The 144,179-nt window shown below is 39.3% G+C and overlaps 2 protein-coding genes across 9 annotated transcripts; both read left to right on the top strand.

The window, feature by feature from the left end:
* The first annotated feature begins 44,394 nt into the window (after nt 1-44,394).
* LOC113068302 (connective tissue growth factor-like) lies at nt 44,395-49,297 on the top strand. The gene is made up of 5 exons (XM_026241000.1): nt 44,395-44,549; nt 45,435-45,651; nt 45,793-46,056; nt 46,465-46,676; nt 47,733-49,297. The coding sequence occupies exons 1-5, from the start codon at nt 44,493-44,495 to the stop codon at nt 48,036-48,038; spliced, it is 1,056 nt and encodes a 351-aa protein (XP_026096785.1). The 5' UTR covers nt 44,395-44,492; the 3' UTR covers nt 48,039-49,297.
* Nucleotides 49,298-67,212: 17,915 nt separating this feature from the next.
* Nucleotides 67,213-114,216, top strand: LOC113068300 (protein 4.1-like). Of its 8 annotated transcripts, XM_026240992.1 has the most exons (21): nt 67,215-67,364; nt 81,141-81,541; nt 83,382-83,852; nt 85,745-85,849; nt 86,275-86,317; nt 86,424-86,499; nt 89,499-89,717; nt 89,949-90,036; nt 91,354-91,506; nt 92,158-92,255; nt 92,340-92,515; nt 95,584-95,828; nt 96,119-96,193; nt 97,446-97,484; nt 99,786-99,848; nt 102,695-102,865; nt 107,696-107,824; nt 108,462-108,560; nt 108,863-108,943; nt 109,199-109,315; nt 111,746-114,216. In XM_026240992.1, the coding sequence occupies exons 2-20, from the start codon at nt 81,149-81,151 to the stop codon at nt 109,295-109,297; spliced, it is 2,823 nt and encodes a 940-aa protein (XP_026096777.1). In that variant the 5' UTR covers nt 67,215-67,364; nt 81,141-81,148; the 3' UTR covers nt 109,298-109,315; nt 111,746-114,216. The 8 variants fall into 8 exon arrangements, with proteins under 8 accessions (XP_026096783.1, XP_026096780.1, XP_026096777.1 ...); XM_026240995.1 differs by lacking the exon at nt 108,863-108,943 and having other exon boundaries at nt 67,214-67,364; XM_026240993.1 differs by lacking the exon at nt 97,446-97,484.
* The last annotated feature ends 29,963 nt before the right edge of the window (nt 114,217-144,179 follow it).

Genomic DNA, 144,179 nt, shown 5'->3' with positions numbered 1-144,179 from the left:
GAACACTATTAACAGCAATTATTATGATGCAATCAAACTTATAGCAACATTTTGTAGTAAAAAGAGACATAATTAGTGTAGCTGCTTTTCCAACCAAGTAAAATTAATTTGTTTAACCTAAGCTAAAGTCTGCTTCCTAGGACTAGATATTAAAATCCCTTGATAATCAGCAGGCACTGTTGTTGGAGATGTCCTCTTGGGTGTGGTTGAATTGGGGGGATAATCGCCTGGTGCCTCCACTACGACACATCATCAGTTGTGCACCCTGGCCTCACTGGGTGTTTCGGCCTTTTACCACAATACACCCTCACCCGAGGCTGGCCCACCACAGGCTGATCAGACCTGGGTGTGTGTCACACCGGAGGCTCTGTAAGGTCATTTGGCAGCCCTTACAGTCTCCTTTAGCTTCAGCCACAGCCAGTGACTACTTCTTTCGGCAGCTGTTGCAAGGTCTTTGATGGTCTTCCGCTGAGTCTGTCTTCTAATTCCAGTTTCCAGTTTTTGGTCAACCATTTCTCCCCTTCCCTGACGAAGGATGGTTGCTGAAAGGTTGTCTGGGCTTCCAGGGGCAAGGCATTGACAGTTATCCTCTTATTCTCCAGTGAATCTGCCAGGCACTTCAGCACTTGGTTGTGGCGCCATGTGTCTGCCTGTAAGGCTGGTTTTGCAGCCCACCAGGATTTGTTTCAGGGTTGCTGGGGCAGGACACTGGAGGAAGGTTGAATCCTCTCCAAACCAGAGGTTTAGGTTGGTTGGTGAGGGCAGGACATCATATGTGGCTCTGATGGTAAAACTCATAAACTCACAAAAAGCATATTGGACTCCATGTTCCACAGCTCGCTCCAAGTGATCTTACTCCTCTCCACACCTTCCCATCTCATCCAGCGGCCTTGCTTGGCTTGGGACACCGCTCTGACACACCTATCCGCTTCCTCTTGGTGACACACCTCCTCAACCACCAGGCACCGCCGTTCAGTTGGAATAGCCTTCTGCCATGTGGGTGTTGTTGCTCCCAACCCTCGGCCCCTTCTACCCTTGTTGGACTTGGCCCACTATGTCCCCGGTGACTCAGAGCAGATTTTGCCTGTGCCACTGCTATCTCTGGTCTCCACTTCCTCCCTGTGGCTAAGGCAGGAGCAGCCCATCTGACCAAGGGATCCTGGGATTCTTTGAGGGTCATTATGAGCCTTACTTTAGCGCATTTGTATTCCTCCACCAGGCTTGAGATTGGCAGAGAAAGGGCTCCTTTGCCATACAGGCCTATACTGCTGAGGCATCTGGGTAGTCCAAGCCATTTTCTCACCTGTACATTCAACAGTCACTCCAACCGATTGCCGTGGGATAGGGTTACCTCATAGATGGAAATTGGCCACATAAGGCGGGGGAGCAGACCGAACTGAAGGCACCAGAGCTTCAACTTCCCTGGGAGAGCAGTGCTGTTGAACTGCTTTAGGCCACTGATGGTATCCTGCCTCAGTTGTTCCATCTGTTCAGCATCTTTGAGGTCCTTGGTCTGTGTTGTACTGTGTTGTACCACTGTGTTGGCTCATCATTGATGTGGAACCTCTCATTTACAATCTGGCCCTTGACAATGGAGATACTGCGGGATTTGCTGGGTTTAATCTCCATTCGTGCCCATCTGATGTTTTCCTGGAGTTTGTATAGCAGGCGTTTGGTGCATACGTTAGTCGTTGTCATGGTCGTCATGTCCTCCATATACACCCTGATTGGAGGAATCCACAATTGTCTTCAGGCGTTCCCCTCCAACCCCCCATCGAGATGCCTGAATTATTAACTCCATTGCCATGATAAAGGCCAGTGGGGAGATTGTGCAGCCCGCTATTATGCCTATCTCCAAGTGCTGCCAGGAGGAGGTACTATTCTGAGTTGTAAAACAGAACTGGAGGTCCTGGAAATGAGCTTTGACCAGTTTTGTGATGGTCTCTGGGACTTGTAAGAAGTTGAAAGCTGTCCAGAACACCTCATGAGGCACTGACCCCACAATGCATTTGGCAAGGTCCAAGAAGACCACATGAAAGTTTTTCTTTTCCTTCTTGGCTGTGCCTGATACCAAATGACATTTGCGTGTTCCAAGCACCATGAGAAATCACTTATCCCTGACTTCTGCACTGTGGTGTAAACATAGTTGTCTTTTTTCAAGAATGCTGAGAGTCTTTGGGCCACAACACTGAATAATATTTTTCCTTCCACATTCAGTAAGCTTATTTGGCAGAATGGTGGATGGTTGAGGAGTTCCTCCTTAGGAATCAGGATCCCCCTGCCCTTCGCCATGCCTTAGGTATGATGCCTTTTCCCCATGTCACCTTCATTAGCTTCCAGAGTACCTTTAAGACACCTGGTTTGTTCTTATAGAGCCTGTATGGAACACCGTTGGGCCCAGAGGCTGATGTTGATCTTGCTCGCTTTACTGTGTTCTCAACTTCGCTCCATGTAGGGGGTCTTGTGTCCAACTGGTGCTCAGGTGGTTAGATTTGTGGCATGTTATTGTGGATGGTGGCTGGCACCTGGCACCTGCCTCTGATCATTGGAGTAAGTTCTCCTACAGGCACTTTGAGAGTCCCAGTTTTCACTTTGGCAAAGAGGTCTTTGGCGAACTTGTAGGGATCTCTATAGAAGACAGTTGTTGTTCACTCTTCTTACATTGTTTTCTCAAGCATTCTGCTCTTCGCAGTGTTGCCAGGCACTGCTTCCTGTCACCCTGTAACACTTCCTTCCCTTTCCGCATCTGGGTCCTTCTTCCACTGTCTTATCAGGCATCTTTTCTCTTTCACAAGTTGCTCAATCTCTTGCTGTCTCCTGGACTTAAGATGGACTGAAGGTTGCTTTTTGTGTTCATTTTGGTCCATATATATGTACAAAAGACAGTTTCTTTGTCATTATCTGACAAAGATTTCTGTGGAGACCAGAGGTTCAAAGGCCCCTCCCCCCTTAGGAATTTCAGTCTGGTTCTGCTAGGTGGGGGGAAGTCAATGGATCTTGTGTAGTACTCTCATGGGTTCACACGTGATGTCCGGCGTTGCTTATCAATTACGATCAACATATTTGACAAATCTCTTCTCCGAATTGAAATCGTCAATGATTGTTCTAGTGGTGTTAATGTTGAAAGTTGTTCTGTGAAAGCGTTGGTTGGTTGGTTATCTTGCTTGGGACTTGTGGCACAGAATGTTTTATGACTTCCTGTTGCCTTACTGAGGAATTTGAGGTGATGATGTTGAACATGGCTCTAAGATCAATTAAAACTAGCAATGAGATGCAGCCTTGGTCTGGCATAAGAAGCAAGTCACTTGTAATTTTGACAAGGGCAGTTTCTATGCTATGGTGGGGCCTGAAACCTAACTGAATTTATTTATACAGATCATATTTTTGCAGGAAGGAGCACAATTAAGCAGACACAACTTTTTCTAAATTTTTTGACATAAATGGAAGATTTGAAATGGGCCTATAATTTGCCACTTCACTGGGATCTTGTGGTTTCTCAATAAGAGGCTTATTAACTGCCAGCTTGAATGGTTTTGGGATGTGACCTAAAATAATGACAAGTTAATAATATTGATAATTAATAATATTTAATAATATTCCATCTACAGTGGAAATGTAGCTTGATTTTGTCCTCGCGGCTTGAGGCTATTGGCTCACCATAGCAAGTTGTTAGCCCTTGCTCACATTGGTCTGACAGTGGAAAAGCAGCTATTGAGACCAGTGTAGCAGTCATACTGAGACATTTCAAATGATACTAAATATGACTTGCATTTATGTAGAACATTATATTATGCTGTTGACCATTCTTAGTGAGCTGAGTGTAGGGAAGGATGGTTAAAGGGAAAGAAGTTATGGGAAAAGGAACAAATTTATTGGTGAAAATAATGTGAGATGTGGAAATCCATGTCTGACCTTGACCTTGTTTGTATTGTCTGTATCTTAGAAGATCAAAGTGCCTGAGTTTCTTCCAGCCTTACAACCAATTCATTCAATGGATCTCACAAATTGGACATTAAAGGTCCTGTTTTTCATCCTTTTTTGATGCTTTGATTGTGTTTACAGTGTGCAATATAACATGTGTTCATGTTTCGCGTGTAAAAAAACTGTATTTTTCACACAATTCACCTATCTGTATACCGCTGTTTTCACTGTCATAAAAACGGGCTGATGACTTCAATGTTCTATAAAGTCCCTCCTTCAGAAATACTTCACAAGTTCTGATTGTGCCAGCGGTTCCTGTGTTGTGATTCGACACCAGCTTAGCGCACGTGGCCCTCCTGGAAACGCGATTGGACTAGTTTTGATAAGCTGGAGATGTACTTATAATCACAGGAGCGTTTTTACTGACAAGATGCGCAGGAAAATTGCATTAGATTTTTTTGCACAGCCCTAACATATAGTTAACAAAGCTAAACAGCGTTGCCCTTTGTGTAATAAGTTACAGAAACTGTTAAACGCACCAACTTAAATAATAAAATACACTTACCGGTTGTGGTCCATAAACAACGCCTTCTCCTGACAAAGAGGGAACTGCTCCATCTTTCAAGAATAATCTTTGTGCAAATCTGGCATTAAACTGATTGAGATTGAGGAAGCTCGCTGTCCTCAGCAAAATGTGCTGTACATAGTTTTACATGTGGATTATAATTTTCGGGAACCGAGTTAAACATAAATTGTAACCATTGATCTCTAAGTACAGCATCCCTGGGAAGTCCAAACAAAGGTGATTGGACTCCGAGATGAAAATGACAGCGTTTCGACGACATGGCGACAAAAACAAGCTCTACCTCTTCTCTGTCGGAGCGCAACAAGGCCATGCCCCCTTTTTTGTGTATTCATGTGGGCGGAGGTTAGTCAAAAAACTGTTTTAGTGACGTCATTACTGCAGGAACTAGAGGCATGTAGTCCAAACGGGTCGTTTTTTGTAGGCGAATTCTGTTAAATCAAATATCTCGCTTGGCATTGAACTTTGAGCTTTAGAATTTTACAGATATTATTTATACTCTAACAACAACATTACAAACGAACTAAAGTTCAAAACATGGGATCATGAAGAATGGGACCTTTAAGACATCAAGAACTAGGACTTACTGATCCTGTAATACTGGAAGTGAGCTTGGATGATGGCATCTAAATGACTATGTTTGTCAGAAGATCTGGTGTGGAAATATGTCCTTTTCAGTTAGAGAGAGAGATGTGCACTTTAAGAACAAGGGATTGATGATTAAGGTGGGAATAAGGAGAGGTGGTAATGACAGAAGATCCTAATTCTGATGGGGTGTGTCTCCCTGACTCTGGGAAAATTGGTCCAACCATCTCGTCCACCTCCCCCACCCATTAATTCCTTCCAGACAGGCCCAATGTTGAAACTGGAAGGCCTTCAAGGGCCTCTCCTGTCTGGAATGTGTGAATGCACTTTAGGGGGAAAGAGTGAGAAGATTTATTGGTTGCTGGAGAGAGCTAGGGCAATGTGATATGTCACCCCAGCCACTGCTGAGCACCTATGAGATTTCCCCTGCTTTCATCCTTGAGGGCTGTCAGCTCTGTGAACACTCGCTGTCCGCCGCCTCTACTCTTTCTACCCCAGCCGATATACCCTGGCCTCCCTTCCACTTTCAGCCTCCAGCCCTGGTGCAACATTTCATCCGTTCAGCTCAATGGAGACCCACCCCAGAGTAGGCCCGGGCCGTGCCAGGGGTATTTCAGAGCAAGAATCTTTCCAAGTCAATCCTTTTGGGACGGAATAGTCTCTGCCAGCATGGAGCAGTCAAAACAGCCCTCTATTCTGACCAACTGCCTTGTGGGTCTGCAATACCAGTGCCGAATCCAACCATCAACTCTTGCAGTTTACCAATAGAGCAAAGGCTGGCTTGTTTCTTCTGGTTGTTTTATAACTTTCCTCATATAGGGTAACCAAATGGGGTGGTGAATATGTCAGTTGAGAATATATCTGTAATAAAGCATAGTGATTGATGTTAGCATTTATAAATGTTTTTATAAATGTTTTAAAAAAGCAGTTTCATATTAGAACACCAACGTTGGTTTACCGGATGTTTTAGCTAGGAGAAAAAAACATTTTAAACCCATGTGATGTGTTGTCGCTAATTTTAGCACATTTAGCACCCCCCTTTCCGCTATGTATAAAAAACCCACTGAACTGTTGAGCTTTCCATGCTTATTTTTGTCAGTTGCACAGGTACCTCTTCCAGCTCCTCATAGTGCACTATATCTCAATGCATTTTTCAGTTGTAGCACAGTGCTAATGTATGTATATAATGCACAGTTTTTGGTTATGAAACCTTCATTTTTAACTTGTTAATGCCTCAGAGTTGTTACGCATTTGAAGACCGATTTGTCCAGCACAACCTTTCCATCACATCTGGTGCTGTACATACAGTGTATTCACCACAACAGTCCGCCCCCCCCCCCCCCCCCACTCTCTCTCTTACACACACACAGACAGGCATGTGGAAAACCATGTCTGCTGCAGTGCTTTGCATTCTTGTGGTTTGACTGGCTTTTCCTGCCGTGGACGTGAAGTGCGGCTGCACTGAAGAACATTCCTCAGGTCTTGTTGCTTTTTTTCTCCTTGTAATTTTTTATTAGCGCAGTTTGTCTTCAAAACGCACAAAGTCCACGCAAATTCAGAGGCAGGGATTGTGTATCCATGCAGGATGTTTTAGCTTCGCTCTGGCCATGAGAACAGCTACCACATCTTCGAGCCACCATTCACAGCTGATGCCAGACTGATAAAGACGATAGCAAGAGCTGCGAGTTGACACAGACGTCCAAATGTTCTCATATCTGTCTCATATCCAGCAGTGAGAGGGAGGTCTTTTAAAACTGAACAAACAAAGAGAAGATCTTTTAAACAGCAGCCAGGGATACAAATTCGAGACCTCATGTCCCTTACGAAAAATAACCATGGTTTTATTATAGTAAAACTGTAGTAACCCATGTTTTTTTGGCGTGTTGACTACCATTTGTATAACCACAGATTTACTACAAATACCATGGTTAAACTATGGTTAATTTAGCAAAACCATGGTTAATTTGTGGTTACCATGGTTTAACTATAGTAACCATGGTTTTTTGGTTTTATTTGTAGTAAAACCATGGTTAATTTTCATAAGGGGTTTTTCTGGTTGCCACATGACTACAACTAACAGAACAGTTCATTATGTTACCTGGGAACTTCATGACATAATAATAAATTTGTATCAGATCTTCCCTAAGCATAGCATGCCCAGAAACCATACATTTATAGAAAAAGTAGCATGAGTTAAATACGATCTATAAAAGCACAATCCTGGGGATAACCGAATGTAACCCAAAGCTTTTTACTTTGTGAACAATCCGAATAGTTGTGGAGTGTTGACATTACAATTATGATCAACATGAAATTAAGTGGCCATATTTACTTTAAATATGTTTATCAGATCACATTATTCCAAAATTAATGATGTTAAGTAATGTTACTTTAAAATGTAAAACCTTGCTTTACCTTTGAAAAACTTTTGCTCCATTCTGGTATATGTAATGACCATCTAGACATTTTCTGAAGAATAAAAATATTGTCCCACCCTAGTTTTCTTTCTTAAAATATCCTGTTACTCAAAAATATGTTAGATTACAGAAACAAAAGAGGCTGAAAATGGTATGTTGAGCAAATTGTGACTCAGTATTTACAAGTTTCAAAGCAGACATTACTTGGATGTTACAGGTCGTTTTCATGACATTCTGTGTGACACTGAAGTAAATGTTAATGTTTTTGTTGTCAAGAATTGAACTTACATAATATTTATTTTCTTCCTTCGCATTTGCCTTACCATGATTTTCCCGATGCAACTGTTCTTGCTATGATCCATTCATGCAGCTCTGCACACACTTAAATTGGCCTTCCAGCTGTGCATTTTTCTGGATCCAATTTCCATTGAACTTTAGCCAGTCACAATGGCTAAATTTAGTACACTGTTCTATAGTGAATGAACAATGCAAATCCCAGCTGAAAAGTCAGAGCTGATTTTGTTGTTTTTCTTCGACACTGCTGCTGAGAAAATGACAAGATATTACATGAAATTACAAGAAAATTATAGACATTTACACAGTTACAATAATGATCAACATGAAATTAAGTGGCCATGTTTACTTTCATAATGCATGTTAATATCAGTCCACATTATTTAAAAAAAAAGAAAAAGCTTTTTTCCTTGTAATTTTACTTTAAAATGTAAAACATTGCTTTGCAACATCTTCTTTTTCTTTCAGAAATGTACAAATCTAGTTACTATAAACGTGATTAAGACAACCAGATTTTCTTTAATTTTCATTTTTTTTTTATAAACATCAGAGGCATGCCTTTATTAAACAACTGAACAATTTAAATAATAACATATTTCAGAAATAACCCAACAAAGGCAACACTCAGCAAAAGAAAGAGTCATTTCTAAGAATCAGAGCTTAAGTTCCTGTAAATGTTCTCCTGGCCTGTGTGTGTTATTCTAGCCTCATTATCAGGTCATTCCACATGGAGCACAGGGTCGGCTAACAGCAGCAGATGCTGTGGCTTACACTGATTGTTATATTGAATATGCACTCATAACTTGTCAAATTGGGTTTGATGGTTGACCGGGCACAGGGTAAATGAAGAGGAGGGTGACCGTGGACACATGAGGATGAAGGAGTCATGAGACAGTGACGTGGACGTGCATCATTCAATCACCACCTCTCATCCACAAGAGTGGAGAACGTGAAGATCTTCTATGAACACACACTGCAATGTTTCAGAAGTAGCAATGGCATTCAATGGCAGTTACTGCACCTTTCTTTTAAAATAATTTACATTGTCTTACTGTTGGTGATGTCGACGCATATACAGTCTAACCTGAGTGCATTTACCAGTCTGCCAATGAAAATGCTTTCCACAGCCAGATTTCGAGAAACTCCAACCTCCTGAGATCTCATAGCGGTGCTGTTATGTAATCAGTTGTTCAGGTGAAAAGTTTCCACAGCAGAACTCACATAACTGTTGTGCATTTGTCTCAGGATGGAATGAAAAGTCCTGTTCGACTCATTGCAGCTCCGCGTCAGCAAAGCTAAGACATATTAGTCTTCTACTGTATTTAATTCAAAGTCTCCAAAACCACCCTGAAAATGGGTATGTTACCCTTCCAGCACTAATAAAAATGGGTCTTCCTCAATCTCTTAGGCCAATACAGCCAAGGCAGAGCTCAGTAGCTCACAAACAGAGTCCAGTATGATAATGAAAACGAACAGTCAAACCATATTCAGACTGTAGGATATAGTTCCTTGTCTCTGAAAATATGCAAATTTGGGGATGAGACATCAGACCACCCCAGAGTTTTGGTGGAGTTCCATTCTGGGACAGAAGCACAAATCTTTAACTCAATATTTCATGGAGTATATAATTTTAGAACAGCATATGTCTCCCTTACGTCCCACGTGAAGCACAGAAGTGTGTGGGAGAGATGAACACATGCCGAATGAACAGTAAAAAAAAAAAGCTTGGTTTGACATGAATCACCTCCATGTTTGCAATTAACACATGGTAATGGTTTTCAGGATGCCTATAAAATAAATGTTTTTAATTATATTCTGAACATACTGATGAAATTTTGAGCGACTAATTTTAATTACAGTAAACGTTCACCCTCTTCTATAAACCACCCTTGAGTTATGTCCCAACTCTCCCTCTATACACTGCAATTTTAATATGCACAATGTAACAACTGTCTAGTGTATGAATTATATAAGGTTGTCATCTAGCATGTAAACAAATTATTATTAGTAGACTGTTACGTTAGGGTTAGGGTTAGGGTTAGTAGAATAAGTTACTTTCACTAAGTCAGCTGAATGTCTGTTGTAACATGGTGTCCCAGGAGAGCTGGTCTTTAGCAGGTCTAGTTATTCCACAGAATGGTTAAGCTTGTGTTCGGCTGGCTTGGCTGGTATCACAGCCTGATCGGCTACAAAGTACCCAGACTCTTCTAAAACTAATGACCATCCAAGTCCAGTTTAGGCCGTTTTAGGTTGGCTTTTATAGTTGCTAGAGGGAGTTTAACCCTCAGGTTCTCTGTAGTTACAGTCAACTTGAAATTAAATAAACAATTGTGGTGTTAATGTGCATTTTTTTGTGTGCATTCCTTTTAATGTTAATGTGATTAAGGTTACATCAGTAATAGCAAATGATGAATTTGAGCAAGTAGGGTTTGCATTAGGTTCTTTGGAGATGCTTGAATTGTACAATTCAGTGCAACCCTTTTTCTCATTAATTATCAGTGTTTCATGTTGATTTAATCTCAATCCAGAATGCATGTCAGGTGTTGCTCTTGCTGCTATTTATAGGAACAGGGGTCTTCTTTAGGGTTCAGGACCTCTACAGTCATTCAAGGGTTGAAAATGGTTCATTGACCTCAGCTCAGGGTCATCAGTTAGTAGATGTTTGGACCACCTGCTGGCTGGAATGGTTCACATGTGTCTGTACGTGCATCCTCTGTGGATTCACATGCATTCAGTGTGTGTGTCTGACGATAATTAGATTCATCAGTCATGTGACTGCATTAAAAGGTCAAATGGCTGTGTGAGATACATGCTTCAGAGAGGCACATCTGGGCTGCAGGCTGGAGATCTTTCACAGGTTATATTGACATTGGTGGAATCTGGAAGCACGGTGTAAGGGAAACAGGTCAATTTAGCTCAAAGGGAATCATTTAAGATTTTAAAGGGAATTTGAACAGAATCACTGTTTCACGGCTGTTCACGGAGACGCGCCTGCGGTTCAGTGAACGAGCCGTTTAACATCAAATCTGCGCTGGATACTAATATCCAAACTATAGTGAAAACACTATCAATTAGCACAGTAACAAGATCGGCAGTTTAAGACATTAACTTGTAAGCACAAAACACAAGATACTTCTCTTTTCAATATGAATAAGGCTTTATTAGATAAATCTAAGACATATAAACTAATCTAACACATAAACGCACGCACACACATTCACACAAGTTGCAGAAAGGTCGAAAGTTAGGGAAAGATGAGTTTAAGAGAATGGAAATATGGAATCCCCAAGTTTACAGCAATACGTTAAATTGCATAGACATGAACAACCATCAATCACGTAATTAGCGCTCGCATTGAGTTCCTCAATGGGGTTAAAATTATATTAGATACACCAGCACAACAAATATCTGGGAATACGTTGCCTTAGTTTGCTGTGAAAGGGACTCCAGTTGAAAGGGGTATCCCGGTGTCGCTGATTGGCTTGAAGTTCAGTCTCTGAAGTGACGTCTTGGGAAGCCCGTGGTTGTTGGGCGTTGGCTGAAAGTGCAGAGTCGTGTTCGCTGGTTGAAGTTGAATGGACGTTACAAAACTTAACTCAGAACACGAAACTCTCAAACGGAAAAGAAAAGAAATAAAGTTTGACGAGACTAGGTTGTGTTCCTTCTCATAGTAGCAGCAGGCAGGCACGCTGGAACCGCGCTCAAAGAACAATGATGACTACCGCATGGCTAGATGCTACAAGCTAAAGCTAGGTAGCAAAGCTACAAGCTAAAAGCTAAGAGCAGGCATGACTGATAGCACGAGCAATGCTAGAACTAAAAGCCGACATGGCTAATAGCAGCAGCTAGACTAGAACTAAAAGCCGACATGGCTAATAGCAGCAGGCAGACTAAAAGCAAGGCATGACTAAAAGCAAGATTTAATCGTGTCCAAAGTATTTAAACTTTCCTGTTGGCCACCCCTCAAATGTTGCCTTGACCAATCAGATAGGTTCTTGGGGTGGGTATCATAAATCATTTGTTTATCTTACCAAGCATGTGGTTCTTGCCTCACAGGGTCTAATTTTGGACATGATTCCTATAACAGGATTATGATATATTTTACAAATAAATGATTGTCAGGACAATATCAAGCAAGAAAATGCGATTATTTGAATACTAGACATGACTAGGTATCCTATAGTTATCAAAAGACATACACAATAAGTGATTATACATGATAGTCAAATGTGTGGGTTACACGTAAATGAATATGGAGTTAAGCAATGGAATGATTCATTCATAAGTCTTTTTTTGAGTTCATTCTGGTCCATATATAATGTATAAAAAGCAGTTTCTTTGCCATTCTCTGGCAAAGGACTTTTCTGTGAAGACAAAGGTTTAAAGCCCTTCCCCCTTAGGAATTTCAGTCTGGTTTCACTGGCTGGGGGGGGAAGTCAATGCAAGTATTTAACTTGATCTCCTGGGTTTACATGTGATGTCCAGCGTTGCATTCCAATCACGAACAATAAATTTGACAATCTCTTCTTCGAATTAAAATTGTCAATAATTGTTCTATTGGTGTTAATGTTGAAAGCTGTTGTGTGAACAAGTTGGTTGGTTGGTTATCTTGCTGGGTTCTTGTGGCACTAGAACTGATTTATGACTTCCTGAGGAATTCGGCTCTCGTTTCAATGCACACAGCTCTGATAGACTCTTTGATTTGTCTGATTCGACTCATTTCTGCTACATATATCCCCCTTTCGATCGGCGAGGTGTTTAGGTGAAGACATCGTCGATCGCTGGAGAAACAAAGGCAGAAGAAGCAGACAAACACAGCAAACAGCAAGACAACACCTCCATGACAGTTACTGTACTGGTGCAGGCATCAGGTTATTTAGGTACACGTGGTTAAGTTCAATTAGTCAATGTAGTTTAGCACATTGAGGATAGTTTAGATCGTCTTGGAAATTGTTTTTATTTTGATTCATCAATCAAATTTGTGGTTAACTTTGTTTGGTTCTTCTAGGTTGTCTTACTTTACATGTTTACCATTACCATTTCTAGTAATTTCATTTTCAATTCAATGAATTGACCTATCATGCATGGAGCTCTCTGGCTTCCATTCAGTTTAGAGTGGCTGGCGGATATTAGGTGTTGCGAGTCAATCCTAATATCAGACCTTCGACCCTCGCAGGGTGTCTAGGCGTTTCACCTACTCAGGAAAGAGGGGAAGGAGAAGGATAGGTAAAAGAAGAACAAAACAAAACAAGGCTGCTGTGGGTTTTCCTAGCATGTGTTACAACTACTATTGAGCTAGGATGTCAGGTGCAGCTAGTGTGTCATGAACCTTAACTTAGTGTCAGGTGTTCTACCTATTGTGAGGATGGCTGCACGTTTCTTCATGGTGGGTATGTGTAACTTTGTTACGCTAAAAGTTGGATATTCTACCTGTGGGAAGAATATGTTTGTTGACTGTTATCAGTAGATGTGTTTACCTCTGGGTGTAGGTAATGTTGTGTATTACTGGTGTAGTGCATGTGTGGTCAGATCTGTTCAAGTCTGTGTTGTCTCCCCCTTTTTCTAGCATGTCACTTAAGACTGGCTCACAGCATCCTTGGCTTGGATGAGGGCGTGTCCATGGTCTAATGAGGGGTCAGTCCAGCAAGGCAGGAAGTTCTTTAGCAGACAGTCGGAGGCAGTTTGGCATGGCTGTGTGAAGCTGAGTTGCAAAACTTGTCTCCTATGTTGCATTCTTCTTGTGATGCCTTCTGGCTGTAGCAGACTTTCTGACCTTCTGTGCTCTGGTGGTTGCTGTTGCACAGACAGGGAATTTGGAACTTGGAGTTGGAGTTCATTTGACAGTTTGTTAGTGACTGAGGTGATGTCCTTTAGTACCTCAGATTTTTCATCAACAGTTGGCCGTGAAAGACTTGTTCATTCTGGGTTGTTGTTGAACAGGTCCTTGTCATCTCTGATGTGGTGCACCAGGTGATCACCGGCCTTCCGTTCTGTCGCTGGTCACAGCGAGCATGACTCAACTTTGTGGTCATATGCATGTAAATTGTCTTGAAGGAACTCTCTTAGTTGTTCCATGACTTGTTCCGTGTCTTCTAATGGTAAGCGGTTATGTTCTTGTGCATACTCAGCACTGTGCATGTCTGAGTGGTGCTGAGGTGGGTTTTGTTGTCGCTTACCCACACGAGTTGCTCTTGGATGAGTCAGGTGATTACCTTTGGATATCTGGTTAGGTTTCCAGATGTTATCCTTTTGGTTTCTTGAGAAGCGTGGCTGGTCCCATGGATTTTTCCAGCAGTTGGGCTGAAAGCGGTCGTGGATATGGGCGTCACGTTCTCTGTGCTCTTGATGGAAGACTCTGGTGTTGTGATGCCACTGGGTGTCGTCCAGTGCAAGGCTTGAGTCTTTGTTGACAGAGTTCAAGAGTGTGGTTGTTTTGTTACCTTTCTTTGAGGCCAACTTCTGCTTGTTATAGGCCTTCTGTGTTAGGTCACGCAACTGTTGGATGGTCATGGAGTTCGGACAGGCCATGACACCTAGATGGTGACTGACTCCGGGGTGCAGATTCTTTAGGAAGAGGGTTTTGAAGTTCACATCCTCTTCAAGGTCAGGGCTGTTGTGTGCACCAAAGTAGGCTTGTCGGAGTCGGTTGTAATAAGCTTGTGGAGTCTCTTGACGACCTTGTTTGGTTTCCAAGGCAGTTAACAGTCCATGTTCAGACTCTGGGTCTGTAAACTCTTTAATCAGGACCTCACGAAGTCGCTGGTAGTTTGACTTGGTTTGACTGGGCTGTCGATCTAGAAAGTTTCGTACCTCGGAACTGGACGTGGCTCTAAGGAGGTATAACCAGTCTCTGTCAGTCACATGAGGTCTCACTTCCAGGTGAAATTCGATATCTCGCAGATAAGCTTGGATGTCGGGGCTCTCTGTGGAGTTCGGGTTGAACCTGCTGATGTTTTTAGACAGCTTGTTGAGGTCTTTGATGGTCATCCCGTGTGCAGCTTCAAGGCCTTGGACGGGAGGTTTTCTTTCGTTGGCAGGAAAGGGTTGTGTGGCGAAGGCAGGTGAGGTTTTGGGTTGTGGCCCTTCGCTCCTTTCGTCACATGCCAGTTCTTGGACGTGGGACTCTGCTCTGCTCAGCAGTGATGAGGCTAAGAGAGGTTTCTCTTTCCTTGGCTCTTGTTTGTGCTTGTAAGCATTTTGGAGTTCTTTTCTGACCATGTAGAGCTCATCGTTGGTATCATCTAGTTGTTGGGTCAGATTGTCCATTTCAGTTCTGTACCTTTCAAGGTGGTCTTTCAAAGCACTGATTTCAGAGTTCTTGTTTCTGATGTCTAGCTTGGCTTTCTCTAGTAGCTGTTCGGCATACTGGAGTCTGTTTACCAGGTCTTTCTGAGCAGCCGTTGCATGTCGCTGGTCGAGCTGAGCTGCTGCCAGGGCTGCTAGGAGCTTCATAACTTGTTCTGTTGTATCCTGCTCCCTCTCGCTGGGTGCTTTGAGTTGATTTTGAACTTTCACTTCCAGCTTGTCTATGCGACGTTGAGCACCTGTCAGCTCCTCTTGAAGGTGGGTGATGTGCTTGTCGCTCAGTTTCAGCTGGGTTGTGAAGGCATAGCTTAGTGAGCTCGTGATCTTGACTAGCTCCTCGTGGTTGTTGTTCTGGCTTGAATCTTGTGTCAGGAATCTTCTCAGGATTAGGATTATTATTAAAAATAATAACAGTTCAAATGTCTTTGGAGTGAGGCTGTCTGTTATGCCTCTCAGCCAAATGTTCACATCTTCCCCATGGGCAATGGGGTCTGCAGTCTGCGGCATGTTGGCACGCTAGGGAGAAGAGAGACTGACACAGATCTGTGTGGAGTAAAAGCCTATGTGTGGTGGGACAACTAAGTGTTGTATCAGTGATTGTGAACCACTAGTGAAATGTGGTGATGACTGTGTTGGTCTCAGGGTGTCTAAGTAGACTAGAGATGCGAAGACTTTGTCACTCTAATGAGGAAGAGGAAAAGAGAGACAGAGGTGAAAAACAAATTCAAATGACAAGTAGAATTTCTGTTTTTCAAATGAGGAAAATTATTTTTTTCCAATTAAATGTTATCAAAAACATAAACAATATTATTATATTTCTTGCTTTGGACAAAAGAATACAATAATAATTCTGATATCTCTTTTCTTAGTCTGACAGGATTGACACCGTACACCTTTCAGTTGGACCGCTCACCAGGGAGTCAGCGAGGCGACAGTTGTTCAACACGTATCTCTATTAAATTGATCTCAACGTTGGATGAGATGCTAAACTTGGATTGCGTTTCCAAATGTAGGGAGGTTAGAAAGAACAAATGAGAGGATGATTACAATCAAATTCATAAGGATGATTCGTCGTCTTTGGCACGGTATTTACTTCACTTAGAATTGATTGATGGTTCTTACATGTCCTACAAATGTAAAAAGAGAAGAGGAAAGTAAAGGAGAGAGAGGACGGAGATGGTAAGTCTCAGTAGCGGTTATCTCAACTACAAGGAGAGCGTTGTGTTAGTTGCTGCACAACTAATCAAACAAAATAAACTTTAAGTGAAAGAGGGTTGTCTTTCTAATTTATTTGAACTCGTAGTGAGGGATAACAATGTCTCCTTTTAGGGCTCAGGTTTGTCGTTCCCAGGCTAGCATACACAAAAGAAATGGTAAGAAATAGGAAAATTAAAAAAAATTAATAAATGGGCAAAATATGTAAAAATGAAATTAAAAAGAGGAAATCAATACGTAAAACAATAGTGGTTAAGTGTATAACCAAAACAGGAAGAGGGGTAAAACGCATTCAAATAAGTAAAGGTCTGAATAGCATATATTCAGATGGGTAATAAATAAATTAGGAAGAATAAGTTTACTTTAACTTCCAAAGTTCAAGGCTTATTCATTCCTAAAATAATTAGACCCAAAAGAGAATACTAGAAATAAAAGATCATATGAAATGATCTGAAAGGGAAATTTTAAATGATTCAAAATAAATTTAATGTTTCAATTAAATTTCAATTTGACAATTAATAATTGTGAGTCAGTATTTCCCTTTCTAGTAAAATGAAAATAAGTGGTCTAGTGAGAAAAGAGAGCGATAAAAAGAAAGAGACCAACAAGTGTTAGTTAAGATGTTTAAAATGGTTAAATCACGTCAGCGTTGCCCAAACACACATTATTCTACCACTGGATGGTAATGCTAACGGCTAACCTTTGAGGCTAGTGGCTTTAGTATAGACTTCAATGTAAATGCAATGGTTTCGTTAGCTTAGCGACACCGCAGAGTTGCGCGTGCACAGTTCAGAGTTGCTCCGGAAGTACGTTAAAGCTTCCGGGTCACGGTCGTCACTATGGCAACCAAAACACATTCTAGTGGATTAGCACATAAATCGTTGCATTGTTGCAAATACAGTTAAGCATGTTACATGAAATGTCGGCTCATTTCAACACTGTACAAATAACAACACCGCCTTTCAGTTGGTTTTGCGATGTGGCACTTAAACTCTCAGTTTGTATAGAGTTAAATTTATCTTAATTCAAATAGCAGCTTCCTGCTGTAGTTATTATATCAATCTCAGCAATTTGATTCTCCGTGCCAGTTTTTCTGGACACAAACATAAAAGTTTTCCTTCGCTGTTGGTACACAGTTAAAATTTACTTGATCAAGCTTTTAAAACACTCCCATTCAAATTACTCTCGGACACACGCCGTGTTACGCGAGATTGCATTCACTTTGTGAACGGATACAAATGGGCAAACATTGTTCTCTAATGTTTAACGTTAACTTAGGGGAGTCGAATATCAAATTTGATTCGGCAGTAGAACACGCACTGGCAATCAAACTATATGAAATATGAATACGGGGACTTTGATAAATAGATTGAGGAACCCGCTCAAAACTATTCTTTATTCACCGATTTATATCCCTTTTGAAACACTAACAGTTTAGCTCCGTTCAGCAAACAGTGACTGAGATAGCGTTTGAGACACTGGAACACGCAGTGAAATCAAATCAGCTATAAAACAAGGCATTACACAAATGAGGAACACGCTCAATTTCTACCTTATTGTACGTTCTCAGATGTTTACTTTTAAGTTCACTTACTGCTGTTAACAAAGGGGAGACGGACTCGAGTTAAAGTCTCCTCTAGCTCCTTTCATTCAAGCGGGAGGGCGCGCGCTGCTTACGTCACGCAAACACACACACATACTCAGGTCTCGGAAGCTTTTCATCCGTCATTCCTTTAGCAAAATCAAAGATTAAATAACTTGGTTTATGCTCACAATTTAGGTTAAACTGCCCGCAATCATTCTCCACCATTATAAATGTAAGGGAAACAGGTCAATTTAGCTCAAAGGGAATCATTTAAGATTTTAAAGGGAATTTGAACAGAATCACTGTTTCACGGCTGTTCACGGAGACGCGCCTGCGGTTCAGTGAACGAGCCGTTTAACATCAAATCTGCGCTGGATACTAATATCCAAACTATAGTGAAAACACTATCAATTAGCACAGTAACAAGATCGGCAGTTTAAGACATTAACTTGTAAGCACAAAACACAAGATACTTCTCTTTTCAATATGAATAAGGCTTTATTAGATAAATCTAAGACATATAAACTAATCTAACACATAAACGCACGCACACACATTCACACAAGTTGCAGAAAGGTCGAAAGTTAGGGAAAGATGAGTTTAAGAGAATGGAAATATGGAATCCCCAAGTTTACAGCAATACGTTAAATTGCATAGACATGAACAACCATCAATCACGTAATTAGCGCTCGCATTGAGTTCCTCAATGGGGTTAAAATTATATTAGATACACCAGCACAACAAATATCTGGGAATACGTTGCCTTAGTTTGCTGTGAAAGGGACTCCAGTTGAAAGGGGTATCCCGGTGTCGCTGATTGGCTTGAAGTTCAGTCTCTGAAGTGACGTCTTGGGAAGCCCGTGGTTGTTGGGCGTTGGCTGAAAGTGCAGAGTCGTGTTCGCTGGTTGAAGTTGAATGGACGTTACAAAACTTAACTCAGAACACGAAACTCTCAAACGGAAAAGAAAAGAAATAAAGTTTGACGAGACTAGGTTGTGTTCCTTCTCATAGTAGCAGCAGGCAGGCACGCTGGAACCGCGCTCAAAGAACCATGATGACTACCGCATGGCTAGATGCTACAAGCTAAAGCTAGGTAGCAAAGCTACAAGCTAAAAGCTAAGAGCAGGCATGACTGATAGCACGAGCAATGCTAGAACTAAAAGCCGACATGGCTAATAGCAGCAGCTAGACTAGAACTAAAAGCCGACATGGCTAATAGCAGCAGGCAGACTAAAAGCAAGGCATGACTAAAAGCAAGATTTAATCGTGTCCAAAGTATTTAAACTTTCCTGTTGGCCACCCCTCAAATGTTGCCTTGACCAATCAGATAGGTTCTTGGGGTGGGTATCATAAATCATTTGTTTATCTTACCAAGCATGTGGTTCTTGCCTCACAGGGTCTAATTTTGGACATGATTCCTATAACAGGATTATGATATATTTTACAAATAAATGATTGTCAGGACAATATCAAGCAAGAAAATGCGATTATTTGAATACTAGACATGACTAGGTATCCTATAGTTATCAAAAGACATACACAATAAGTGATTATACATGATAGTCAAATGTGTGGGTTACACGTAAATGAATATGGAGTTAAGCAATGGAATGATTCATTCATAAGTCTTTTTTGAGTTCATTCTGGTCCATATATAATGTATAAAAAGCAGTTTCTTTGCCATTCTCTGGCAAAGGACTTTTCTGTGAAGACAAAGGTTTAAAGCCCTTCCCCCTTAGGAATTTCAGTCTGGTTTCACTGGCTGGGGGGGGAAGTCAATGCAAGTATTTAACTTGATCTCCTGGGTTTACATGTGATGTCCAGCGTTGCATTCCAATCACGAACAATAAATTTGACAATCTCTTCTTCGAATTAAAATTGTCAATAATTGTTCTATTGGTGTTAATGTTGAAAGCTGTTGTGTGAACAAGTTGGTTGGTTGGTTATCTTGCTGGGTTCTTGTGGCACTAGAACTGATTTATGACTTCCTGAGGAATTCGGCTCTCGTTTCAATGCACACAGCTCTGATAGACTCTTTGATTTGTCTGATTCGACTCATTTCTGCTACAACGGGATGTTCTGGAATTTGTGGAACATTGAACATTTAAACATTCTGTCCTTTTCTTGTTAAGGGTCACCGGTAAAATCTCAACCTTTGTGAAAACGAGGACTTTCATGAGTTTGGTTGCAGTGATTTCGTGTAAATTTCAAATACCACCCCATCTTTCACAAATCCTGACATCAAGTGTCCTTAATTTTATTGAATGTGCACTTATATCTTTTAAAATACCATATATAATATAAATAAATGAAACAGCCACTTAAATGACTCACTTTTTTAACAGTGCACTTTGTAATAATGTCAAATTAAATTTTAAAGAACATTTTCAATCATTGTTTTAATGATATTTTGTTGTGCTCTTATATTACGTGTTGATGAACATAAAGAAACACATGTACTTGATTATATTTTTTAACTGTTATGTGCGTTATTCAATGTGACATTTAAAGTTAATACTGAAACCCTTGTGATCATACATTAATAAGACCAACTTTTTAATTTCATATGCATTTAATTGGTTCCCCATACAAACCACAAGCACTGAAAACTACACTGAGCTTTATTGTACATGATTTAACAAAGGTCCATTTCCTTTAGTGAAGCCCAGTGGAGAACTACAGAAGACTCTTAATACATCTGATTCTCTTCATCCTTAGTGTATTTATTGCATCATGCTTCCAATATAAGATCCCAGACTTGTGCCAAAAAAAAATTGTAAGGTTACAGAAAGGGAGCTAAAAAACTAAAACAAAAACTAAAAAAGACAATGTTTTTATGTGAAAAAGAAAGCTGTCTAAACTATACTCTACGATACGATACTGCAGAACACCACACAGCCACAGTTATGGGACACAAAGGTCTTATCATAAAACATTCACGTTGAGACAGGAGGGAACGGGAAAGTGGAAAGACAAAAACAAAAATGGATGATAATGCAGATGTGCCAAGTGTGTGAGGAATGTACCAGAAGCTTCAACAACATCCAGAGGAAAAAGAGAAAAAACTATTTTTAGCCGAGTACGATTCACCTCATTACAGACAAGGTGCTTTTGTCATCACACTGAGTTACAAGAAACCTTTATTACATAAAAGAGTGGAACAACGTGGGCTGTTGGAGAAATAATTCACCTCAAAATAGAAGTTCTGTCAGCATTTTCTCAGTGTTTTCAAAGCCATATGACAATTTCTGTGGAGCACAAAAGGTGAATATTTGAAGAATATCCTGGCTATTCCTCTGGCTTGCTAACATAAATGCTTCTCTCGTAGAAGAAAGCCAGGGTCAATAGGGATAACACTCAAAGTATAGCAGGGAAATAATCAGTCAAAATAAAGAAAACAACATCACTTAAGACATTTAAGAAGCTGGGGGGTAATCTGTAAACAAGTGGTCTAATAATGGTGAAAATTATAGTCCATGAAGATTAGGTCATACGCTTCAAGTCATAGTTTAACAAAAATTAAAAAAAAAAAAAAAAAAAAAAAAAACAGTACACTGCTCATAATTTCTTTTGAGTACAACAGAAGAAAGAAAGTCATGAGTTAGGAGTGACGAGTAACCATTTGCTTACTATGAAACCTTTTGCCTAGAACCCCTTTTAAATGGAGCCTTCCAGTGATTTACTTTATTTTCTGCTTTAAGAGAAATAATTTACAGCAGGTTTTAATGCACTCCCCACTCACGTCTAGTCACAAATTGAATAGGCTCTTTATGTATGTTGGGAAATTTAACTTGTGTTCTTTTAGATGTTAAACATACTCTCTGTTATTAAATTAACTTTGACTGAATTGTGCCTGACCATTTCAGACAGATGTTAATTCAATTTATTGCAGCCTACTGAAAATATTTGAAACAACGTTATTAGGGGGGATATTGGATTTGTCCAAGGCTCTCACTGACAATGTCTTACATAAAACTTTTGGATTTGGATAAAAGAACATTTGAAAAGTTGGAAAGCCTCCCGTTTAAAAGAATGTGACCAGTAAAAGAGCAAATTGTTGGATTTATTTCACCGGGTTTTGGGAAAATCTGTGTTTCTCTTTTTTAAATAAGCATGCTAAAGTTCACAGCAACCAATGGATCCGCTGTAGTTCTTTAATGTGTCTTTGGCTTAAAACCTTGACACACAAAACCAAGGTGCGAAGACAACAATGACAATGGCAATAACTATGCAAAGTGCACAATGCAAAATCTGGGCAGACAGATGCTTGATGACAGCCCAGTGTTGGCCAACGAGCAACTGTCAGGTTGGTGATTCACAGGATTGATAAAGCAAGTAAAATATAATGACAGAGAAACTGCCTACCTTCTAGTCATTACTGTCCATGCTCAGGCTCATTATATAGTGAAAACAGAAAACACATGGGACTTATTTTACCTAATCATTACTACTGAAATCCACCATCATGTCTCTCAGAAGAACACCAGCCTCTCTGCACTAAACTGACAGCTTGGATCATTCCCTCTTTCTCTAAAAAACTTTGTGCACTACTTTTGTTTTTGTTTTTGGATAGTGTTTGTACTTACTCTACTCCAATTTATGTATAAAGGGGTCCAATCACCACAACTCTAAATGCATGTTTTCCTGAATCAAATAGTCACATTGTCTTGCTTTTCTATCAGGACAATTGTTTTTTTGTTTTTTTTGAAAAATGTGTGATGCTAGTGTCCCCACCAGGCCTCTCATTTTGTTTAAACAACAAAAATTATTTGGTCAACCAGCTTCACTATTCACTATTTGTACTCCTGAAATCCACTGCCGACAGCAAGTCAGAAATAAGATGGAGAGTAAGGAAAAAAAGTGTGAAGTATGACATACTCATGAAAACAGGTGCCTACCTCGGCATTCAATCAAAAGGGGAGAGTAACCAAAACAAGAGCTGCCTAATGAAAGTACCTTTGACATTAGCTTGAAATTATACCCAAAGCCTTACCTATTCCAGGGCTCTTTGAAGTGGGAGGTTATGAACTGAATACAGGATAAGTGCACTGATGCTGAATCAGAGATCTTTACAGACATGATGTTGTAACAGAAATGAGTCGAACCAGACAAATTAAAGAGTCTATCAAAGTTGTTTTCTTCAGGAAACATTCTGTGCCACAAGACCCAAGCAAGATGACCAACCAACTTGTTAACACAACAGCTTTCAACATTAACACCACTAGAACAATTCTTTACAATATTATTTTAATTCGAAGAAGAGAAATTTTGTGTTAAATGTGTTGTTCGTAATGGAAATGCAACGCTGGACATCACATGTAAACCCATGAGATTGAGTTAAACACTTAAATTGACATCCCCCCACCTAGCAGAACCAGACTGAAATTCCTAAGGGGGGGGGGGGGGGGGGGAGACGACGACTTGTAATCTGGTCTTCACCGAACATCCCTATGTCAGGGAATGACAAAGAAACTGTCTTTTGTACATATATATGGACCAAAATGAACTCCAAAATGACTTCTAAATGAATATCATTCTATCGCTTAACTCCATATTCATTTATATGTAACCCACACATTCGACTATCATGTTATAATCACTTATTGTGTATGCCTTTTGATAACTATGGGATACATAGTCATGTCTAGTATTGATATAATCAAATCTGCTTGCTTGAATTAGACAATCATTTATTTGTCAAATATATCATAACCTGGTTATAGGAATCATGTCCAAAATTAGACCCTGCCAGAGCAGGAAAATTCGGACCACATGCTTGGTAAGATAAACATATGATTTATGATACCCACGAGCCAAGACAATATCTGATTGGTCAAGACAACATTTGAGGTGTGGCCAACAGGCCAGTTTAAATACTTAGGACACCATAAAATCTTTGCTTTTAGTCTCTAGCTGTGCTTCTGCTATTAGTCATGTCTGTGCTTTTATTTGTTAGCTTTGCTTCTGGTACTAGTCATGCCTGCTCTTAGTTTTTAGCTTGTAGCTTTAGCTTTTAGCCATGCTGTTTGTCATCACTATTCTCTGAGCGCGGTTGCAGCCTGCTTCAGCCTGCACGCCTGCTGCTACTTAGCCACGATGAGAAGGAACACAACCTAGTCTTGTCAAACTTTATTTCTTTTCTTTTCCGTTTTTTCCGTCTTTTCTGAGAGTTTCGTGTTCTGAGTTAAGTTTTGTAACGTCGACCTCGTCTGCGCGATCAACTTCAACCAGCTACACAACACATTTTCAGCCACGCCCAACCACGGGCTTCCCAAGACGTCACTTCAGCGACTACTGAACGTCCAGCCAATCAGCGACATCGGGATACCCCTTTCAACAGGATTCCCTTTTTCACAGGAGACGCAAGTAACCTCCAGACTGTGAGCTTTACGGGTGTATCTAATATAATTTTAACCTCATTGAGGAACTCAATGCGAGGGCTAATTACGTGATTGATGGCTGTTCATGTCTATGCAATTTAACGTATTGCTGTAAACTTGGGATTCCATATTTCCATTCTCTTAAACTCATCTTTCCCTAACTTTATATCTTCCTGCAACTTGTATGAATGTGTGAGTGCGTGCGTTTATGTGTTAGATTTGTTTATGTGTCTTAGATTTATCTAATAAAGCCTTATTCATATTGAAAAGAGAAGTATCTTTTGTTTTGTGCTTACAAGTTAATGTCTTAAACTGCCGATCTTGTTACTGTGCTAATTGATAGTGTTTCACCATAGTTTGGATATTAGTATCCAGCGCAGATTTGATGTTAAACAGCTCGTTCACTGAATCGCAGGGCGTCTCAGTGATCAGCCGTGAAATAGTGATTCTGTTCAAATTCCCTTTAAAATCTTAAATCATTCCCTTTGAGCTAAATTGACCTGTTTCCGTTACAATGTTCATCCTCCTGTCCATAGCACATAACCACCAGAAAATAAACGAATGGCTCTGATCTAAGTCTGCGATACAACGTGATGAAAAAAAAAATAAATAAAATAAAATACTCTCAGAAAAAAAGATACAAGTGTGAATATGCTTTTTTCTGGCCCACTGTGCAGTACAGTATTTTTCAAAAGCACTCCACTCTCCATTAATAAGATACTGAAGTATGGAGGATAGATTGAATCTCATAGTGAGATGTTTTGCCCCACCATTTAGAAAATCCAATTGGACCTAAAGGTGAGCCTTGAGGAACCTCCGTGGTGTTACAAAACTGTTACAAAAATGCTCTGCCATTCTATTATTTCTGCTATTGTAGAGACAAAGACAAATGCAAATTTTACAAATGCAAAGTCTCAAACTATTTACTGTCCTTCATGCTGGTTAGTAAATCTTTACAGATGCATCATTTAACAGTTTGTGGACACACTTGCCATAATATCCATTGGCTCAGTGGTGACTATGAAATGTGCACTTATGGTGCTTGATAAATTGTAATCAACAAAATAGAGCTTGTTTTCATAAACCTCAATAAAGCATGTTTAGGGCCTCTAAAATTGCATATAAAATTTTCTATAACTGTAAACTATCCCATTCACAAATCGAATTAAATATGCTCTCTGCCTCTGTAAAATGATAGCAGTGTTGTGAAGGTTATCTGCTGAGGCTACAGGAGGGAACCAAGACTTCAATTTGAATAAGAGCAAACACCTCATATAATGGAGAGCTGCACAGAGAGGTCAGGACCCATCCTCATATCCTTCTCTCTCCACACCAAAGGGGGCCAAGATACTTCCGACAGACCACTGGATAGATGCATGTGATTTGGATTGGCGAAATTAACATGCTTTTGGTGAAGTATGTTACATCCTCCTGACAGCAAATACAGAGGAATGTTTCTTTTCAAGCTGTGTAGTGTTTACCGGAAGGTTCACTTCCTAGTTAATCCTTTTAGAGAGGCTTGGAGTTCACAGCTACAGCAGCTTAATCACTGAAACCAGTTATTAGATTCTATGTTTTACCAATGATTTTTTCCACATGGAGGGCTCAATGAAACATTAAATAGATTAATATTAATATTTTTCCCTGTCTGCTGCCTTTGATGTTACAATGGTCACCGTGATTTTGCCAAGTAAGACATGTTCCTGGATCAACATCTTTTGAAGATCCTGGATCAACATTATTGTCCAAAAATATAAACTTAACCCAATCCCTACCCCTAAACCTAACCCTACCCATAATTTATTCCTAAAATCAGTGGGAAATGATGGCTGATTAACAAGAGTGTATAATCCCCTAACTCTGATTTTAAGCCTAAAAAGATATTTCGCAATTCTGATTGGTTGATTTGAATGTTGTTCCAGGATCGACAAGGATGTTGATCCAGGAACATGTTGTACTTGGTGAAATCACGCTCACAATGTTACAATAGTCAGTAGTGGAGGGCATTGGGACTGTGTGTGTTCCTGTGTTGTCATTTCCTGTTTTTCTATGGTCATTAGTCATACAATATTTATGACTCTAGTAGTTTCAAGTAGCCAGTAGTTTCATTCAGCGTCATGTTTAAAGGTGGATAAATGTCGCTACAATAACAGACTGGCTTGCTGTTAACCTGCATATACCAAATATATTCCATTACTTCACCTGAATTAAAATTATAGATGTTACAGGAGCAACAACTAATAAAATGAAATCACTCAGGAATCTAAAGGGTTGGCAAAGCTCTGAAAATAGTAATTTTCCCATATGAGTTGTGAAATTTAAATTCCTCAAACAAAACATGTCTTTTAAAGTTTCTGCAGTCCGGGAACTTGTAACAAGACAGTGGTTTTAGTTTGAAAACTCACATACACTAGATGCTCAAGAGAGTGGCATCTACTCTAGATCTTCCAGAGGGAGCATCAGCTCCAGATCCTCCCGAGGAGTCAACATTTGATTTAGATCCTCTTAAACTTCCTGCTTGTCCTGTAACGATCAGGGGGGTAGGTCTAGAACTTCATGTTTGTCTTGTCACGTCCACAGAGGCCATCCGTGAATCCCTTGTCTGTCCTGTCATGGCCACGGAGGCTACACAACTTTAAACATATTCTCCTTCAAGCATAGTGTTGTGGGTAAAATTCACCTAAAGCATTAATAATTTACAACATTGAACTTAAAGGCACTCTGATTTTGATAAGATCATGCACATTAGTAAGTAGACAGCAACAATCTCATATTTGTTGAGTTACTAATCCTGAAAATATGTTCCTTTAGTCGCTCACAATCCATAACAGGCTACTTAAAACTTCTAAGAACAACAAATGACTGCACTTGTGTCACAGATGCAATGCTACAGAAAGCAAGAGAAGCCATTCTATGTCGCCAGAAATTGGTGTCATTAATTTGGGATTTGGTATATCAAGGCTGGAAGTAAACTTGCTCATATTGTGAATACATGCCACTCTGTGTTCCATAACAATTAGGACAAGCAGATGACAAAAGGTATTTAACCTGTGTACAACATGTTTGTGTCAGGGTTTTGGTAAGGGAGGAACTCAAGTACAGACAGGATTCTTAACACAAAGGGTTTATTACAAAAGGGGAAAAACAAAAACCCACGAGGGGGAAAACAAGGGCTAGGGTAGACACTAAATAATTCTACAAAACTCAATAAACAAGGCAAACAAAGACTCTGAACACCAACTACTAACAAACACTCACTGCAAGACAAAAGACTTCTTAGAGGAATGATCTCAGACGAGGTACAATCACGAATGATGAACACAATGAACCGACGCAAGACAGAGCACACTAGGAGATCTAAATAGGGGGAACAATCAAGACACGACAGGTGGCACAGATGGGACAATCAAGACACGACTAGGTTAACAAGGGGGGCGGGGCAAGGGAACGAGACAACACAAACACGGGTCTGTCATGATCCTGCCTCAAGACTAGGAAAAATCAAGGACACGAGGGCAGAATCATGACAGAACCCCTCCCTTAAGGAGCGGCTTCCAGACGCTCCTCAAGGGAACATCAAACACGGGACATGACTGACTGGACGGACTGGGACACCGACACAAACCAACAAGACATGACAAATAATAACAACGGCAAACATGAATACACAATGGCCGGGTTAGGGTGGCAAATCAAAAAAAACAAACAGGGAAGGGGAGGAGGAGGGAGCACAAAGTTCATGGGGGACAGACCAGGGTGGGTGGGAGGGGTAGGGATCTTAGGAGGACAGGACGAAGGCTGACGACGGGGGGTACGGGCAGGTCTGGGTGGTGAGGGGTCTCGGGACAACTGACAGAGGACATGACAGGAGCAGACACGGGACGCGGGGAAACACTTACGGGACGCGGGGAGACGACAGCGGGACACGGGGGGACAACATCTACTGGACACGGGGAGACAACAGGACACGGGACATCTACGGGACACGGGGCAACATTCACTGGACACGGGGCTACATCTACAGGACACGGGGCAATATCAGCTGGACACGGGGCAACACTCACGGGACACGGGGCGACGACAGCTGGACACGGGGGGACAACATCTACTGGACACGGGGAGACAACAGCTGGACACTCGGGACTTCTAGGGACAGGGTCTGGGGACAAGACAGGACTGACGGGGACTTCTAGGATCCGGACAAGACTAGACAAATAATCTGAAAAGGCTTTCGCAGCTAAGACAATTGGCATCTCCTTACGAGATGAGACACACTGTACTAGAGTCTTTGCTGCAGAGTCGGCCGCGGCACTCTCCTCCGCTCTCACGACTGCCGACTTGCATACAGCCCTCTTCTTTGCCGGCTCGGGCACGCCAGCGCTCACCGCTGCTGACTCGGGCACGCTCACTGCTGCTGGCTCGGGCATGCCAGCGCTCTCCGCTGCTGGCTCGGCAAGCTCACCGCTGCTGACTCGGGCACGCTCACTGCTGCTGGCTCGGGCACGCCAGCGCTCTCCGCTGCTGGCTCGGGCAAGCTCACCGCTGCTGGGTCGGGCACGCCAGCGCTCACCGCTGCTGGCACGGGCACGCCAGCGCTCTCCGCTGATGGCACGGGCACGCCAGCGCTCTCCGCTGATGGCACGGGCACGCCAGCGCTCTCCGCTGATGGCACGGGCACGCCCACCGCTGCTGGCACGGGCACGCCAGTGCTCTCCGCTGCTGGCACGGGCACGCCAGCGCTCTCCGCTGCTGGCACGGGAGGAGACGGGGTCACAGGACCGGCAGGCCCCCTCTTCCTCCTCTTCCTCCTTGGGCGCGGTGCAGAGACCACAGCTGGGTCAGAGGCGGGTTGGGGGAGTTCGGTCTCTGGCAGGGCTGACTCCGACGATTCCGAGGCAGACTCCCACGAAAACCGTCTCCCTCGCTTCCCGGGGAGACCGACGGGTGTGGGAGGCACCTCAGGACTCGGTGAGGGATGTGCCTGATCCCCCAGAGCGGCCACGGCCAGGATACGACCCTCTGGAATCGATGGCAGGTGGGTAGGTGGAGGGGACCTCTGTGGCTCCTCCTCTCGACCGCTTGCTCCGGAACGACCTCCCCTGGTCCCCCGGAACACCACTAGGCGAGAGCCCACAAAACCATCTCGCTTGCTGGCTGATGACATCCAGCATTGCCTCCTGTCTGCTGAGTTCCATCTTGGTCGGTTCATTCTGTCAGGGTTTTGGTAAGGGAGGAACTCAAGTACAGACAGGATTCTTAACACAAAGGGTTTATTACAAAAGGGGAAAAACAAAAACCCACGAGGGGGAAAACAAGGGCTAGGGTAGACACTAAATAATTCTACAAAACTCAATAAACAAGGCAAACAAAGACTCTGAACACCAACTACTAACAAACACTCACTGCAAGACAAAAGACTTCTTAGAGGAATGATCTCAGACGAGGTACAATCACGAATGATGAACACAATGAACCGACGCAAGACAGAGCACACTAGGAGATCTAAATAGGGGGAACAATCAAGACACGACAGGTGGCACAGATGGGACAATCAAGACACGACTAGGTTAACAAGGGGGGCGGGGCAAGGGAACGAGACAACACAAACACGGGTCTGTCATGATCCTGCCTCAAGACTAGGAAAAATCAAGGACACGAGGGCAGAATCATGACAGTTTGACCACTGCACTCTTGGTGTTTTGTTTTTCAGGCCTCAACTGTTTGTGTTTGATCATTAATGAGCATGCAGACCAAAAAATGTAAAATAATAAATAAATAAAAGAGAGAAATGACAGTAGCCAGTGCTGCACACAGAGATCTGATCTCATCATCATCCACTCTGTCTGGAATAACATGAAGAAATAGAACAAACTGCGACAGACTCAATCCAGAAAAACTGTGGCAATATTTCCAAGACACTTTAAGCTTTTTTAACACAGTGTGATCACACCAAATGTTGATTTCATTTAGTTAAGTTAATAGAAGTTAATTAATAACATCTATTTATGGCATTAATTTTGATGGCATCCTTAATTTACAGCAATTTTACAAAAGTTCCTAAAACTGCACAGTACTGTAGCTTTGGAGGTTTCTTCAAGCATTTTGGAGAGATTCCCACAGTTCTTCTGTATTTTGTCTGTCTCAGTTTGTTCTGTTTCTTCATGTTATTCCAGACAGACTGGATGATGATGAGATCAGATCTCTGTGTGGAGCACTGGCTGCTGTCAGACTCCTTGTGCAAACCAAAATCTCACTGGATTATGTAATTTAATGGCAAAAAGAATGTTTGGAAATGTAAACTGATCTTTACTACTGACACACAACAAAACAAAAATAACTGGCTTAAAACCATTTTTTGTTGGTGAACTACTAGTGGCCTAAGACTTTTGCACAGTACTGTATATCATCCACATTTATACACTCAAAAAATATTTAGGCCCAATTCTTAAGATGTATTTCAATTGTGAATAAAATTTCCATCCATTTTGATTACACATTTTTAACCTAAACAAACTTATAAACTTTATATAATGCAAATTTGCCAACCTTATGTACATGAAACTAGTTAATGAAAGTAAGTCATAAGATTTATGTAATAGTATCAATAAATACAACTTGTTTTAGATGCATAATAAACATGTTTATTTATTATTCGGTAATAAACCTAATGTATTTAAAATGCATAACATTTAGATAATTTTTATTAATAAACCCAAAGTACTTCATATTTATTCATACCCCACCCAATCACACTGTGCTACAACAAAATCTAACTACAACACACACAAAAAGAACAGCAAGACCACTTTGTTACATTTTATCAATTTAATAATGCTTCAAAGTATTTGGCTATATTTGAGCTAGCAAGATGTACTACACCATGTTCACGAGTTCACACTTACATATATTTAGCTGAAGTATTATAATGCATATTTGGCATGCTATCCTGGGAAGGGCTCCGAGCTCGGGAATGGCCTGAACCTACCCCCCCATATATAAAAGTGTAAAACGAGCTTTAGTGGACGAGATGGGGATGCTGATAAACCGTCAATGGAGACAGGTAGGCTTAGTCGGCTGTATTTATACCCTAGGGTTGATTATCTTAAGTGGCTCCATCTGTGCTAATTAGGCTAAGTAACAGACGTGCTCCTCCCGAACCTTGTTAAGATTTCATACATTTCATACATTTGTGTGCAACAACAACAACAAAAAAAAGGTCCCATCATATTTACATGCACATTAAGGTTAAACCCTATTTTCCAAAAGCATTCTGCAGAAATAAATGCAAAAAAAAAAAAAAAAAAAAAAACAGAAAAAAAAATACAATTTAACTCTGTTAAAACAGAGTGCAGAAATAAGACCAGTTTCCTCAAGAACTATGCAAATTTGAGGTAGAGCTATACATGAGGTAAATCGATGATAGTACTGCTTACGTTTCACTAACATAAAAAAAAAATAGTGATCTGTGACATACAATAATTTAGAACAATAGGACAATCATCAGAAAAATTGCCATAAGCCTCAGGGGTTGAGTCTCTGCACCACCACACTTTATGTGCATATTTCATTACATGTTAGGAGTATGAAAGGAACATTCTGCATTTTAAACTTATAGTACTTATATTGACTCAAGTTAAAAATATGACATCTCAAAAATGACATCTCAATTGTCATTACTTAAGAGTTCTTTGGTGACTGCTTGGGTGTATCCAGGATTTTTTTTCAAACATGCACTTGAGCTTCGTTGCGTAGCTTTAGTTAAGCACATAAACCAGTCCAAAAGCATCAAACACCCGAGAGTGACCCTGCAGAACTTCCACACCAACATCCGCAGGCTAGCCTCCAGGACCAACACCAGCACCCTCTGAATGAAAGATGTACATGCCCACTGTTGTTCCACAGTCCTGCAGGATAAGCAAAGAGAATGAGTAGCGGTCCAATGCCAGTCACAGTCTCATATTCAGAAATTTTAAGGGTACATCATTTAAAAACTCTGACATTTTAGATATGTAGACTCATTCAAATATACACTTCCTGGAAAAAAAAAGTCACTATTTGGATTTAAATAAGCAAATAAATTTGTTTGTCTTGTTGTATGTTTGGTAATTATTCTTTTAACCCAAACTGATGCAGTGTGTAACTTTCCATTTCTTAAACAACCATGTTGGATAACGTACCAATGTACACATTCCAGCATGGCAACAACAAAATTCATCAGGCTCAATTTGTGAAATAGTGGTTCAGTGAGCATGAGGAATCATTTTCATGTATGAATTGATCACCAGTCCTGAGCTTAACTCTACTGAATATCTTGAGGATGTCAAGTCAAGTCAAGTCAAGTCACCTTTATTTATAAAGTGCTTTAAACAAAATACATTGCGTCAAAGCAACTGAACAACATTCATTAGGAAAACAGTGTGTCAATAATGCAAAATGACAGTTAAAGGTAGTTCATGATTGAATTCAGTGTCAGAATCAAGTCAATGATATTGCTGTAAATGAACTGACCCCAACTAAGCAAGCCAGAGGCGACAGCGGCAAGGAACCAAAACTCCATCGGTGAGAGAATGGAGAAAAAACCTTGGGAGAAACCAGGCTCAGTTGGGGGCCAGTTCTCCTCTGACCAGACGAAACCAGTAGTTCAATTCCAGGCTGCAGCAAAGTCAGATTGTGCAGAAGAATCATCTGTTTCCTGTGGTCTTGTCCTGGTGGTCATCTGAGACAGGGGATCTGTATCTGGGGCTCTAGTTGTCCTGGTCTCCAATGTCTTTCAGGGATGTAGAGGTCCTTTCTAGGTGCTGATCCACCATCTGGTCTGGATACGTACTGGATCTGGTGGCTACGGTGACCATGGAATAAGAGAGAAACAGACCAATATTAGCGTAGATGCCATTCTTCTAATGATGTAGCAAATACATCGGGTGTTATGGGAAGTGTTCCCGGTTCCGGTTTACCTAATTAATGTAGCCTAAAAATCCTTTAACGGATTTGGATATTAGAAGCATATCAGTGTGTTATGTGTAAGCCAGGTTAAAGATATGGCTCTTTAATCTAGATTTAAACTGCAAGAGTGTGTCTGCCTCCCGAACAATGTTAGGTAGGTTATTCCAGAGTTTAGGCCCAAATAGGAAAAGGATCTGCCGCCCACAGTTGATTTTCATATTCTATGTATTATCAAATTGCCCCGAGTTTTAAGAACATAGCGGACGTAGAGGATTATAATGTAACAGGAGCTAATTCAAATACTGAGGTGCTAAACCATTCAAGGCTTTATAAGTAATAAGCAATATTTTAAAATCTATACATTGTTTGATGGGGAGCCAGTGCAGTGTTGACAGGACCGGGCTAATATGGTCATACTTCCTGGTTCTAGTAAGAACTCTTGCTGCTGCATTTTGGACTAGCTGTAGTTTGTTTACTAAGCATGCTGAACAACCACCCAATAAAGCATTACAGTAATCTAACCTTGAAGTCATAAATGCATAGATAAATATTTTTGGCTTAAAATACTTAAAAGGTGTGCAAATTATACATTTTTGTGATAATGCAACAATTACCCGATTAGTCAAGTCAAGTGACAGTTCTGTCAGCTGTCCCGATCAAAATGCGAGTGAGTCTTGTATCGCAGCTTGCAGTCCGCTGAAGTTCAGACAAGATGCGCTGACTAGAAGAGCGATCCGAGATAATTTATGGTTACGAATGACTGATTGAATCTTGTTTGTTTGGATTTATTTTATTATTCAAACCTAAAAGCTATGTTGAATAAATGCAGGGATTTACCTCATTATAAACTTGAAAGCTGTGAGAATTATTAAAACCACAGAAATGTAGGACCTTATTAAAGTTGATTGTAATCATCAATAAGCGATCCAATATGTCCCTAGCAGGTACCCAACTCCTCTCCTCCGGACCGTAACCTTCCCAGTCCACCAGGTACTGGAATCCTCGTCCCCTCCGTCTCGAGTCCAGAATACTATTAACCGAATAAGTTGGTTCCCCATCTACGAGACGCGGCGGCGGGGGAACCGGAGTAGGCAGATTAATACGTGCATAAAACACGGGTTTAGTTTTGGACGCATGAAAGGCGGGGTGTGTCCTCCAGTACGCTGAAGGTAGTTTGAGGCGGACTGTCACCAGACTAATGATTTTGGTGATAATAAACCGGCCAATAAATTTGGGAGCTAATTTATTAGATACGGAACGCAGAGGAATGTTACTGGTAGAAAGCCACACCTTTTGACCCACAACATAAACGGGTGGCTTTGACCGGTGGCGATCGGCCTTGGCCTTAGTGCGCTCCCTTACCTCTGGACAAACGCGTGAGCGGAGGGTACCGCAACTTCAGATTCCAGATTGGGAAAGACTGGTAGCTGGTAACCTAAACTGTATTGAAATGGAGAAAGGCCCGTAGCGGACACTGGTAACGAATTCTGAGCGTACTTCACCATAGAGAGTTGTTGACTCCAGGAAGAAGGATTCTTGGAGACCAAACATCACAACGTCCTCTCTAAATCTTGGTTGGCTCGCTCAGATTGTCCGTTACTTTGGGGATGATAACCCGAAGACAAGCTAACTGACGCTCCTAGCAATTTACAAAACTCTTTCCAAAATGTGGATATAAATTGAGATCCCCTGTCAGAAACCACGTCTACCGGGAGGCCATGAAGCCGAAAGACGTGATCTAGGACTGTGACCGCTGTCTCCTTGGCTGTAGGTACAAAATCTAGTGTGATGTGGGATCGGGGTTCGAAGGGACAGACAGCGGTTGAAGGAGCCCATCAGGAGGTCGGTTAGATGACTTACCACTGGCGCAAACTGAGCAAGCCAAAACAAATTGTGGATGTCACGAGCCATACGTGGCCACCAGAATTGTTGTTTAACCAACCCCTTAGTTCGACTTATCCTTGGGTGACAAGCCACGTTAGAACAATGACCCCACTGGACGACTTCGGACCTTAACTCCTCCGGCACAAATAAACGGTTCGGTGGACAACCGGGCGGAGGCGTTACCCCTTGTAAGGCCATCTTGACCTTCGACTCAACCTCCCATACGAGTGCTGAGACCACTAATTTCTCAGGTAAAATACACTCGGGAGTCACCGAGTGGGCGGAGGGATCAAAAAGACGTGATAAAGAACCCGGACGGTACTATAAAGTAAAATCAAAACGACAAAAAAAAGTGCCCACCGAGCCTGCCTGGAATTGAGTCTTTTGGCAGTACTAATGTACTCTAAATTCTTATGATTGGTCCAAACAATGAAAGGTACCCCTGAGCCTTCTAGCCAGTGACGCCACTCCTCTTAAGCTAATTTGACGGCAAGCAACTCTCTGTTACCAATGTCATAATTGCGTTAAGCAGGAGATAATCGATGGGGAAAAAAACACGCAAGGATGTACCTTATCGTCTGAAACAGCATGTTGGGACAGCACTGCTCCTATCCCCCACCTCTGACGCGTCAACCTCCACCACTAACTGCCGTGTGGGAGGGCAACAAGGATGGGAGCCAAAACGAAGCGGCCTTTGAGGTTAGTGAACGCACTCTCAGCTGCGTCCGACCACCTGAACGGAGTACTGGGAGAGGTCAAAGCTGTCAGAGGTGAGGCTAGTTGGCGAAATTAAAAATAGAAATAGAAATTGGCAAACCCCAGAAACCGCTGTAGGGCCTTATGGGAATCTGGAGATGGCCAATCTATCACAGCCTTAACCTTGTCAAGGTCCATATGTATTCACTTGGACGAGACAATATACCCTAGGATGGGGACAGACTGTGCATGGAAAACGCTTTTCTCCGCCTTGACAAAAAGCCCATTCTCAAGTAACCTCTGGAGCACTCGTCTGACGTGTTGAATGTGTTTCTGGAGAGATGAAGAAAAAATCAGTATGTCATCCAGGTAAACATATATAAACTGATCTACCATATCTCTCAACACGTCATTCACGAGTGCTTGGAAAACCCTTGGCGAGTTGGAGAGCCCGAACGGCATCACCAAGTATTCAAAGTGCCCTCTGGGGGTATTAAAGGCGGTTTTCCATTCATCCCCCTTCCTGATGCGGACCAAATGATAAACATTACGTAAATCCAATTTTGTGAATACGGATGTTCCCTGTGACCTTTCGAAAGCTGAAGAAATGAGTGGTAATGGATAAGTGTTCTTTATCGTGATGTTGTTCAGCTCTCAGTAATCAATACAAGATCGCAGAGAACCATCCTTCTTACTCACAAAAAAAGAATCCCACCCCCGCTGGAGAAGAGGAAGGACGGATAAACCCAGAAGCTAAGGAATCAGAAATGTATTTCTCCATGGCCTCCCTCTCAGGAATGGAAAGAACTTGCCTTTGGGCGGAGACTTACCTGGCACTAAATCTATGGCACAGTTGTAGGGACGATGCGGAGGAAGAGAAGCAGCACGGGACTTACTGAACACCTCCTTCAGGTCCAGATACTCTGCTGGTTCCTGGCCATTGAGTGCGGTGACATGGATGGGAAGAGACACAGGTAGGACAGGAATGTTCAGGTGATGTGCAAGGAGTGAGTCGATGAAATTACCTTCGGCTCCGGAGTCCAGAAGGGTGTGACAGTCGTGAGAGTGATTTTCCCACTGCAGTTTCACCGGAAGGAGAGTCGATGATGTAGTTTAGGACTTCCCAGTGGAGATCCCACCCGATAGTAGCCTCAAGTTTACTACCGGGCTGGCTTTTTTACCCGGGCAAGAAAAGATGGTATGTCCTGAGCCTCCTCAGTACAGACATAGTCCTTGGGACCTCCGCCATTCTCTCTCCCTCCAGGGACAGCCGAGCTCTACCCACCTGCATGGGTTCGTGGTTGTCGACGGGGCTTACCACATTCTCTCGACTCGAGCACCCCCTCACCGGAGAGATGGTATGACACATAGGACTGGTCTGACGACCCAGGGGATTAATCCGTACATCAGCTCGTAAGGCCAAGTCGATAAGACCATTTAGTGTGGGGGGCAGCTCGAGGAGGTAGATCTCCTTTTGAACAAGGTCGGACAACCCATTCAGGAATCGATCCCACTGCACTGCCTGGTTCCACTGGCACGCGGCCTCCAGGGTGCGGAACTGAATGGAGTAATCCGTGACCGAAGCTGTTCCCTGATGAAGGACAGAGAGCTGGTGAGCGGCCTCCCTGCCGAGGGTGTGGAACGAGGCGCAACATGGATGTTGATTCTCCGTGAATACCACCTTTGATTCCTCGGTGGCGAATTTGCTGCAAGGCGAAGTGCATAGAACATTTATTTAGAAAAGTTCTGCAGAAAGCTGGCTCACTGGAGTAGTTTTCTGGAGCCGGAAGTCGCGGCTCTGGCCGGAAGTGATCCTGGGGGGTCTCCCGGGGGACGGGCGGCGCAGGTGGTGCGATGGGTGAAGTGGGAGAAGTGAGTTGATGGATCTGCTGGGTGAGCTCGGACACTTATGCCACCAGTGCTTGGATAGCGCATCCGGTGTTCGAGATGCTCTCCTGCTGCTGATCCATGCATTTAACACTGTGGTGCATAAAGTCCGTGAGAGTGTTGGTGCTCGCTGCTTCCATGGTGGTGAGAACGTTTTGTGACGACAGCGTGAAGGAGGAGCTGGAAACAAGTGCGAGTTAATAATTTAATGAGAATTAGACAAACAAACAAGAGTACAAACACAATGCTGGGAAGACGACAATCCAAGATGGTGGGGAGACAGTGAGTAATCCAGATGATGTAGGTGAGAAGGCAGAAGAACAGGATGGCACAGGAACTGCGGGGAATAGAGCCAAAGGTAAATCTAGATGCTTTGTGAAAGTGCGGAGAGTGGATGAGGTTCCGGGGGAAGACACGGACATCCAACGCAAACAACACAGAAGCAAAAGACAAAGGTTCAGACATTAAACAACGTTCTCACAAACACAAGACGTGAGACAAGCCAATATATAGGGAGTGGGTAATGATTGACAGCTGCGGCTGATGACAATTAACGGAGACACCCACAAACTAATCAGTGCAGACGCAAAACACACAGACTACACCACAAACACCACAGAGGTTCAGACTTGGGTCCAAACACCACCGGCCACAAGCTTTGGGCTCTGCTCTCATGGAGAACATTTATTTATATAGCATATTTTAATTTAGATGAACTAGAAACAATGTTTAATTTATAAAGTTTTATTTTGAAATGTAAGTCAGTAACAATTGCCTGAAGCCAGAGACAATGGTGAAAGTCTTTGCGAAAGGAGGCCCCGCCCCATTTTGGAGGTTCTGTCCACTTTTGGAGTTCAAGCCCTATTTTGGAGATCTCCGGTCTGCAGTTATATCTACTTGTGTTCATTACCAAAGCCGCTTTACACAGCTCACTGTGCAATACCGCCACCTATCGACTGGAGTATAGTAAACGATTCCATTTTTATGGAATTCCTGCACCTCAATTTCCCCAACCCTGAGAAATAAAATTACCATGAACACAAGAGAGCTTGTAGCACACCACAGAATGATAAGGCCTCTGTTTGCAGCAAATATAAGCACATTTTAGTGGGTTGCATGTTAAAAACTATTATAGAAGTCTGCAAAGCAAACATAGCTGAAAAGCTTTAACATATTGTAGAGTAGCAAGACATGTTCTGAGGTTGTTTGTGGTAAATTTGTTTAATTAGCATGAAATTTGAACAGTTATAAGTAGTTTCTGTGCCAATTTAAAAAGTTGTACACATTAAGAAATTGTCACAATTCGCTAGCGAGGAATGTGGAGACTGATCCAACTAAACTTTAATTCCATTAACAAAGGGAGACAAACTCAAGAACTAAGTATGACGTTTAACAGCGGCCTGAGACCTAGGGACTGGGAACACTTTAAATACACAGACACCAGTGGGATACACCTGGGTGCAAATTAACTAATTAAAAAGCTGGAAACAAATTCACACAACAAGGAAAGGAACGGCAAAGACCAAATAAGGACATGGAAACACACAAGGAGAAAACAACACAAAGAACGGAGTCTGACATAATAACCCCCTCTGGATGGCGTGTCCTCTCATCATATAACATCTAATTGGGAAGGGAATGGGGGGGGGAGCGTTGGTGGTCCACTTTCTCATGTCTGTCCTGAGGGACCTCAAGACGGGGGATCAGGAGCCCTCTCTGGGCTTAACGGGGGATCAGCATAGTGCTTATGTGGTGCTGGCACTGGAGGGTGCTCGAATTCACAGCAAAGTACTTTTGGGGAGCCGAAACTGGAGCGGGCTCTGGGGCTGGAGCTGACACTGGAGCGAACGGGCACTTGAATGTGCTCTGGAATGCACTTACGAGGATATTTACTTTAACTAGACTTTAATAGACTGATTTGATGATGGAGAAAAGTCACTATTGATGCCCAATAATGTTGAACTGACATGACACTATTTACAACTAAAAACTGAAAAAGTTTTATGCTTTTTGGCCATTCATTCATGCGAAACAGCATTTTTGGGTGCCTAAAAACAGGTCTCAAAATGCAATGAATGCATGAAAACAATACTGTTATCATCGCTATGTAAACTACAAAAGACCACATTTTTGAAATTGGTAATGTCATGCTAGTGTGCGTTACATGTTTAGTCTATAGGCATGTGTGCAGGCTCGTAGTGTTTCTTTACAAAGTTACATCACCATCTACTGTACAGCATTTTAAGCAGTTTTCACAGATCCACGAGAACCAGGTCATTTTTACAGTGTTGTCGCTACTGCTCTATTGTGTAGTGGTTAGCGCTCCGGGCTTCTAGTAACACACTCTGGGTTCAAGTCCCAGCTATGACAGCAAGACTGAGCAATAATATTATGGAACCAGCAGAGGCTGAACAGATTTGTGGATCAAGTAAGACATGGCTGTTATGCTGTTAACCAGATTGGTTAAGCTTATTATTAACTTTTAATTTGCTTATTATTAGCTATTAGCAATACCATTGTCCCAGGACCCCAATATTCTAGCACCTTAGCATTATGATGGTAAGCCTGGTACCTGCAAGGGTTTCCTGACTCAAGTTTCTCTCATCTTTAATATTCAAACTTTCACTTTTGCTTATGAGAATACTAAGGCCTGGTTCACACCGGACACTGAAGCGATGCGGAAGCGATCCGCGTCAATTCCGGAAGGAAGTCACACCAAGAAACACGAGACAATCCGGTCAATTATCAAAATATAACACGCACATGCACACACAGAGCAACAGGAGTGGGTGGACTACAGGGCGGGTGGGAGGAGAAGCGCTTGTCGACCGCTGCGGAGAATACACGTCTGGTGTGAATAGGCAGGCACCGGACCGCACGTGATTTTCCGTTACACGCCGCTTCCGTGTCGCTTTGGCGTCCGGTGTGAACCAGGCCTAAGATTGCTTATATAATCTCCGTTTTCTGTGATCATGCAATGGATTGAGCCTCTGGAGACAATAGTCTCCCATTTGCTTATATCTACAGGTGTTCACAGACACTCTTCAGCAGGTGTTTGATCTTACAGTGAGTGGCCGTAGGGCAGCAAGAAGGCTACTAGACCTATGTCATTAAGAACCGACTAACCAGTCACCTAAGGAAAGAGAGAGATGCTTTTTTTTTTACTATGGCTCACTAGGGGGTGAGGGGACCCTAGTGAGTGGGCCTGCACACTCCTCACTCCCATTTACTTTTGTCAGCTACCCTCACTAAGGGGGATACTAAGGAGAAGATGATTACATTGAAAGCATTTGTGGATTCAGGTGCAGCCGACAATTTTTCTAAAGAACCCCTGATCCTGGATTACCCCTATTTGCAGTTTCACAACCCTCAGTTTCCTTGGTCCTCGGAAGTCTTTTTACAGATTAAAGAAACTGTTGTCTTATGCCCCAATCTTAGTACACCCAGAACCTGAATATCCTTTTTTGTTGAGGTGGATGCACCTGAAGTGGGAGTAGGAGCAATTCTCTTTCAGAGATCATTCATTGATAACAAAGTTCAACTGTGCTCATTCTTTTCCAGAAGACTGTCTTCAGTTGAAATAAATTACCATGTGGGATACTGAGAACTTTTAGCTGTAAAACTTGCACTAAAAGAGTGGCACCACTGACTGGAGGGGTCCAAGCATCCTTTCACTGTGTGGACAGTCCACAAGAACTTGTCCTGTCTACAGCATGCAAAGCCCAGTAACCCTCGGTATAATAAGTGGGCCATCTTTTTAACATGTTTTTATTTTGTGATTTCTTCATATCTGGATCAACTGTTAAGGCCGACGCCATGCCACACCAGTATGATTATTCCCAGAAGAACCTTTCCTCAGAGCTCATCATTCCCAGAGAATGCATTCTGGCACCTATTTGCCAGTCCATTGAAGAAACTGCATTCCAGATAAGGTTCCAACAGGATGCATGTTTATTCCCAAGGAAGATCTGAGGTCCTTAAATGTGACCACACCTCTCTTCTTGCTGGACATTAAGGAGTAGAGAAGACTTTGGATTTTATTCTGAGATGGTTTTAGTGTCAAGAAAGTTCTGATCTCTTCTAATCAGTGTCCTGCTGGTCTTCCACTGCTCCTGCCCATCCCACAGTGTCCCTGGTCTCAAATATCCATGGATTGTACTACTAGCTTGCCAGTATCTGAAGGTAACACTGTTGTTAGAGCTGAAGATCTTTGCCCGAACCCAACGGGACCCGATGGGACCCGACGGGTTCGGTCGGGTTCGGGCGGGTTCATGCTTAATTTATGTCATCTTATGCAGGCTAGGGTCAGGCTCGGGCTTGCGCTGCGGTCATGTGATGTGTTTCGGTTAGCGAAAGATGCAAAAATGGATGCTGAGTAGGTGTAATGGAGGCTTGCCTCTGGCGATTACGTTTTGGTTGCACCAGCAACTAAAGCAAACTCTGAGGTGTGGAAAAGTTTTGACCATGTTTATAATGAGAATAATGAGTGAATAATGATGCACCATCAGTGAGCGCAGGAACGCGCTGAAGACATCTACAGTTGATTCAATATTTCCTCCACAAAAATATGTAGGCTTAGCCTAATGGCTTTGAGTAAAGGTTTTTCAAATAATAACTAAATATTCATTGATTCTTAATTGCATAATGTAGACAGAGTACATACGCTAATGTTGGCATTATTCTTTTATTAAATGTCAGCTGCGAGGCAAATCCGGCGGAGCCTTTATCACAATTTCGTTATTGCCAAATGCCCATCTTAATTTAAAATTGATCTTAATATAATTTGTTAAAAAAGACTTGTTTTTATTGGTGTGTTGGTCTATTTATAGGTTAAACGAGCCTGTGCCTATTTAGAGTGTTGAGATGTTAAGATGTCACAGAGGACTTATTTTATTTCTTTGTTCCAACTTCCAAGTCTATGTTAGTTATGAATAAATTATGTTAAAACATGTATAAATGACTCATTCTTGACAAAAGGCAAAAGAGCTGTGCACATTTGAATAATGTCTGGCTGTAAAGGGGTTTGGGCTTTTAAAAAGCTGTCAGTCAAAATGTACTTGTCAGGCTCGGGCCGAAACCTGTCGGGCTCAGGTCCTGTCGGGCCTAACATTTAAGGCCCGATTACAGCTCTAACTGTTGTAACACTCATTACAAGAAGCATTTACATACCCACTCTTTAGAATAGGACAAATGTCAGGATCTCAGCTAAAGACTGGCCCTTAAGAGTTGAATCCCAAACATTTGCCCAAAGATTTGTTGGCACATTTAAAATCACCTCATTGGTCAGTCCTGTTACATACATACCAGTTTGTCTTACCTAGATCTATGAGAGTAAGACCTACTTTTTATCTTTCTCAATTGAAACCGGTAATAACCTCCTTCTCCAGCTCCCGCCCCTCACCCTCCTCACATTATAAAAGGTGGCCCCATGTATACAGTGAAGAGATCATTAGATTCAAGATGGCGTGGCCATGGTTTTTTACTACTTGGTCAACTGGGAGGAATACGGGACTGAGGAACATACTTGTGTGCCAGCACAACACATCTTGGAACCAGACCTGATCCAAAAATTTCATCACCTACATCCTGACCGTCCTGGGCCATCTGGAGTTGGCCGTGAAGGGGGGGCCCTGTCACATGATGGTCTGTCCAGAAGAGGGAAACAGAGAGTGCCTTCCTCAACGTCCTCCTGATTTCCTGTTCATTATTTGCTCAATTATATCACACTTGTTAGAGAGTGTGTGTGTGTTTAAGACCTGCATTAGGTGTATTTGAAGTTCTTCTGATTAGGCAGATCTATAGTGAATACATGTTTTCTTAAGACCCATGTTTGGATTACTTAGAAAGACTTTTACACAGATCTTACTGACCTGAATGGGAACTGTTCTTTATGCTATTGGACATTTTGCCTGCAAGTCATTGTGGATTTGTACCTTCTTCAGCCCAGCTTTTGATGCTTGATTTTTTTTAGAACTTAAGGACTTATTTTGAGCATGCCTCAGAACCTCAGGAGATTTACATGCTTCAGGAAATAGCTGCAAGGTGGGAAAAAATAAACAATTTTATTCTACCATGTTTCTTTCTCTGTATCTGACACAGATGGATTTCATGAGCTTGTTTTGGGTTTCCAATAAACTCAACTTCACACTGTCCTCTTTGTAATTTAGTCTCAACAAAAATGTAATCGTGGGCCGTGTCATATCCTCTGCCCTGCAGGCCTGTCAAGCATGACATCATGTGGTGGAAAATTATTTTGTATCAAAACAGTCTGTGCATATCAGTTTTGTTTTTGCTGTTAAATGCAGTGCCAGTCCAAACATGAAGCGTGCATGCATAGTTTTTGCAAATAACTTATGACATCTAAACAGTTGCATTTCAACAGTATCTGATGAACATTCTAATCTATGATCTGCCAAAGCATGTTGGACAGTGCCGATTGACTGGCCCACAATAATATTCAGACAAACAGGAGTCAAACCATGTGCAGAAACCAGACCTTTTTCCCCCCATGTGCACGCTCTGGAATCTGTAGTAAGATTAATTGAAAGGCTGGTCGACAGCATCTCTTGAGTTTTCAAACATTATGGGAAACCATCTGGAATTGAAATATTTTCACCCCTCTGGGTCGCGTGGCATAGCTTGACTCCGGTGGGCTACACCCCATTCTTGCAGTATTTAAAAAGGGGCTCTCTGCTCTCTACTCCACTACAATCCTGCAGTCTGACAGCAATTACACACACCAGAGAACCAAAACAAACCTGTGGAGTGTGCGCTTCTGTAGGGAACTCTCGGAGGAAATGGCTGGAACAGTAATCACCCCATCATGCATCGTTATCTGCTTGCTTATACATACGGTGAGGGAACACAACAATGATATATTGAAAGTAAAAGCTCTATTGATATTAGCACTGTGCAGAATTTACAATAAGTTAGTTGATTTGATTATGTAGATTAACAATGTATTATTTTACTATCATCTGAAATGACATAATATACATAGTAATTAATCTGTGTGCTACTGTTTGCAGAGTGAGGCGGTTAGCCACAAGTGTAGTTTTAGGTAATTGGTTTAATTAGCTTTAATTAAGTGCATTCTAACAAAGTTTCCCATAATAACGTTTAATGTGAAGATTACACACTATACTGGTTTGTGCATGCATGTCATTTTGTGATACTGAGAACAGTGCTAAGACTCCAGTCTGCCATCTGAATGAATGTATTTTACGTAATATTTATGTATAATATAAGTTGTATTTAATAAAAAAAACATGTCTAATGAATCAACATTATTTATCAAAGAAAATACAAGTTTTACAAGAAAATACTACTTTAGTATATTCTACTGCTGTAAACATATTTAAATAAATTCACAGTTACTACCTATTTGTGAAATTTACTTGCGATTGCTGAGTGAAAATTGTTTCAGTGTTGCAGGCACAATTTTAAAACCTTTCATATATTTCTACACCATTCATTATTTCGAACATGTTTTAATGGCTGAAGATATGCTAGTGTATTTTCAAAACATCACTATCCCAAGTTACTTGTATTAACTGTAATGCATATTATATCCCCCTTGTGGCTATCAAGAATATTGCATATGGACTTTCTGATTATACAGTGGCAATTAATTTGTCCCAGTCAGACATAGACATTTTAGAATAATGTTGGGAGTTAATAAAATTATTATTACCACAGATTAATGAGAGAAAGCTAACATTGTGTCATCTTCGATGAAGGCGCTGTGTCAGGACTGCTCTCAGCCCTGTGACTGCCCGGCTGAGAGCCCTTTATGTCCTGTAGGCACCAGTCTAGTGCTGGACGGCTGCAGCTGCTGTAAGGTGTGCGCCCGACAGGCAGGAGAGCCCTGCTCTTTCCTGGAGCCATGCGACCATCATAAGGACCTGTATTGTGACTATGGAGTGCTGAGTGACACTGAGACAGGCATCTGCATGGGTGAGTACAATGTTGCACTTTGGAATTTAATGAGGAGAGAATTGAAATGTTTATGCATGTATTCCACTACACCTTTTGTCCACAAGTGGGAGCCTCTTAGTGTTGTCCTAACTTATCTTATGGCTGTTTCACGTGTTGCAGCTCAAGAGGGTCAGACGTGCGACCTCGGTGGTGTGATTTACCGCAGTGGTGAGACATTTCAGCCCAGCTGCAAACATCAATGTGTCTGCATAAATGGGGTGATCGGCTGTGTACCAACATGTGCAAGCAACATACGGCTGCCCTCTCCAGACTGTCCCTACCCAAGACGCGTCCAGATCCCCGGCAAGTGCTGTGAGGAGTGGGTGTGCGACCAGATCCCACAGGAAGACACCTTCCAGTCAGTAATGGCTGGTAGGTCAATCGGCAAGTCAACTTTTGTTTCATTTTGCTTCATGCTATGTTGAAAGTGAAGTTAAAGTGAAGTGACATTCAGCCAAGTATGGTGACCCATACTCAGAATTTGTGCTCTGCATTTAACCCATCCGAAATGCACACACACAGAGCAGAGCAGTGAACACACACACACTCTGAGCACACACCCGGAGCAGTGGGCAGCCATTTATGCTGCGGCGCCCGGGGAGCAGTTGGGGGTTCGATAAAGTGAAGTGACATTCAGCCAAACATCAGGCCCTTGAAATATTGTCCTTGACCAAGCTTGTCTATTACCTAAACAAACTCATTTTACAAGCCACACTGCAATGACAATATTATAACATGCTTTGCAAGTTGTCACTGGTGCATGAATTTAACAGGGACTTCTTCTTCTTTCAGCATATAGAGAGCTGTCTGGTCCGGATGTCCAGCCTGAGAGCGCAAGGGACAACTGCATCGCTCAGACCACTGACTGGAGCGAATGCTCTGCAACCTGTGGCATGGGGGTGTCCTCTCGTGTAACCAATGACAATAGGCAATGCCAGCTGGAACGGGAGACCCGCATGTGCATGAACCGCCCCTGCAATGCAGAGCTGGAAAAGGACATCAAGGTAAGAGAGCACTAAGTTAAACCAAACATCTATTGGCCTTGTTCTGCTCTGGCTTGCTAACAGACTGTGTGACGTAAATGTCATCTTGAGCACTCAAAAACAAAGGGTCTTCTGTGTAGTGTGCGTAGGCCCAATGCATCAGTACACATTGCCAAATCAATAGAGTACACTTCTAAAAAGGTTAGCACACTCAATTGTGGGTTATGGAACATGGAAAATTAATTATTATCCTGGCCTTAAGGCAAGTAACTATAGCGCCCTGGAGATGGCATGTGAAAAAAATAAATAAAATAAAATGTTTTAATCGATTTAAATTCAGTCAAATTCTAGTTTTTAACAAGTTGAGTTTGAGTGGGAGATGTTTATTAATGTATTTTAATATTAATTTTATTTTGTTACTTATTGTTATTCTTTTTTATTATCCTTTTATGTTACACATGACATGGATTTGTTTATTAAATTTTTAAGTCCCTGTCCGAGTCTAGCCTACTCTGTCCAAGTCCCAGTTAATTTGAGTTGTAGTTCCCCAACTCCAAACTAAACTAATCAGTTAATCATACTAGTTAAACTGTCACCATGTTTATAGCTACTTAATGGCACAGATCACCAAAGGTTTACCTTCCATGTCTGTGTTTTGCGTGATGTAAATCTACTGATATCCTAGTGCACCATCTGCATGCAGTCTGCACAGGCAACAGCATACAGTATATGCAAGTGATTTCAGATCTTAAAAAGAAAAAGCCACCGGATCAGGGTTGTCCGATCCTGTTTCTGTAGGGCCAGTGTCCTGGAGTACAGTAGTTGGCATTGTCACCATTTTCACAAATACACGATAATGGGATGATAATGGTATTGTTTTTAAAAACTCACACTTTAAAACCAGTTTTCAAAAGTTACCATTTTTAGACCACCAAAACGGCATCGTCATGTAAAGGAACAGCCAAAACGAATAAAATGTTTTCCAATTTTAGTTTTAGTTTGTTTTGGGGCTTTTTTCTCATTAAACCCATCAAAAACCATGTCAAATATGAATAGCCCTCATCTTTCTCTTTACAGAGAGGGAAGAAGTGTGTGCGGACCCCTAAGAGCCAGCGCGGGATGCGTTTCGAACTGTCCGGATGCCACAGCGTCAGGCGGTATAAGCCGAGGTTCTGCGGAGTGTGTACGGACGGCCGCTGCTGCACGCCTCACGCCACCGTCACGGCCGAGGTGGAGTTCCGCTGTCCCGAAGGAGACTCCTTCAGGAAGAAGATGATGTTCATTAAGACCTGCTCCTGTCATCACGATTGCCCCCGTGAGAACGACATCTTCCTCGCCTCAAACTCACGGAGAATGATCGGGGACTACGATAATGACATGTGAGGAGCTGTCCCGTGTAACACACACACACACACACACACACACACACACACACTGACGATCAAGCACATGTGCACATGAGGCAGCTCCGTGTTTAACTGAACCTTGAAATTCTCACGTCACGTGATCTAAATCTTGACATGAAGTGGGCATTGATAATGGCCCCGCAAGCGTTTCTTCTCTTGTTTGTGTTTTCTGAAGCTCTGAAGTCATCCGGCTGTTTGACTGGTCCTGCTATAGCAGACCTGAAGCACTGACAACTTTGTGTTAATGGAATCGTTTACTCCGAAATTACAGTTCTGTTATCATTTACTCGACTGCATTTTGTTTCAAACCATTAACGCTTTTTTTTTTTGGAACATAGAGAGTTTTTGGAGTATCTTGACACAGGTCTTTTCCATACAATGAAATTCATACCACATCTGTAAAGCTCAGAAAACGGAGCACAAAAAGCACAACAGAACCAAAACCAAACTATAGTCCATACCAGTGTTTCACTGTATTCTAGATTCTGATCTCATGCTATAATTTCTTATAAGCAACACACTAAAATTTAAATTGATAACAGTTTGGTCACTATACACGGTCATTGTACAAAAAAAAGCTCATGAAGATTTTTGAAAAATTCTCCTTTCGGCATGGTTTAGTCTGAGGTTAAACAATTATATATATTGTTGACTTTTTTAATGTATGATTATTTTTGGGTAAACTATTCCTTTAATACATTGTATACATGAAGTAGCCTACTTATAATTAAATAATTCATAAAAATGAGTTAATTTCAAGAATGTTTTCCTCAATACAAGAATAGACTGAAATGACAATAATGTAATCATACATTTGATATGTAGTTTTCAGTTTAATTTGTCAGTTGGGTTATCACTATTTATGATTATTTTTTACTTTACAACAAGGAACAATATTTAACAACTGACCTTAATAATTTTGTATCTGCTTGAACCCAATCTGTCAAGTATGAAAATCACTAATGAGTCCTAAAGTATTTTGGGAAGAAAACACTCCATCAAATGAGATAATGATAATGAGATGTTGTTAAATGTTTATTTCATAGGAAATGAACTGAACAATGACGAATACACCTTGTGTAAATACTGTAAGAAGACCGTGTACAGATTGTACTAATTTATGTAACTGTCGTTTAACTCTTAAATGTAGTTTGGTATGTGTACTGTATTACTCTGTGTTCATTCTAATTACCTGGCAATGATACCAGCGAGTTATTTTCTGATGCACTTTTATTTTCCAATAAAGAATTTATATTTTTATATATATATATTTTGTGGATTATTGATTTCGAAAGTCACTTAATATGGCAAGAATAAATAAAAGGCAAATGTACAAATACACACTTGATACACTCCGTTGCTGCCCTGGAAAAAACAAATCGCAACCACTGTTCATGTAACACTGGGTCCTTGGGGAAGCTGAACACAGTAAACTTTCCCTCACATCCAAAAATGCACTTATTTGGAGGCATTCTCGGACAAATCCTATGCAGTGCTGCCGACAATTTTGAAGTGCGTTGATGTGCGCGGTCTCGCTCTCCTCTGGCATACGTGTGCGCGAGCACGCTTTTCCGAAAGAAATTCTCATATAAGGACTTCCGTTCTCGTCTACATCATTAGATCCACGATATATATATATATATATATTCAACTTTGGCCATGTTTAACATCAGAATCCATCTCTTTTACACTGTGAACAACTCTGTATACACGAAACTCCATTGTACACCCTGTTTAAGAACTGGCTAGGTTATGTTTCATCATACACTAATGTAACAATAACATTATTATTTGTAACATTTAACTAACCTGGGTTAAAAATTAATTAAATAAATATCAAATAAATAATCTTTCATTAAAAAACGTTTTTAATTGCTGTACGTTTCATGTTTTTGCCATACGATGGAATGTTGCTTGTACACAAACAATCAGTACTGTTCATATTTGAACTTTAATTTATATCAATTAATGTCAATAATTGCTGTAAAATGTGAATTGTTTATTTCATGATACCTTTTCATGATTATTTCATGATACATGACTCTTTTAAAAGTGTTACAGGGTGGTATGCAGTGGTCATACTGGTAGCTAGTTAGTTTATTTGTGAATATCAGTTGAGTATCTACAAATTGAGACCACTCAGCAGCGTTGTGGCTCTGCGATAGGATGGCTTCCAACCCGGTGTCGGATGCATCCGTCTGCAGCAGGAAGGGGCAGTTGAAGTTGGGGGCTCGGAGGACTGGCTCCATAGTAAGGGCTGCCTTTATCCAGTGGAACGCAGTCTTGGGGGTCCACGGGACCTTCTCCGGCTGCCCCTACCTGGTCAGGTCTGTCAGGGGAGAGGCTAAGGATAAAGCAGCGGTAGTACCCTGCCAACCCCAAAAAGGCCCGTACCTGCATTTTGGAGGTGGGCCGCGGCACGGAGAGGATAACTGCCACCTTCTTCTCTTGCGGTCTAATAAGGTCGCGACCCACCTTGTATCCCAGGTACTTAGTTTCGGCGAGGGCATGATGACACTTCCGAGGGTTGGCGGTCAGGCCAGCCCGGCGTAGTTCCATCAGCACCCTCCGCAGCTGCTCGAGATGGTTCTCCCAAGTCTCTGAATGAACGACAACATAGTCGAGGTAGGCCGCCGCATACGCTTGATGCGGTCATTGGAGGACATTCAATTTCCATTGGAAAGTGGCTGGGAAGGACCCGGTACTGCCAGTGGCCACTTGGGGTAGAGAAGGCCGTCTTCGGTTTGGCCTGTTCCGTTAAGGGGACCTGCCAGTAGCCCTTGGTGAGGTTGAGGGTCGAGATGAACAGGGTCCTTCCCAAACGGTCCAAGAACTCGTCGACATGTGGCATTAGGTAGCAGTCAAATTCTGAGACTTCGTTAAGGCAGCGGGGAGTCGTTACAGAAGCGGAGGGTGCCATCGGGCTTTAGAACCATGACGATGGGGCTGGACCATGGGCTGCATGATGGTTCAATTACCCCTAACCTCAGCATCTCCTGTACCTCTTCCTCAATGGTGTGTCGCCGAGCCTCCGGGACATGGTAGGGCCGCTGCCGGAGGATGGTCCCCGGTGGTGTGTGGACATCGTGCTCTAAGAAGTGGGCCCGCCCAGGCTGGGGGGAGAACACATCCGGAAACTGACTGACCAGGTGTTGACCAGGCCGAGAGTTGGGGATCCATATCAACAACCACAGGAGTTGAGCTGGTGTAGGCCGAGAGCTGGGGCCCGGTCCTGACCCAGCGCTTCAGAAGATTGACATGGTAGAGCTGATTCTCTTTCCGTCTGTCTGGTTGCCGCACATTGTATGTGACGGGGCTGACCTTTTCGGTGACGGTTTACCACTAGCCTTGTCCCTTCTTCACAGTAATTGCACTCCTGCTAATTGCACCAGGTGCTTTCACTTAATTGTCATTAGCCTCCCTATATTTACCAGTCCTTTCCTGCTGTCTGGATGGAGTCCTTACCTTTCGTGATCCCAGTCTTCTCGTCCTCTGAGATTCCTCGTCTTCCTGTTCCCTTTCCTGTCCCTTCCCTGTTTGTTTTATTTTGGATTGTTGTCTGGTTTTGACCCGGCTTGTTGGATTATTCTTTGGATTACTCCTCAATAAACATACCTGCAATTAGATCGCTTTCTCCCTGTGTCTTACTGGATCGTGATCGTTACAGGCTAAGGATGTTCTGCTGCAGTTGTTGTGTTATTAAGGCTGTAAATGTAAATTCATTTGGTGACCATGTTTTATTTTTCCGAAAAGAGGACAGTGGGGGTGGGGTTCAGGAGCGGGGTTTGCCTAAAACAGCTTAGCGTACATAGTTTTAATTTTATAATAAAAAGAAGAAAACAAATATAATAGAAAAAGAATGCTAGTGTTAGAGGGTGATTTTTTTTTTTAAATAAAAAGAAAATAAGTAGGAAAAAACAGACTTTTTCATATTAAATAAAACAAATGGTTAAAATAGAAATAGAATATAGAGTGCAAATGTTAGAGGTTCAAGTATTTTTTAATAAAATACTGTTAATGTTGACATTAGAATAGAGAGTGCTAAACTTAGAGGGTCAAATGAAGGTGAAAGATGTGGGGTTTTTTTTGTTTCTTGAAAATGATTAAAAGGGTGGTTGACTTTTTTTCTTGGGTTGATTGTGTTTATGGGTTGTAGTGTAACATGTATTAATGATTTGTTTAAAAAAAATCACATAATTTACCTTTATTCCACACCACTCTGTCCCTTCTCTAAGAAACACGCTGATCATTTCCTGCTTTTATGAAACTCCTCTCTAAGAAATAGGTGATGGGCTCTGATTAGTTTGCTAGCCCAGTGTGTTGTGATTGGCTAAACCACCTCTAATGTGTCTTAACATCCCGCCCCTAACCTTAGCTGCATGTGCTCCGGTGTTTTGTAAACAGAGGCGCAAAAATTATGCAATATTATAATGTTTAAAGTAAAGAAATGTACATGAAAATCACGGGAGTGAAATACGTATTGTGGGAGCAGGCGGCAATGGTCAGAGATTCAGCGGGAGCGGGACTAAGAAAACTGCCATTTTAATGTTATTTCTATAACTGTTTGAAGATTTTTGGCCCTCCAAGACGAAGATGTGTTTATGAACAGTGAAATGGTGCTGTCAAATCGAGAGTTCAAACAGCTGATAAAAATTCAGTAGTCCACACAAATCCACTCAATCATTTAACGTTAAAGTGAAAATCAGTGTGTTTGTAAAAAAAAAAAAAAAAAAAAAATCTATTGTTGTAACCTTTGATTCTGGTCAAAATATGAATCCATAATCCATGCAACACTTCCTCCGGTGAAACACAACAACAACAAAACTTTCAGAACTGTTCACGTGTAAACGCTGACTGATCTGTGCATATTTCTCTCCTGTTTCAGACAAGATTACTTTTTCACCAGAGAAAGCAATATCATGGACAGACGACTTTTGGATTACTCACATTAGCCTATTGGATTAATGTTGTGTTTTTATCAGCTGTTTGGAGTCTCAATTCTGACGGCAGCCATTCACTGCCAAGGATCCGAAGATGAGTTTTCATTTTCAGCTATTCCTTTAGTTGACATGAAAGTTATTTCATAATACAAACACGAATGACTTCTGAATTAATAAAGGTTTAATTTCCATTATACAAAAGATCATTTTCTTTTGTTTGTGCAAGGTTTTGTGAGAGAAGCCCCACGTTTTCAAAGGTTAAGTGTCTTGATCAAGAGCTCATTGGTAGTCCATAGATTAACCCTGCTGAGGTTTGAACCTACGACCAGTTTCCAGATCTTTTACAACTACAGTAACTCTCACAGCAGATCTGAACATCAGAGAATCATCAGAGAGCTGTGACGCTCGCCTACGAAAGAGCACAGCGTCGACTAAAAAACTGTCTTATTGCACTGGAAACCCACAGAACGCGGATAAGGACAGTGCCTTTTCTTCGCCTCAGGTAAACACTTACTCTTTCTGGGTTCGCCATTAAACCGGCCGGTCATAATAGTGAAATATATCCCTGACTAGCGTTATTTTGGAGGTGCGACTGGTTATTAATGAGGTGTGCTACTGTGCTGATGATTGACAGATAATGTTGCTATAGTTACAGCAGTGACCGTTAAGAGCGGTTCGCGCCTTCAGCCGGATCAGCGCGCGCATTAGACCGATCCAAATAAAACACAAAAAAATTGTACAGCTGGATTTATTTGCGCAATCAGATAGATATGAATGTTCCGCTCATTGCTAGCATGGTTATTTTTATTGCATTATTCTGGCGTGAGATCTGTCATTTCGATGCGGTGCTGGATCTTCGTTGGCATTCTATGTTTTTATTTGGTAATGTCCGACCATTTCGATCAGTTTCAGTCGTGTAAAACAGATTTGATGCTGATGGTTCCGTTTCAATTCGTGTCAGCGGCTGTGAGTTATGTAATATGCTTTATTATGGTGTTATTTATCGTACTGCAGAGAAATGAGCAATCTCTCGCCCATCTCCCCCTCACTTAAATGTCGTGCATCTGTAAACATTGGCTCGAGTGGAAAAGAAGAGCAGTTTCATATAAATGAGCAGTATTTAGATTTTTTGTTTTACAGCTCTTTTTAGACATTTGTGCATGATCATGTGTGAAAATCATTGTTTGAAGCATCCAAGTGAATAGAGTGTTGAGTATTCTTACATGACCTTGCGACATGTCAGCTAGACTCCCAGATTATAAGAAAATAAATCTTAATGGTGTGAATTCTGATATATTATAATATACAGATACAGATGTGGCTGAAACTATCACTTTGGCTCACCAACCCCTGAAAAATGGGTTAAAATCAAACCCCTGGAAAAACAAGCTTTTTTTATGGTACACGTGTACACTACAACAATTTTTGCAACTCCATAACCCTTTGAAATGTGTTACATCACAGGAAAAATAGTGAGAAAGGGAGAGGAAGGATGTACCAAATGCATTATTAACAACCAGAGAGTTCACTAAGAAACAACACATTCAATATGCTGGGTTTATTCAGAGGGATGGATATATAGGTCATATTTAATGTATTAAAGTGCAGATTAGGGTCTGGGCATACACTAGCCTGGAGGTTTATTTTGCTCAAAATTTAAATTATGGAGGGGAAAATCTCAGGTGGGCTTTGCTTTGTGAAGAGTGGCTGGAAGCGTTGGTAAGTCTGTATGGGTTATTTTTAGTTAGATATTTTAGTGTTACAACTGTTTTTTAGTGTTAAGCTTGAGATCAACAATGTGCTTTAGTGTTTTTGATGTGTTGTTGTAGTGTATTGTGTGCTTTTTTGATGTGCTCAGTATGAGATTTCAGCATTGTCATTTATGAGTCCAATAATAGCCATGTCGTCTGCATATCTGAAGATTTCATTGAGCTGTGATGGGATGTGAAGTGGTTTGTCTAGAGAGAAAACAGCAGATATGAATGTTAAGTTCTTAAAGCTGAATGCTGTGTCATATTCACTGCTGTTCAGGGTTTGAAACTTTAATCATTAGCAGTTATTTTCCCATCATTTTTGTATCATATTTGACCATATTTCATTTATATACATGTAATGTAGTATATGAATTTATATTTAAACCTGACAGATTAATACATCTGTGAAAGTTTAAGTTCTTTGTACACAGTGCCCTCCATAAGTATTGGAACAGTAAAGACAAAATTGCGTTCTCTGCTGTGGAGTCAATACATTTGAAAATATGATTAAAAGATGAATATGCGACAAAACATTTTATTATTAGGTCAACACATACACATACTTTCAACACATACACGTTTTACCAAATAAAAAGGACAGCACTTTAAGAGTTCATCCCACTATCTGATGTGAGCAGAAGTATTGGAACAGTTGAATTTAAGGCAGATGTCAAAGTTTAAAAGCTAATATTTAGTTAGCATGCAATCAGAGCAGTGAGTCTGCAGCCCATAGACATCACCAGACTCTTGGTCTTATGCTTTGAAATGCTTTTCCCTAGCCTTTAATGCAGTCAGTTCCAACTTTTGCTTGTTTTGGGGAGTTTCTGTCTTTACTCTTCAGCTGGTGAAATTAATGTTCAATCAGATTTAGATCTGGAGATTGATTTGGGCAGTCTTAGACTTTACATTTCTTTGCCCTGATAAAGTCCTTGACTGAACTGGCAGGGGGTTTTGGGTCATTATCTTGATCCAATATGAAGTGCTTTCTAATGAGTTTGTGGCATTTTCTTGAATATTGGGAGCCAAGATGATTTTGTACCCTTCCAAATTAATTCCACTACTGCCATCATACATTAAGTCATCATTAAAATGAAGAGGTCCTGTTCTAGAGACAGCCATGCATGCCCATGCCATAGACACAGCTGAACACTTAGAAGACCTGTGAGGCAACTGTTCCAATACTTCTGCTCACATCAGATAGGAATATTAAACTCTAAAAGTGCTGATCTTGTTAGCTGGTAAAACATCTTTGTGTTGAATCACAATAATAAAATATGACATTCTGTAGTTTTGTCTCATATTCATCTTTTAATCATATTTACAGATGTCTTAACTCCAAAGCAAACAGAACAATTTTGTCTTCACTGTTCCAATACTTATGAAGGGCACTGTAAATGATGAAAATGTAATTAAATAAATAAATAAAACATTATATTAATTCAAAATGAGCCAAATAAAATAAAAAATGTGTTGCTTTTCTGTTTAACAGTTAAAATTCAATCAGTCAAAATTTTGTGATCATTATTGTCCTTAATTATATGACTTTCTTTCTCCTGTGGAACACAAAATAAGATTTTTATGTTGGTAAACAGTTTTGGTGACCATTGACTTTCATTGTAAATAAATAAATAAAATAATAAAAAACTGAAACATTTTAATATCCTCTTTTTCAAGAAAGCTTTACCGATTTGAAATTTAATGAGTGTCAATAAAATATGCAGAATTTTCATTTTGGTATGAATTAATATGTTTCCTTATACCTGTGGTTACTAGGTGCAAGTACACCTGTAACAATAATAATAATAAAAAAATTCTACTGTTGACAAGACCAAAATGTACATAAATTACTCTTAAATCAGCATTTGAGTCCTTTTTTAAGGTTTTGGTTTAGGTATTTAATTCATACATTTTAAGTGTTACTCTAGATTAAAAAAGAAGCATACTTAGCATAGAGTACCTTTAAAAACTACTGCTTATTGAAATAATAACCTTTGAACAAACATACTTACAAACTCAGTGCAATGTTTTAAGACACTTAATTGTGTGTTATTTACAATTAAATAATAATAATAAAAATGCTATATAGTTTAAATTCATGTTAAATGCAATCAGTTGAACTTTAGCTGAAGAGTCCTTTTCTAACACACTTAAGTAGTTTTTAAGTTCATCTTCAAATGTAATTTCATAATTATTCTAAATGGTCTGAAATGTGTACTGATGAATGTACTATGATATGAACGCACTAGTATACATTTATGATACTTCAATACACTTTAATGTAATTTTTACTGAAACTTTATATGTGAATACACATTTATAATGACAAAATTACAATTTAGTTTACATTTAGTACAAGTAGAACCCTAACCTTGACTATTTCCACATAAAGTAAAAACTCAATCCCCCATAGACCACAGTATAGTTCTTTTCTTCTCACAACAAGGATTACCATAGTCTTCTCATCCTGATGAGTAATGTTTGTGGTGAATTCTTAATGTAATGGAATGCTAATACTCGTTAGAAGATGAGAAGGGTTAAATACAATTGTCTGTGTGTTTTGTGTATATGTTCAAAGTTAGATGAAATAGCATTGCGTGAGGAACAGAATTTGAGTTATTTTTCTCTAAAAACCTTAGATTTATGTCATCTATATACCATTCGCTTGATCAATTCATGTTCTTCCCTATCTTTTGGAAATGGAATTCAGGGGAGCAAGAAAGGATCAGAATAATGAAACACGAGGCACCTGTCTTCAGCTTAATGGGGGTTTGGTTTAATTATGGGCAACATTAAATATTGAACATTACTAGTGAGTGATAAGAGTATTTATAGAGAGCTTGCTCATATTTTCAGTTTCTCTTTTCTCTCTGCTATTTTTTTCAGTCTGCTGAGGTAGAGAGAACTATCAAAGTTGACTGAGTTTAGAATAGAACTTCCTCTCACATTCTTTCCTTTAGTACGACTGACCACACTTTAAATTGGCACAAATTACTTAACGGTTTAGTGCAGTGATGTTCGGCTAGGGTGCAGCAAACTTCTAAGGGAGACTAAAGATAACTTTTTCACCCAAGATGACTAGTTCACCCCAAAACAAACATTTTGATGAAAAAGTACTCAACCTCAAGCCATCCCAGTTGTATATTAGTTTGTTTATTTATCAGATTTGTATAAATGTAGCATTTCATCACCTGTTCACCAATGGATCCTCTGCAGTGAATGCATGCTGTCAGAAGGAGAGTCCAAAGTACAACTCATAAAAAACATCAGAATAATCCACACCAATCCAGTCCATCAGTTAATGTCTTGTGTGTGTCACACCCCTGGACTCATTATGTGTGTTATTGCCCCTGTGACACAGTTTCTGTCCCCTGTGGTTGGTTTATTTGATTCCAGGTGTGTCTAATTTTCCCCATGTCCCTGTTATATTAGTCATTACTCTCAACTGTGTTTCCCCCAATTATCTTATGTATACAGGTCCAAGTCTGTTCAGTTTCTGTTTGTCAGGTCCACAAGTCAGTATGTGTGTCTTCTTCCTGTGTTCCATGTTGGATTTACCCCTGTATTGGATTGATAAAGACTCTCTTGATTATTCTCGACTCCATGTTACTTCCGGCAGCGTAACATGACAGAAGACCCGACCTACAAAATTGAAATTGTGTGTCTCCCCTCCATTTGTTTTCTGGTTTTACTCAGTCCTTTTTTTTTCCCCATCGCCCCGAATTCCTCCTCCTGCTGGAGCAGGAAGGACATTCTCTCGAGGACCATACGAGGCAGTTCCTGTTGCTAGCTAACATCACCAGCTACCCGGATGACGCGCTCTGCTGAGTGCAGAGCATTGTCGTCTGAAGATGATCTTTAGGAGGAATTCACCGCCTTCGTGGAGTGGACTTTGTGGAGTATAAACCAGTAGCCATTTACCATCTGTCCCATTGGGGATCTTGCCAGGTCCACTCCAGAGCGATGTGCTGAGTGCATGCCCGAGCCCGCCACTGACAGAGAGCCAGAGCCCCCCTGTAACCGATGAGCCATCGCCGCATAGACGACAAAGCTGAGGATCGCCGCGGAGTCAGACGCTGTGACGTCAGACCAGGTGTGTGAGCCGGCAAGACCGCCTGCCACGAGGGAGAAGGACATGGATAGTGTGAGCATGGAGATGAGTTCCGCTCCCTGAGAACTGTCGGCTCCACCATGGCTCCTAGCTCCCTCCTCTCTGCAGTGGCCCAGCAGTCCACAAGCTCTGCCTGGCTCCCTCGTCCCTCCAGCTCCATCTTGGTCTGGCGTCGACCATCCTGAGCCTCGGGACTCCACTGCTCTGGCTTCGCCTTGTCCCTCTGACTCCATCAGGCTCCTTCATCCCCTCAGCTCCACCTCAGTCCTCTGTCGCTCTGGCTCCAATGCGGCCTCCTGTATCCACATCATCGGTCATCGGTTCCACCTAGGACCTCCAGATTCTCCCCTTCACATTGGCTCTTCAGCTCTCCGTCTCTGCCTCGGGCTCCTCCTCCACCTGCTCCACTGCCTTTGGTCGCCCCTGGAGTCAGTGGCCATTCCTTCTCCATTCCCCCTCCATGGCTCCTCCCACTTTCACCGTGACCTTGGGCCTTCGGTATGGCTGTGGCCTGGGTCCTGCTGGGCTCCTCCTGTTCCAGGTCCCTCTTGTCTCTTCCCTGGCTCATTCCTCCATGGTCTCTGTCTGCTGGCCCCCTCCCGGTTGTCCGTCCTCCACTGGAACATCCTCCTAAGTTCCCACCCATGCCTCCATATGTTGTTTCAATGGTGCGAGGACCAGTTGAATTCCTAATTTGTTGTTTCTGGTACTAGGAATTTCATGTAAATGAATAAATAGTTACGCTCCATAGGTATTTCTATGATAATTCTATGATGATTTATGTTGTAGAAATTGTTAGTAAAATTTACATAATCCCCCAAAAATTCCAATAAATCCCTAGTTACTGGAAAAGTCATGGGACCTTTGAATATTTCTTTAGACAATGAAGGGCTTTGGAGTCAATGTGTTTTCATACAAAACTGAATTGAAATGTCTTTGAAATAAAATATTAAAATAATATTTTTAAAATATTAACATAAACGCAGGCCCAAGAATATCCAAAATGTAAGAATATTCAAAAATGAATGTCTTTCAAGTGTCTATTGAATTTCAATAGTTTCATTGCACAAATATATATATATATATGTATGTATATACATACACAGTATATATTGTGAAATATGAATAATGATAAAACGAAAAATAAACAAAAAACAAGTATACTTTAATATGTTATTTATTTCTTAAACATTTCTCTGCCTTTTTTTCTGTTTTGACATTCTGGGCTGGATCCTCCTTCATTGGCTGCTGATGTCGCTGGAAATGACGCGGTGTGATTTGTGGTGAGTCTGTCAGTTTACTTCTAAACTTTAACACCGTGAACTCACATTTCTTTAATGCATTGTGTTAAGCAGCATGAAAGAAAAAATGTGTGCTCTCTTCTGCACGGATTTCATAAAACTTGCTATAAGACTTTGTTAATGAAACTGCTTTTAAAACAGGTCTGAGCATGACAGATGGATTCAGACCAGTGTATCTGTGCTTTCAGAGATGAGGCCTGAAACACAAAACCTCAAAAAAAAAAAAAAAATGTAACAGGTTAAATGCTGATTATTAGTAACTCAAACCCGTTATCTACATTGGTCGTGCGCATCCACCATGTTTGTAGTTTTTTCTAAATTCTAATTCTAAAATAATTCTAAATAGTATCAGCAGATGTCAGCAGAGAGTCAGATGAGGAAATGGGGAACAGGTGGCCACTGGCTTTAGCTGTGGATTAACAACAGGCCAACAAAAAAACAACCGAACACACCCACGAAAACATTATTCATCCCAGGAGGGCACACTGAAACTCCAAAACACCCAGCGGAAGAGAGCATGTACAGTGGATGTTTTCATCACATCACACACAAACATATATATATATATATATATATATATATATATATATATATATATATATATATATATATATATATTTATATATGAGATTTTATTTTATTTGTTTATATTTTTTTTGTTTTGTTTTGCCCAGCTGTTAACCTTTATATTTCATTTACTGACTTACAGATGTGACTAATATTATCTTACCACATTGTCAACAAAAATAGCATTACATTAATGTTTCTTGTCATTTCTCTTATTATTTCAACTTAACACTGTCAGTTAATAATCTGTAGTAATATGTTTTAATATATATTTTACATTAACAACAGTACTGTGAAATATATATTGTGATATATTGCTGAATCTTCAGCAGATTTCTCCAGTCTTCAGTGTCACATGATCCTTCAGAGATCAGTATAATAACCTGATTCGATGCTCAAGAAACATTTCTGACTATTATCAGTGTTGCTGCTGCATCAAATATAATACATTTATACATTTATTCAACAAGAACAGACTGAATTGATCAAAAGTAACTGAATTAAGACATTTATAATTACAAAAGATTTCTATTTCAAACAAATGTTGTTCATTGAATTTTCTATTCATGGAGGAATACTGAAAAAAAATATTACGAATGCCCCAAAACTATTAAGCAGCTGTTAATCATTGTTAATAATTTAGCACCAATCAGCAAATCAGCATTTAAGAATAATTTCTGAAAGATCACGCGACGCTGAAATTCAAATTCACAACAGAAATAAATTACGTTTGAACATATATTATAATAGAAAACATAACTAAAACAAGAAAATAAATATTTAACAAAAAGAATATATATATATATATATATATATATATATATATATATATTCACTACATATATATTCACTACATTCACTACATTTCACTACAGTTAGATGATGGCGCCGCTGTGTATGGCCTGCCGTCCACGTCTTTTGACTTTCCTGCTAATTATTGTATTTATCCTGTGTGTCATTAATAATGTGTCATCGCTATTGGTGTATGAACGCCTGACCTTGCTAAAAATACGGGATACGGTGAACAACCTGACTGATTTTGTTAAATATGGACATTCAAAAACGCCGCCGCCTCTGTTAGCCGCTGTGCCAGTCTATCTGTGGCGTCCTTTCTGCACGTTGCCTCGTAACAAGAAGCGGAGACGTGGGAAAAGAGGAGGGGTGCTTGTAAGATTCAAGGCTTACCTGGCTTCATTATGTACGGATGTTTCTGGCTGTTCGCTGAATGGAAAATCCACGGTGTACGGAAAATTTGACCTGCCCCGTTCCTTAGAGTTCAGCTATCGGTGGCTCCGACCAGCCCTCCCTGACGCTGGGTGTTTGCTTCCGTGTTGCCGGCCGGTGAGGATTCAGGTGCGGGGCTGCGTACGAGGGAATCTCCGCCCGCTCAATCATGCCACTCAGCAGTCGGTGAACTGTAGGTCGGTGCACGCAGCTTTGATTAACACCCGATCGCTCACAAACAAGACCTTCATCCTGAACGACTTGATTTCCACTCACGACTTGGATTTTCTCATGCTCACAGAGACCTGGCTAAAACCAGGTGATAACAGCGCTCTCTCGGAGCTTCTCCCTCCCGGCTACTCTTTCCTGAGTACGCCGCGAGTGTCCAGTCGTGGTGGTGGTCTGGCTTCTGTCTTTAAACAACACTTGAACTGTCGTCTGCTTCCATCTAAGAACTATAGTAGCTTTGAGCTTCAGCTATTTCTGGCTCCATTTGCATGTCCTCTACTGTGTGCTGTTGTCTACCGACCTCCAAAATATAATAAGGATTTCATTCCGGAGTTCTCTGAGTTACTTGGGGAATTACGAACACAATATGACAGTTTATTAATTTGTGGTGATTTTAATATTCACGTTTGCTGCCCATCAAGTCAGCTGTCCAATGATTTTCAGAGCCTTCTGATCTCTTTGGATCTGACACAATCAGTGAACGCTCCCACACACCAGCACGGTCACACATTGGACTTGATCATTTCTCACGGACTTACTGTATTAATCTCAGAAATAAGTGACATTTGCATTTCAGACCACCTTCCTGTTATGTTTGAATTCAAAGGCCCTGTCCCTGCAGCGAAATCCCTTACGTCAGCTGGTTACCGCCGCATCATCACTTCCACCACAGCTGGAGAATTTGCTGCTGCCTTTATGAACACCAGTCTTTACTCTCAGGATGATGTGGTCGTCCCACTCTGCACAGAAGTCTTCATCTCCTCTTTCAACTCCACCTGCTCAGAGATTTTTAACATCATTGCTCCTTACAGGTGTAGAGCTGTCAGGACTCATTTACAGCCTTGGCTTGATGACACCACCCGTGCCCTTAGACGGAGGTGCAGGCAGGCCGAGCGCAAGTGGCAAAAGGACAAACTACATGTTTCACTGGGTATATTGAGAGACAGTCTTACTGAATATCAAAATGCAGTTAAAGCAGCTAAATGTCAGTATCTGTCTAATGTCATTTCCACCAGCTCTAACCGTCCTAGAGCGCTATTCAACACAATTCAGTCTGTTATAAATCCATCTAGTAATGCTCTACAGCAGGCCTCAAAGTCAACCTGTAATGATTTCCTCCATTATTTTGTTGATAAAGTAGCCTCTGTTAAACAGAGTATTAAGAACATGTCTAACACTTTTGACTTGTGCTCTTCTTCTGTCCGTTCTGTGTTTAATGTGTTTGAGCCAGTGTCACTCCCTCTTCTCTCTGATGTGGTCCAGGGGCTGAGACCGACAAACTGTCCTCTGGACATTATCCCATCTAAAATGCTTAAACAGGTTTTTAGCACAGTGGGCCCATGCCTCCTCTCATTTATAAACAGTTGCCATGAGTTCAGGTTCTGTACCAACTGTATTCAAGCACGCAGTGGTCAGGCCTCTGTTAAAAAAACCCAACCTTGATCCTACCGTCATGTCAAATTTTAGACCTGTGTCCCATTTACCTTTTCTATCCAAGGTTTTGGAAAAGATTGTTTTCTTACAGTTACAGTCTTTTCTGGAGAACAATCAGATTTTTGAAAAGTTTCAGTCTGGCTTTAGGACACGACACAGCACTGAGTCCGCTCTTCTCAAAGTACAAAATGACATTCTCTTGTCCCTTGATGAGAAAAAGCCAGTGCTGCTCATAATGCTGGACCTTACTGCAGCATTTGACACCGTGGACCACTCAGTCCTCCTGACACGTCTGGAACAACAGGTTGGGCTTCAGGGACCTGTGCTGCAGTGGTTTAGGTCGTATTTAACAGAGAGGACTTTTTCTGTTAGGATTGGTGACCTCTCTTCCTCCTCTGCTCCCTTGACCTCTGGTGTGCCACAAGGTTCCATTTTGGGCCCTGTATTATTTTCCTTGTATATGTTGCCGTTAGGTGCAGTTATTTCAAAGCACAAAATGTCTTTTCATCTGTATGCAGACGACCTACAGGTTTACCTTCCGGTTGTCCCTGCTTGTCCTAATAGTCTTCACTCCATCAACAGATGCTTAGAGGACATCAGATTGTGGCTGTCCCAGAATTTCCTCTGTTTGAATGAGGGTAAAACTGAATGTATTGTGTTCGGCAACTCTAACCTGCCCAGTGTCTCAGCTCCTGGTCCTTTTGCTTTGGCCCCCCATCTTAACCATGTTGTCAAAAATCTGGGGGTAAAACTAGACAGCAGTCTAAAATTTGATGAACAAATAGATTCGGTGGTTAGGGCAAGCTTTTTTCAGCTTCGCCTCCTTTCAAAGGTCAAACCGTTTTTAAGTCGTGCTGACCTGGAGAAAGCCATCCATGCTTTTATTAGCTCCCGCATAGACTACTGCAATGCACTCTATGTGGGAGTTCACCAAACTGGACTTCACCGTTTGCAGCTTGTGCAAAACGCTGCTGCCCGACTGCTAACTAACAGTCGTAAACACGAGCACATAACACCTGTCCTGTACTCCCTGCACTGGCTCCCTGTCCAGTTTAGAATTAATTTTAAAATCTTAATGTTTGTTTTTAATGCACTCACGGGCCTTGCACCTTCCTATTTGTGTGAGATTCTGACCCCTCACAAACCCAGCAGAGCTCTACGTTCTGCTGGGCAACATCTGTTGAAGGTGCCCCGGTCCCGGTTCAAACAGTGGGGCGATCGTTCTTTTGCAGTGGCCGGTCCTAAACTCTGGAATTTGTTGCCCATTGAGTTACGTTCCATCACTGACCGGCCTCTGTTTAAAGCCAAACTTAAAACCTATTTATTTAAAATGGCTTTTTGCACTTAATGGCTCTGTGACACTGCTCTGTTTTTTATTGTGTAAATAGGTTTTAAACTTATTTGTAATTATGTTTATCTTTTAATGTTGTTAAGCACCTTGGTTCAATCTGTGGTTGTTGGAAGGCGCTATATAAATAAATATTGATTGATTGATTGATTGATATATATAAATGTATTTATCAAATAAATGAAGACTTGGTGAGCATAATAGACTTCTGTAAAAAAAAAAAAAACTTATTTTGTACTTTTATGTCAGTAATGATAGTGTTTATAAAGTGTTATCTGCATCACTATACTGTCTGTAAATGTATTGAAATATCTCTAGACATCCTGTGAGGCTCAGGAATGGGTTGTGCTTGAAACAAAGCCGGTGTGCTGGCGATTTTTGGCTTCACTAACGATCCCCAAAATTTCTTGGCCACATTAGTGTAAGTGCGTCTGACATGACATCATTCATGGTCTCCTATGGCCTGTCAGGTTAGAGGTATTTGACTAATGATGTGGTGCTTGACAGAGCAGTAATAAGGGGCTTTGGTGCCCAGCTGGTGCCACTAGCACAGATGTGAATGGAGAAGGTCTGGGGGCAGGGTGGAGATGCAGAAGGTTCTGGAAGGAGGGGGTGGGGTGTGACTGTTTCCCCTCTGTCACACCCATCTCTAGGGACTTTGTCTGTCTCCTTGGTGCTGTCGTTTTGTTTTAGCAGATGTATGGTAAAGCACCTGCCCTTTAAATTAGTGAAGGGAAGGGCCATGGGCCAATTCTCCTGATGTGGGAAGCCACAGAAGATAAGAATGTGACTGACAGAGATTCATTTACTATGAATTTATTATCCAGTTATGTTTCCAAAAAAAGGACAACGTTTTATGACGTCCCACTAGCTGCCCCGAGATCCTTTCAGTGAAACATTCTAAAAAGAACAATTTTTTCTTAGTGTAAAGAACATTTTAACATTCTAAAGAACCTTCTCCTTCTGTTTAGAATCTTTTGTGAGATGGAAAGATTCCATGGATGTTAAAGGCTTTTCATGGATCATTCAATGCCAGTAAAGAAACTTAATTTTAAGAGTGTGAGCTGAATGCTTAAAATATACTTCCACAGCAAAACAAATAAATGTGCACACATAAAAGTGCTCATGTACTTTTTGTTTGTGTAGTCGCTAAGGCGGCACCATCATGCATTATTTACTAATAGTGATGGATGATGGCGTATTTTGAGGGCAGAGGGAACACACCCAACCCTCCAGTCACATATGTATCTTATTGTGTGCTTGTACAAAACACTGAGATTTACTACAATCCAGTGGAGACATTATATGTCCTTTAATGACAAGTGACAGCTGATGTAGCTGAACCTGATTTATGCCATTTTTATCTGAGATTTGTGGCCATAATTTATTTAATGATTTTCTTTAAAAGGAATGGTAATAAAATAAAACAGTCAAACCAAAATGTATTCGGACATCACAGCTCAATGACACACACACACACACACATATATATGGTGTCTGAATAATTTTTGGTTTGACTGTACATATATAAAATGAAATAGTAAAAAAAAAAAAAAAAAAAAATTGATAATAAAATAATATTTTTCCCAAAATGGTAGTACCTTTTCTGGATGTTGTTGAGATGAAATAATGAAAGAAAAAAAAAAAATATATATATATATATATATATACACATACATACAGTCAAACCAAAAAATATTCACATACACACACACACACACACATACACACCCACACACACAATAATTATATACATATGTGTGTGTGTGTGTGAATAATTTTTGGTTTGACTGTACATAAACAAAATTAAATAATAATACAAAAATATAATAATACATTTTAATATTAAAATAATATTTTTTCCCAAAACGGCAGAACCTTTTGTGGATGTTGCTGAGATGAAATAATGAAATCAATCCACTTTAGTCAACTACACATAACGCTTTTCACCTAAGATTTGTGTTTTTTTTATTTTGTTTGGGGGATAAACATAAAAAAAGAAAAAAAAGAAGCTGTTTGCTTTTCAGTCGTTTATTCCTCTTCTGGAAACAAAGTAGCATCTGAAACGAAACAGTTACAAAACAAATCCAGTCGATCCCGACTAACAAGTCTCCTTGGTTACCATGCTGCTACAGCCTTAGCGCCAGGGACCGAAGCTCAGTGTTCTCGCGTCTGATTGGCTCATTCCTACCCCTGCTCGTCTCCCATTGGCTGCCTTAACAAATACGCTCGGCTCATTGCATAGCGAGCCCCACCTTTCTACTAGAATCTAAACACCGTTTTAAAGAAGCTTGGATTATTTTGTACATGAGTTTGCTTGTGTGATATATTTGTGGAAAAGCGGCAGCTGGATATTCTTTTGTGGATTATTTCTACCCGTTGATGAACTGAAGGGAGAGGTAAGAGGGTAATCTTGCTGCTGGGTTGTGTATTGTGTGATGCTCGCCAGGACGGGAGTCTGTTGACGTTTTTTTTCCCTCACATACGCATTCCATTTCCAGACATTCCACTCGCGCGCACCTGCTCACCTCTCAAAGAGCGTTCTGATGGACAGCTGGCAGAAATAAACCTCACGAGCTTTAAAGTTACAGCCGTTCCATGAGCGCGAGCTCGGATTCATTGCATTGTTTCGGCGCTCTGTTGGCGGGCTGTCCGCATCTCACAGAGATGTGATGCTTAATAACAACTCAGTTCATTTGTGAGCACTTTGATTAAAGATAGTCGCGAAATGTGTCATTTTCTGTTCCCTACGGTCGTGTGGTAGGAAACTGTCCCGAGAGCCAGTGAGAGAATAAAGCGCATGTTTACTTGAAACAGGTGTATTTACTATAAACACTGTTGTTTGGCCATTTCTGGTTTATTGAAGCTTGTTGTGCGTAACACGGTTGTAACTCGGTTTGATAGGGGTGGAAGAATTAGATGATCTAACATCAAGTTAAAAACGCGCTCGAGTCACCTTTGTTCTCCTAGTGTTTCTTTCTTCGATGGAAAATGATTTGTCAGGTAAAACGTGCTTCAAATGGTTAACATCCAAATCAAATTGTTTTATTCAATATTATTTAATAAACCTGGCTGCATTAGGCTACACCAACAGAGTTCATTTCTAAATGGCAGTTCATATTTTGCTCAGTTTCACTTCAGATCGGTGGTCTACAGTAAAATGAAACATCCTTTTGCAGCATCAGTCTGCCAGAGCTGCTCACACAGTCTTGAAGTCATCAGATCACACGAAGATGATCCTGGAGACTTTGCAATGCATTTCAAACCCAGAGGCCATGTTACTGTGAAAGCTACCTTCACTTTATTGTTTCTGTGCTTTGGCCTCAGTCTGCGCCCATTCAGAAATGTTATGCAATCAAACCCCATTTATAAATTGAAGTGATGTAAGCCTTTCCTGTTTATCTGTATGAAAGACCGAGTTGTTTAATAAAAAAGCACCTTTTCCCTTTGACTGAGCAGCGTTCTCTTGAACATGCTCTTTGTTGTTGCTCTGAGGTGCAGCAGATGCACTCAGGAGTTTGTCTGTTTATAGTGCAAGAGTACCGTCACAGTTCCTTAAGGTCCTTCTGGTGTTTGTGTTTCTTGATGGCTCAACAACTTCTGCATTTCAGCTCAGAAGGACGTTTAACACACCAAGGGTTCGTGCAGTTATGGACGCTGTTTTGCTAGAATGTGAAATTTGTGAGAGTTTATGAGTCCACCACACTTGGAGTGTTAATAGTGGATGTGTTATTGTTCGGGGCCCTGGGTCTTTAAAGTATTTTTATAACAGTTTAAGTTGGTTCTGTTAATGCTTTCTGTTTCTCATTGATCTGCTAAGGAACATTTTGTTCTTCTAATTCAGGTTTCTTAATACATTTTGAGTCATTTTGTTCTTCTTTTTTGTTTAATGTTTTTAGTAAGTTCTTCTTTTCCTCTCTTTCTGCTTTTCTATTGTGTCTTTCTGCTTCTCTATATGTTCTATTCTGGAGTGACTGCCCCCATAAGGTTCGTGTCCGTGGAGATCAGGTGCACTGTGGCGGCCTGCGCGAGCGACCATGTGGTCATTGATTGGTTTGATTGTTCTGAGTTTATCCCCCTGAGCCCCACGGTGTGTGTGTGTGTGTGTGTGTACTGCCCCAGACACTTCGCCTTTAGTTGTCCCAAGAGGAAACTCTCAGTTTTGTTAATTTGGTCCTATATGGTCTGTCCATTAGCAGTTTGCTGAAAATTGGCATCTTAATTTGGTTTATCTGCCCTTTCTTTGACTGGACACTTGTGTATTATTCAATCTAGAGGCTCTCAAAAAGGTAAAGTGTGTAATTTTGGCAGCATTGGTGGCAACAAATGGAATTACAAAAACAAATACATTATCACTTTCATGAAAATGCAAGAGTGGTTGTTCAGAGTGTGATATGGTTGCTTAAGTGCACATGTGTAATTATAATCAGGCTACAGCAAATCATGTGCAATCTAACATGTGAAAGATCCTGTCTGGCCAAAAAATATTGAATATATTTTACAAAATATACAAACATGGCCAAACATATACTGCTATAGATATTATATTTCAAATGTATTTCATTTATATAATTATGAACTATATCATATATCATAATACATATACTATAAGTATGTGTTATGGCTCTTGTCCTTGAACTGAAGGGTGAGCAGAAACCGGGCGTCTAAAGGTGCAGACCAACATGACAGTGAGATCCAGATGCTTGTTCTCCCTACATTAGACAGAGAGAGAGAGAGAGAGAGAGAGAGAGAGAGAGAGAGAGAGAGAGCATGTCTCTCTAATCCCACACAGGACCCCGATTAATTTTAAAGCCGATTTCCAGTCTTAAGCTCACTTTATGCATGCAGTTACAAAAGCGTACAGCACTTAGGCCTTCCACTACTCTGTTTACTCTGTCTTCCCGTCGTTACTGTCACCGCAGTCCTGAAGTGCCTCTGTTGGTGTGGCATCAGTGGTAGGTGAGATTGGAGGTGGAAACAGTGGAAGGAAGGAATATTTGTTGCACATACATCCAATCGAGAGCCAAAATTGTGTGCATATGTGTTTTAAAGGAATAACCTAGTTCAATCTAAAAATGAATGTTATGCTCATGTCAAATCCTGTATTACTTTTTCTTGTGTGGAGCACAAAATCAGGTATTTGGCGAATGTTCAGGTTGCTCTTTTCCATCCGATGAAAGTGAATGGGTACCAGGGCTGTCAGGCCAAAAAAAAAAGCAAGAGTCTTGCACTCATTTTGAAATGATCTGAATGGCGTGAATGTGTTTGTGTATAAATGGTGTACTGTCACTGTCAGCATTCGGGTCGTGTACACCTGCTCCTGTGGGGTTCCTGCTTTCCTTTTTATGCCCAATCAGCAGCTCCTGCTCCTGCCAGCCAATCACAGAGCAGCATTCCAGAGCTGGAGCTGTTAGTCCTGCAGATTTAACCAGAGACTTCCAGCACTCGTCATATTCTCTCCTCACCTTCATTTCTCGTTTCGTAAAAATAAAATAAAAAATACATTTTCTAATTGCGCCAAATAGAAATACTTTTGTTGAGTGTAATGTTTATAAATTGCTTTAAAGATATATTTATGGAAAGATGTGGAAACCCTTGTTCTGCTATTTTATTTAATGAACACTATAAATAACCAGTAATAAATATGTCATAAACACAACGTGCTTGACTTAAGCTTAAAAGCTTGCACAGTTATTTGTTGAGTATTGTACAATATGCTGTGGTTTTATTCTTTTAATATTTGTAGACCATAATCCCATGTGAGGGCTCTAAAGCATTGAACCGCACACTTGTGTAGGAAAGATCAGTCGACATGCAAGCTCAAACTTGAGATATAACTGTTTTTTTTTTTTTTTTTTACTAATTATGCAAATAATGTTCAGTGCTATAGCGTGTAATTTTACCAGCATTGCCTTGCCTGTGGAAGTTTCGGTGGTTTTTACATCCAGATGCTGCTCAATGTTGTGGCATCTTGAAACTCAATGATTTGTGTTGACATTTCTTAAAAAACAAACAAAACAAACACTTCACAGATCATTGTGCTGAACTGGCCCAAATGAGCAATTGTCAGTGCACTGGACTGGGACGCGAGTCTGCTCTATGACTGTATAATATTTCATATTAAAATGAAAACAACTACACATATTTTTGAACGATCAGTCTGTACTTCCTGGAACATTTCTACAAGAATCTCCTAATCAGCTTGATGTTTGTAAATAAAAATACATTTAGTCCAGAAGTTTAATGTAGCTCTGTTTGAATGAATTACAGTGAAGCTGCACTACTGAATAAACACAAACTGAACTTGATGATTATTAAAACAATGCTTTGTCAATCATCAGAATTTATTCTGCTCTTTCTGAAAAAAAAAAAAGGTACAAAAGCTGCCACTGGGGCATGTACCTTAAAAATAGGTACACCTTTGTACCTTATCTACCCCTAAAGGGTTACATATCGATACCTTAAAGGTCAATTTTAGTACCTAAATGGTACATATTTCTACTTTTCAAAAAGGTACCGCCCCAGTGACAGCTTTTGTACCTATTTTGTGAGAGTAACAGACATATATATAGGACAGACTGATTATTATGCCAATGTTTGGCTGTTTTGAGATGATTGGCATTGATTGATGTGCTTACTTGGTTAAATAAAAGAAATGTGATAGTTATTGAATATATATTAAATATCACCAAAAGGCTGAAGAATATAGCGGTATGTTTTATTTGAGCTCTACAGACCAACCTGTTTCTCTTCCAGGGCTGGTCTGAAGATAAGTGTGTGATGATAAACAGTGTTGTTGAGTCAGTGACACCTGATCTTTGGTTCTCGTGGGACTGATGATGATCTGACTCAATAATAAGTGTGTGCTCCTCTGTGAAGGGTGCTGGACAGGTCAGAGGCGAAGGGTCTCACATATGTCCACTCTGAGAGGCCAAAACACCCACACACATGCCATCTGTCACCGCTGCACCATCTGACACGTGTGAGTGTGTGTGTGTGTGTGTGTGCGGAAGATGGCTTCAGCAGCAAGCAGATGTGTTGTGGACGTGTTTCCTGCTGCCATCTGAGCGCAGTCGACTGTAATACACTGTAAGTGTTGCAGTGAGATATAATTGGATGAGTGTGTGTGTGTGTGTGTGTGTTCACTGCACTTGATGCATAAGAGGATGATGGAGTGTGTGTGTGTACCTGTGCGTTTAGGTGGACTGTAAAGGAATGGTGTTGTGCGTGGGCAGGCCTGTGTTGATGTCGAGAATGATCTGTGTGTGTGTGTGTGTGTGGATAATTAAGAGAGCTGTAATTAAATAAAGTTGCGGGTGTCCAATGGCAATAATGGGATAAAAGTGTGATTTGGTTCAGGGGAGCTCGGGGAGTGTGTATTTAGAAAGAGTTTTTTATTTTTTTGCATAGGAGAGCTGTGTGTGTATATTGATGGATGGCAATTCAAGCAGGGAGATGGAGAAGTGTGAGTGTGTGTGTGTGTGTGTGTGTGTGTGAGGGGGAGGGGACTGTAGAGACTGGATTAGTGTCAGTGCAGTGGTTTTAGTGACCAGAGGATCCAAACAAAAGCAGAAAAATAAAGAAAAATATTTATTCTTTAATTTACTTTACCATTACAAATAAATATTGATTTTAATTAACGTATTTTTATGACATTAACTAGCATATCTTTCTGTCAGTATGCATTTTATTACTTTTACATTACATTAACATTACTAGCATTTATTTGTTACAGTTATTACATTACAGATAAAGAGATTGTGCAGTGGAGTATTCTTAATATTCATTATTTACTCATTTAAAGGTAACCTATTAGGCAAAAATCACTTTTATAAGGTGTTTGTTGAACACAGTTGTGTGGCCGCAGTGTGTGAAAAGCTTACAATGGTTAAAATCCATCCATTCATAGTTTAAGAATCCCAATAAATCATAAACAGTACCTCCAAATGAGCGGTCCCAAACTCACCCATGTGTGATGCTCTGTGCTTTATTAGCATAGACCCCGCCCCTGAGTGAGAAGCAGCAGTCTGCCATTACTGTTTTTTTTGCTGTAGCTGCTGGAGTTACAATGTCAGCGCCGAAGAGCCATTACAAGTGTTGTGTTTTGGGATGCACCAATGAATATAGGAGTCTCCATTGACCGCTGAGGACACGGTGGTTCAGTTTCATCTTCAAAGGAAATGTCTTGGGAAAAACACTAAAGTCCTATGTTTGTGCAAATCATTTTACGGCAGACTGCCTCAAAAACGAGGGTCAGTTCAGTGCTGGAGTTGTGCAAAGGTTGATCCTGAAAGAGGGATCAATTAGCTAAAGCTAAAGCTACCAGCTTTGTCGTTATTTTCATCATTCCGTGCTCCCCATTTGTGTAATTCATAAATGCACATGTATTATGCACCGTACAATCAGATGACTGACTTTTAAACTTAGTATTTTTTTCTGTAAAGATAACAGGCTTGTACTAATAGTGGAGTGTTTATTTGCAAAAGCCAGCAGTGGTATGCTGGAGCATGCTCATAGATCATGAAGCTCCGCCCTCTTCTGCACCAGCTCATTTGCATTTAAAGGGACAAACACAAAAACTGTGTGTTTTGGCTCATACCCTAAAAGTGGCAATTTCAACAAGCTATAAATTATAATAAATTATATATTATCTGTGTGGTATTTTGAGCTAAAACTTCACATATACACTCTGGGGACATCCAAGACTTATTTTACATCTTGTACAAATGGGCATAATAGGTCACCTTTAAATGTTATATTTTTATTTTATTACCAATACTATTTATTTATTTATTCTTTCTTTATTAATATATTTTATTTTTTTACTACATTTAATAAAACATGTTTTTATTCTGTCACTGGCTTATTTATTTGTACGTCTGCTTTGTTGTTTGCTTGTTATGTTCATTAATGCCATGTTTTTATTTCTACATTATTATTTTATTATTAGCAAGTTATTTGAATGTTGTTGTGTTTCGTTTTGTCCTGATAAACTCAGCATTGATGTTTTTGTCTGATGATGTGGCAGCGTTCAGGGCTTCAGCATATCTAATCCGTCTCTGTCTCGGTTCGGTGTGTTTGTTTCAGTCATTGTTTCAGTAAATCCGTGCCGTCACACCATCGGCCCCTCCTTCCTCCACCCCACACCATTAATAGCGGCCCTACAAAAGCATCGTAAAGCACAAATGCATGTAGACAGGCTTTATATTGAACAGGATATTAGTAGTGTGACAGCGCCTGCAGAAAGGATGACGTTGATTTGGGCGAGGTATTGGACAGCCTGTGGGGAAAGAGGCTTGTGTTTGTCTTCTGTAATGGGAGACGGGCCGAATTATGTCCCAGGGATCTTCCAGACATCCACACACTCTTACTGCTCAAATGTTCCTCCAGGCCAGCAAAATGAGATGGGCTGATTATACCTCTTTCCCACAGACACAGCGCCAAATACAAGACAGTTCTGGGTCAGGAAAATGGTCTCTGCACCTGCTGGTCTCAAATCAGGAACTGACTCAAAACAAAACTAGATCTAGATCATCATCAACCAAGTTATTTAGACTGGAAGCAGTCGATTGACATGAACCACATTACTGTTGTTGTCAAATTATAAACTCTAGACACTAAATCTGTTGACTTTAGCAGTCTTTGTCACATTATTTGCCATTGGTGATGATTCAGAAATGGGAAAAACACTTTTCAGTTTTCCCTGATGTTTGCATGGCTGTAACTCAAGAAGTATTAAATCTTAAAATCCTTTTAGATTTTGGTTCTTAATAAAGTTTTGTCCTTACATGGTTAATTTCCAGGTATATTGGGATTGCACTGTGGCTCCATGAGTAAATTGCTAAGCTTTTCAGTGGTCAAAAACCACATGTGGGTCACTGTGCATAAAACTAATACTAACTGTCACCATTGGCGTTTTATGGAAAAAGACCACATAGACCTGAAAATCTCTGTGTAAAATTAAATAATGATGCTGCCATCTTTCTAAAGGAATTTTTTAAACCCTTCCCTATTTCTGGTAAAAAAAAAAAAAAAACAGTGAAATAAATTTGATTTGACAAGGAATGGCCGTGTTTTTCTTACAAATATAATGTTCTCAACTAGTAACATGATTTCAAAAGTTGTAAACAGAGACATCATGCACCATGTGTTTGTGTCACAAGCCTCTACATTGTGAGTAAATCACTCGCATATGCGACTTAATCTTCACTCTGGCCACTAAATGATGTCTAATATTAGCCAATGGCTAATCAATTCTCAAATTTTACTCTCCAGTGTGTGAGTTGGAGGCTAAGTATAAATTTAGCACAGATATATTTTCAGTCGCAGAACATTCTCTGACTGAGCGCTTCAGAGTTTCACTCTCCTTCAACTGATCTGTGATATTTTTCAGTTTATCTGAATTGACGCAAAAGCGCACCCATTTGATTTAACCCTCTGGAGTCTAAGGGTATTTTTGAGGCCTGGAGAAGTTTTGTCATGCCCTGACATTTGTGTTTTTTTTTCAGTTTCTTATACAAATCTAAATGGCTAAAGTCTAATCTCACTGTAATCAGCACAAACTGGGCTATAATAAAATGTGAAATGCATGTATGTACATGATTGTGTTTTTGAGAAAAAAAATGTAATGCGTGGTTAGTGAAAAACTAAAAATGTTAAATCACTTTGAATAAGGCAATAAAGCACATAAAGAACTTTGGTTCCCGGAACTTTTGAGAACTGGAGCCTGTAGCCTAGAATTTTTCTTTCTAAATTATGTGAACATCATCTTGTTTACTCACTTACAGAAAGTGTCTTAGAAAATTTTAATCAATATATTCAAAAGCCATGAAACTTCTAGACTTCCAGATAACTATAACAATACAAAGCTGCCTTAAACTTACCCTTTAAGTTATTTCCTCACGAGGACCATTTGCTGGTCCATACGATTTCAGACTTGACTGTCCTTGTAGGAACATTTCAAAACCTGACTCACAATCAATAACAAGGAAAGTTCATTGACCTTATTTTTATGTTGATTTATTGAGAATAAAGTGACATTTGTTGTAACAGGGTTTTGCATTTTAGAGTTCTGCATGAAGGGGACGATCTTCTTTAGTCCAGTCTGTCCTCAAGAGACCGCATGTGCTTAAACTTGGACCCTCATAATGAGGCATTGTAATTACTTTACTAGTGAATGGGAAAGAACGACGGATGAATAGCAGACCTGTGTGTGTTTGTGTGTGTGTGGACAAGATGGTTCAACGGGGAGTTATTTGAGTCTGTATTTATTTACTTGTCTCTGTGCTCTCAACTACAATGGCAACTTAATAATCAATCTTTTTATTAATTGTCATCTCTATTTATTTAGTGTAGTCTGAATCTGTATGGGACAGCAGAACAGCGTGATGAAATCATGTTCTTTGTAGTTTCAGTGATTCTCTTTTGATGTAATTCAGGTGCAGCTGGTTTCCAGCAGCTGTGTGACCAGCTTGTTGTGTTTGTCCAGGGCGACGCTGACACTGACACAACGGCACTATAAATACAATCAGATTCTTGGAGTTAAGGTGCAGTCACATTAGCTTTTCATGGAAATAAAGATCCAGTAATGTAGCGATACATGAAACACATTTACACAGAGAATTCACTTGACAAACTTTAACCTGTTGTGAAATCTGCATGGGGACATGTTTCAACCTCAACAAGTTTCGCTAATTTTCAGGTTGGTCACATGAATGCATCCATTGAGCTGTGTTAAGTGGTGGTTCTTACATCTCTATGCTATTAAGAAGAGAAAACGGACCATTTTTGCTTGCAAAATTTGCTTTAATGTGACCACTCCTGTAAAAATTTGCTTTAATGTGATCACTCCTTTATAATCATGTAAGAGTCAACATGGAAAACTTTTGTGTACTCTCACAAAAGTATTGTGTTCCACTGAGAGATTGTGCATTTGTTCACAAAACATTTGTGTCGACTCACGAAACATTTATGCTGGCTCAGAAAATGTTTGCACAGGTAAATGTTATGCAACAGTAATGATCTCCCAGAGAAACTTTGCACTCACTCACAAAACATATTGCTCACAACAGTGCTGCATCCAAAAGTAATGTGTTCCTCAGAGAAACTTTGCCTTTGCTCGCAAAATGTTTGCATACACTCACAACAATATTGCGTCCTATCACAAAAGTATTGCATTCCCCGAGAAACGTGGCTTTCGCTCAAAAGTATTACATTTTTATCTTTTGTCTGAGAAACTATGTGTTCCCCTCGAAAAACTGCTGCATTCTCTTGCAAATGTATTGTTTGCTTTCAATAGCATTGAAATATTGTCACATATTTGTTTTTTTGAGTAAAAGTTTTAAAGTATTTGATAGAGATGATATAGAAAATAATCCCCCCCCCCCCATAAAATATATATTTTTTATACTTTGCAGTAAATGAATTTAATACTTTCCTGAAATGAAGACAGACAGTTTTCTCTTCATCCACTTTGTGCTCAGTTTTGCTGTGCTTTGGGTCATTGTCATGTTGGAGGTAAACCTTTTTCCCATTGACAGTTTTCTGGCAGAGTACGGACAGCAGATTTTCCTCAAGAATTCAATGGTCTTTTGACCCATTCGTTGTTCCCCGTTGACCCATTCAGTCCCTGCTGCAGAGAAACACCCCATGACAGGATATTATAACCTCCATGCTTTACTGGTGGAGTGCTGTTATTTGGATGGTGAGTTGTATTGGATTTCTGCCAGACATCGTTTGGTGTTGAGGCCAGATAATCCAGTTTGACTCTCATCTGCCTCAGATTCTTCTAGGTGTGTTTTGGCAAAGCTCAGTTATAACTGTATGTTGTCTTTCTTGAGGAGTGGCTTTTTTGTGTCGCAACCCTGCCATACAAGCCAGACGTGTGTAGAATTTGTGATATTGTTGTCACATGTACACAGTGATCGCTCTCTGACCAGTTTCATCCGACTCTTTCATCAGTTTTGTAGGAACGTCCCGATTGCTTTAGTTGTACTATCAAAGTCACTTTATTAAACTTGTATAAAACCAATATAACATTTGTTATCATGCTGATTTCTGGAGAAAAAATGACACTCTTAGTGTGATATAGATCAACTATATTATTACTCTATAAATGTAAAAGCCATACAGAGGCATTTTGTGTCTCACCTTGAATCTCATGGGTATTATAAATGTGCTTCAATAGACTAAAACACATGGTGTATGCGTCCACTCATTACTGTGCTTCTGTTTGGTTTTTGTGATATACTCGATAATGTCAGATCACACATCGTTAAACCAACACTTACCATATTATCGCAGACGATATATATCACAAACCCCAGCCTGGACTTGAGTGGAAAGTGAAATCATCTGCATTTATGCAAGAACTAGTTTGCACATGTGTAAAGGAGTCTTAACTTGCAAGCGCCACACCACTGGTTCTCAAACCTGCTTTCTTGCAGTCTGTGTTCTTCTGACTTTATTTTGTAGTAAGTAACGAATAATTTTACAAAGTATCAAATATATATATATAAAAGTATACATTTTAATTAGGAAATACATTGGAGTAAAAGTAAAAGTTGACAGAAATATAAAAACTCAAGTAGAGCACAGATTCTCCCAAAAATACTTAAGTACTATTACATTACACCACTGCAATATGATGTTAAAATGTTATCCTCTTGACCAGTTTTGTGAGAGAATTCAAAAGTTTAGTGAGTGAACACAAAGTTTATTGGGAAAACACAAAACTTTTTGGTGAGAACAAAAAAGGAAGGGAAATATTTTTTTTTCCATCACATGTCCCCTTAGGGTCTCCGTAGTTTCCATAGTTTGGAAGATAATGCAGTTATGCTGCTAAATTAAAAGATGTTTAAAGTACTGCATATTAAATTTAATTCATAAATTAGGATGTTCTAAGTAAACTAGTTAGCTAGTCATTTTCAGAATTACTGTTGAACAAAATCGGAATCATAACCAACTATCAGATTTCATGATGCATTCGATTGCATTGCATGAAGTGTTGTAATCAGATTGAAGAGTAAGTTAATTACCGGTGAACTCAAGCCTTGTCACTGTGGCTGAATGTGTGCGTGATACAGCTGACAACCCAGGTCGGGTACTTTAAAGACCACCTACCCATAATCCTTTAGTGTGTAAGTCTGCTGTGATGTCATCAGACCTGGGGTAGGCTGGCTCACGTGCAGCTTTACTGAAGATGGTTTGTGTGTATCTCATTGGATTAGATTTAAGACTGAAAGTGTGATCTTGGTATAATCGGATATGGCTTCACTGATTATTTCGAAATTGACTGTTGCGTTCTTAAAGAGCACATAAGATTTACTTTGTCGTGTGTCTGTTGTGTATGTGTGTGCGTGAGAGAGAGAGAGAGAGAGCGTGAGAGGTCCATTCAGTTGTTGTTTTTCTGTTGATAACACTCAGGGTTCAGTGGAGATGCACAGAGGCTGTAGTTGTGTGGCAGTGCTCTCAGCTCGTCTCATTTACGTCCGGTCCTCTGGTTCGCAGGAGTGATTGAAAAAAATCAATTCACTTTTTCGAACGATTCTGCATTGAATCACGACTGTTTTCAATGAAATGTTTGTTTTATTCTAAAAAAGTAATTATTTAATAAGCTTAAATAAATAAATATAATTAACAAGAATTTACATTACATTTATCAGACGCTTTTATACAAAGTGACTTAAAGTGCATTCAGGCTATGCGTTTTTTTACCAGTATGTGTTTTCCCTGGGAATTGAACCCACAGTGTTTTGCATTGCTAATGCAATGGTCTACCACTGAGCCACAGGAACATTTAAATGTATTATTAATAGGAAAGTTCACCCAAAAATGTTGTCCCAAACCCATATGACTGACTTTCTTCTGTGCAACACAAAACAATATATCCTGAAGAATTGCAGTTACCGTTCACAGGGACTGAAGATTTTAGGCCTCAAAAGACACACATCGCCATAAAGCATTACAATAGAAAACTATACATCAGATATACTAGATTTTATATCTTTAGTTAACTGACAGCTTTGTGGGTTGAATGAAACAGTACAAAATTTGAATTATTCAATGAGTCGCTCATTAATCAGACATCAAGGCGTCTCTGATGAAGGGTCTGAGTAACCATATGGGCAGCTGGGCTCGTGGCCAGGGCACCATGTCCTGAAGGGGCAGCAGTGCAGGCTCTTTCACAATGAATCTACAAATAAAAACAGTTTTGCTGGATTTGGTTTGCATATTTCTTTGCATTAGAAAGTCAAGAAATTGTGCACAATATTGGCCCAATAAGTGTGGACGGACACATATGGCCTGTAAAAATGCGGATCTTTGTATCTGATCACTTGTCTATGTTTCCTGTATTCGGTCCAGGTATGAATATCACAAGTGTGTGTAGAACTGCTGATTAGCTAATGGTACACACTTACAACACAGAGTTGTAAAAATGCAGGTGAAGTTTTTATTTCGATTTTCAACAATGCATTGTTGTAAATGTCTGATCAGCAGTCCTTATGGATCAATTTAGTGACTGTGATGCTTCTAATTAAGTGATATAAAATAGTGGCTAGTGTTTTACAAAATACATACGTTCATTTATATACAATACTCATCTCCACACCAATACAATGTGCAACTCTACAATTTACTACCAAATTATGTGTAATAAGTAATTAAACTGTAAAATATTCTGTGAATTATTGTGTTTTACAATCAAACTATGAAAAAACGAATAAATTCAACTTACACTGTGTAGTTTATCAAATTATACACTTTAATGGATTTTTTACACTTTTATGTAATATCTTATGTATAGTTGTATAGTGTATAGTTTAGTTAGCATAGTTTTCCTCATGTTTTGCTACCAAATATCAACTTTTAATATCTAAAAGTTTTCTTTGAATTCTAGTGATTTTCTTGAACCTGGTGAACGATGTGATGCACTTAGCCTCAAAAACGAAGTGTTGTTAGAGATTTAGCATGGGTTAAGGGCACTGAGCATCGTTTTTTTTTTTTTTTTTCAGACAAAGACAGTCTTACGCACTTACTTCCTATTGCATGCACACATTCTGAAGTGCCTAGGCCACAAGTGTGAAATAGTATAGCATCCCGACACTTTTAAAATACTACTTTCAACATTGCTGTAAAACAGATACGTGACTTTAACTGAACGTCTCTTCCTCTAGTGACTGCCATGACCACAGACGAGGTGGAGAGCGTTCATAAGAAGCAGGTGTGCGAGCAGCAGCAGGAAGAGGAGGACCCCGCTGCACAGGAGCCAGGTCCCGCTGACACCGCTCAGGACAGCTCCTCTGGCACCTCGCCGCCCCCCGGGGGCTCGGAGGAGGAACAGCAGCTGAAGCCGCGCCAGCGCACCTCCGCTGGCCGCGGCCTGTCCCGCCTCTTCTCCTCCTTCCTGAAGCGCCGCTCACAGTGCTCTGACGGCGAGGGGGCGGAGACAGAGAGGGCAAGGGACAAGGACAGCCAGGAAGAACCCAAAGCTCCCATAGCGGACCCCGAGCCAGAACTGCGCATAGAGGGCGATGTTGCTCTAGACCAGCACTCAGTCAGCAGTGCTGAAAACCAGGTGAGACACAGAAACTACACGTGTACGGTTACATTTCTTAATTGTGCTAAAATTAGAGTCAGATTCAAAGGGTTAATATGACGCTGCCAAAACAACATTATTTTGTGTATTTGGTGTAATGCTAGGGCTGGGAGCGATATATCTAACAATATGATCATGCGCATCTAGTCAGTAAATCTGGTTCCGTGATTACGGTTAAATCGCTAGCACCTGCTTATAATTGGAGCGGCATTTAATAGACAGAGCCGTAGATCACTGACCAGCTACGTAATATCGCGTTAATTATCGAAGGCGATTCGTATGGGATAATGAACGCGATATTGCGTAGCTTGTCAGTGATCTTCGGTTCTGTCTGAAAACACTGACACCTTCAAAATGTCTCATTAGAGCGGTTCTAATTAAACATCAGCATTTCCCTCCAAATCTGTTTTGGCTAAAATACAAGTGCTCCACATGAATAAATGCTAAGTCTTCTGAAGAAAAACAGTAAAGCATCTCCTAGACTTTCAAAAGTCATCGTAACCCTCAGCCTACTGGTGTGTGGGCTAACTGACAGATACGACCTCAGGGTGACATCTGGATGTTCACACTTTTATCATGTAGCAAGGGATGTCTCTGCAAAAGCAACTGAACTGTGGGGCTTCACACATCTCACATTCACACGTTGAGTTACGGTCACAAACCTCTGTGCAGCTCTCATCTGCTCCAGCAGCACAGTACACTAAAAGCTTTCTGAGAGGTTGTTCATACTGAAAGGCTGGTATTTTAGGCATTGCTAACTGCTGTCAACATGCTTCAGCTTTTTTTCCCCAATGCTAGCTTTTCATTATTTATTATGCTCTGTTTTCTCGTAATATTTGAATTGTTTTAAAGAGATTGTTCACCCATAAATGAACATTTTGTCATAATTTACTCACCCTCATGTTGTTCCAAACCGATATGAGATTATTTCTTCTGTTGAACACAAAAGAAGATATTTTGAAGAATTTTGGTTTCCTATCAGTTGCTGGTGGCCATTGACTTCAATTGTATTTTTTTTTCCGTACTATGGAAGCCAATGGCTACAAAAATTGAGGCTGAGTAAATGATGACCACCATGGTACCATTTGCTTAGTTTATGTCTACATTTTTTTTGCAAATGTAAAAAAAATACAAATAAATTCAAGTTCAAAAGGAGTAGCGACAGATTATTTCTAGAGCATTGTGGCATACAAATGTGTAATGAAAAAGAAAGAATTTAGGCCAGGGACATAGTTCTGTTGGTTGTTGATTGGATTGTGAGATGTGGACTTTGCACTCAAAAATGGAGGCAATTGAACATGAGCTAGCAGGGATGGGTTTAAGTGGACTAAATCATTGGAGAAGTCCTACATTCACCACCAAAGATACATTTTATGATTCAAAATTAAATGTAAATTAAACAAAAAAATTAAACATATGCACAAATGAATTGTTCATACGTAGATCCATAACATGCATTAAAAAAATAGAGTGAATTTTTATTTCATTCTGACGTCAGGAAGGTTTTTCTGAAATAAGTTAAAATGTGCCTGAAAAGTGATAGAAACGCATTAATGATGACATGTTTTAAACAGTTGGTTGCTCAACGTTTTCATTTTGTGGTTCTGAAACCCTCCACCTCCCCCAGCACCACCTGTACAGATCTGCTATAGGCGATTTCCTATGCTATTTGTGCAGCAGCAGAATGTCTTACATGCTCACAGAAGCATGTCTGTGGTTGCACTGTATCAGCAAGACTTTGTACTTTTCCTCCAGAAAATTAGTTGTGTAATAATCTAATCTTCGGATATATAAAATGTTTATATTTGTCTTCCTCCAGCAAATCGTAGCAGATCAGAAGGAAGACGCCGAGCTGGAGTCCGGCAAGGGAGAAATGGGGGAGAAGGGGGAAAAGAAGGAGAAGAAGAAAGAAAAGAAGGAGAAAGCAGATAAGGAGAAGCCGGAGAAGAAGGAGAAGCCAGAGAAAAAAGAGAAAGCAGAGAAGAAAGAGAAGAAGGACAAAAAAGAGAAAAAGGAGAAGAAAAACGAGGACAAGGCCAAAGGAGAGGAGGGAGAGAAAGACAAGGAATGCGAGAAGGAAAAAGAGAAAGTAGAGGAAGAGGCCAAGCCGGAAGATGCATGTGCGGCAGAAACAGAAGTAAAGGAGGAAGGAGAGATAGAGGAAGTGAAACAGGAGGAGAACACGGTGGAGGAGGAGGAGGGGAAGAAGCAGAAAGCATCTCGCCGGCCCAGGATCATGCAATGCAAAGTCAAGCTGCTGGATGATTCTCTCTTCGAGTGTGAGCTGGAAGTAAGCGACACACACACACACACACACAGAGCAAACACCTCCTGCTTTTGTTGCTTATCGAGTGTGTGTATCGTTGTCTAGTCCCAGGAGAGTGACTCTGAAACTCGAGTTGCTCAAGGGCTTTTACTTCCTTTGCTAATTAACTCTCAGACTACTGAGAGACTGTTTCTGCTGATGTGACATTTCGGCCTGTTTTTGTCGCCATCGTACAGTGTGGATCTTGTCTCTACTGAGATAGCATCCTAAGAGAAACAGAACATCCCTATTAGCAGCAACTTGACCCGCAAGGCTCGCTTTACCTTCACAGCTGTCTCTGCTGTTAGCATGTTGCGTGCTAAGCTAACAATTAGATTTCCACACAAGAGGCATGTTAGAATGGACAACTATTTTTATTGAACATGAACTGTATATGTCAAAAATAGTATGTTTCAAACAGTAGTGTACTACTTTGTCACATGACCTCCCTATTTTGCATGTGAACTAGTTATCATCTTGTAAAAATGTCTTAGTCTTTGGCAGTCCCACAATAGTAATGAATCAAAAACATGATGAACTTCCAGTTGATTCACCCTGGAAAGTGAAGTCGTACACATTGCATTGTGGGATTCAGTATCCAGCACAATGTGTTCGGTTGGGTACTTTGGAATGGGTACTGGGTATTCCATGCGTAAAGGAAATTTGCTTAATTCAACACATTTGAAATTATGGAAGCACATTTCTGTCACATATGAAAAAAAAACATCATGGTCAGGGCATAATATCTCATAATTTGCACTATTTATGTCATAATCATGAGTAATGGCCATGAGATAAATAGTTTAAATTAACTTCAAAAATGTTTTCAAATTAAAATCATAGTACTGACTTTGTCATAACTGACTCTTAATTTTATCATTTTGATTTACTAGCAAAATTATGACTTTTTATGTTATAATTTTAAAATTTGTTGTTATAGTTTTTAAGGTATTTCTCATAATTTTGACTTAGTATCTCATAATTTTCACTTTTTTCATAATCATGAATCATGATTATAAGATAAATAGTTGAAATTATGGGATAAAAGAGTTAAAAAAAGAACATTGCCATATCTCATATTTCAACTTTCTGTCATAGCTATGACATTTTATCTTATAATTTCAACATCACGACTTTTGTCATCATCTCACCTATTAATGTCAGTTGTTTTTGTTAGTTTTAACCTTTTCGTCATTTTGACTTTTTCTCTCATAATTCTGATTTACTGTCACAATTATGACTTTATTGGTAATTTAATTTATGTAATAATTTGGACTTTTCATCTCATAATTATGACTTAGTATCTAATCATTTCAACTTTTTCTCTCATAATTTTGATATTACAATTCTGATTTACCAAAGCATTCTTTTTTATCATGTGTGGCAGAAATGGGTTTCCATACTTTATAGCAGAGTCCGTCGAATCTTGCCCTGGAGGGTCAGTGCGCTGCAGAGTTTACCTCCACCCGTGATTTGAAGACAGGGCTTAGCATGCTCACATGTGTTAGAGTAGCGTTGGAGTTAAACTCTGCAGGAAGGTGGATCTCGTGGGCCAGATTTGAGCATCCCTGCTATAGAGTGAAGGAATAGGAAAATTATATTACAGTAGTATGCTACTCTGTAAATTACATCACTTGCTAATAAAGCTGATCGATTCATAAACATAAAACTCTGAAGACAATTTCAAGCCATGGTTTCCCTCAGAAAAATATCTTGGACTCTCATGTTTTGTGCTAAAAAAATATACACAGTCATATCTTTATACAATCACTGTATGCTTAAAAATCATGATTTCACTAACAAGTATGTGTATAAGGACTACAGTTGTTGTCTGACTGAAATACTTCTGTGTTTGAACTACATGTCTTTGTTTCCAGAAACATGCCAAAGGCCAGGATCTGTTTGCAAAAGTGTGTGACCACCTGAACCTATTAGAGAAGGACTATTACGGTCTGGCCATATGGGAGACGCCAACCATAAAGGTGCTCAGGCAGCTTTTCTTTCTTTCTTTTTTTTGATACAGCATGTTTTCTTCAGGTTTATGTAAGCTTTTGGATAGTAATTACTGTCTAAACTGAAAGACATGCTTTTCTTATAAATTATGGCCGTATTGACTTACATCATAAGTTCTGATAGCAGTAAAACTCTAACATTAACTAACTTTAAAGTTTTAATAATATTGTCCTGTAATTTTCAAAAATAAATCGCTCGTAATAAACAGAGCCATTGTTCACTGACAAGCTGCGCAAAAACAAGATCATATTTTGCTCGTCAGTGAACAAGTGACAAGATGCACTTTAAATCTTGCATGCGGTTTATCGTGCAGCCCTAGTGTGGATACTAATATAGCCATCGTTTAGTTCTTGGTGTACACAGGCCTTTAGATGCAGCTTTATTTGTCTTTCAGACATGGCTGGACTTCACCAAGGAGATCAGGCGGCAAGTACAAGGTGAGTAGCATCATGCCGTTCATCTCTATGACATATGAAATAGCTATCAGAAAGTCAGTGTCGGTTTGTGTAGGTCCTGTTTTACATTATGTTTGTATTTATCTAGGCAGCAACTACGATTTCACATTCAATGTGAAGTTCTACCCCCCTGATCCAGCCCAGCTATCAGAAGACATCACCAGGTGAACAGCACTTTATTTTACGTATAATATGCTAACTGGTCAAATGATTTGACTTTTAAAGGAACCTCTTCAACCACCCGTCCCTTTCCCTGTCACTTCCTTAATCCGATTCCTGATCTCTAGCCATGTAGAAATAAAATATATAGTTCAGTCATGAAACTCTAGATGGCGCTGGCTGATGGGGTGTTAACTTAACTGATAATATTCAGAGAGTAAAACGACTTGGCACAAGCTGATTGGTTCATGCTGCATATGCAGCCAATGAGCTTACTGCCTTGTAATTAAATTTCTGGCTAGTGTTCACTCGAGATTCAGAGTTCTCCAAAACCCTCCACCTTCCCCAGCTCCACCTGTATAGATCTGCTACTGGTTATTTTATATGCTATTGGAGCAGCAGCAGTATGTCTTAAATAATCATGGCACCGTATCGCCATTAGGGATGTTGCGGTGATGGATTTTTTCCACCGGTTAATCGACGTGTAAAAAAAACGGTAATCCCGGTGTCACCGGGGTTGCGTGTCGGGGATTTCCAGTGGCCGAAAATGCGGTCGTGCAGACGTGCACATGTCTCAATTTACTTTCACTTTAATTAGCGGCAATTCAGTAGCATTTGTTTGAATTAATCATGGGTTAATTTATTTTACTCTTAATAAAAATACACAAAACAATAAGACACTCGCTTGTATTACACACATCTTTATTGCAAAATGAATAATAACTTAACACACCATGCAAAAACTAGCTAAACAAAGGCACTTATGAAACACCTTTAAAGTGCATTTATTAACAAAACAAACCACTGCACACATCGTGCAAGTATCAAACATGAAATTATATAAAAAAAAATCACTATTCGTTAAAGTGCCTGCCTTTTTCAGCAAAAAAAAAAAAAAAAACACCGCACAACCATCGAATATGAAACGAACAAACATCAAAAACTTAGTTAAATAAGGTAGCCTACCCGAATAATCACTGGACACTTAAGTGCAAAAAGAAAAAAAACTAATATAAAAATTAAACTCACGTTAAGCTGTTAAAAAAAGAGGTAGGCCTATTAACTGCATACACCGTACAAAAAAATTATAAATAGGCTAAATGAGAAACAATAAACGAAAAACCTTCATTTTACATCACAAAACGTGATCACACTGCTTGTTGCATACATATTATTACATATTCCTGGCCAGAAAAGCCAACATATTTACCATTTCTGGTTTCAAAAGAGATCTTGTTGGGGTGATTATGTTTTCCATCGTGCTGAACACTCTCTCGGATGCGCAGCTTGTTGCACAAACACAAAGACCACGGTGCCGGTGGTCAAGTGCTATGACCGGTAGGTGGGTTAAACACCGTGTATCACCGGTAACACCGACTATCGCAACAAGCCTAATCGCCATATGCACTGGCAGTAAAAAGACCAAATACATTAACATATCATATCCACCGCGATTTTGTGGTATGGCTTAGTGGGATTATTAAATTTCAAAGCCTGTGATTTAACTAAAAAAATGAGTGTTGTATAATAAATGTGTTGCTGAATATGTGTTTTAGGGTGAAGCGCGGCACTGTGTTTATTTAGTGTAAACCGAGCCTGCGATGCTGAAACATCAAATTACACAGTGCCGTGCTTCACTCTTGAAGGGTTAGTTCACCTGAGAATGAACATTTGTCCATCTTCTACTCACCCTTGAAGCATCCCAGGTGTATGTGGCTTTCCTCTTTCAGAATAATCCAATCAAAGTTATATTAAAAATTGTCCTTGCTCTTCCAAGCCTTTCAATGGGGGAAAGCAGGTGTTTGTTGTCAACTGTCCAGAAGACGTGAAATAAAGTGCGCACATAACCCTTTAAATACACATTGCATAAATGTATTGATTGAAATCACAGCCTTAAGCGCACTAAGCAAAATGGACAGTACGTGTGTAAATGAACACAGTGCCAAGCTTCACAAACATACAACATCTTTATTTGTTGGCAATCTGATAAAATAAACATTTGATAGTGAAATATATATATATATATATATATATATATATATATATATATATATATATATATATATATATATATATATATATATATATATAAACTTTTAATAAATACAGAATTTTACTTACAACTTGCTATATATTAATATATTAATATTTTTCACAATAAGAAAAAAAAATAGAATTATTATTATTTTATAGTCATATTGAATGGGCCAACAGTGGAAATGCAGAATATTAAATTTTGTACTGTTCCTTTTTTCTATCTTTATGGCTACTGAAAGAGGTTTGAGATGGTTTACGTAAAGATTATACCCAAGTGTGAACATGCACATTTTTGTTCAGTCCTGAACTTCAGTAATAAAACCATTTTTGTATGTTTTTATACTTAAATGCATTGCCCTTTGAAATGATCTCAATCATTGTAGACGTTTTCCGATATTGTGCAGCCTTAGCTAGAAACAAATAATTTATCAGGAGTAACAGAGTAGTGGAAAACCCTACTAAAGTACCTCGTGTAAAAAACAGATTCAGCAGTGGCACTGCTACTTCATTTAAAAGTGCCACCAAAAAAAAAAACAGTAAGTGCCTTTAGTGATTTTACAGTTGGAATCACAACTAGAATAGTTCAATTCATTACAATCCTCATCCTTACTGATATCCATTTCCTGCCATGGAAGATAGGAGTCTCTCTCTCTCTCTCTCTCTCTCTCTCTCTCTCTCTCTCACTAATTTTAAAACTAATCTCTGATACTTGCCAGATTAAATCATTAATAAAACTGAAAGCCTCCTGCTGTTTCCTACCAAGTGAACATGCAATTCTCTACTTTCATTATCACACTCGTAAATAACAAAAGCCCCCTCACCCTGAATAATCACAGTGACGTCACTTTACTGTCGTCATGATAACAGGTCTGGACTCTTGTGTATTAGATTTCACAACAACATCTTGTCCTAACTTGTAACATGTGATAACTTGGCACATAATGTCTAAATGATTTGCGCTCTGCAGGTACTACTTGTGTTTGCAGCTGCGGAAGGACATCAAGAACGGCCGGCTGCCCTGCTCTTTCGTGACCCTGGCCCTGCTGGGATCTTACGCCCTGCAGTCTGAGCTGGGCGAGTACGACCCCGAGGTGCACGCCACTGACTACGCCAAGGAGCTCCAGCTCATCCCAGGACAGACCAGGGAGCTGGAGGAGAAAGTGATGGAGCTGCACCGCACATACAGGTGATCATGACTGCTTCTTACTGCTGGGCTGATGATTTACACACAAATCTATATTCATAAATAAGTGTTAATACAGGCAAAATAAATGCACATTTACAGGAGATTAAGATTCAAATATAGATATTTGCACTTTGCTTTTCTTTAGCAAGGTTACGTTGTTATGACACCTGAATAGTGTATTTTGTAAACATGCATTTCTTATTATTTTTGTTTGTTTTAATTTTTCTACAGATCTATGAGTCCGGCTCAGGCTGATATGATGTTCCTGGAGAATGCTAAAAAACTGGCCATGTATGGGGTTGACCTCCACCAGGCAAAGGTAGAGTAGATCGACACCTTTCATAAATGTGATGAATGATGATAAAAAAAAATAAAAATAAAAAATAAATAAATTATTAAATAAAAATGGTTAACCTTCAGAAAATGTTGTTTGTCATTAGTGGTGTCCAAAAAAAATATGTGAATTTAAAATATTCGTAGAATTTAAAATACAAATCCACAGTCGAATGCAAAAACTTTATCTATATGTAAAAACATATCTCGAGATTTTATAGTGGGTTTTTGTTCCCCTTCCCACTGCTTCTCATGTTGTTAAATTAAAAAATGTATTCTGTGTTACTGGCTTTTGGCCCGTTGTGTTTAACTATGCATGCATACATGACGCTGTTTTGTTTGTAGTTGTTTAAGCAACTTAATTAATTATAATTTGTTTATAAACATTATTTTAAATATGCATTTTTTTCCACAGTCATGTTTTCTTACTCTTTGAATAAACATGCATTAGTAATATTTTGCTGGATGCACCCTCTTGTGACCTCAGGGGAGAAGCCAAAAACTTTTCTTCACCCTAACTGAAATTATGCATTTTAAATTAAAATATAATTCTAATTTAGTTTTTCAGCAATTTTGACAGCCTTGTTTGTCATATTAAATATTAAATACGTTGTTTTATTGTATTTTGTATGAGGTTTGTAATGCATTCTAATATTTTCTTAAAAAAAAAAAATGAAATAAACCTAAATATCAAATAAATAAATGTTATTTATAAAAATGCTTAACATTCAATAAATAAATAAATAAAATGAAAACCTATTTCATTTACTTTACATGAAGTTGGTTTTGTAATTATTGATTCACTCTGGATAAAAGTGTCTGCTAAACGCATTAAATGTAAATATAAATTTATTTTATATTTAAATATATTTTATTTAAATATTTTATTTTACTATATAGTAATACTAATAATACTACTACTAATAATAATAATAAATTACATAAATACATTAAGTCTCCCTTTACTGAGGCATGCTGTGACTTAAAACACATTCAGTTCCATGTCCCAGTTAGACAGTGTGCCTTCCCCCAGCACTGATTCTCCATCGATCTGAGCTCTCGTAAAATCATCTGTCAGATGGAAATATCCTTCATCTCACAGGAGTGCTTGTGATGTTGCATGTCCTCTGATTTGGTAGCTGAAACCAGGTCAATCTGTTTGCATCAAGCCACGGATTTAAATAAATTAATGGAGTTCACTTTTTAAAAGAGAAGCATGGACGCCCCATAGTGGTGGAACTGTGAAGATGCAAAATCTTTGTTTATATGCTGGGTCTATGTTCTTTTCTCATCTTTCTGTCAGGATCTGGACGGAGTGGATATAATGCTGGGGGTCTGCTCCAGTGGCCTGATGGTGTATAAGGACAAGCTGAGGATCAATCGATTCCCCTGGCCCAAAGTCCTCAAAGTCTCCTACAAACGCAGCAGTTTCTTCATCAAGATACGGCCGTCTGATGTAAGTGTACACAGCCTTAGAAATGCCAAATCGATTCAGCTCACATTACCTTTTATTTTGTTTCGATGTCATTTTTTGATGCTTTAAAATATATTTTTAATTATTATTTTTCTTTCTTTATTTTCTTTATGTTCTTAATCATTCATTTTTATCATTTAAAAATATATTTCACATTTTATTACTCATTTCTGTTCTTTTAAATAAAATTACATATAAAAACATAATCAAACTTTTATTAAAAAAGAATTTTACTGTTCCTTAATATATATATATATATATATATATATATATATATATATATATATATATATATATATATATATATATATATATATATATTAAATAATTGTATTGTATTCTTTCAGTTTTAACCATTGTTTTATAATATTATCCAGATATTGATGTTTGAAACATTAAATTATTTATTTATTTACATTGTCAGATGTTTGTTACAACATATTATAATAAAATGATGTTTAAATGTATTAAGTTGTCTATTTTTCACTCAGTTAACTGGAAATTTAAATCTAAGTGCATTATCTTTATGGTCTCAAATACATCTTTAAAAAGAGACACATATACTTTTTTTCCCCATAGTTATTGATTTTAGAATGGTATTTCAGACGGTCTTTGTTGTACTGTGTTTTTTAGCTGGAACATTACGAAAGCGCCATCGGCTTTAAGCTGCCCAACTACAAGGCCTCCAAGAAACTGTGGAAAGTGTGTGTGGAGCATCACACATTCTTCAGGTATGAATGTCAAACGGTACATCATCACACCATGCATTCACATCTTGATTTCACATCTTCATCACGTGAACTCTGTGGTCTCAGGTTGACGTCCACAGAAGCGGCCACCACTCCCAGGAAGTTCCTGGCTCTGGGGTCCAAGTTTCGCTACAGCGGCCGAACTCAAGCCCAGACCCGTCAGGCCAGCTCCGTGATCGACCGGCCCGCACCTCATTTCCAGCGCTCCGCCAGTAAGAGGGCGTCCCGCAGCTTAGATGGAGGTGTGTCAGCAGTCATCCGATGTTGTTTTGATATACACTCCACTAACTATAAGTAACGTTGCAACTCCATGTCAACTAGCAGTCGTTAGAGTATTAATAGACTGTCAGGTTAGGGTTAGGAACATAAGATGATGTGCACTTCAACGTGCAGAATGTCTACAGTGGACTATCAATATAACAGTTACCTTTTCTCTTTTTTCTGCATTTACTGTAGTCCGATCTGATTGCGTGTGGATACAGATGGTTAGATTGAAAGTAGAGGCAGATGTTGTTGGATTCTGGCCAATCACTGCCTGTCACATCGGGGAGTTCGATCACGAGTCCGACACTCGCTTTTGCTCTGTTTGGGAACTCTTTTGCTCTGTCTATCTCCGTTTCTCAGTCTCCTTCCAGTTCTGTAATGCACTTCTCATGGGGAGGTTCAGACTCTTTGTGTAAGTTGTGCTGCAGGTATTTGAGCTGGGAGCAAAAGTCATTTGTCTCTGCTGGCTTTGCGCTGAAGGACGGATAGACTCAGCATCCAGGCTATTTGTGTTAACAACCTGATGCTGGACAGCTTTCTCAGTCCTCAGGTGTGGGTTTTGAGTCTCGACTCCTGCTGGCCTTTTTGGGCTAGAAATGTTAAGTCATGTTGACAGTGCAGTGTATTTCTGAAATGTGCATGTGACTCAAACGTGTGTCAAGTCCATTTCACACTAATGCTGCTCTATAGGATGCCTCCATTTGGCTGAATTAAAAAACAAAAAGCAAGTCATACTTCATGGGAGAAAAGTCAATCCCAGAATGCAGAGCCTCGTGAAAAAAAAGTACACTTTTAGCAAACTTTTAAAAAGAGTACTAAAATAATGCAGTGAACTGAATGTGTTATGTAATGTTTTTACACATTATTAATTACACACTTTAATTACACACGTTACTGCGATCCAGAAAAACCCCCCTGGTTAACCCACTGATAATTTAACCATTCAGCCCCCAGGTAGAACATGGATGCAGATGTAATTACTTTCTGCAGACTGTAGGTTATTTACATACATATATATTTTTTAAACATAAATCACACCATATTCAGTTGAAGCAATCAACACATGATCCTCTCTGAGATGCTTGTAGAAGAAAAAGCGAGATAGATTGCTGTTTTGATTAGTAGTTTGATTGACAAGCTGTTTCCTGAGACATTTAATTGAAGGTAAGTTTGGTATTGTTAATTCTTAACTCCCAGAATGCACCGGTGAAGACTTTAAAGTCCTGAAGCAGTTGTTCTTGTGTTAGGAGTTATATCCCAGAGCGTCTCCTACTGTGTGACAGGAGCCTGATCAGTTCAAAAGCCATGAAAGTCCTAGAGCTGTAACGAAAAAATATATATCATGAAAAAAATGATTTTTTTCCTGCTCTGAGCTGCACTCTTCCTGAAACCCTTCTGATCACATTTTAATAAAATCACTGTATGAAATTATATTTAAAGATATTTTAAATATGAAGTATTTAAGTCTTACTTAAGTGGTTTATAAAGCACTCTCTCGTTGCTAATTGCTTCATTTATATGCTATTAACATACAATGCAATTAAAGCTGTGGTAGGTAACTTTTGACGCTCTAGCGGTTAATAAACAGAACTGCTTGCGTCTTGCAGAAGAACATTGTAGCCGGAACTACTTCTCTCTGTTTATGTCTATGAAGAATCACAAAGGTACTGGGTTACTCCGCCTCGGTATCCCCGAAGCAATCTAAAATAGTCCGAATATAAACACTTATTATAGGTGCACCCTAGTGATTCAGGACAAGCCAAAAACACGGTTTGGAAAATGGATTCATGGTGTACTCGCTTATTATATAAATTTTTCTACATTTTGAACACAAACAAAGTTATGGACCGCAGCTCTGATTGGTTGATTCTTACCGGGGGCGATGTATTCCTGCAAATGGCAATAGGACACTGGGGGAGCCAGAGGAGCTTGATTTTTTCACAGATTATCTGTCTCATATTCTACTGTCAGGACATAATGACAGGTTTAACAAATATATAAAAAATATATTTTTACAAAAGTTACCTACTGCAGCTTTAATGCAAATTAAATTAACAGTACATTCTTTTCAAACTTAAAGGTACAATTTGTTAGATATCTGCAGTAAAATATTCAAAAACCACTAGGCTAGAGTTATATATTTTGTACAGCTGATTACTAACAATATCTCTAATTACTTTTTTCAACTACTTGTAAATCATGAGAAAATTCCCATCTAAACAGTGACACGGGGCAGTGCAATCGCCTGTCAATGATGTTAGTTCCCCTTTTGTTACCGCCTTTACTGACGTAGAAACCACATGACAACAGTGTCGTAGACAAATGCTGAAGTAGCTTTGCTAGAAAATTCAACTAGAAAGAGATGCCGATCTCGCTTGTGTTTTACTCGACAGTTGAGTTGTTTTGATTCGTATCTTTAGAGAAAACGTATGCTATTATAACGATCAACAAGATTAGTATTATGGGGCGCCAAACGCGGGGCATCGTGTCTCTAGACCCGTGCAAGGATGCGTCTGATCCATAGTCTGATCGCGTCTTTGCATTGACTTTGTATGTAATCTACTCACGCAGATCGTTGAACTCGCGTTAAATCCATGATTTATCTTTCCGTCTGATTGATGGCCGTCAGTGGTTGGGTAGAAGACTACAAATCCCATCATCCCATGCTCCTTATTAGCGTCATCAAACCACACGATTGTTATTGTTTTGGTAGTGCGCCCTCTAGTGGCAGGTCCTACAACCTGTACCTTTAAGTATATTCTTTTTTATAAGGTTGGAAGGGTCAGTGAGAGTTGCAACCAAATTAGAACAGAATTTTCATATAATAATGAATGTGTATTACTATGTTTATTTGCCTTAAAAAATTTACCATGTTTCTTATCAGAGATGCACAGCAAACACCTAAACTGGTTTAATTGAAGAAAAAACCCATATGATTAACCCTCTCTACAATATGGTAATGTGAATATAGATTTTTTTAGTCCATCACATTAGTGTAACATACCCTTTTTTCTTTCTCCTCTGTCCCAAACAATCTCTCTGACAGCCATGGTCTCGACTCCGGATAAGAACGCCCGTCCAGTCAGCGCTCCCATCATATCTCCCATCTCTCCAGGTGATGTGGCTCCTTCCCTAATGGCATCTGCCGCCCGCACTGACCGTAAAGAGACGTCCACGCCCACGGGCCGTCCACGCTCCACTGAGAGGAAGAGTGAGGTGAAGGCAGAGGCCCATGTGACAGATGGCTCCAAAACACACAGCACCAAAGCAGAAGGCACACCTGAAGTCAAGGTATGACACACACACTTTAGCTTTTCAGGAAAACTTAAACACAATTCAGGCAAATCTTTTGATCCTTGAACTATTTTTATAAACCTGCTTGACTGTTGAATTGTTGGACTAAGTGATCAGACAGCAATAAAATAAGAAGCCTCAAGGATTATTCTCACCTAAACTGGCATAACAAGCGCAAATTAGCAGCAAAAAGCATCTTTACTTGTGACCACAAATGCAAGGCAGCCATGATATTAAGGTCTGTGTGAGACAGCAGGAGTATGTGTACTCTCTCTGTGCTGCTGCAGACGGTAGCCCGGCGAGAACGACGGCACCGTGATGCCCCGCTGGTGATGGCCACCAATGGGGAGAGAAAGAGCCAGGTTTGTGCTCATGATTTCAGCCAATCACATAAGAGCATGTACAACAGTGATTTACCTTAGGTTCATTAAGATGTTATTATATACAAAAGAAACTGACCCTTCACTAAGCTCCACCAATTTATTTTTATTTATTTGTTTATATGCAAAATAAGTATTTTAAGTATATTATGTTATTAACATTAATGTACCTTATTACACATACGCAAGTCAAAGGTTTGCAACAATTAAGATTGTTCACTGTCTTTAAAAGAAGTCTCTTATGCTCATCAAGGCTGCATTTACTGTATCTGATCAAAGATACAGTAAAAGCAGTAAAATGTAAAATAATCTTGTAATGTAATTTCTTCCTGCAGGATAAATAGCTGAATTTCCAGTCAACAGTGTCACATGATCTTTCAGAAATCATTCTAGTATGCTTATTTGATGAACGAGAAACATTTAGGATTATTATCAATGTTGATAAATAATGCTTTTTAATTCACTACCATGCAAAAGTTTAGGGTAAGCACAGTTTAAATAAAAAAAGGAAATTAATACTTTTATTTAGTAAGATGCATTAAAAGGATCAAAGGTAATGGTAAAGACAATCTTACAAAATATATCTGTTTTGCCCGTTAAAGAATCCTCAGGAAAAAAATAACAAAAATATTAAGCGGCAAAAATGTTTCCGAAATTGATAATAATAAGATAATAATAAAAATACATTTTAACATATACTGAAACAGAAAACTGTTATTTAGATTGCCATATTATTTGACTATATAACTGTTTTACTGTATTTTTGATCATACAATGTAGCTTTGGTGAGCATGAGAGTCTTGTGCCTTGAATGTAATGTGAGTCACTTGTCTACCAAATGCATAAAATGAAAATGTAAAAAAATAAGTGTTGGACTGGTCAGTAATGTAAAGGTGGGGCTTAGCAAAGGATCGATTCCGAAAGCAGCAATAGCAGTATTCGCGTCAGGGTTTATTCTGTGATAACAACCAGCTGGATGTGCATTACATAAATATTATGACAATAAAAGATTTAAGGCGAAAATGTTTTAAAATCTCACCAGTTTGTTAGTTATCTTATAATTGTATGACATAATTAAATATGTTATGTTAATATTAAGTACTATAAGACATAAATGAACAACTGAAGAAATGGAAACCATCATAAATGTTTTTTTTTTAGTTTTTTTGTAGCAAAGTGGTTTGTTTCATGAACACTTACGTGCTCTCTTCCTTCCCCTCTGGGGTCTGAACAGTCGCCACGGGCGGACACAAAGATGGTGCGCATGAGGAAGGTCAGAGATCGTTTCCGGACGGGTATCGCAGCATGATGACGATGCCATTGTACTCATCATCTCCTCATTGCCCATGTTTTACAACAGATCATTTTATTATTTTTAATTTTTTTCATCTGCTTTGGCTGTTATCTTGCTTGCATTTGTATGAGTTTGGCTGTACCAACCAACACTGTAGCTGCCAGATATGAACTGTACCTATTCCAGGCAGAGACAGTGAGTCAGTACAAACTGAGGTTTACGGAATGAGGAAAGTGTTCATTATGAGTGAAGTACAATGAACTTTGCATTTTAATTTGCATTTCATTGGGGCATTTACTCTAGCATGCATTATATTTTATATGAAAATTTTAATTTTAAACTTCACATTTAATGTTTGTTCAAATTTTTAGATCTGTCAACGAAAACATATTGATAATGTATAACAGAACTGCAGAACTAAATCAATTATATGTTTGCCCTTTATATACACTACCAGTCAGAGGTTTGAACATACCTGTTTTCCTGTAAAATCCCTCATCCTGGATGATCCCAGTAGTATATATTTTGAAAAGAGGCAGGGGCCTAGCACCGAACCCTGTGGTACCCCTATGGTTAGTTGATACCTCATGATCCCCTGAAGAATCTGCCTGTAAGGTAGGACTTAGGAGCCTCTCTGTATTTGTTTGTGATGCCCGAGTTGGAGAGGTTAGAAAATAGACAGTGTCAAAGGCAGCATACAAGTTCAACAAAATAAGGATGGATTATATACTGTACTTTCCACCCACAAAGGCTTTAGTCAAGGCTGTATCTGTTGAATGTCCACTTTGTAATCAAGTCAGGCAAGTCAAATCTTCACTGATTGCTGTCCAGCAGCTTGTTCTGTGAGAAGAAAGAAGAAAACATCTTGGTCAGGTTTTCGCAGTGAATTGGAGAAAAGAGACTAGTCTGCAGGTGGGTTGGTATTTAATGTTGGTTGCTCAAATAGGCTTGAATGTGTTGGGATAAGTGCCAGTACGTAGTGATCCATTTAAGATGGATATGAGTGTGGGTTAAAGAGTAGGAGAGATGCCGTGTAAAAGATGGGATGGAATTGGATCAATGGGGCAGGTGGTAGGATGGTTGGAGAGGAGAACTTTAGAGACCTCTAGAGATTTGCATGCAAGTTGTGGGTGTTTGTTAGTTTGTAGTGTTGAGAATTGGCTGCTGCTGATTGTTACTGTATTTGTAAAAAATTGGCAAAGTTGTCAGCCATTAGGGACGATGTGGGAGGGAAGAGGTGAATGCCTCCTCAGTTTGCGAGTGTCAAAAGTATTGCAGATCTTGTCTGGTTTAATGCTTTTGTAGAGATAACATTGGCAGAAAAAGAAGAGAGCAGAGCAAAGTGTCTCTTTTCTAATATGGATTAGCTCTCTAAAGATGTGCTTTCGCCTGACAGCACACACAGTTTGTCATTCTCAAAACCATTTAAAACACCTTTCAAACAGACCTAGACTATACAATAATTGTCTACATTTTTATACAGAACCGTAAACTAGATAAAGCTATAACACACAATACATTCCATGTGTCTAAGACACTATCACTTGTATGTGGGGCCTGAGTTGGTACTAAAATTCAGATGAGCACAATAAAAGATTATTAACAAAATTGAAAATAGTACAATTTAATTTGAACTTATTAGAGTGTTTTCCTAAACATACAGAACTGTTCCTAAACATACATTGACTGTATTATATATATTGAGATTTGATATACTACAAATGCACATTCAATACAATAAGCACACTTCTGTTTTTCACTAGATGAAAAGCTAAGACCACCAGAAATTAATATTCAGTAACATATGTCCAAACCCTTTTACTGTTAATGTAGTTTTACATACTGAAGATAATCACAAAATGAAGAGCAAAGACACTTATATACAGCTTATAACAAGACAAGATTTACAGAAGTTGAGCCAGTGTTGCTGGGTGAGGATGCGGTTTTGATAACACCAGAGAGTTGCACAGCAAATACACAGTGTTTCACCAATAATGGGGAAGAGGAGCTTTATTTTAACTTGATCTCATTACAATTTATATAACTTTACCCAATGCACAATTACCCCTGACCTTGCAGTCGGCCCTGACTTCTGACCTCTCCACTTTGTCTAGCTGAGGCTGCTGCGGTTCATCCAGATTTGATTTGTGTCCATCCCTCCATGTCCCACACACTGGATGCAACTGCAGATCAAACTTAAAAAAATTATCCAAGAATCATTTCACGACTTTCTCTACGCTCAAACACTGCCAACTCAATTTCTTTTCCTGTTCTTCACAGAAAAGAGCTAAGAAAATTGAGGGTGAAACTCTTTATATCAGACATAGCAATTTAATGTTGGAGGTTTGTATGGAAACTCTGGAAATGTCTTGTTTTTGCCACTGCATGTCTCACTGCATGAAATTCTGTTTCATCTTGTTTCTTTCTTCATTCTTCTCACTGCACTCTCTTTTGTGTTTTGTTTTGTTAGCTTAACCCTAAAGGCTTGGCATGCACTATTTACCTCACTAACTGTAATGCAAGTACTCACTTCTATTTATTCTCTGTTTGCTAAGCACTTTTTATTAAATATATGATTGGGAATTTAGTTTTTTGCTTTTTTTTTTTTTTTTTAGATATATAATTGAATGCAAAATTGAGCTGATCTAAACATGTAGCCTGTAGTTGGATCACATAAAAAATAAAAAATAAAACATTTTTAAGCATGTTAGGCTCTTGAACGCCTTTTATTTAATTTTAACAGTAAACTCTGTGCCTGCCCTGTTCCAGCTTTCTTCTATAACATAATATTTATAATGGGCTTTTCACACTTAAAATGAATGAATAACCCCTTTATAACCCTGAGTTATCTTTGTTCCCTGATCACGTAGTTCATACTTTACCCTGAATTGTTACATTTATCCAGAGAAGACAGATTTCACAATAGATTTAGCCTTGTGGTTTGGCCTACAAATTTATGTCATGGCTAAACAGATCTATACTATCGATTGGACAAGTAAACTGTGTACAGAACTGTCCACTTGTGAAATTATCCCCACATAAATCTGCTAATATACAAAAATAGCAATAAAACTGTCTCTTATATCTAGATGACCTGTTTTCTGTCACCATTTAACATTTTAATGGTTTCCTGTGACACTGAAACGAAACACAGCAGATGTACGAAGCATGGATATTTAATCAGGGAATTGTTTAATTTAAGATTGGTTTTTAATTGCTAAACTTCTTGCTGTAACATTCTACCACATTGTTTCACACTGTTTGGCACCAGAGATTGGGGTTAGCACTATACAATAGGTGCAGACCTGCTTCTGAACCAGGATTTTGTGACTCAGGGTTAAACATACTGTGACAAGCCCATGACTATACTGAACTCTGTTGTTTAGCCAAATATGTAATCATTTGCTGTACATTTAGCTCAATAATTTCATTTGTTATCAGATCCCATGATTATAATATTACTGTTTGTAGTGTTATATATTATACAGTCTGTCCCAGTCATATATTTACATATACTGTAGTTACTACAAAGGCTGTTTCCACTGTTGTGAGGTCTGATGAGTCTGAAAACCAGATGGATTCTGTGATATTAACCCCTTCATACACCCATTGACCTCTGCGTCTAACCATATATCACATAACACTGTCTCCATCACATACACTATCATTATATTAAGATTTAAACAGTGTTAATCATATGCTGCAGTGAATTATGACAGCATATGATTTATTTAGTGCACGAGTTTTGCATAGGTATAGACCAATTTGTGAAACAGCATGTGTAGAGATCAGAATCCAGTCATTTGACCCATGTCTGATCCCAAGCTTTGTTCGCTCTGTAGCTTGAACAGTTTATCTAATCTTAAAACTGCTGAAGTGCTCACATGATCGCCACCTCATCTATCTCCTCCTGTAATAACAAAGTAGCATTTAGAAGAGTTCATTAATGATTGAAAATCCAAAATTCTGTCTTTTACTAACCATAGTGAGCTGCCTGACAGACTAGCTTTTTAAGTGAGCTCCAGCAAAAACATACTTACATCGATTAATATAGAGCTGATATTAGCATTTGTTAAATATTATTGTTGTTAAACTACAGACCCAATAATTTAATACATATATATATATATATATATATATATATATATATATATATATATATATATATATATATAAACCTTATCACAGTGCATTACTGAATTGCCTTTTGTTTTTGGTCTAGTTTGGCAGCTCACTAGAGTTTTGAACAGAACCATATTGTCTTAGTGCAATCCTTTTCATTTGCTATCAGTTTGCCACATAACAGGTTCAACCTACTAACCTGTAATGTAATGCAGAAACCTTTATAGCTTGCAACCGAAACATTGCTTAAGAGGATTAGGCCATGATGTAAGGAGGAAACGGACAAACTTCTTGTCTTTCTAGTGTCAGCTGTCTGTCTGAAATCGGCTGTAGATGATGAGGGCTGGTTTCTCATGAGAGTGTTTCATTCCTGCAGATCAGTTCTGCCGGGCACTAAGACACAGGTCTGGTTTATTTCCAAAATCTGTAGTTAAATTAATAAAGATCCATTGATATTTTAGACCGCAAGTATTTTATATATATATATATATATATATATATATATATATATATATATATATATATATATATATATATACACACACAAACTAAAATGCAGTTAGAGAACTGTGAACGTGGAAAGGAGAGATCTGTGTCTTTGTGGCCAGTAGAATGGCTTTGTGTGTGACATTCACTTGACTGTAAATAATGTAACTAAGGATGGGGATCACAGGAAATATACTGATTTTGGTTCCTTAACGATTCTGTTAAACTGCAACCTCTCAACCAACTCTAGATTGAATCTATTGACATTCAAGAATTGTTAATGGAACCAAACATCTTGAAATTATACAGTTAAAATACTTGATTTCCAACCCTAGATGTGACGCCCCTGAGATAGTTTGGGGTAAAACAGTGTCTTATGTCAGATCAGCTTACTAATGAGATGTTTTCATTGGGTTATTTCCCTCTTGATTTCTGACCTTCATCTTCCTGTGTTCTTTCTTTTTTTTATCTAAATTTTGCTATCGTTTCCCAAATTCCTCTTCTGCTATCCTCATTTTCTTTTTCTCTTTTGACCTTTTTGGTTTGCATTCTCTCTGCCTGGACCTCTCTTTTTCTCCCAGGACGTGGATAAGACACAGACAGAGATCATGCGACATCACACCAGTATCAGCGAGCTCAAACGAAGCTTCATGGAGTCGGTGCCCGAGTCGAGGCCCAACGAGTGGGACAAGCGTCTGTCCACCCACTCGCCCTTCCGCACTGCCAGCATCAACGGCCAGAAACAGCCCGACGTGAGTACTGGGGTTAAAATCTATGTTTCACTGTTGGATTTAGAGCCTTTGTATGCTTTTATGTTGAAGATAAAGACTGACGTCTTGATGATAGATTGCTGGTTTTATGAAATGGAGGTAACTTTGCCCATCTATTGGTATTTAGTTGTGTAGTATGTGAACTGAAACAAAGTTTCATTGACACGGTCTCATGTCAATATAATGGCCACTTTTGGGGAAGAGCTAATGATTGTTTTTTCCAAAGTTTGCCAATTTAGTGGCATAAATTCTTTGGATTTTCAAAAATCTTTGAAAAGTCACAAAAAAAGAAGTAGAAATTTCACAGAAGAAAATAAGTCATACAGAATTGGAAAGTACGTGTATCAAAGAATTAAAAAAAAATAAATTGTTGCATTTGGTAGGGATTATGAGTTTTATTAATGGAATCAATTTATTGTAATATTTTTTTTTTAATCAGAATGTTGCTCATGTAGCGTGCTATCTGAATAAGCAGTTATTTTCTAAGCTTTCAGTGTGTGTTTGTGTGTGTGGGCACATGTGCACACAGGTGAAGACGCCTCCTCTCCTACCCTTACACAGAGTAGCGGGGGGTATATCAGAGGTAAACATACTCTCATTTGGTCATTACTGCCAGGGCTGTGCAGCAACCACCCCTGAATAGACTGGTGTTTCTTTATGTAGATAAAGAATGACACAAACAGAAGCACAAATGGCCGCTGGATGCTGTGGCCATGGCCCAGTCAGAGTAGGAGGTCTCCTCTCTCTCTGAATCTGCTCAATGCCTGTGGCTTTTAAAGACCCACTGACCACACCCTCTCCCAAAGCCACGCCCCTTTACTACTGCTTCTGCTTTCTGAATGGCTACTGCTGGCTTTCCTCTGCTTTGACCTGCTGACCGCATGGCTGGATTACACTACATAATGTAGCTGCATGAGTCTGTTAGTTCGCTGAAAAACCAAATAACGTATAAAAAAAGTAAGTTGTAAAAAAGAAAATAAGAAAAGCAAACATTAAAAAAAACTGACTCCTCCTCCTCTTCATTTCATTGTCTTTTCCCTCTTTTTTCCTCTTGTTTCTGTCCTTCACTGGTTCTCTGTCCTTTTCTTCCCTTTGTTTACTCTTCACCTTCTCTCCTCGCAAAGTCTTGTCCTGGATCGCAGTCCATTCCTCCTCCAATTTCATCCATACCTCCATTTCCATCTCGATCCTCCTCCTCTCCACAAGCAGGAGTGTCTAGAAGCGCCCAGAGAGGGGCGCGTTTGTTCGCCCCACGGCCTTCTTCTGCTGAGGCCTACTACATCATGTATCAGTCTCAGACCTGAAATACTAAACTGCCATATCACACACTCCTTTCAATTCAAAACATAAAGTTTGTACTCATTCTCTCAAATTCTCTGAGAGATGAATGTGCACTTGTATTTAAGATTTCACTTTGGAACAAAACTTACCAGTGTCTTTTATGTTTATCTATAGTTTTTAAAAGCACATTTCCAGTGCTGAACATCTCTAGGATATTGTAAGGAATGGAAAGATTTTGGTGTTGATTCCATCTAAAAATTATTGGGAGTGAAAATTTCCGTGGCTGATTTACTGACAATGCACAAATTAAAGAATACAGACACAGCCAGATCATTTCCATAATGACCAACACAATCTACCAAGAGCAACACAATTTACCATCTGCTTAAAGATGTGCTTTTTTGGAGCATTAATTAATGCTGCAAATCCCAGTAATCTGTTGAATGCAGACATTAGTAAATCTCATTGCATGAATATTTTAATAATCTCCTCCCATAAATTTCACATTCAATAAGGTCAGGTGCAAAAATAACTGTATCCAAATCTTTTCCATGCTAATAGAAGCATAGTTAGTATGACATGGAAATAGATCTTGAGCAAAATAAGCAAGACTGTAACGTGTAGTCTGTAACTTTCAGTCCATATGTAGTTTATACAAATTTTAGTTAGTCAAGAGAATTAAAGCACAATTTTTAAAGCTTGAATGTAATGTAGACATGTACAAACAGTAATTGTTCTAGTACCCCACAAACCCCTGAGTATGATGTAAGAGGGAATCTGCGACTGGATAAAACATAGCTTAATAAAGAAAAACTATGGACAACAAAAATACCGAAGTATTCCTCAGATGCCATGTTCATTATTTAAAACAATAATCTGATATTAATTTGAAAAAGGAACAAATAAAATGGACAACAGATAGGTGACAGTTACTAGGTTAATTTCTTCAATGATGGTATGGTAATTAAGCAGAGTCACACCGTTGTATGGGAAATTCACCGTTTACCAATTCAGTTAATCAGTCATTAGACTGACTCATGAGTTAATTTGAGTCCATGAGTGTTTTTGCAATTGGTCAGCAAGAACAGTAAAATCTTTTATCATATTCGATTCAGACCACAAACTCTCAACTAGAAAAATTTATTTTGTACAGATTGACTCAGATTGACTCAGGTTCACTGTTTTGTATTGAAACTATAATTGGTGTTCAAGAACTGAACAGAAACGAACATTGTGAAAAACATTAACAATTTAACCAATTCCAAACGTTAGTGAACAATGATTGTTTATTCTTTGCGGAAGTAGTAATCTCTGATCTAGCCAATGACCGAGTCTAGTTCTGTGACAGACACATCCACTGACCTGATCCTCTGAGGATTTCTCTAAGCGACCCATCCCACCCAAACCCTGGCGGTTTTTATGGTGTTGTTCTGTCACTGATGGATAATTGCACTGCCAAAACAATGTCTGCTGCCAATCTTAATGCCAATCCACCAATGCCATAAAAACCCTCAAGGTCTTTGCTTCAATCCATATGGCCCACTTAAACCACTCTGGCATCCTCTAAGCTCAGATCTTGAGCTTCATACCTACCCAGAAATCTCTACTACCCCTCATCAATCTCTCCCTATGTCTCTCCCCACTCCACATGTCTGTGCATTGTTCTGTGTCTCTCTTGGTGTCCTGTTGTTGCCCTGCACAGAGATGGCACATCGAGGCGACAGCAGGTAAGGGTCAGGTGGGCACCCATGCCAGGAGGCCTGCCACTGCTGCAGCATATGGAGGAGGATGACGATGATGATGATGTTTGTGATGAAGAAAAAGAAACTGAGGCTCAGGGACATGCCGTGTCCACAGAGGAAGAGGCACGTTTCTGCCAGCAGTACCCATGTCTCCTTCCTGTTGAGCAGCCTGCTGGTCTTAACGCTGATGATGTGGTGGCTTGTCTTTATTTGAGAGACAGTGAAAGAAACGAAATAGATATCAGGGAGACAGCAGCCACTCTCAGACTAATCTTATTTGGATTATAAAACAATAAGTAGAGAGAGAGAGGATGAGATCCTTCCTTCCTATTTCCTCTGGGACTCTTAATGATTTCACCATTTCACATTGGATGTTGATGTAGTTTATAGTTTTAAACAGTTTACATCCTGTGACACAAAAACCCTGTATGCAAAAGCACTATGTTGTCCTAATAGGACATAATGATTTATCAAAGCCAACACATTCACAATAAAATATCTGCTCTGGCAAAGGTCCATTCCATGATAAAGACAATCCTAGGTACAATCAATAAATTGTAAAAATAGTGAAATAGTTTCAGGTGTATAAAAGTCTATTCATTTCAAGTTGCAAGCTCAAATATCTGAAACTCCCTAATGTTGCTTTATTGTGCACTCTGAAACCATATCCACTGCAAATCTAATTTTCTTAATTATGTTCCTGTCATGGTCATCTATAAGCACAATATATTTTGTGATTTCTTGGTTACAGGCAAATTATCTTTATTTCCAGACAAACTGCAAATGCTTTATTGCTGCTCATAAGAAGACAGGAAAATGTATATCTAATATACCAAAGCATTCATAATTAATCAATTGAATTTGTCATTCCCATCATCATCTGTCAACCTGACATCGCCATTATTGGATGAAAATAATATTTGACTTACATTGTGCTAAATGTTTCTAAATCAATTTATTTTTGGCTCGTAGCGCTTGTAGATACAAGATGAAAAAGCTAAATCCTGTCTGTGATGGTTTTGAAATGCATAATCTGCATATCTGAGCCAAGAGTTATGGGTTGAACGATGGGCTTCTAGGCGAGATAAAGGCTTCATTCAGGTCCTCTCAGTCATGAGGATGTACAGTATGTGGTTTTGGAATAAACACTCCACACACTTAATGGAGGAGCGTTTGTGGCGCTTCCTAATGAATTTTGCTCCACTGGGACGCACTTCTCTAAAACATAATTTCATTCCAACTGAGACTGATTATGACAGAAATCATTATTTTCAATTATTTTCCTGGTAATTTACATTAATATACTTATTTTGTGAGCAATATCATGCCATCTTTTCTTAGGCTGCATATCCAGAAGTAGCTGAGAATCGTTCCTGTATTACTCCAGTATCAGTCAACAGCAAAATTGCGATATCATAGATTAATTGTAATCGATATCGTGATTGTGATATGTTTGATTAATTGGACAGCACTAATTTCAGCACACATTTCTCTGTGTTTAATATTAACTCAGCTGGCTGGCAAATTTATACAACTACTGTTTAAGAAATACGGTCAATAGAGATTTGTACTCTTTTACACACCATTAAAGAAAATGATTTGATTGGAAAGGGTGATAAAGTACATAAGAAATCATTGAAGTGGCTATATTTTATACCTGTTCTAGCCCATTGCTCCCCCCCCCCCAACCATTGAAAGTCTCACTAGGCGCTCTGTGTGAGGTGAAGTTAATGTAGTGAGAAAAGCGATTCTCTTCTCACTCTCCACCGTGTCTTGACCCCTTTCACAGTCTCCTGTGGTGAAGACGAAAACAATCACCATTTCTGATGTCACCAACTCCCTTCGCAGCGAAATCACCAGCAAGGACATCCCCATTGTGCATACAGAGACCAAGACCATCACATATGAGTCTGCACAGGTGAGCGAGGCGCTTTTTTAATCAACCTCATTGCTGACATCATTTTTGGTTGGTCTTTTGCTGAGCCAGTGTTTCCATATGCCGCACATAGAATGAAAAATTAACTGGGATGCAAAATAAATCAGCATCAATAGATGTTGATTACCACATCACCCAGTAGTAGGGATTTTGTTAATAATCAAACACTAATAATCAAGCATTGGTTGATATTGAATGTTTAATAGGACTTTGGTAGCAGTGCAACGTATCGGCACACATCTGTATTCAGAACAGAATATATCAGTTTCATAACCTTCTGTACTGTATGTGTTCGGTCTTTGTTATAATCTGACGCAGTGCTGTCATTTTCTGAGCGAGTTTAGCTAGTCATTAAGATCTGTTCGTTTTCTCTCTTTGAGCTCTACTATATAACCCGAGGCCAGTTTTTAAAAGAGTTTCTAACCAGCACACCAGAGGTCCCACTGCTGTAATAATGAGGGCTTTTATTTTTTTAATTCTTTCAAAAAAAAAACGCCCCCCCCAGCCCCATGACAGTGTCCCCTTTGGGGCTCTGTAGGAAATAGCTTTGGATGGAAGCAATAAATGAGAGATGTAATGGAAGAGTGTTGTAAGCACATGTGTGTTTGTTTGCTTATAGTCCAACACAATGTCAGAGAAGGAGTCTGGGATGCTGCTGAGTGCTCAGACCATCACGTCAGAGACCGTCAGCACCACCACCACAACCCAGATCACCAAGGTACAAACCTACACCATCACAAAAGATCCTGCAATGTCTGCCTCTTAAAGAGGAATGGCAAAAAAACTTTAAAATATCCAACTTACAACTGATTTGCTTGTGCTGCAGACTGCAAGAAGGGCACAATTGTGCCAAGAGGCTGCGACCATGTGATAAAGCCATTGTTAATTACAGTTTATATCACCATTCCATAGTATCTTCCCAAAGTTAGTCAAGAATTGCTGTACTGCACAGATGAGATATACACTTCACTTTGTTTCTGGCTCTCTCATTCTCTCGTTCTCTTCCCTTTCTCTGCTCAGACGGTGAAAGGCGGGATCTCAGAGACCCGTATCGAGAAGAGAATCGTAATCACTGGAGACACTGAGATTGACCATGATAAGGTGAAATGCACCTACAGTTAACAACCATGACATTCTCATAAAAAGCTTTTTAAGATTTCCATAGACTATGTCTTCAATATCGGTCTATTTTCCTGAAAGAGAACAATTAATTGCATATATCTGCTAACAGATATATAAGACCACAAAGCTGACAAGAATGGATTAAAAGCCACAAAACTTCGATTGTGATTTCATGGGGCCTTTAAATGTGTAAGTTTAGTGGTCTGGTTGAAAACTGTCCTCTCTGCTCTCCAGGCTCTTGCTCAGGCGATAAAGGAGGCGAAGGAGCAGCACCCTGACATGTCTGTGACTAAAGTGGTGGTGCATCAGGAAACAGAGATCACCCCTGAGTAACTCCTGCATGACACACAGGTTAGTTTCCTCCTGCACAACCTGACTCATTATTGGACCGGTGATGCAAGCTTTTCATGTCAGTGATTACAGCTAGAGAGATCATCACTCAGCATGTTTTATTCAATTATGATCAATATAAGCCAAACACTGGAAAAATGAAAGCGAGTGAGTGAAAAAATGCTGCATGGTGAACTGAAAGGTACAGTTTAAGGTACTGTAAATTATGATTAAAAAAAAGCTTAAAGTAATGAAACGTTTTTTTTTTTACCCTTTAAATAAATAAATAACTGATCTTCCAATTTGTCAGCCAGCTGCTAACAGAAAACTGCTGTTAATATTTAGTGATATAATGATAAGATGCTCCAATAAATGTACAAAATAAGATCTGCTGCAGATATGCACATGCTTTGAAGTTTTGAAGATCTTGGGGCCAAATTGCTTAGATCTAGTGATCAGTCGATATTGGTTTTTTATTTGTATTTTTTTACAACCGATACCGATACCGATAATTTGCATGTTTAAGTTCCCGATAACAGCAGTGAGGCTTTGCAGAGCAGTCTGGCTTTGTAGAAAATTATTCTCTTAAACCCAGAGATGATTGGCCTCCCCTGTCGTGACGACATAATGTCTCCGTTCCCTCCATCAGGGAATGAGACTTACGTACAGTACTTAACCGAGACATTATTTTCCTCATAGAAATGGATAATGAATTTTGGAATGAGGGTGTCAACGTGATTTCAAGACGATTTCATGTCAAAAAGACCCTAAGGATATACATTTCAGATCTATGTCCCTCTGTGGCCCAGACCTTTTAGTGTAGCTCTCCAGTAGCACAGGAGTTTGATGGGTTTGTGGCATGTATTTAAAGCTCTTCTCTCATGGGCAATACAGCCACACCATCACCCATGATACATTAAACTCATACAGCATTTCTGAGTTTCTCTTTCAAAAGCAGTGATGAAATTGCTTACCATCTAAAACAAATAACAAATATCCCTTATAAAGATGGTAACAAGAGAAACCCTCGGTAGCATACCAAAAGAAAGAAGTGCATTGAATCCCAGAGAATTAGACACAGACACTTAAGCTGTATGATTTACTACAATCATTAACAGTGCTCCAATAAAAACCTCAATCCCTTAGAAAGCATGGTTATACTGTCATATTTACAGCCGTTATACATGTGTGTAGTAGAGTCGGCGACATTCAGCACTTAAACATTCAAGTTCAGCTCTAGAATTTCAATCGAGGTAGCAAAGAGGATGCAGAATCTAATTTAATATTAGAATTTATTAGATATTAGATGATACCTCATATTAATTAGATGACATTAGATGATATTATTATTCTGTGTTGCTAATGCCACCTATAGAAATTTGTATTCATTTTACTTTACTATCTTTAATAAATTACCATTTCTTTTTTGGCCCATGATAAAGAAAATGTTTTGAATTATCTTTTATTTAATATTTTTTTGTAATTTTGTTATGCGCTTTTGTCAGTTTAATTAGTTTTTTTTTTTTTTTTTTTTGCTATAAATATTTATTTTCATGTATATTTATTTCAGTTTTATATTTATTTTCAGTCATTTTTGTACTTTAACTTATTATTATTGCATTCTTTTTTATCTAATTTGAATATTTTATTTTATTTCAGCTTTTTTTATTAACAAAAATGTTTTACTTTTAGTTAACAAAAACAACACTGATAAAGACCAGCACTTCTTTTGGAGAATCATTGACCCAAAAAGTTTCAAAACTGAGTCAAACATTGAAATCATGGTAGCACTTTATTTTACAGTCCTGTTCCTCATGTACATACTATACGATATATACAATAACTATGTAATAACTAGGTACCAACCCTGAACCTACCCCTAAACCTAACCCTACCCCATGTAGTTACCCTGTATTACCAGAACTTTCTTAGATAAATACACTGTACCGAAATAAATAAATAAATTAATAATAAACAGAATGTTTACATTTTGGACTGCTTTTGATCTGTTTTAATTGTTTAGACTGTATAGAACTTAACAAAACATGAAAAACGAGTCTCTAAATGTGGGCCTTTTAGACTGTTTGTGTGAGGCATTGGGCGTCTGGTGCTGTTTAACCAGCTGTCAGGGTGGTATGTATACAGACACAGAGCTCCCAGAGGATAATGGGTAATGCTGCCCTGTTAGTTTATTCCCACAGTGCCCTGTTTTGTGTGTCAAGAGACCCATTTCACCCCATTCGCCCTGTCAATGTTTACTTCACTTCTATCACTCAGCCAGAGAGTATTTACCATGCACTATTATTTCCATCCCGCTCAGGTCTGCATGTCTGCAGGTCGGCATCCGTCACCCGTTTGGGATGTGTTTACTTTTTGCTTTACCAGAAATGCTGTCTTGTTTTGTTTGTCTTGGATGATTGTTAATCTAGCTTTGATCTCAAATCAACACAGGGTGAAAAAACGGGACCAGTCGGGTTTATGAATGTTAAAAGACAACGTAAGATCCCTCACATCCAGCCTTCTACCATCAACCCACCGAGTTCCTTTCACGGACAAACTCTTCCTGTAGCAGCGCATGTCCCACCCAACCATTGCCATCCGAGACACCACTTTCCAGACCCTAAACATCTGTTAGATTTCAAGCGTCTCATACTGCAAACTGAGCATCCAGCATCTACTCCTGTCCAGAAGCAGAATTCAAAGTGCAGTTCTCATCCACTTCTCAACACCTCGGACAGACTTTTTCCTAAAGCCCTGCCTGACCTCCACCACGTCAAAGTCATTCCACGACGGACTGAACCGTGTTACAAATACGTTTTCTAAAACAGTGGCTAAAGAGCAACTTTTTATCTCAAATTCCTATGGTATTTTAGGGTGGATCGTTAAGGGATGGTTCACGTAATAACAACTGGGCGGCAGGAATTTTCTAAAGTGTCAATTTGTTGTTGTTGTTTAATTTTTCATATATATATTCTTTTTTTTTGCAATTGGTTGATTATCTGTCATAATCTGAAACTCTTAAAAGGGGATGCAAAGCTGTATTCAAAAGCTGTTCTTTTCCAATCTTTTTCAAGAAATTTGAAGACTTAAATGAAGGTATAGTTCTGTCATTATTCACTCAATGTCGTAATGTAACCAGTATGACTTACTTTTTGATGTATATTTTGAGAAGAGATTTTTTGGTAATCATTATCACCAAAACTGTTTAATTACCAACATTCTTCAAAATGTCTTCTTTTGTGTTCCATGCGTCATAAAGTTTTTAAATGAATTTGTGGTGAGAAATTTAGGACAGAATTATTTATTTATTTATTTATTTTAGGTAAACTGTCCCTTTTAGTTGTTGTCGTTCTCTAATTTCATTTCCGGCTACTTACATTTATATTTAACAGGTTTAAAGTCAATAATGTTTGAACGTGCAAATAACATTTAAGTTTTGTTGAGGAGGGGAAGATTTTAGTGATAATACATTTCAATTGTTCTTTAAACAGAACTATAATATGACTAATGGTGACTTTTATTGTGATATTTTTTTTTTTTTTTTTTTTCTTTTGTGGATCTAGACAGTTCCTCCCATTTAGCTTCCACTGAATGGAAAAGAGCAGCATGAATATTCTGTTAAACATCTGAATTGCTCAGAAAAGAAAGATTTTAAAAGACGCAAGTACACAGAGAATAAATGACAGGATTTTCAGAATACATCATGTTGTAAAGTCACATATTTTATGTTCCTCTTAAATGTGAAAGTATTATTTTGTTCTCGGTGTAAAATAATGTGTTGTTTTTATTCGGAAATGCTGGAGCAATTTCAGATGTTCTCTTGTGTTTTTAAGTTACATTACTTTGCATATTTGTTGAAAGCTTGAATCAGTTTTATTTTGTTTTGTTGGTAATGTTATCCTGTTTCATCATGGATTGGGGGTCCGATGAAGATGGGGTGGGGTATTATAGTGAAACTACACTCTTATGATATTTCTATTTATTTTCAGCAGTTTTGTTCTTGTTTGTGTGTGTACTTTGCATTTTAGATGCCCTGCTCTCTTAAATTCAGCTTTGATGTTTTGTATTAGATCCAGAATCCCAAACACCAGCTCCTGCCAGTTTTTAAATGGGATTTGCAGGGACAACTCTGCTCATCTTCAGCATATTTCTACTTTTCTACTAGAGGGGGCAGTATGTTCTTACCCATGAGGTCTATAGCAGATCTGCAGAGCCTTCAAAATGAGCATCCACACACAACCTGAAGTGTTTTTAGAAGAATTGCAATCGATTAGCCATGAACGGATCTAATTAGCAGTTATGGGAATTAATTGTGAAAGCAATCAGACTACAGCAAATTAAAATGAGTCTCAGTTATTCATTGAGCCATTCAAATGCCTCTGTTTGACTCTAAAGGTCAAGACTGGCAATTCAGGTGCTGTAATTCAATTCTAGAAACTCAAAGTGGGAAATTGAGGATTTTATATTGTGCACGAACACTGCCGGTGGCGTAAAGCGTACTGCCCCTCCCCGTACTGTCCTGTTTTTAAATGTCTATTTTAAAATGTCACGCTTTTTTAATAGTTCAAATAGTATCCTGTACAGAGACGAGGTGTTGTATTTCGTTCAGTGTGTTGTTTTCTTCATTGTGGCACTCCTTTCCTTTGCTAGTCTGGGGTGAAGAAAAGAAAAGAATCGTACGTTTTTCCTCAGAGGTTCTTTTTCTTCTCATCACATCCCCTCTTTCATTTGCCTTCACTGAAAAAAAAAGACAAATGTACTATATAGCACCGTGCACTGAATAAACTCCAACTTAGACACATTCTTCACACAGTTTCACGAGTGTCAACTTTCTTTACTTTCTTAATACAGGCTTTCTTATGAGTGTTTACTTTGTGCATGTTATTACATTCGTAATGTTGGATTAAAATGAACTAACTTCCTTTCTGGTTGACATCAGTCTTTCTTATTTCAGAAGTAAAATGGGATGTAAATGTGATCTACTTCATGTGAATGTGAAGTCATGTTGGAGACTCCTGATAACGATTTAATAATTTGGGGTAGTTTTTAAAGAAAAACTCAACACAGTAACCCAGAAATGAACTAGAAATGTTTTCTGTATTGTCACGCAGGCATTCACATGCATATATAGTATGTGTGAAACACACTCATGAGTGCTGCATTTTTGTCACAGGTTGTGCTTTATTACCAGTGTTTAGCTTGATGAAAGCACGCTGAAGTGAATGACTTTGATTGCAGTGGATTCACTCATAATCCTGGAGATGGGCTGAGATGAACTGAACGACACCACAGAGAATGAAACAGGATTTATCAGCAAGGTCATAGAGAAAATTGGAAGAAAAGAAAACCAGCTGGAAATCACAGTGGTCTGCTGTTAAAACTGAAATATTGCAGATTTTCTTGTCTTTCCTTCATACTTGCATCATGCATATATGTTTCAGTTTAGCTGCCTAAAAATGGGCGACACAACAGACGGGAATGTCAAATTAATTTATTACAATCCATTTACAGTAGGGTTCTTACTGGGCAAAACATTATATTTAGAATGTCTTTTACCTAAGACCATGACATAACATCATTTATATCAGGGTCAGACAAAACATTCATACAGTAGTCTAAAAGGTGTTATGTTGACGTTTCTGATTACTTTATTCATATTTGGAGCTTGGGGGGTGTTAGTTTTTTCACCCTAGCCCAATTCACATTATTTATTTATATTTATTTAACATGTAAGTTTGGATTTAGTGCATACCGAATAATAGCAGACTGAAAATAGCATGACATGGCATAAAAGCAATAAGGATAGAAATATGTAAAACTGTTTCCCATCAAAAACAAGGAAGTTAAAATGAAAATAATTCATAATTTACCCACGTGTGGATAATTAACTTTTTTTTTGTCATAATTTCATCATGTCTTTATTGGGAAGTCAAAATGAGAGAAAGAATAAAAAAATAGCAATTTGTTCCCCAAATTAAATCATAAGAACTTACTGTTAGCGATTGTTATGCTATTTGGATTTTGCTTGTAAGTAAAGTCCCAAAACTCATCCACCAAACTTACTCAAAAGTAGCCTAGTGGAGTACAAAAACTGTCAGAAAAGTAAAACTGCTTCTATTTTTTGAATACATGATTGCAAATGATTTTATACGTATTAAAAAAGACCAGAAAAATTATTGTACTTTGGTTTGCACCTCTTATGCTTTATTGTCAGAAGTTGGTACAGAGACATTCGAAACGTCAGTGTCACATTTGATTATTGAACTACAAATAGTGCAGATTCTTTCTTTGTGAAGTACATATGTTACAGAGCATATTATAAATGCTAATTAGAACACAGCCTTAGTGTTTCATGTTCTCTGATAGCTGCTTATTCCACTTGAGATTATCCTCTTAATATCATATAGGACGGTACACACCATCATGTTCTGATCATGTCAGCTGAAGTGTCCTGTCTTCAGTCTGTCAGAAGGGATCAGGGAGGAATATTTAAGAGCTGTAACTCATGAGCTGAAGTCAGCTTGATCCAGGCAATTAGTTTTTCCTGGAGCTGTTATTCATGGGAATACTCTGAATGTTTTGAATGTTTAATCTCTGATTGCCAATTAGCATCTCGCTAAAGGTCACTGAGAGGCCTTGGCCACAACCACTGTAGCATTATTTGTTCATCCAACAAACAGGATTTGAGGCTTGAGTGTTACTCCTGAACATCTGCTCGCGGGGCAGATGGATTAAACACTGAACCATGGCACCTGAAGTATATTAGTTCAGTTAGCGATGGATGACAGGCAATACCTTACTCTGCTGAATACCATCTTGATTTATCTCTAGAATGCTAATAAATCTTAAAGAAATGTAATATATTATTTAAATGATGTTTTATTAAAGTTAGGGAGAAGCGTGTTAGACACTAGTGGAGTGCACTCAAGTTAATCAACACCAATGGGTATAAACCATAGACTGTACAAAACATGGACATTGTGTCCCTGATGTCACCCATAGATTTCTGAAGAGTGTTTTTTAAGCTCAAAGTGAGCGGAGTGGGCCGTCGCCATCTTGGCAGTGCGTCAACACACATCACTCCTGGATAATCGAAAATGGGTAAAGAGGCGGGAACCGTGCCATTCGTTGTTGCCGGAAGCCATATCTAAACATGATCCAGAAGCGCTGAAAGGTAAATCCAAGTTCTAGACCAACATATGCTGTCATTCAGATGTCGTCTCTTTCAGGGAAGACCTTGCATTTCCAACATGACAATGAGAATGGGACAACATTCCTATTCCTAAAGTTGAGCAACTTGTCTCCTCAGTCCCCAGACGTTTGCAGACTCTTATAAAAAGAAGAGAGGATGCCACACAGTGGTAAACATGGCCTTGTTCCAACTTTTTTGAGATGTGTTGATGCCATGAAATTTAAAATCAACTTATTTTTCCCTTAAAATGATACCTTTTCTCAGTTTAAACATTTGATATGTCATCTATGTTGTATTATGAATTGTAGTTTTAGTCACTTCCATGTTGTTTTCACGAGAGAGATCAGGAGGTTGCCGCTCTCAGTATAATGACTTACCTCTATCCATTGATGGTTTATCCACTGCCCCATCTCCTCACTTTGAGTTCTTACTACATTAGAAGTTTTCCAGTTTTAGTTGAAAACAATGTTGTTAAAACACCCCCTTAGCCAAAACTTTGAAAACATAAAGTAATTCATACATCGCACAAACTACTGGGGCGATTCCACACCCTAGTATTCAACAGGGAAGTGGATTAAATGGTTTGGGACTCCAAAAATTGCTTACTCTCAAAGTATGTACAACATTTGATGAACTTCAAGAAATGAAGAAAGTATATTTTGTAATGTATGATACTGGCAAATTTGGCATATCTAAACCTTCAGGTATTCCTGTGGCAGCAGAGCAACTGCCATTGAGATGAACGGGAATGTGACATGGATGCTACTGTACATGGAATTATAATTGTCTACATGAAACTGAACATCTGGGATGTCAAGGTTGAAGTTTGGCTATTTGTACAGAGCTTGTTAGAGGAATTCCCAGCTGTTTTACACGGAATATTTGAAATGGTACCGTCATGTGTATCACCCATGTGTGAAGAGTGATTTAATAATGTAATGAAATAATGTAAGCTTCCAGCATGAACCACAAAATGAGCTGTCAGGCGAGCAGCACATGGTCTTACATCTATATTCATGAGTGCACTGAGTAAAATGATTATTATATATTAACAGCAGCTGGTCTGCCTTATGTGGATCTGCCCAGTCTCGATATCCATGGGTCCACAAGAGGAATTTAAAAAAATATATCTACTTTTTTTCTGCTTTAACTTTAGGATCGTTCACACTTAAAGAAAAAAGGAGGATGTTTTCCCAAGTGTTTATTTTCCTAGAGTAAAAATGTATTTGCTGAATTTGGCTGTTTTTGGACCTGTCTTTGGAACGGTCCAAGTAGGTCTACTGTAACATGAAATCAACATTTCTTAATGTTTTAGTGTTTTTTGGGAGTTCTGACCTATTTGTTTGGAAATATGGAGGGAGCTGGACGTTGATATTTCTCATGCCGATAAACAATATTCAAACAAAAGTTCAACAGAAGTTCTGTCCTCTTTAACAGTTTAGCAGTCTTTAAATTGTTTTCTCCTGTCTTGGCATCTTTTTTGTGTGAAATCATTCCAGAGAGACTACCCCCCCCCCCAAAATAAATAAAATAATAATAATAATTATATATATATATATTTATTTATGGTGATGTTATGTGTTGTTTTCCTGCTCAATGAAGTCAGTCCTACACTACAGCTTGAGAACGCTGTGTGCTCAGCCAGTCTGCTTACATAAATACCACCATTTGCTTTGGTTGAATTAAATTATTTATAATAAAAATTTGAGTATGTTTGACTCTTAAAATAATTTTCTACTGAGAAGCCTTTCAATGATCTTTTCAAATAAAAGACCTTGATGTAACTGTAAGATTAAAGCTTCCTCCACTGTCCAGAATATATATATATATATATATATATATATATATATATAGAGAGAGAGAGAGAGAGAGAGAGAGAGAGAGAGAGAGAGAGGGAGGGAGGGAGAAACTAAACTTTAAAAACTGGTGCAGTCTTGAGTCTTGATTCAATATAAAAAGGGTAGAAAATTATGAAATTAAGTGCCGAAAATGTTTAACATTATAAGTATTAATTATTACATCATTATTACATAAAGTATTCCTTACTATTGTTTAATGTTAGTTAATGTATTAACTAACTGAGACCTTACTGTAATGTGTAACCATGGTAGGTTATACTGGCAGGCTATAGCCTATGTTACACTATGGAGTGGAGCATTTTTCATTTTAAGGCTTTAATATTTAAAATTGTATTTACCTTTTATTTTCCAGCTATTAAGTTTGTAAGGTCAAAGAAAGGGAAGCTTCAATTTCTTTTCTTATGAGTATATGCATGCTGTGTGATTTATTTTGTTTGCTGATTCGATGACATGGAAGTGGCCCCTGGGTCTCAACAGCCAACAGCCAGTAATGATCTACTCATCATATGCTGACAGACCCTCTCAAGAGCTCAGGTGACTGTGAACACACACACACACGCACGCACGCACGCACGCACGCATGCACACACACACACACACACACACACACACACACACACACACACACACACACACACACACACACACACACACACTCTCTCTTTAATTAGAGTGACTGATCATAAATACAGGAATGAAGCCATAGTGTAGAAGAAAGACGGAGACTTAATCCCAAAGGAGAAATTCAGGTGCAAAATGATCAATATCAGCGTCCATAAAAGCCGCCCTGCATTTGCAGAAGATACAGTCATACTGGACATTACTTTAAAAAGGCAATAATATTATATTTTGACAATCTGCATACTGTTGATACTATTCAGAGAACCCCACAATAATTTTAATAAATGTTGTTTGAATAAAAAATAAAATTTAAATCAATTCATTTTGCAGTTTTTTCTCAAATGTAATAAATATGATTAATTGTGAAATGAAAACAGCTGTTGTTGCTAGTGCAATACTCCACAAGTCAAGCTACAGAAGCATATTTACAAAAGTAACACTTTATAAATATGCACTAATAAAGTACATCTTCGAGTGTAACAAAACAAGCCAATGGACATTTGTGTGCGAGATTTGCATCACACACCCCTCCGCATAAAGCTTATATACAAGTAAGAGCAAGTGCAATAACACATTCAGCTTTTCGCTTCGGAGAGGACTGTGTTAAGAGGAGTTTCTGTGTATGGAGTTGGACTCATTTAACCTCAGTCAGCTTCACAACCGAGTCCCGAGAGAGACATGGCAATGCAGAACGCACCGGTTTACCAAACCTTCAGCCATTGGTAGGACTTTGCTTTTTTATGGGCAGGGATGTAGTTGTCTCAGCAGATGCCTCTTCCATTGGGTTGGGTGCCATGTGCAATGGCATGCAGCTTCGGGTTCCTGGACAGGACCTCGACTGCATTGGAACATCAATTGACCCAAGGTTCTTGGCGTATGGCTTGCTCTGCGCCGCTTCAAATCACTGTCACACAACAAGCACGTACTGGTCCACACAGACAACACAGTGGCCTTTGCATACATCAACCATCAAGGTGGTCTACGCTCCCATCGCATCTCGCCCGCCATCTCCTCCTTTGGAGTTAGAAGTACCTGAGGTCGCTTCACTTGTGAAATGATTGAGAACATGCATTTCAACATGCAAAAAACAAAAAAAAAAGACTTTTCTTGGAAAAACTACCTGTGAGTGTATACCATTCGGATGACTCTTCACAAAACACTAATCATTTATTAATAGGTAAAACATTTTAAATTAGCACCAAACTACCGACTGCACCTTTTTATCATAAATGAAAGCTTTTCTAAGATAGTGTCAATAATCTCACAGAACAGACATATTGCATACATTACTGTATATTATTGTATGTGAAAAATTGTGCATGTACAAACATTAAACCATGTCATATAAATTCAAAGTTTGAATAAGTCGAGTGAGTGTTGATACTTCAGTTGCTCTGCTGGTGTCTATTGTTTGTTTCATGAAAAACACTTTCCTTGTTCAATGTCAGTTGCTCCTCACTGAGAGAGCCTGTAGGCAGAAGTGCATGAGGAGACATTATACTGTCTGATGGCAACCCACAGCACTGTGCAGGAATAAAACAATGCCAGGAGATGCTAAATACTGTCTCACAAAGGCATTTTCAGTTAAATTTAATCAAGCTTCGGAAATCAAGGAACAATACTGTATAGAATTTATTGCCTTACTGTATGAGTAGACATTAGAAAGTTCACTATATGTTTTGCAATAGAGCTTGACTACACTAACCTGATTATGAAGAATATCAATTTTCAGTTCTGTTACTGAACCTCACCTGTGTTTGCCTCACACTGAACTCTGGAATCTGTTTAGTTTGGCTGGAACGGAGAAGAGGAGCAGAAATGCTCTCTCATTACCTGCAGTCTGAGCCCTTGAGACACTTTGCTCCATATTGAAGCTTGCATCTGCAATATCATTCAAGTGCTGCCGTTTATACAGTCTTTGTTTCTTTCTTTCTCTGAATTTCTTGTCAGGCACAGAATTATTTTGTACGGAGCCATGACATGCAAGTAAAAATAAATAAATTGTGCGCACGATTTGCTTAGTCGTTCCCTCAATTTACGAAAACATGCACACGATTACCAGAGCCATTGAATATTATTAGTACATCTAAATAACAATAAATTGTAAGTTAAAACCTTCTAGTATATTATTACTCATTAAATGAGTAGATTTAAGGGATGTTATCAGATAACTAACAGATTAGGCTAGGATTGGAGCTGAATAAAGTTAGTAACGAACACCCTATGAAGTGTAAAATCTGTTCTCTTAATTCAGTTTCATCCATCGTGTTTGCAATTAGAAAAAAAGGAGTATAAACATATTTTTTTGCAGGGTGGGGAAATTTAGCTAAGGTTACATAGCCTATTACGTTAGTTCAATATAACGTGTGACAGCAGTGAGTGGAAGCGGTAAAAATGAGTTTATAACGTTTGTTCCTTATTACACGTATTAAATTCCTTAATAATAAAATGCACCCTCTTGATATACATTTTGATTGATTTGAATTTGCAAAAACATGGGTGGAGTTTTTTTAGTCATTGTGATTCATTGACTATTACCTGTCTATATTATATAATAAAACTGTATTATATACTTGTTAGTGTATAAAAGTAACATACTGTAACATTCTGTGGGTGCTGGTGGGTGGAGGATTAGTGGTGCCACTGAACTGTTCTGGGATGGAGCATCAGTGAGGATGCAGGTCAGGAGAGCTGAGGGGACCTTTTTTTTGATTGCTGTATTTTCATTCTTTATTTTTCTTAGTGCTGCCTTTGCATTGTTTTTTTTTTTCTGGTCTCTTTAAGTGTTTTAATAGACCCAGGTAACTGGCTGATGGTTCACTGGAATGCTGGCTGACTTGCTGCTGGTTGACTGGGCAGTGTCACCTGTCCCTGTCTCTCCTCTCTAGCCATGTCCTTTTTCTTCACTCTCACTTTCCCTTCTCTGAGTGTCCTCGTTCTTTTTTCCTCAACCTTTGAAACCGATTGAGGCAGAATACATGGTATTGCTAATTTTAAATATTGAAAATATCACATCACTTTACTTCAACTAGTACGAGTTTGTACTTATTATATATGAATCACCTGAAATAACATAGCTGTAATCAGCAGCCATTTCTTGTATGTTCACAGGTCTAGGGGTGCATCGCGGAGCAGGGCCCTCCTCTTTTTGACCACAGGACGATGTACAAAGATTGTGGGAATAGCATCCAGTCTCAGCCTACTCTTGAATTTTTTGGTCATGACAAATTGCTTTGCCTCAATTTGTCTGCAGAGTGACTTCAGTTTAGTTTCCACACACAACTTTTTTTGTCTACCCACTTACAGTACATATCACATGGTGGTTAAATGCACAGTTATAGGTAACACTGATGACTCCCTGCAATGTCTCACCATGAGTCTCAGCTCCCTGGGGTTTGCAAGGCTTTGCTTGAAATCATTTTCAATGTAAAAAAGTGCAAATAAATGTAAGTATAATTACCTAACAATTTTTAGTTGTTGTAATTTTTATTTATATTTAGATTGCTCCTGCTGACTTGAGCCAACCATTATTTTCTCCTCTCTATGTCAGCGGGGAAGCCATACATTCGCACACTTTCTCTGACCGAGTGGAGCATCCCCAGCAGCACAGCAAACCACGGTGGAGACTATGCAAGGACAACATGAAAGAAAGGACACATACAAAATGCTTGGCATGCTATTAAATTTATTAGGAATGTATTCATGAATTGCTGTAAATAGTTAATTGTATTTATTTGAATAAAAATACAAAGTAATCTCGTAATATATAATTACAATTTAAAATTAAAGCTGCAAGCAGCGATGAACGGGCCCTCGCACCCGGGCTCACCGGCAGCGAGTGGCTTTAGTTAATAGGTGAACGGTGAGAAATATGCGTTTAAACTCATAAATATAAGTAGCATATATCAATGTTTATTCCATATATGTGCCAATCTTCCTGTTGCCAGCAGGTGGCGCTATCATTATAGTGGGATATTGGCCTTCAGATGTGTTCAGGGCAGGACTTTTGTCGAACATGTGAAGTTTGGGGAGGATTGGACATTTTATGCCTGAGTTACAACAACATCCTATTTCATGGCGAAACATCGAAATTTGTCAGGCCGCCATGGACACGCCCTTTAACGAAACCTCAAGATCTTCGCAATTTAAGATCGCAAAAGGCTTTAGATTACACTGACCAAGTTTGGTGTTGATCTGAATAAATATCTAGGAGGAGTTCGTTAAAGTACAACCCCTGAAAATGGCCAAAACAACACTAATTTTGCAGAGAAAATTCGAAATAACTGACTTCCTGTTGGGATTCGGATTTCGTACCAAAATACTTTTTTGTAGATATTGGTGTGTTACATGTGTGTACCGATTTTTGTACATGTACGTGAAACATAGCTCGAGGCGCACTCCGTTTTAAGCGTATACTCACTCCGTTGAAAGTGTATAGGTGGCGCTATCGAGCCATTTTGCCACACTCGATGGAATATTGGCCTTCAGATCTGTTCAGGCCAGGACCCTTATCACACAAGTGAAGTTTGGGCAAGATCGGACATTTTATGCCTGAGTTATAACATCTTTTATTCCCATGGCGAGACATCGAACTTCATCACGGCGCCATGGACACACCTTTTAACAAAAACTCAAGATCTTCACAACTAAACATCACGCAGGTCTTTAGATTAGACTGACCAGAAAAAAGACATTGATGTCATAAAATTTCTAGGAGTAGTTTGTCGCAGTGTAAAATATGTAACTTCCTGTTGCCAATAGGTGGCGCTATGACTATAACTGAATTTTGGCATGTAGATCTGTTCAGGTCAAGAGTCTTATCCAACATATGAAGTTTGGGGCAGATTGGACATTGTATGTCTGAGTTACAGCAACTTCCTTTTTCATGGCGAAACATCGAAATTTGTCAGGCCGCCATGGACCCGCCCTTTAACGAAACCTCAAGTCCTTCGCAATTTATTATCGCAAAAGGCTTTAGACTACACTGACCAAGTTTGGTGTTGATCTGAATAAATCTCTAGGAGGAGTTTGTTAAAGTACAACCCCTGAAAATGGCAAAAACAACACCAATTTTGAAGGGAAAATTCTAAATAACCGACTTCCTGTTGGGATCCGGATTTCGTACCAAGAGACTTTTTTGTAGGTATTGGAGTGTTACATGTGTGTACCAATTTTGGTACATGTACGTGAAACATAGCTCGAGGCGCACTCCGTTGAAAGTGTACAGGTGGCGCTATAGAGCTGTTCTGCCACACCCGGTAAAATATTGGCCTGCAGATCTGTTCAGGCCAGGACTCTTATCACACATGTGAAGTTTGGGGAAGATCGGACATTTTATGCCTGAGTTATAACATCTTTTATTCCCATGGCGAGACATCGTACTTCGTCGCGGCGCCATGAACAGGCCTTTTAACGAAAACTCAAGATCTTCACAACTGAACATCGCACAGGCCTTTAGATTAGACTGACCACAAAAAAGACATTGATGTCATAAAATTTCTAGGAGTAGTTCGTCGCAGCGTAAAATATATCACTTCCTGTTGCCAATAGGTGGCGCTATGACTATAACTGAATATGGGCATGTCAATCTGTTCAGGTTCGGAGTCTCATCAAACATGTGAAGTTTGGGGCAGATTGGACATTCTATGTGTGAGTTATAGCAACTTCATTTTTCATGGCGAATCATCGAAATTCGCCAGGCCGCCACGGCCACGCCCTTCAACGAAAACTCAAGATCTTCGCAATTTAACATCGCAAAGGCCTTTAGATTAGGCATACCAAATTTGGTGTTTATTTGAAGAACTCTCTAGGAGGAGTTCGTTAAAATACAACACATGGAAATGACCAAAATTACACAAAATATGCTCATAATATTAAAAATAACCGACTTCCTGTTGGGTTTAGAATTTCGCTCCAAGAGTCTTTTTTGTAGGTATTGGTGTGTTACATATGTGTGCCAATTTTCGTGCATGTACGTGAAACATAGCTGGAAGGCTGTTGATTTTCTTGGTATGGGTGGCGCTGTCGAGCCATTTTGCCACACCCTCTTCTGAATCCTATATCAGACGAAAATTTTCACCAGGTTTGACGCGTGTGCAAAGTTTCATGACTTTTTGAGCATGTTAAAGCCCTCAAAAATGCGATTCATTCGGGAGAAGAAGAAGAAGAAGAAGAAGAATAATAATAATAAAAAACAAAGCAGATACAAGAGGGTCCTCGCACCTCGGTGCTCGGGCCCTAATAACTGTTTTCTATTTAAAAATGTAATATACTCCTGTGATGCCAAGCTGAATTTTCAGCATCATTACTTTTGAATGGCAGTGTACATGTTTATATACGAGTATGCTTAAGTTGTTTTAAACCTGAATATATTGTGTACATGAATAAGTACTGTAAGAATTATACTAGATATAATATATATATTATTTATAATACATAATTATATTACTATATGTAATTGTAAGAATTATAAACAGTAAGCTTCATTTTACATTTATTTAACATGCTAATTACTGCTGCTAACAGTTAATTGACCCATCGTGCGGTGCGAGCTGAAAATCACCTGTCACCAGCCTGTCATCAATATGACATTAGTTAACATGAGATCAGTGAAAAAAAAAAAAAGGACAATATGTAACGTAAAAAAGGCAACAGCAACCCGTGTTTATACAACTTAACGTTAGCCTGAAATACGTTTTTAAAATAACGGTAATTGAACACTAATCCTCAAATATTTTCCCGATTTGATATTTTATAAACAACATTGCTGTAACTACATACTCATGCTTCATATGTCGGTGTGTTGTATAAATATATAAAATAAATGCATTTATTGACTCCTTATTACCAGAAATCGCAGTTCTGTCACTCTACTCTATCAGTTTGAATGGCCGCCAACGCACTTCCTGGAACTATTAGAAGTCTACACGAATCACGTGACAACCAAACATTTCGAACTTCCGTTGTCGCAACTCTCTCTCTATATGGCTCTGACGATTACTATTGCGATCTTATTACAAGATTACATCTTTCAAATATGTGCAGATGACAGAGTTTGTCATGTGCTCACTGTAAAAAGTGGTACCCTGCAATATGTAAATCAATCTCTGCAACAACAACCAAAACTTTGACAGAATACAAATGTTCCTACTTCATACTAAAGGGAAAAAACGAGAGCTGAGATAATGAATAGGTGGTTTCTGTCAGTAATCGCATCTGATTCACTTCCCTCTTCATTTGATCTGGCGTCTCACTATCACTCCTGCTCAGTTTGGGTCAGAGGCTGCTGTTCATTACGGTGGTCACGTACAGACCATATCTTTCTTTCATCTTTTCTCTCCACAATTTGTTTCATCTTTTGGAGGAAAAATTTGTATCTGGATTCAGAGTAATGAATTTAAACAAAGTAAAATGTGTTAACTCAGATTCTGTGCGAACCTGGCCATTTATTAGATGTCAAGTGTTTTCATTACATTTGATAACTTGCAATGCTTGAAATGTGAGGAGGCATTTTGCAATGCTTATGCATGGGGGAGTCTGAATGCTAATGAAAATAAATCCTGTAGTATTTTGTATTGATGCTACCGGCTGATGTTTAAACTATTTAAATGTGACTTTTGGGCCATTATAAAGATGTTTTGGTTCGTGTTTTAGTAACAGCCCTGTTCCAGAAGTTGCAATGAGGAGTACCTACATACTCAAGTACAGTAAGATTCATAGTGCATATCTCAAAGGCATCTGAATTACAATTTACAGAAATATAACAACAGACAGATGAATTTCATCATTCATCTAAATTTTAATTTGAGAACTTTTAACAGTAGCACAATGCTAATTATAATAATGGCACTAAACATCTTTTCTGAAGCATTATGAGCCTTAAGCTTAATTCTTTTAACTTTTGTTTTATCTGTGGTGTTTGTTAAAGCAAGCATGACTGTTACAATTGTTGAGACTTAAGACTCTCTAAAGAATCAGCTTATTAAACTGTCTGTGCTATGAACACTAATGTTCAATTAAGTTATTCAGATAGTTTATAGAATACAACTGGGCTATTAATTTTAAGTGATACCATATCAATTATTAATTGACGTTGATGTCTAGTATATTGCTGTTGTCAAGCAAAAAAAAAAACAAACAAACAAAAAACACTTCAAGCTATTTGTCTGTTCACACTAGACACAGGTACAAATCACAACAAAATCAATCACACATTACAGCCAATCAGAAGAGCATGTGGGCGGAGCTCTCACTACAAGCACTCACCCCGAAATTGATAATAAGTGAATCAAACTAGTAAAAATTCAACCATTTTGATGATATGTGAACTAAAATTAAAGGTAACACTTTAGTTTAGGGACCAATTTTCACTATTAACTAGTTGCTTATTAACATGTATATTACTAGAAAATGGCTGTTAATTAGTACTTATTATAAACCACATATGAATGCCTTATTCTGCATGACCAAATTTTAGATCAAATTTTAGACCAAATTTTAGATAAATTTAGATCAACCCCAATACTAAACTTAACATCTAACTTACTAAGCAGGTAAAGGTCATAGTTGAAAGTGAGATCTGGTTCCCAAACTAAAGTTTAACCAGTGCATATAATCAGAACCTAAGATTTACATTATCACTGGACACACATTACATTACATTATCCTGTATGTTGTTGTTCCCAGAAATAGAAACCATCGCTAAAATAGAATTCAATGTCTGTGTCACAGATGAATAGACCAAAAACTCTGATTAACATGCAAAATATTACATGTATTGCATTTCACAGCCTTGCAATGCATCTGATTAGGAAATGTTTAAGGTTTTTTTTAGATTCTTATTTTCCATCATGTTCAAACAACAGCCAATAACTGTAAAGTAGCATCTTGACTAACTGATTCATTTATCATAAATGTTTTATAACAACGTAATAGAGCTGTGATGGACATCCAGCATTTCTGAAAGACACACAGGCATTCGGGAGTCATTCATACAATGTTGTGTGTGCTTGGTCTGGTTAAGGTTATGCAGTAGTGGGCAAATGAGTGTCATTACTCAATAGCCTCAGTGGGTCTTGATCTGCTTCAGTGCTTCTCTGCCTTTAAGGTGACCTCTCCTAAACCAACACTAACTCCTGCCACATAAAGATGACATCATAGACCTCATCACTTCAATCCCATGTGTGTCATCAACCTCTCTCCAGACATGCATCTTTTAATATACTGTATTTTTCTAGAAACACAAATGTTATTACAAGAGTCAGAACAACATTGAGGTGCGACTGCGGCCTGTGGGTAGAAGTGCGCTGAGGCCGCCAGCATTGTTTCCAGGTTTGATAGATCACCACCATTAACAGTGGTGTCACTGTGCACTTGTGACATTGCAAAGTCATTATTACAGTAAATTGTAGTCATTTCCTGGATTCAGCTGCACATGAGCACTCTTAAAAACAAAGGCTTTTAATTGACACGATGGTTCCACAAAGAACCTTTAGCACCCATGAACACTTTCAATTGCACAAAAGGTTCTTTATAGCAGTTCTATAGTTTTCTCTCTATTCAAAGCAAGGGCTCTGTTATTTATTTTTATGATGTGAAAAACCCCCCAAAACAAATCATAACAAACACACGCTGAAAGATTTAGAAGATTCCTCTTGGTGACGGTCCCCATGAAGCATCGCTGTGCTAGTTGGTATTCACTGCAACACAAGTTCTCAGCCAGTCACACACTGTTCTGTGTGTACATGTGAGGTGAGTGTGTGACGCCTGTGACCCAGACGCTTCCGAAACCATCCTGTCGCATCTGTTGCTAAAGACAGCCAGATATGTGCTCACATCGTGCTGAATTCCCAGAAAGCTGTGCAGGAAAATCAGCCAAGCCCAGAAAGTCCATGAAGCCTCATGTTTCAGCCTCTATTTCTGGAGTGTGTTTATGGAATTAAGACTTGTGTGTTGAGTTTTGTCTGTGAGTATTTGTTTGGGTTTCGTCTGAATTATATATTTTTTGCTCTTTTGGATGTCGGAGCATCATATGCACTTATGTGTGTATGTGCAAATGCATCTCACCCCCTCCCGGCGCAGTTCCACCGTGTTTCCTGTACAGTACACATTGGCAGTGTTCTGCAGCAGATTGTTAGTATTATCATCCCACAGACCTTTGCCAAGAGTCGAGCCATTTGTTCTGATCTCAGCTCTCTCTCCTTCATCTCATTCCAGTGCATTTTTCTGCTTTGTATGCTATTCTGTTTCATACTGATTGCATCATGTGGTTTACAGAGTAGGGGTTGAACAGTTGAAGTGTTTCCTGAACAGTTGCCCCAATTTTCTGCATGGTTTTCACTGTAAAGACTGGCATCTCATTCACTAACAAGTAGCAATTCAGTGCTGAAATAGGGCTATAATATATATTATATTTTTATTATTATTATTATTGAAATGTTTCTGTAGATGTGTCCTTTTTGAGCACTTGTGCTTCACTGAAACCTATGTCTGTAGACATAGAAGAGGCGGTTGTGTTGACATTTATTTATTGGAATTTTGAGGTGTTCCATTTTATTTTTATTATAGAACATAAATGTGATTGCTGTGCTCATAAATCAACTCTCAAGTGTTGAGGACTGGTGCATCTTTGAGCATACATTCATTATGAGTAAAATACTTAAGTACTGTTAAGATCAGATACTCTTAAACTTTTACTCAAGTCGTTTTATAATTGTTGACTTGTAATAGAGTCATGTTCACTGTAAGGTATCTGTACTTTTACTTAAATAAGGATTTCAGGTACTCTTTTCACTTTTTTGACAGTGCATGTTCAGATATCCATAAAACTAAATATTCTGGGTGTCATGAAAGTTTTGTGAAAATGATCAAAAGCAAAAACAAATCATAATTCGATTAGAGTAATTAGTAACACTATTCCATTTGTTGACAGGAAGTATCATAAATTAAAAATGAACAATATTTTTACAGCACTTAATAATCTAAATGCATATTTGTCAAAAAAACATTTTAATACTTCAAATACTTCATTCATAAATTATATATTCATAAATACTTAAACATTTTAATTGCATGTTTCAGCATACGGTATATGGGAAAGCATTGAGAGGCAGGACAGGACAGGACATGAAGCAATATGGGAGAGAAAGAGATGGGATCAGAATCTACCACAGACTGGGACTAGCTTGACTAGCATGAATAGCATATTTTGCAGCTCTATTGCCTTCCAGACCAAAAATAAAATGTATGTTTTTATATTGCATGTGAATAAAAACAAATTCTTGTGAGAACAGACTGGTGCAGTATGCCAGATCACGGTAGTCTGCTGCTGCTTCCACCAAATCCAAGCATTAGCCATTTGTGATTATGCATATAAAACATTTTTTGGCATTCAAAGAACATTTCATACTCTTTTTTTAAATATATCTAAATTACGGCCTATGCTCTCAATGTCAAATGCAGAAATGTTAATCCATGCATTTATGACTTCAAGGTTAGATTATTGTAATACTTTATTGGGTGGTTGTTCTGCACGCTTGGTAAACAAACTACAGCTAGTCCAAAATGCAGCAGCAAGAGTTCTTACTAGAACCAGGAAGTATGACCATATTAGCCCGGTCCTGTCCACACTGCACTGGCTCCCTATCAAACATCGTATAGATTTTAAAATATTGCTTATTACTTATAAAGCCCTGAATGGTTTAGCACCTCAGTATTTGAATGAGCTCCTTTTACATTATACTCCTCTACGTCCGCTACGTTCTCAAAACTCAGGCAATTTGATAATACCTAGAATATCAAAATCAACTGTGGGCAGCAGATCCTTTTCCTATTTGGCGCCTAAACTCTGGAATAACCTACCTAACATTGTTCGGGAGGCAGACACACTCTTGCAGTTTAAATCTAGATTAAAGACCCATCTCTTTAACCAGGCATACACATAAAATACTAATATGCTTTTAATATCCAAATCCGTAAAGGATTTTTAGGCTGCATTAATTAGGTAAACTGGAACCGGAAACACTTCACATAACACCGTACTTTCTACATCATTAGAAGAATGGCATCTACGCTAATATTTGTCTGTTTCTCTCTTGTTCCGAGGTCACCGTGGCCACCAGATCCAGTCTGTGTCCAGATCAGAGGGTCACTGCAGTCACCCGGATCCAGTACGTATCCAGACCAGATGGTGGATCAGCACCTAGAAAGGACCTCTACTGCCCTGAAAGACAGCGGAGACCAGGACAACTAGAGCCCCAGATACAGATCCCCTGTAAAGACCTTGTCTCAGAGGACCACCAGGACAAGACCACAGGAAACAGATGATTCTTCTGCACAATCTGACTTTGCTGCAGCCTGGAATTGAACTACTGGTTTCGTCTGGTCAGAGGAGAACTGGTCCCCAACTGAACCTGGTTTCTCCCAAGGTTTTTTTCTCCATTCTGTCACCGATGGAGTTTCGGTTCCTTGCCGCTGTCGCCTCTGGCTTGCTTAGTTGGGGTCAGTTCATTTACAGCGATATCATTGACTTGATTGCCAACTAAAACAGACACTATTTCAACTGAACAGAGATGACATAACTAAATTCAATGATGAACTGCCTTTAACTATCATTTTGCATTATTGATACACTGTTTTCCTAATGAATGTTGTTCAGTGCTTTGACGCAATGTATTTTGTTTAAAGCACTATATAAATAAAGGTGATTGATTGATTGATTGATTGATTGATTTTTCTCTCTAAAAGCCTTGCTCAGCATTGCTCATATTTTTGGCAAATATATAATCCATTCAGATTTCAAGTGAAGCTAATGTAGATTTGCAAAGTGACTCATAAATTTGTGCAGGACTGCAAGCTTGCTTGATATCACCTGAACTGAAACATATGGTTTATGAATAACATACATTGTTCATTAACCTAAACAAGCTAAACATTGGTTTATTCACCGTTTAACAGCTGTTGTTCCATTATGCAGGCAATCACATTTACAATCCATAGAAATCTGCAGTACAGTATGATCACTAGCCCGGCAGAGCTCTGCTGTTTCCTGACTCGCAGGAAATCTCTAGTGGGCTGAAAATGACAGCATGCCACATTCCTTTCATTAGCAGTAGCTGCAGGTTAAGCAGAGCCAACTGAGACTCAACTAAATAGCAGATTTAGCTTTTCTCTTGCTGCTTAATTTGTCATACATCTTAAAGGCCTTCAAAAAGTCTTCAAACAATATTCAAATGGTCCAGCGGTTGATGCACAGTGACGTGTCCTCCTAAAAAAAGAGAGCTGTATGAATGTAAAAGAGTGATGGTGCTGTAGGATGTGGTGAGGTGTATTGAAGGTCTGGTAACTAAAAGGATGGTGGTTCGATCCCATCAGGAATCCATAAACCATTTCCATTTTGCCCTTGAGCAAGGCATTTCATTTCAGGTTGATCCAGATGGACTGTGTCCGTAAACAGGTCATGGTCAAATATTACCAGACCTGGTTGTGGGCTATAAATACAGGTTAAATTGCATATCAGTAATGTGTTTTGATTTACTAACAAGTCATCACATTTGGCACATGTGTTTTAGGTGTGAGTTCATTAGGGTTTATACAGAATGAGAAGTGCATGGACCAGTCGGTAGAACTGAAGGGATGATGCAGCCAAAGGATACTGGGGTCAGTATCACTGTAGGGTGCCCTTTCACATCCTGTACATACATAACTCATTTGCCATGATAAATTAAAAATGACTATGAAAGGGTGTGTTATATAAGGCTAAGTTTTTATATTCAGAACAAAAGCATTACTTGGCTCTTTAGATACATTTTTTTTCTAGATTGTTTTTGTTTGTGCAGGAGGATGCATGTTATTTTGCTATGTCCCATGCACTGCTCATTAAATTTCAATGATAATTAAAACAAAGTTTGTTCTCCTATTAATATTTTGTTAAATAAGAGATTACTCAATTTGAGATTATTGATTATTTAATAATAAAAACGTTTTATTTAATAAAAAAGAAGTTTGCCCATGTCCCTTTGGATGTTTGTCCACCCTGTAGTATTGGTGAATCCACCCTTTAAGAAAAAAGCCATCCACTTAAGTGAAATCAGGACAACAGTTTTTTGTCTCTTCAGTGATGGGGATTTTAATGGGTGAGGTGAGTAAGTTGGTGACTTTTCAAGTAATAAATTTTTTTTTTTCTGAGTTTGCATACTTGCTTTGCCAAAAGCTTAACATGTCCACCCTGTCGGCATGCAATGTGCCAGAAATGATTTGAATACAGTATTTTCAAAATATGCAGGTTTAAATATACCAAATCCTCTTCAACAACAAGACTAATTATTTAGCAAGTTACAATTGTTTTGTAAGCTAATATGCTAATTGAAGCTCAAAATGTCCACCAAGTCAGCCAATTAGACTCGATAGAGTGGACATAGCATTCATTTGTAGTTAATTTTGCTAAAAACTGATATGAGCACATATCAGTGTGACTGAGGATGTAATTCTATTATGTATTATTATTAAATTATTATAATTTTTTTTAAGTTGAAGAAATGTTTCATTGTCATATTTTGTCATAATTTGTGTGTTGTGCAGTATATGTCCACCCCGTCATGTGCTGGTCCTCCCTGCCATCTTGATATTTAAATAATAATTCAATCATATATATATATATATATATATATATATATATATATATATATATATATATATATATATATATATATATATATATATATATATATATATATATATATATATATATATATAATCCAGTGTGTAACTAGGTTATGTGGCAATAACAAGCAATATATATTGTGTGGGATCTCAGCTAATATGTTTCTATAGCACTTGAGTGTTTACTATTTATGACATGAGATAAAGCAAATGGGAAATTAAAACCACATTTTTTTATTATTGTGATGGTTGAAAGGCACTCTATGGACATATTGACCCAATGATGATAATCCTTTCGAGCCACACTCATTAGTATTTCAGTCTAACAGCCAGGACAACAATCATATCTGGGCAGGAAATCATTTCAAGGGAATCCATTAGTTTGTCCAGCGGGAACATTGGGCTTCTCAAGTAACATGTAACCATCTTGTTGAGAACTTTTTGTTTCAAAATATTGAATTTTACAGCCACTGTCAAATTACAAGCGTGTGTATGTATATGGGTAATATATCACAGTATGTGTCAGGATCATGGACCTGTTTTGCCTGTGTTCTTGTTTTCTTTAAGTACACCTGTGTTCCTCCCAATTACCTTGTTATGACATATACAGTATTGTTCAAAATAATAGCAGTACAATGTGACTAACCAGAATAATCAAGGTTTTTAGTATATTTTTTATTGCTACGTGGCAAACAAGTTACCAGTAGGTTCAGTAGATTGTCAGAAAACAAACAAGACCCAGCATTCATGATATGCACGCTCTTAAGGCTGTGCAATTGGGCAATTAGTTGAATTAGTTGAAAGGGGTGTGTTCAAAAAAATAGCAGTGTCTACCTTTGACTGTACAAACTCAAAACTATTTTGTACAAACATTTTTTTTTTCTGGTATTTAGCAATCCTGTGAATCACTAAACTAATATTTAGTTGTATGACCACAGTTTTTTAAAACTGCTTGACATCTGTGTGGCATGGAGTCAACCAACTTGTGGCACCTCTCAGCTGTTATTCCACTCCATGATTCTTTAACAACATTCCACAATTCATTCACATTTCTTGGTTTTGCTTCAGAAACAGCATTTTTGATATCACCCCACAAGTTCTCAATTGTATTAAGGTCTGGAGATTGGGCTGGCCACTCCATAACATTAATTTTGTTGGTTTGGAACCAAGACTTTGCCCGTTTACTAGTGTGTTTTGGGTCATTGTCTTGTTGAAACAACCATTTCAAGGGCATGTCCTCTTCAGCATAGGGCAACATGACCTCTTCAAGTATTTTAACATATGCAAACTGATCCATGATCCCTGGTATGCGATAAATAGGCCCAACACCATAGTAGGAGAAACATGCCCATATCATGATGCTTGCACCTCCATGCTTCACTGTCTTCACTGTGTACTGTGGCTTGAATTCAGAGTTTGGGGGTCGTCTCACAAACTGCCAGTGGCCCTTGGACCCAAAAAGAACAATTTTACTCTCATCAGTCCACAAAAATGTTCCTCCATTTCTCTTTAGGCCAGTTGATGTGTTCTTTGGCAAATTGTAACCTCTTCTGCACATGCCTTTTTTTTAACAGAGGGACTTTGCGGGGGATTCTTGAAAATAGATTAGCTTCACACAGACGTCTTCTAACTGTCACAGTACTTACAGGTAACTCCAGACTGTCTTTGATCATCCTGGAGGTGATCATTGGCTGAGCCTTTGCCATTCTGGTTATTCTTCTATCCATTTTGATGGTTGTCTTCCGTTTTCTTCCACGTCTCTCTGGTTTTGCTCTCCATTTTAAGGCATTGGAGATCATTTTAGCTGAACAGCCTATCATTTTTTGCACCTCTTTATAGGTTTTCCCCTCTCTAATCAACTTTTTAATCAAAGTACTCTGTTCTTCTGAACAATGTCTTGAACGACCCATTTTCCTCAGCTTTCAAATGCATGTTCAACAAGTGTTGGCTTCATCCTTAAATAGGGGCCACCTGATTCACACCTGTTTCTTCACAAAATTGATGACCTCAGTGATTGAATGCCACACTGCTATTTTTTTGAACACACCCCTTTCAGCTAATTCAACTAATTGCCCAATTGCACAGCCTTAAGAGCGTGCATATCATGAATGCTGGGTCTTGTTTGTTTTCTGACAATCTACTGAACCTACTGGTAACTTGTTTGCCACATAGCAATAAAAAAATATACGAAAAACCTTGATTATTCTGGTTAGTCACATTGTACTGCTATTATTTTGAACAATACTGTATATGTAAGTTTTAGTCAGTGCAGTCTGTGTTGTTATCCAGTTTCCATGTGCAGCCCTGAATGCCCAGAAACTCATAAGTGCCCACCACTCCTGCCTCCTCCTCCACTATCGTCTGGCAGCCCCTCTGCTCACCCTCAGCCCATCCTCCAGCATCGCCATGGCTGGAGTATCCCTTGACTCCACCTCCAGCCTCTAAGCCCCGGACTCCACCTCGGCCCCCTGGCTTCACTATGGCTCCTAGCTCCCACCTCTCCACCGTGGCCCATCTGTCCCCTGGCTCCGCTGGGTTCCCTTGTCCCTCCCGCTCCTCCTTGGTCTTTTGTCGACCAACCTTCTCCTTGGGACTCCACTCCTCTGGTTGCGCCTCGTCCCTCCATCCCCCCGGCTCTGTCAGGCTCCTCCTTCCCTTCGGCTCCACCTGGAACCTCTGTATCTTTGCCTCGGTCGGCAGCACCATCTGGTCCGCTTTGGACCTGCGGATCCTCCCTGTCGCCCTTGCTCATTGGCTCTCTGTGTCCGCCTGGGGCTCCACTGTCACCTGCTCCACTGTCTCCTGCTCCGCTGCCGTTGGTTGGGTCCCTGTAGCCATCAGCCCCTCCTCCTCCATGGCCCATCCCTCCATCAGCTACACCGTGGGTCACCGTCATGGCTGCGGCCTGGGTCCTGCATGGCTCCTCTCCTGTCTCTTTCCTGGCTTGTCCCTCCCAGGTGCCCGTCCTCCTCCCGAGCCTCCTCCCAAGTTCCCACCTGTTCCTCCTCTCTGTTGTTCTATTGCATGAGGACATGGCTTCTGGGAGGTGGGTAATACGTCAGGATCATGGACCTGTTTTGTCATTTTTTTGCCACTGTTTCTGTTCCTATTTTACCTTATTTGGTCATGTTCCTGTCCTTGTTTAATTAGTCATTTAGTACACCTGTGTTCCTCCAAGTTACCTTGTTATGTCATGTATTTAAGTTTCAGTCTGTGCAGTCTGTGTTGGTCGGGTCCACCAGTCGTGTACGTGTGTCTTCCTCCCCTTCCAAGTGTGGATTTACCCTCTGTGTTGGATAAATGTTGGATAAATGTGTAATAAATGTTTTGTTTATCCATGGCTCCTTCATTCCTCCCGGCAGAATATTGAGACTAAGTTAAAGATAAAGGTTTAAAAATTGAAATGTTACCACATTCAAATAAAGACATTAAAATGCAGGCTAAGTGTCACTAAATAAACAATTATATGTTCAGCTAATTGTCATCCTCTTACATGTATGCTTCTCATAATTATTGAATATGCATATAAAACAGCATTTTAATAAACAGAGTAGAATAATCATGCCTGATAGTAAGACCAGCTGGTGAATGAAAACAACGACATAATCAAAGGAAAATTTGGAGTTGTGATAACCTTTAAAACCAAAGGCGATTCATTTGTAAAAGCTCATTATCATCAAATATTTCTCAAATGTTTATGTTCTGAGGCAGATTGCTGGCAACAGCTATTTTATGAATAGTTTGTGGTTTGGTCTTACCAAGGAGTCCTCTCCATTACTCCTAATGTTACACAGATTTAGGAGCTAGTTTTAGAGCTAGAATGCTTTGCGAATTACTTTTAGAGCAAAAATTTAGCACTGACGCCCATTATTTTTAAGATTTTCTCATAAGTTGGTGAGTTACAAGCCACATTTAGCCTTAAGAAGTTTTGTGAATATAGGCCCTGGAATGGTAACCAACAAATCAAAATCATATGCAAATGTTTATCCTTCAGATAATACTATTGCATTAGGTAACACTATTTAACAAGATTTAGGTTACTCAAGGGAAGTTTACCCCGTAAGTGGCTTTGGATACAAGCCTCTGCTAAATGACTTCTTACCATCATGTATCTTGGGCTCTTGAGCTGTTTTTATCTGCATATTTAATAGTGCCTTTTCTCCTCTCAAGATTTGCATGCTGGGACAGTATATGAGCTAGAACTGCTGATACATTAATGAGAAATCCCTTTGGGCTGGTGAAGAGAGATGCTTGATCTGTCCTGTCAAGACCTAAACACATGACCTCACATGTAAAAGCCTAATACTGTCACCAGCGTCCTAAAGGGTTGATGGTTTTATTCTGCTCAGCAGCACCAGCACTTGATTTCACTGTATATTTAATGGAATCGCCTCCAGGGTGACTGATCGTAGTTAAATACAAAGTGATTCTGTATGTTACTTCCATGAGCCAACATTGTGTAGTTAATGAGTAGGTGGAGATGCACAAGACCTTGAATCCTAGGCCTTCCTGCTCCAAAAACAAAACCAAAATGCAGTGACTCATAATTCATAACTCTTTCAAAGGCTTTTCCAGAGTGCATTCCAGAGATGATATTAATCCAGCGCAACAGCAACATCTTGTCAAGTTGTGAGACAACATCTGTACTGCAAAATGCGTTGCTGTTGTTGTTTCTAGCATAGGTGTATCAATGCAATGTTGCTAGCATAGAAACCAAGCATATACAGTATTCAGTAAAATGAAAGAGTGCCATTGGATGCACAAACTGGATCTGAACAGTTGCACATACAGTACATGCGATACACAGTGTGGACAATCAAACATTTAGATTGGATTCCAATCGGATACACAAATAATCAGATTTGGTATTTTTCAATTGGTGATGGAAAGCACGTCTTGGAATGAAGAAGAGACTATTACATTCTTACCTTTACAGTAAAAAATTGGGGAAGTCATGGCCTAGTGGTTAGAGAGTTTGACTCTTAACCCTAAGGTTGTAGGTTCGAGTCTCGGGCCGGTAAACCATGACTAAGGTGTCCTTGAGCAAGGCACTGAACCACCAACTGCTCCCCGGGTGCCACAGCATAAATGATGCCCACTGCTCAGGGTGTGTGTTCGTGGTGTGTGTGTTCACTGCTGTGTGTGTTCACTTTGGATGGGTTAAATTCAGAGCATAAATTCTGAGCATGGGTCACCATACTCAGTGACATGTATGTCACTTCACAAAAGTTAATTGTGGAAAATTTTATAGTATTGGTTGCATGTGTGCTACATTCATCCCCTCAATAACACTGACACTACAAATAAGAACATTAACCCATGGTTTAAGAATGTACAGTGTGAATCCTCAGCTTTTAAATACCTAGGATTAATTATAAACCCCAAGTAAATTATGAGCAGAGTTAAATGCATATTACCCGCTATTCACTTCTAATAAATAAAGAAAATGAAAATAAAAAACTGTTAGTGGGGAAAGAGTTAAAAGCCAGAGTATACTTTGGGCTTAACACATTCAAAAGCACTACTTTTGTAATCATCAAATAGAATATGAAATTACACTTGGCTATACAAAATATGACAAATGAGGAGACTTTATATAATTGCTTCATTAATGTGGTTGTCACACTATGTGTAAAGTGAGGAACGAGGAAACCAGGAATGTATACGAAACAATCGTAAGATGTACAGTCTCCTGAAAAACTGAACTGAATGGACATGGGCTTATAAACACAAGATAATTGGGGGAACACAGGTGCATGGAATAATACAATCAACATGGGACATGGAATACATGGAGGGAAAACACAAAATAATGAGTCCAGGGGCATGACAGGTTGAGCCAATCTAACAAGTTCAAACTATTTATTTTCACTTTACAAATTTACAGGGAAGGACAGTGAATCTGTGTACACTTATATGTCTCTGAAGGTCGTATAGCCTAGGGATAACATTATCTTGCAAGTTTCAGTAATTTGCATGCTTAAGCGTGCCGGCTTGAGTTGCATAAGAGCTCTTTTTGAATTCTGTGAGTCAGAGTTTAACTGGCCCTACAAAACACTTCATTAACCCCCGAGGGACATTTGCTTCAAATCTTTCCTTACAGTTTTGACATTTCCAGCTTTTGGTGCATATTTATGTCCACAGGTGCATTGAAATCAAGTACAAAGCCATAGTTAGACTACTTACACCTGTCTATTACAGCCTTCTGGTTTAGAGCACTTTTGTATACTGTACACATCTTAAGTTACAGTCCTGCAGAAATCATCAGGAGGAGTTAAAGATGACTTGCAGCTTTACTATTGTGCCTGAGCAGCAGTATAAGTATACTAATTTAGGTAAATCTTTTTTTTTTCTTCTTGTTTTGGTTCTAGGTCAACCTGTCCTCCAACCAATACGCCCGTATAGGTCGTTTGTCCAAATCCCTGAAATACGACCCAGCAGAGCATATACTAAAATTGTGCCCTTATCGGCAAAAGGTCGTTTTCATATTAATGTTTTGTACTCTTTTATTTGCCCTCTGATTTGCGTTTCGTGTAGATCAGCTGGTAGATTGTTGCGTTATACCTTGATATGTAATCATGCTATTATGGGTTCGATCCCAGGGAACGGACGTGCATGAAAATGTATATGCTCAATAAATCATAATTTAGCATGATTTCTGTGAGGGCCAGGTTTAGGGGTGGAGTTAGGTGTGGTCATTTCGAACGAATAAGCCACCTAGTAAAATATGTAGGAAATCCTTTGAGATCGGTGTAAAAAGCCCACACGTTGCATTTAAATAAACGTGCGTTTTGATTGGTAATGACGTTATACGTCATTTCATGACGACAGACGCGTCATTATTTTTACGCCCGCTAGAGGGCGCTTAACTTCAAAACGTAAATATAGGTTGTAATAAGGTGCTTGCACAAACGACCTATATGGTCCATCCATCCACTGAACTGAGACATACAAAATGTGCAGTGGACCTCTGGTCTAATTGACTGGATGCTAACTCTAGGATCTCTGATCTTACTGTACAGGATTCATCAGTGTATGTTATTCCAAAGACAACAAAAAAACCACCTTCCATCCCTGTCCTTCACAATATCCAAGCACGGCAAGGACGCCACTCCCCCTTGCAGTGACTGTGTCTCCACGGACACTTTGTTTTCTTTGTTTGAAAATATTATGTTAATTTCTTATTTAAAACAAAGTGACTTTGCACCCACAGCGTCTGTCCTCAATCACACCGACACACTTGGTTTCCCACCATATAACCCTTGAGAAAAACAACCAGTTTGCTCTCAGAGGATTTTCTCTGCAATTAGTTTGTTATTACTGAGAGAAAACGCCTGCCATGAAATTTAAAACAATTTACGAGTTCAAGATTTATTTATTATTTCAGTGTAGAATTAAGGGAGTATTCAGCAAAACACTGCCATAATAAATCCAACGGGAATGTTTTTGTGTACAGTGAGTGCATGATTGTGTTCACACGAATGTGTTGCATATCGCTTACGGGAAATAAACTGTAGGATATTTTTTCTATCTCTGTGTGAGATTTCCTGTTACGTCAGGCCTCCATGGAAATAAACTGAGCCCCAGGTCTCACATCTTATGTTAAATTTGCACTACTGTAAGTTGAAATTCATGCAAATAAACAAAGAGGTTACACATGAACATGTTTGCCCTTCCGATTTGGACCCACAAAACAAAAGCTACATGAATGCAGAATGGCACTGATATTTTGCCCGGGCACAATGCCCAAAACGTGCCAGTGTGGAAGTGTCATGGGGAGCTCTGACTTCGCTTCAACGAAATCTTCCCCAACATGGGTGAAGGGGGTGAGCGGGCTGATGGGAAGGATTATTTGGCCTCTTGCTGAGTGCACAGACGTTTCAACATCACATGAGTGGGGAAAGAAGGGGATGTAGAAAAAAAAAAACCTTTGTGTGCAATACAGCTTCTGGATGGAAAAGTTATGAAGGATCATGCACATAACAATCAATCTAGCTATAGACGGTTTCCATTGAGATGATTGCGTTACAAAGACAAGCGTTGCTCATTCATGTCTCTGTTGCTCTAATATAGGAAAATATCCTTGATGCTTGTACTTTTGAAGCACTTCCTATTGTGCAATCAGGGTATTCTGAGCCCTAGTGGATTGCTAGGTACACTAGCGATTGGCACTAGAGGTTGTGGTCTTTAGCATCTTTATTAGCGCACCTGACTCCCATGCCAGAATGAAATGGCTAGGATGTTGTAGTTGGTTGCAAAACGGATGCTTAATGTTCCCCAAGATATTCTGGTTTCTTGATATGGCTTGGGTCCCTTATTGTAAGTCTATGGTTATTTTTTCACCTGTTTTGTCATTCACCAGACACCTCTAACTACAACCTGTGAACCAGGATGAACTAAAAAAGCATCTGGCTGTAAGCTGCGGATATTCTTGTTTCATCTCCTTAATGTTTCCCTGGCCTCCATCTCTCCGATGAGGAATGCACCCCTGATAAGACTCATTTTATCAACCTCTGACACATTCCTCTCGTTCCCCCTCACCCCAAACTCCAAAGGTCTTTTTCTTTCAACTCGGCTCAGCCCAAATTTTTGCGCGGTTAATGTATTCCCTATCCTCTCTTCAAAGCTCGACATCTCTTCCACCCTACTCATGAATGTCTCAGGCTATTCCTGCACACGATTGTGCTTCACATATCTCTCCACTTAGACTGAATAACAAGCCACGTGTGCCTGCTCTGCTCCATAATGGAATCTGTAACTGCTCCCGTGTTTGGCAGGATCATAATCAGACTGAAACACATTAGGTCCTGTGTCAGACATACATTTATAGAGTATATGCCTCGTATGCAAAAACAGCTGGAATTCCAAGTACTTGTAGGAAGGAGTCGAACTTTTGCTACATACGGCAGCGGAAGGTCAGGTGTTTCTGGTGTTGAATGTTTCACTTTCTGTGCTGACAGCCTGAATCAGCAGAATTCATGTTTAACAGATGACAGACAGAGTGCTAATAATACCCTCGTGAGCAGCTCATGTGGCACGCAGTCAGTCAAATGTGAAGAGTATTTATTTTATATATATATATTTTTTACAGTAAAATGAACTGTTGTATAAATCCTCACAGTTTGTCTTGTACTGTAATGGAAGTAGAGAAATACTCTATACAGCTGTATAAGTGTAATATTTTCTGATTGTTGTTCAGAAATACATTAGAGAGAAAGTTCACCCCAAAATGGAAACTTTCATCATTTTCTTACTCTCATATAGCTCCAAACCTGGATGACTTGTTGTCTTCTGTGGATATTTTGAGAAATGACTACACACATTTCCAAACACAATGGAAATCAAATGTTCCCAAAATATCTTCTTTTGGGTTCCACAGAAAAAAGTTACACCCTCGCATCATTGTGGTGAGTCTTGCATTGGAAATAACCATTCATATTCTCTTTAAAACAATCAATGCACAATGTTTGCTGGGGAAAACTTGTACTGTGACATACAAAACATAAATACAGTCTGAGAATTCTGTTGGAACTATATGATCTAAATTCTTTTGTGAAAATCTGATGTCCTGAGTTTTAACGGGAGTCTGTTCCAATTTTGTTTATTCTAGAGTTAAGAATTTGCTTTTATATGGTACTGAAGCATATCATTTTATGGTTTCTTTATATTTTTATTCACATTATTGTCTTTGGCAACTAAACATAACATTTCTAGCCATGGAGAAAGGATCATCACTTTTTTTCTTCACTTTTCCCAATGATTATTCTTTTTCAGTGGTTACATATGAACATATAGGGCCCTATCATAACCCTAAATAGCACATGAATTTGTGCCAGTTTGTGTGCCCATGTGCGTGCTGGTCTAAAAAAGAGGTGTGTTCAGGAGCATTGTTGGTGCGTTGCTATTTTGAGGAGCTGAAAACAGATTATGCCATAGACCAACTTAAACTTTTAATAAAGGGGATGGGAGATGAGACTGTGATTGGTTTATTACACATTACTTCCAAAAAACACCCATTACTTATTAAGAGAATAGGGATGACCCGTTAATACCATGTGCTAAAATGTAATAAAATAAGGCCCATACCAAATAATTTTCAAGCAGCATCTTAAGCCACCAAAATGAAAATATAACAGAATTGTATTGAGTTACATAATGAGTGTATTTTTGTTTCAGGCTTTTTTTTTTTTTTCTTTTTTTTTTTGTAAGATAGTACGGTTATAATATTTCATATTGTTTAATATGAAATGTTTTAATTGGTTTCTGTTTATTTTGTTGTTGTCTGCTCATTGTAGCCACTGCCACTGACATCATGGTTGTCAGACATTAAAGGTTTGTAGTAATTCATAGTTTACTGTGGCTTCTCTGCGAGGACACCTGAATGAAGTTGAGGAGAACAAAAAGTAAATGTTTGTTCTCAGGAAAACGTTGAGGAAAAAACTTAGAAATGCAAAAATACAGTTTTCTGGCTGTTAAAAATATTTATCGGCCAGCAAATCTGGAGCAAGTGTTCATTTTGATCTTGTTTACAGGGATTGTCGTTAAAGTTGGTTAT

This window comes from Carassius auratus, linkage group LG44F, assembly GCF_003368295.1.
Source record: "Carassius auratus strain Wakin linkage group LG44F, ASM336829v1, whole genome shotgun sequence".
Classification (NCBI taxonomy): Eukaryota; Metazoa; Chordata; class Actinopteri; order Cypriniformes; family Cyprinidae; genus Carassius; species Carassius auratus.
This window is presented reverse-complemented; position numbering and strand designations above follow the sequence as displayed.

Coding starts and splice junctions, on each gene's coding strand:
- LOC113068302 (XM_026241000.1), top strand. CDS start 44,493: ATGGCTGGAACAGTAATCACCCCATCATGCATCGTTATCTGCTTGCTT. Junction 45,652..45,792: donor TGAGACAGGCATCTGCATGG/GTGAGTACAATG, acceptor CACGTGTTGCAG/CTCAAGAGGGTCAGACGTGC. Junction 46,057..46,464: donor AATGGCTGGTAGGTCAATCG/GCAAGTCAACTT, acceptor TTCTTCTTTCAG/CATATAGAGAGCTGTCTGGT.
- LOC113068300 (XM_026240992.1), top strand. CDS start 81,149: ATGACCACAGACGAGGTGGAGAGCGTTCATAAGAAGCAGGTGTGCGAG. Junction 86,500..89,498: donor CTATCAGAAGACATCACCAG/GTGAACAGCACT, acceptor TGCGCTCTGCAG/GTACTACTTGTGTTTGCAGC. Junction 107,825..108,461: donor TCACATATGAGTCTGCACAG/GTGAGCGAGGCG, acceptor GTTTGCTTATAG/TCCAACACAATGTCAGAGAA.